The following is a 131,615-nucleotide window of genomic DNA, read 5'->3' on the forward strand; positions in this document are numbered from 1 at the left end:
TCTTCTGGCACTGTCTGGACTCCGTTCCCAGGCAGACGAGGAAGCTGAGAAAACCCTGGCATTGACCCCGTGGACCTGGGCGCCCCGGGAAGGCCAGCGCTGGGTCCAGGCAGGCGGGGCCTGTGCGGTGATCACCCCGGTCCCGGAAAGTCCCAGCCCTGAGCGCCCTCCTAGACCTGGAGGCCTGGAACAGCCAAGTGGACGTCGGCCCACTTGCTGCGGAAGAGAAAGCCTTTCTCTTCTTTCCTTCCCATTTTCCTACCACCTTCCACCCCACTCCGCCTTCGGGGCAAAGGCAGCCAGATCCACCCAGGACACATTCTTTGTCCTTATCCTCTGTGCTCTCCCACAGCAAGCCAGTCGCGGTCCAAGGCCCCAGAGGCTGTGCAGGAGGCCGAGCTGGGTGGCGATCAGTGGCGGGTCCCTGTCCAAAATCCAGCAGAGCCGCCAGGGACGCTCCATACACAGACGGCGCGGCGCGGGTAGGGTGGGGAGACCACAGCGGGAGAGCCAGGAAGTGAACGAGGACTGACTCCTGTCGCTTCCCGTAGCCGCCCACGGACGCCCCAGCCGGGAACCGGACGGCACCTAGCGGCTGACGGACAACTTGCTCCGTGGAGCGCCTGAAACACCAGTCCTTGGGTGAGTAGCGCGACCCCCGGCCACTGGGACAGTCGCTAGGGGGGTGGCTGCTCTGAGGGCCTCGCCAGTGGAGGATGGCATTCGGATGTCACGGCTCCTAAATCACGATTTGATGGGTGGGACAGTGTCCAGTCCACCCCAACCCGCAGGTCCTCACCGCGGCAGAGCCGGGGCTGGGTGGCGGGGACGCTGCCTCTGCAGGCGAGGCTGCTCCGGGGCATAAGGGGTTATCAGGAGTCGCGGCCTTTCTTGTATATCCCTGGCTGGAGTCAGGCTGTTTGTCCTGCGGTGTCTCCTCGCTGCAAATCCACCGCACCTGTGCTGCTTTCTACCCTGTTCCCTCCTAACCTGAGGCCTAGAGCCACCTCCAAGTGGAGGAATCTGGGGAAGCTTCCGTCCCGGAATTTGTAGTGACATTGCTTTCCCTGCCTCTTACACGCTCTTCAGGATGCCGAGTCATTTGACTGCAGTATTAAAACATTTCAAAGGGCAAGTCATGTGACTTCCTTTGACCGTACGTGAAACTTAAGTGATGGCTTCTTGTGATGCATACGAAGTGGTCATGCTGGCGGGACCTGTTCCTGGGGATACTTCGGGGGTTGCGTGATTTAATGCAAGCCGATGATTTAAATTGGGTCACTTGCTGGTTATCACACATGTGTATGGCAACTCGGCATCCATTCTTTTTGCTCTTGTTCTTGCTTCCTGTAATGAGTCACGGAGTCAGAGTTTTGAGGTTTTGACTAACGAATTCAGTTAATGACATAGACGGGTTATATTTAGGTGGTAAACCAAGAGGGGTACAGTTTTTTTCTTAATAAAGAAAAAGTAATAGATTTGATCGGTGTGTATTGTTGGTGTGCGGTATAATGACAATTGCTGGAAGTAAAATACAGGAAGCTCTAGTTTCATTTCCCTTTTAGTTCTGCTTAAAGTCATCGAGTTTTTCTTAGAGTTATTAAATGTAGTGTCCATGGGTGCCTTTATCTTAAGAAATGTGGCTGATGCTTTCCAACACTCCCCTGCCCTGTGATTTTTTTTTTTTTTTTAAAGCACCAGAGAAAATTGTATCTTAATATTATTAAAATTATTGGATTTCCCCACTTTGATTTGTTTACATTGGAGGAGGAAGAGCAATTCTTTTTATTCACAATAATAATAGCTAACATAGCACTTACTCTTTCACTATTTTATTAACTCAACCCTCAGAACAAACCAATGATGTGAATACTGTAATAATTGTCCTTTTATGGAAATGAAAAGTGAAATGAATACCTCTGACAATTGTACAGGACTGTTTAATTAGTAATTGCCATTAATTAATTAATTTGTTTTTTTGAGATGGAGTCTCGTTCTGTTGCCCAGGCTGGAGTGCAGTGGCACGATCTTGACTCACTTCAACCTCTGCCTCCTGGGTTCAAGCAATTCTCCTGTCTCAGCCTCCTGAGTAGCTGGGACTGCAGGTGCATGCCACCACATCTGGCTAATTTTTGTATTTTTAGTAGAGATGGGATTTCACCATATTGTTCAGGCTGGTCTCGAACTCCTGACCTCAGGTGATCCACCCGCCTTGGCCTCCCAAAGTGCTGGGATTACAGGCGTGAGCCACCATGCCTGGCCTATTTTAGTATTTTTAATAATAAATTCCATGTTAGAAATTTTCTACTGATGTATTTTCTAAGTCAGTATTTCCTACACTCAAAATCCAAAATTGTTTAGTATATGAGCACACTGGTAAGAATGGGAGGCAGATCTTTGATTGTAATAACATTCTATTATTTGGTAAATATCAGTAACATAATATATAATTTAAATTTTAAAATAGGATATGAAGAAAAATGCTACATGCTTACTTTTCTTTTCCTCTGTTTTTACTTTACACAGGGCCAGTGCCTCAGTTTCAATCCAGGTAATCTTTAAATGAAACTGGCCTAAAATCTCAGGTCATACACAGAAGAGACTCCAACAAGAAGCTGGAAAAGAATGATGTTGTCATTAAACAACCTACAGAATATCATCTATAACCCGGTAACTGATTTCTAGAAAATAACATTTTACCTATGCCAGGATTGAGAGCAGATCCAATAGAATATTAATTATCCATTGGGAGACAGGGCAAAAATAAAAGCCAGTGAACATATTTAAAGCACCTACTATGTAATAGGGATGGTGGTGGGCGCTGACTACAAAACAGCTGTTGTCCTCTAGTGGAGGAAGAAGTCACAATGGCAATATGATGTGATGAAACAGTGTTATAAACAGGGAACGTTTGGGTAGAGTGGAGGGAATGCCAACTTTTGGTAATGGGAGGAGGCTCAGCTAATCATAAATTTTAGTTTTTAAAGGCAAATGGATTTCTTACTCTACAAGTTTTTCATTTTCTTTTTTAATTAGAGCTGTCCATGAGAAGTTAATGTCTCGATCTTTCCCTCAGCCTTTCAAATACTGCTTGGCACTTGAGCAGGGAAAATGTCAAAAGCCAGTGGGGAGACGGAGAGTGAGAAGTAGTAAAGGGTCTCGTGCAGTTCAGGCTGGTCCTAGAACCCCTGAATGACTGTAATTGCTGGAAATTGCCCTGTAATCCTAAGCAGTAAAGAGCTTGTTTTAGTTTTATGTGGTGGTGAGAATCTTTAGGAATGTCTAGTTTCCACCTATTTGAAGCTGAATCCTGAATTGAGGTCTGGGAAAGGACAGCCACTTTTTTAGTAACCTCCTAGAAGATTCTTGGGCAAAAGGAAGGGTGAGAATCCTTGAAATAAGGCCCTAAACCAGTTTTGTGAGTGTGTGTGGGTTCAAGTTTTTGTCATTTACTTTATAGCTGTAATTCCTTTTTCCCTGAGTTTTAATGTCATTGTGTAAGAATGAGGTATCACTGCTGTATCAAGCAAAGTCGGTTTTAGGAACAATAGCAGGGCAGTGGCAGTAAGTTTTAAAAAGATGACTTCCTGAAATGGAAGCTAGTGAGACATTTAAGATGACTTTGTGCATGTTAGAGTGAAAAACATCTCAAGGTTGTAAACTGATTTCCTGCAAAGATCTTTAAAAAACAACAACAAACCAGGCTGCCTGCCGGGGGTATCTGAAGTTTCATTTTGGCTCAAGCTGGGAGAATGGATGAAGGTTATTACACTGTTCAATTCTGCCCTTCACACAGAAAAGAAGATACTTTCATAGATGCAATTCCTGCATATCTTGATTCTCTCATACTGATGATTCCTGTAGTTTCTGGGGTCAGTACTCTCAACTATTGAGGAGGAACAAAAATAAGTAGACTTCATTTCCTGAGGAAGGGGATCTGGAGAAGTCGTTCTGCTCCAGGGCAGAAAATGCCTTCGCTCCTGTGGCATGGTCTGGATGCTGTTCTGAGGATAATGCGTTTCCAAGGGAGATATTTTTGGCAAATAGCTTTTTTTCTTTATTTTTAAATTTCTCTGTTTTATTATCAGTTCTTACAAAAGAGTAGGAAAGGTTAGAGGTAGAAAGACTGAACTGAATGGCAAAAACATTTTGCTCTGTCTTTAAATTTCACTACCATAAAATATTTATAGTATTAAGGGCCCGTATGGCCCTGAATTTCTTTCATTTGTAGCTAGTTGCCCTTTCAATGTTCCACAAAAAAAAAAGGCTGTAAATAACTTATTTTATTTATTTAATTAATTTAAAAAAAATTTTTTTTGAGACATAGCTTCCCTCTGGTCGCCCAGGCTGGAGTGAAATGACAGAATCTCGGTTCACTGCAATTTCTGCTTCCCAGGTTCAAGCAATTCTAGTACCTGAGCCTCCTGAGTAGCTGGGACTACAGGCACGTGCTACCATGCCCAGATAATTTTTGTGTGTTTAGTAGATACAGGGTTTCACCATGTTGGCCAGGCTGGTCTCAAACTCCTGACCTCAGGTGATCTGCCCATCTTGGCCTCCAAAAGTGCTGGGATTACAGGCGTGAGGCACCGTGCCTGGCCAACTTAGTTATTTAAAGTTAATCAATTAGTATATTTTATAAGCTAGACTTAGGAAAACTGTTTTCAGCCAGGTGCGGTGGCTCACGCCTGTAATCCCAACACTTTGGGAGGCTGAGGCAGGTGGATCACGAGGTCAGGAGTTCAAGACCAGCCTGGCCAAAATGGTGAAAATAAAATATACAAAATTATTTTTTGTATCTCTACTAAAAAATACAAAAATTAGCCAGGCGTGGTAGTGGCCTCCTGTAGTCCCAGCTACTCGGGAGGCTGAGGCAGGAGAATTGCTTGAACCTGGGAGGTGGAGGTTGCAGTGAGCCAAGATGGTGCCACTGCACTCCAGCCTGGGTGACAGAGCGAGACTCCATCTCCAAACAAACAAACAAACAAAAAAAAAACACACACACACAAAACCTGTTTTCTTGAATCATGGTTATTTTGTTACTGATAGGTTTAATAAGTAAATATTTCTTGAGTGTCAGTATTCTTTATTAGGCATTATAAACACATCGCCACTTTTTAATTTTTATTTCATTAATGTTTCCATTTTTTTTTTTTTTTTTTTAAGACAGAGGCTCGCTCTGTCACCCAGGCTGGAGTGGAGTGGTGCAATCTTACCCCACTGCAAACTCCACCTCCTGGGCTCAGCCTCGCAAATAGCTGGGACTACAGGCATGCACCACCATGCCTGGCTAATTTTTGTTTTTTTTTTCAGTAGAGACAGAGTTTTGCCATGTTTCTCAGTCTGGTCAAGCACTCCTCCTGCCTTGGCCTCCCAAAGTGTTGGTATTACAGGCATGAGCCACCATGCCTGGCCTATTTCTAATATTTTGGTCCACATTGGTGTTAGACCAACTGTCCACATTAAGTTTTCTTGGAAAAGATGAAGTAAATATTGTGACTGGCCTATGTATTTTTTCCCCTATTTAGTATATTTCTTTGACTAGTTCAACTGATAGAATTCCAAGACTTAGTCAGGCTCTAAGGCTGGGTCCAGAGGCTCACGCCTGTAATTCCAGTACTGTGGGAGGCCAAGGCTAGTGGATCACTTGAGCCCAGGAGTTCAAGACCAGTTTGAGCAACATAGTGAGACCTTGTCTCTCTATAAAAATACAAAAATTAGCTGGGCATTGTGGTGCACGTTTGTAGTCCCAGCTACGAGGAAGGCTGAGGTGGGAGGATTGCTTGAGCCCAGGAGGTTGAGGCTGCAGTGAGCAGTGAGCGTGACTCGGTGCTCCAGTCTGGGTGACAGAGCAAGAACCAAGCTCAAAAATAAAAAAGTCAGAGGCTGGGCGCCGTGACTCACGCCTGTAATCCCAGCACTTTGGGAAGCCGAGGCGGGAGGATCATTTGAGGTCAGGAGTTCGAGACCAGCCTGACTAACATAGTGAAACCCCGTCTCTACTAAAAATACAAAAATTAGCCAGGCATGGTGGCGGGGGCCTGTAATCCCAGCTATATGGGAGGTTGAGGCAGGAGAATTGCTTGAACCTGGGAGGTGGAGGTTGCAGTGAGCCAAGATTACACAAGTGCACTGCAGCCTGGGCGACAGAGCGATACTTCATCAGAAAGAAAGAGAGAGAGGAGAGAAGAGAGGAGAGAGAGAGAGAGAAAGAAAAGAGAGAAAAGAAAAGAAAAGAAAGAAGGAAAGAAAGAAAGGGAAGGAAGGAAGGAAAGAGAGAGAGAGAGAGAGAAAGAGGAGGAGGAGGGGAGGGAGGGAAGGAAGGAGGGAGGGAGGGAGGGTGGGAGGAAGGAAGGAAGGCAGGCAGGCAGGCAGGAAGGCTTCCTTTTCTGTTTTTTTTCTTTTCTTTTCTTTATTTATTTTTTTAAGAGACGGAGGCTTGCTATGTTGCCCAGGTTGGAGTGCAGTGGTGCGATCTTGTCTGACTGCCACCTCCGCCTCTTGGGTTCTAGCAATTCTCCTGCCTCAGCCTCCCGAGTAACTGGGACTACAGGTGCACACCGCCATGCCCAGCTAATTGTTATTTTGTGTTTTAGTAGAGACAGGGTTTCACCATGTTGCCCAGGCTGGTCTCGAACTCCTGAGCTCAGTCTGCCCGCCTTGGCCTCCCAAAGTGCTAGGATTAGAGGCGTGAGCCACAGCGCCCCACTGCTTCCTTTTCTTTCTATTCAATTTGAATGAATAATTTGGAAGACAGTATCTTTACTTCATACCAGAAATGCTGTCAGTGAAATTCCTTGTTTGGCAGTTCATTATCTACCTATATATTTTATTTTTCTTGTTGTTTATAGAGTTCTTAAGGTATGATTAAATGCTAGCTGGTTAAGAAAGTATTTAGAAATGAAACAGAATTGGTTGTTACTCTAAACCCCCTCTTTTTTTTTTGAGGCAGAGTTTTGCTCTTGTTGCCCAGGTTGGAGTGCAATGGCCTGATCTCAGTTCACTGCAGCCTCTGCCTCCCGCGTTCAAGTGATTCTCCTGCCTCAGTCTCCTGAGTAGCTGGGATTACAGTCATGGGCCACCACGCCCAGCTAATTTTGTATTTTTAGTAGAGACGGGGTTTCTCCATGTTGGTCAGGCTGGTGTTCAACTCCCAACCTCAAGTGATTCGCCACCTCCCAAAATGCTGGGATTACAGGTGTGAGCCACCATGCCTGGACCCCATTTTTTTTTTAAAAGATGTTGAATTGGTCAGAGTTTGTAGTTACAAGCAACAGAAGCCAACTCTTTAAGCAGAAAAGGAATTTGCTAAATGATAGTGCGGCTGGGAGAATAGGTAGCCACAGATATACAAGCATGCTATAGGACCGTTCCCATGAAGAGGCATCTGTTGTCACCACTGGACACAGATGGTACTGTGTCTCTGCTACTTTACCAATGCCACTGCTGTCTCTGGCCCCAGATGTAGCCCCCTCTGACCCTGGATGTAGCCCCCTCTGACCCTGGATGTAGCTCCCTCTGGCCCCGGATGAAGCCCCCTCTGACCCTGGATGTAGCTGCCTCTGACCCCGGATGTAGCTCCCTCTGACCCTGGATGTAGCTCCCTCTGACCCTGGATGTAGCTCCGTCTGGCCTCAGATGTAGCCCCCTCTGACCCTGGATGTAGCTGCCTCTGACCCCAGATGTAGCTCCCTCTGACCCTGGATATAGCTGCCTCTGACCCCGGATGTAACTTTCTCCAACCCCAAATACAGCTGCTGCCCCCTTGCCAGAGTGAATACTGCATCATTGTGGCTGCTGCTTGTCACTGGTTCTTACTTAAAATCTGAGCTGGAAATTCTAACTGGCAGTTTTGTCCCCTGGTCTTACCTTGTTGCAGTCTAGATGAGGTCTAATGTTCATAAGGTAGGGGATTTTCCAGATATGGAAGGGGATACCAATTTTCAGCAGCCAAACAGAGTATCACATTTTCGCTCTAATTATGTTTCCTGGGTGTCTGACTCTTACGCTTCTTTCTAGCTGCAGTCTGCCTAATAGAGAGCCTTGCATCCAGAAGCTCATTACCTCCCAAAGCAACCCCGGCACTTTGGGAGAATCACTTTGAGCCCAGGAGTTCGAGACCAGCCCAGCAACATGGCAAAACCCCGTCTCTACTAAAACTACAAAAAATTAGCTGGGCATCCCAGCTACTTGGAAGGCTGAGGCAGGAGAATGGCTTGAACCCGGGAGGTGGAGGTTGCAGTGAGCTGAGATCATGCCACTGCACTCTAGCCTGGGTTTTTTTTTTTAAGACTGTCTTGAAAAGTAATGGGAATAGATTGTTTTGTCTCAAAAAGCTCTTTCCAGCTCTAAAATTAAACATATAATTAAAAATATTTTTGTGGTTATAAAAATATCGATGCTTATTATAGACATCTGCAAAGTAAGAAAGTATATAAAGAAAAAAATTAAAATCCCATCCTCCCCCATGAAAACTATTGTTATCATTTTTGGCTGACTTCTTTAGTGTTTTTCTTTTTTTAATTTTGAATTTTTTTGAGTATGTAGTAGGTATATCTATTTATGGGGTATATGGGGTATTTTGATACAGGATACGATGTGATTAATTAGCAAGGTTTTCTTTTTAATGCTCGTATTTATTTAGTTGAAATCATACTATATATGCCTTTATAGATTACTTTCTCACTTAATTACTAAAATTTGTGTTATTACATATTTCGCATAAATATAATTTTAACATGAAATTTGAAGTTATAAAAACCTCTCGTTTTATTAAGAGATTAACGCTATGAAACATGCTGCTATATATTTTTGGAACCAGCTGTGACCCAAAAGATCAAGGTAGGGATGTAGGTCCTTCCCCATTCTCTACACACAAAATCAGCTACCCTGATGTGCAGCTGTAGCCCCAGTGTACACTCTCTGTTGTATTTTTTGTTCTCTGATGTCATGGGCCTTCCACCCTACTCCTAGCAATTGCTATGACAGCAAATAGATAACTGGCTTCCATAATTTCCCATCTTATTGCCTAAGGCAACAGGGAGCTTGTGGGCTCAGCTTGCAGTTCAGCAGCTGCTTTGTTGCCTCTCCTCTATAGGTATGAGGCCTGCCAGAGCCCACTTTTCAGACAGGTGAGAGTTCGTTCATTCACTACGCAATTACCGATCGTCTCTGGACCTCTCTCCTGGGGAGGTAAAGGTGATGAGCCAGTCCTGTCCCCTGCAGCCCACAGTCTAGGCAAACCGACACGCAAACAAACAGAATCCAAAGCGCTCTCACGAAGCCTCTGAGAGGGGCTGCCTCAGTCACCGAGGGAGCTTGAAGAGGGCTCCACAGAGGAGGCTGTGCCTGAAGTCGATTTCAGTTTAGGAGCCACCAATTGATAATCACTTTTCTGTGGCCCGTCTTATTTTATTTCTTATTTCTTGACAATCAGAAGTACCTTGGGTAGGTTTTACTGTGCACATCATAATTTGGGTGAGCTTGGTGTGAGACGTAACGGTGTGTGGGCTGCGCATCCTGGTCAGATGCTCCAGATGGAGGCAGATGGCTGTGATGCAGGAGAGGCAGCCACACAGCACAGGTCCCCAGCCAGTGGACTGGGAGGACATTGTGGTCATCTCTGGGGAAGGGGAATGACAAGATCTGGTAGTGTGGCAGGTCCCAGAAGAAAAGGGCTGGGTTCTGGGCAGTGACGGTGCAGGTTGAGACCTGAATACTGGGTGGGGCCAACTGTAAGAGCCCACGCCTGCAGACTGGACTGGTGCAAGGTAGGTGGATGCCGTGTCTTGAAGACCCACAGGCACCCACTCATCCTCATGATCATGCAGTTCTCTGGTTTCTCACAGTGCAGTCTGGGTTGCAGTCTGGGAGTCCAGCGGAGAAGAGCAGGCCCTGGAATCCCAGGTGTGGGGGTGTGGCTTAACTTGGAGCTTCCTTCAGAGGCAGTGAGTGCTTGTCATCGTCTCCATCAGCATTGGCTTTTGGGCCTAGTGTGGCCTTGAACTTTCTGTTGGGATCAGCAGTGGAACAGTGGGAAAAGGAATGAGTAGACATGGCATTGCAACAACTGTTGTTTTTTTTTTTTCTATTATAATTATCATATTAAGCAGAAGTTTTGCTTCACAAACTCTCAGCCAGATACAAACTACTGTGAATAATATTTCGTATCTTGTGTCTCTTTCCAAAGAGACATAGTGGTTTGCAGCTATTGCAAATATCCTGGCCATGCGGTTCCTTTTTATAGCTGTTTGAATAGGAAAGATGACTTGGAAAATGCTGGATTCTGAGCAGATTTATGTGCAGCCCTAAAAAACGTAGTTTTTCTGTATCAATAATGAGTTTGGATTGTAATTGCTTAGAAAGTAATGTTGTTTATGTAAACGTACATTTGTTAAATTTTTTTTTCTTAGGTAATCCCGTATGTTGGCACCATTCCTGATCAGTTGGATCCTGGAACTTTGATTGTAATACGTGGGCATGTTCCTAGTGATGCAGACAGGTAAAATCATTGTGCTGAGGGAAGGAGCATGAATAAGCTGTCTTTTTGTGATTGTGGAACGATAACAAAGAGTAATGTGGGAGAGACCATTTGATACTTTGAGGCCTAATTTGCTTTCGTCAGCATCCCTGGCCAAGGTGCTGAGGAGCGTGGAATGAATGACTAAATAAAGGTTATTGGGATTTATTTCATTGCTGTAAGTCTGATTTCAGTATAAAAAATTAGAACTATCAGCTGGATGTGGTGACTTACACATGCTTTTCCAGCACTTTGGGAGGCCAAGGCGGGAGGACTGTTAGAGGCCAGGAGTTTGAGACCAGCCTGGGCAACATAGTGAGACCCTCCCATCTGTTAAAAAATAAAAATAAAAAAAAAAAATTAACTGGGCATAGTGGTGTGTGCCTGTAGTTCCAGCTACTCAGGGGGCTGAGGTAGGAGGATCACTTGATCCCAGGAGTTTGAGGTTGCAGTGAGCTGTGATCAAGCCACTGCACTCCAGACTGGCTGACAAAAAAAAAAAGAAAAAGAAAAAAAGAATTAGGTATGTCATTAAAGAAAGGAATTGTGGTCAGATGACAGGGATAGTCTAGTTGTAGTCTGACATTCCCACAGCATCACAGAAGATCTAGTTCAGGTGGTTTTACTGAATACTTGCTTTGGATGCAAGCTGTGGTATCGTTAGTGTTGGGCTCGGCTCTGTGTACCTAACACCTGAAGAGCAGTGGTTTAAGTGAGATGTGAAAATTAAGTGTCAAGGAGACAGCCCAGGCCTTTCAGTCAACTCCTTCAAGTCGTTAGAGAAGGAGACTCCTTCCAGCTCACCACTCTGCTATCTTGAGGGTGAGGTGAGGTCCCTTTTCCCGTTATCCTTGGCAGCTAGATTTCCAGCCCTCACCTCTGTGCTTTGGGTAGCTGGATGGGTGCACATGGTGTTTGCGGGGAAGCGGAGATGAACAAAAGGCAAGTGCTTGCTGACTTTGAAGGCAGTTTCCAGTAGTCTTCCCGGAGCCCTTCACTTCCATCTTATCAGCAGAGCTTTAGCTGCACAGGCAGGCCTAGCTGCAAGGAAGGCTGGGAAAGGTAGGTTTTTATTCTGGGCAGATTCAGACCCATTTCAAACTCAGGGGCTGTGTTACTGAGGAAGACAGAGAAGAAGATTAGGCAGCCAGCTCTTTCGGCCTCATAGTGAATGAACGAGGAGGGATCCGTCAGTCCGGTCACTGGGCCTGGAGTGTAGTGCCTGCTGGGCCGTTCCTGGGAGCTTTCCTTTCTGAGCGCTCTTGGGGCCCCTGTGTCTTCCCTCATAGATTCCAGGTGGATCTGCAGTATGGCAGCAGCGTGAAACCTCGCGCCGACGTGGCCTTTCATTTCAATCCTCGTTTCAAAAGGGCCGGCTGCATTGTTTGCAATACTTTGATAAAAGAAAAATGGGGACGGGAAGAGATCACCTATGACACGCCTTTCAAAAGAGAGAAGTCTTTTGAGATCGTGATTATGGTGCTGAAGGACAAATTCCAGGTAGGTTTTGGAGAGGGCCAGGTTGAGTCCTCATGAGTGGGCAGGACTGCACAGGGGCGCTTTTCACGTTTGTGAGCCCGGCCTTGTATTTCCTGCACCTGAGACAGTTTGTTTGGCTTTGTAGTTTTTCTCCATAAAAGGACCAGGAAGGCACCTAAATGTGAGGTGTGGCACCACTACTCTCCAGCCAGTTGTTGCCGTGCAGAAATATGGTCCATTGTGACCAGATCTTTTTATTAGATCCTGTTTCTCCTAGCAGGGCTGAGTTCTGAATTGACACAGTATTATGTTAATGATGTGAGGGTAAGTTATAATATAACCGCCACCACCCGAAGAGCTAACAAGGGCAATCCTAGCATAGAAATCAGAAGGGTTTTATAAATTCAAGTCTTGCCACAAGATAGTTCTATAGGATCGAGATTTTAGATCCAGAGGAGATCCTAGAAATCCTTGATGTCACTTCCAACTCTGGCTTCATGGAGTGTCATACCTAGCGCGTATGTGTACGGTTGAATTTGGTCCTAGAGGACACCGGCTGGCCCTCTGGCCTGTGGAGCTTTTCCAGAGTAGAGGTGTGTACCAATGTGAGAGCAGACCCGCATGTCTCTGGTGCAGATCCTTTCTGATCTTCAGGATACAGCTCCCGCCCGAAAATCTTTCTGAATCTCCCAAACTCCATTCACGAATCTCTCCCTTCTCTGGCCTTTCCAGCCGTGTCTGTATCATTCTTTTTAACAGTTGTGCTTTGGCTTGATGTGTTTATTTTGCCCCCACAATGGGATTTGAAGCTCCTTGAGTCAGACACTGTATTGTATGCTGCTTGCGTTTTCTGCCTATAACCTAACCTGGCACCTGGCATTTGAGAGGGAGGGAGGAGGAGCAACGTAGAGTGCTGAGGACCTGCGGAAGCTACTTTCTCGTCATCTTGCTACTGTAGTCTGTTGAGGTAGAGATTGTTCCTACTTCAGAATATGAAAACCGAATCTTAAAAATATGTTGAGTAACTTGTCCATATTAGTTTTATTTAGCAAAGTCAACAGATTTTGATCTTTAACCTGGGTTCATGACCTCCAGGGCACCTGTGCCTGGGCTTCCAGGAGACCTTCGAACCCAGATGTCTCACATGTATGCAGAGGCGCACACAAGCACACGCACCTGTATTTGTGACTGTGTGTTTGTCTGGGGAGAGACAGTTCCTGGTGCTTAATCAGATCAGGAACTCGAAGTTCGGAAGCACTGCTAGTGTTTTGGGTGCTTTCGGTTACAATGTGGTCAGATGTGTGTGGAGACCTGTGGGAAAGGGTATAAAATTGGATGCAAGGAAACATTTAAATTTGGATAAGAAGTTAATTTATTAACTTTTTTTTGGGGGGGGTTGTCTTCTGTATCTTTCTAGGTGGCTGTAAATGGAAAACATACTCTGCTCTATGGCCACAGGATCGGCACAGAGAAAATAGACACTCTGGGCATTTATGGCAAAGTGAATATTCACTCCATTGGTTTTAGATTCAGCTCGGTGAGTGACCTGCCACAGCTTGGGGTCTTTTATGAGGATGGTTTTTGATGAGATGGTAGAAAAAGTCTTCAAATAACACTTCTATTGACATAAAAAGGACGGCTCTCCCTGATCGCAGTATTAATTTTTTGGAAGTGAACTATTCACACTAGCAGAAGGGTTTTCATCAGCCAGCGCTTCATTGTCTGTAGGATCTCAAATCTCGTGTGGTTTTAGCAAAACACACATTGTTTTTAGCTGGGTAGTGGCTATTGCCTTTGCATGGGTGTAAAATGGACTATTTCCATAAGAGAGTTTCCTAGACTGGGAGTGTCTGAGTCAAAGAGCACAGTCATGTGTTGCATAAGGACAGTTCAATGATGAACTGCACATACAACAGTGGTCCCATAAGCTTGTCATACTGTATTTTTACTGTACCTTTTCTATGTTTAGATAAGTTTATATGCGCAAATACTTACTATCCCGCTCTGGTTGCCTACAGAATTCAGTACAGTGCATGCTGTACAGATTCACTGTCCAGGAGCAACAGGCCACACCCTACAGCCTAGGTGTGTAGTAGGCAGTACCATCTAAGGTTGTTAAGTAATATTCTGTGATGTTCGCACGATGACAAAAATCACCTAAGGACACATTTCTCAGAACGTACCCCCTTCGGCCAGGCACAGTGGCTCACACCTGTAATCCCAGCACTTTGGGAGGCCAAGGAGGGCGGATCACGAGGTCAGGAGATCGAGACCATCCTGGCTAACATGGTGAAACCCCGTCTCTACGAAAAATACAAAAATTTAGCCGGGCGTGGTGGCGGGTGCCTGTAGTCCCAGCTACTCGGGAGGCTGAGGCAGGAGAATGGCGTGAGCCCAGGAGGCGGAGCTTGCAGTGAGCCAAGATCGTGCCACTGTACTCCAGCCTGGGCGACAGACTCTGTCTAAAAAAAAGAAAAGAACGTACCCCCTTGGTTAAGCAACACATGACTGTATTTGCATTGAACATTTTGATAGATACTAACTCACCCTTCTTCACGAGGATAAAAACAATTTGCATTCTCAGCCGCCATCTTCCCACCTTCTTGTTGACATTACCTGTTATTCTGTGTAATGTTTGCCAATCTGATGGGGGCCGGAAAGGACCCCAGTGTTAAGTGTATTTTTGGATTATAGTTTTGAAGCATATTTTTAGTACCATTTATAATTTTTTGATATGTCAAACAGATTATATATAGAAAATATTTTCTACTGGATGTTACAAATTAATCTTTATTTTCTCAGGATTTACAGAGTACCCAAGCATCTGGTCTGGAACTGACAGAGATAAGTAGAGAAAAGGTAAATACTAAATCTTTTAATGAGCCACTGGTTCAAAAATGTTGTTTTAGCTCTCATATAAATGAAGTGGCAAGAAGGCTGGGTTTTTGAAAATTATGCTTTTAGAACGCAAGTAATCATTTGAAAATTGAGATCCATACTTGTGGTGCCAGGCACTCAATAAGTTTTTGCTGACGCTTCACCAGTCAGTTTATGTAACTGCCACTCACTGTTCTTATGTAAAAAGAACTCTCTCACTCTTAACTGCTGAATAGTACTGTTCTGGGGTATTTCTGAATATTGAACATCAGCCAGTGCACTGGCAAATGAACTTCCACGTGCATCTTCAACCCCTGGGAGAATAACTGCAATGTAAAAACACGCCGTTATTAATGGAGAAAGTGAGGTCTTACTGACTGGCACGTTCACAACTCACAGACAGAATAGAATCTCAGCATTCTGGGGGCACCTTGGAAAGGACAACCAAGACACGTTTGAAGTTCATGTAGTCCTGGGTAAATGTGGTGGCTCAGGCCTGTAATCCCAGCACTTTGGGAGGCTGAGGTGGAGGATTGCTTGAGCCTAGGAGTTTGAGATCAGCCTGGGCCACATAGGGAGAACCCCATCTCTACAAAAAATTAAATTATCCGGGCATGGTGGCGCATGGCAGTGATCCCAGCTTTGGGAGGCTGAGGTAGGAGGATGACTTGAGCCCAGGAGGTTGAGGCTGCAGTGAGCCATGATTGAGCCACTGCACCCCAGTGTGGGTGACAGAATAAGACCCTATCTCTTAAAAAAATTTCATATAGTTCTATGAAAAATTATTAATTTATGGTGGAGGATAAAGGACTCAATGAACAGGGATATCAGACTGTCTTCTCAACCTGTGTAGCCCTTCACACCATACCATCCCATCATAAAGCGCCAGCTGCCTGGAGGTCACACCAGAGTGGAGCAGGAACGTCCCCGGCTCCGGCCAGGCTCAGCTCAGCACAACCAAGGCTTCATATTATAAACTATAATTCTTCCCCTTCTCACGTTCTTGTGTTTTCTTTCTTTTCCAATAGGTTCCAAAGTCTGGCACGCCCCAGCTTGTGAGTATTTTTGCCTGGGTTATTTCATGTGGAATATTTTATAAAATTGCATAGAAAATGAACAGTTTAAACCTTGGAGGGCAGCTTCATTCATTCCATTCCTTACTGTAGAACTGTTTCCCTACAGCCTAGTAATAGAGGAGACATTTCTAAAATCGTACCCAGAACTGTCTACACCAACAGCAAAGATTCGACTGTCAATCACAGTTTGACTTGCACCAAAATACCACCTATGAACTATGTGTCAAAGGTTTGAAGAGCCCCCAATTTTCTTAACTCTATATAAAAATTAAGTTGTAATGAGCTGTTACAAGTAACCTGTATCCACAGTAGAAGCCCAAAGCAGCCCCCACTGCATTTGTGTGCTGTCCCTGGACAGATTCGAGCGTCAACCAGGCCTGCCTCTGAGCCATTCCTGTGTATTTCCTCAGTGCCTCCCAGCTTGGCTGCTTCCCCTGCAAGCAGAACACAGTGCTGCCTCAGACCCCAGGCACAGGGGCCTTCCTGGGGTGTTTCACTCATACAGAGGGCATCGGGTCCCACCCTGTCACTCATTTCATCGTCTAAAATAAATCAGTGAGTGCGTGCCTCGAGCCGGGGACAGTGCTGCTGCAGGGGACCCAGCTGGGACCAAGGCAGACTGTCTCCCCTCCTGGGATTTACAGGGTCATGGCTCTGACACATTCTCTAGTGTTCTTTGGACACGAGTTTTCCCTGGAGATCACTTTCTGCAGACCTCTTTGTCCTAACTGTGGCTGCTTTTCAGAGCCTGCCATTTGCTGCAAGGTTGAACACCCCCATGGGCCCTGGACGAACTGTCGTCGTTAAAGGAGAAGTGAATACAAATGCCAAAAGGTCAGTATCCTTGGGTAGCAGTCACAGTGCAGATACCTCCGTGCCTGTTACGCCTTCCACCCGTGAGCGGTCTTATGAGCTAGAATTAGGGCTAGTGTCAGAATCTTCATTTCCAAGGTGAGATGATTCAAGCAGGAGGAGGTTAGATTGCTAACAGCTAGTTGGCGGCAGAGCCAGGACTAAAGCCCAGTGTTCTGACGTCACCTTTTTCTGGCCAGACGAGAGAGTAGCATTTTTGTCCACGAGGCCTACCCTTGCCTTGGAGAACTCCAGGGCAGCCCCGTAAGATCAGGCAACATTGTTTTTTCTTTTTTTTTTTTTGAGATTGAGCCTCACTGTGTCATCCAGACTGGAGTGCAGTGTCGCAATCCCAGCACACCACAACCTCCGCCCCCTGGGTGTTCAAGCGATTCTCCTACCTCAGCCTCTGGAGTACCTGGGATTACAGGCGCACCACCACGCCCAGCTAGTTTTTGAATATTTGTATTTTTAGTAGAGACAGGGTTTCACCATGTTGGCCAGGCTGATCTCGAACGCCTGACCTCAAGTGATCCGCCCACTTTGGCCTCCCAAAGTGCTGGGATTACAGGTGTGAGCCACCGCGTCCGGCCCAGGCAACATTTTTTAGGGCCCCTATTGTCATGTGATTTAGAAAATTTCTGCTTTAACAACTTTTTCCAGAGATGTCCAGCCTTCTGAAAGCTTGAAATTAGAGCTATTTCCTAGAAAGTGGCATACTTTCAAGGAAGGAAGGAACACGGGTAGATGATGAAAAGAGAATACCTGCTTGAGAGGATCCCAGGCTCCTGTGGCCTGAAGTAGTCATTTGGTTTAACTGGCGTTAAACCTTCAATTTCTGTCCAGCCACATCTCAACCTCAACGCTCATTTTAAAGGGTTTTAAATTTTTTTTTTTATTTTACAAGTAACAAATTAGTGGAATACTGAGTTTAAAATTTCAACTTCATCTGCATTCCCATGTCCATGTGAACATGTTTCACAGAGTTAGGGTCATAGTTCAAGCCTGGCCATTAACATTGCTGAAACTGCCACTACTCTGTCCTACTTGGTTAATTAAGGTTTGTTGTTTTGTTTTTTTTTTTTTCCTTTCTCAAAAGCTTTAATGTTGACCTACTAGCAGGAAAATCAAAGGATATCGCTCTACACTTGAACCCACGCCTGAATATTAAAGCATTTATAAGAAATTCTTTTCTTCAGGAGTCCTGGGGAGAAGAAGAGAGAAATATTACCTCTTTCCCATTTAGTCCTGGGATGTACTTTGAGGTGAGGTTACAGTTTTTGAAAATGGGACAGCACCAAGCATCCGGGAGCAGGAGTGGGATAAGTGGTCCATTTAAATCAAGTCCTAACTCAGTATGTGGAGGTCGTGTATGTTTTTTGTTTACTTGGAGATTGTAATTTGCCCCATTTTATAATGTGGGCAATCAGTATAAATAGCAAAGCCAGTAGAGTGTCAAATTATGTGCACTGGAATTGACATTTGTCATCATATTAAAATTCCTGTGTAGCCCCATATTGATAGGAATGTAACCAGGAAGCTTGTCTCAGGACTGGAGTCACACATTTAATTGCAGAAGCGGACATGAGGACGTGGAGACCCTAAAACTGCTTGCTTGCACTGGCCATCACCTCCCATCAGGGTAGATGGTTTCAGGTGGCAGTCCTTTCTCCTAAGGAGTTAGTTAGTCTTGTTTGTATGTATTCAAGGAAAAATACATCAGTCCCTTGGAGCTAAAAGGCATGTAGTCCTGAGTCCCCAAATAGGTGACTATTGTAACACATACCTTTCCCAAAATATGTTTTTGGGATGCTGAGCAGAGAATCGTCTCCTTGCGATGTGGATGCCGGGTGCTTGGCCAGCCTCACTCACCAGCTCAGGTGCCACTGCCTCACACAGTCACTTAGGGTCATTGGTTTAGGTTATAATTCTACAGCATTTTAAACTGCCACATCCTCTGGACCATGTGGGTTCTTGAGGACTCATCAAAACCCGTTACTAAAAGCATGAGTATCAGGCGGAATAGATAGCAATGTGACATGCGTTATTTATTCCTAAGTTCCAGTCTAATGCAGCGCCCTGGTATGTGGAGCGTAGACGGATGTGGGCTAATCATGGAGGGTTCCCTGGAAATTGTGGATATTGGTTTGGAATTCAGAAAGCTGGGAAGGATGTGGAAGGCTGAAGGTTGGCTTTTCTAGATGTAGGGCTTGATCTGAACAAGTCCTTAGAGTGGGAAGGGCAGCACAGGGTTGCTGGCTTGGCAAGAGTCAAGGCGTAAAGGGTGACGTGGGGTTCGCTGGAGGGAAACAGAGGTGAGCGCTCTAGAAGGAAGTTGAGCCTTGTGGTGGGTGACAGGAAACCAATGATGTAACTTGTTTTGGACCTATCTCGGCCCCAAGTTTGGATTTACTATATTAATATAAAAGAGGACAATAATGATACATTCAAGTAATGCTGAAAGATACTAAGATGAAAATATCTCCAACTTCGTAATTCAAATCGTACCATTAGGATTAGATGAACCATATTCCAGGCAATTTTTTTTTGCAGAGACAGTGAAAAGCATGGCTGGCTGAAGGAATGAATAGATGGATGTTGTATGCTTTTGAACAATCATCTTTTCCATTTAATTTTCTAATTCAGGAACAGTAATTATCCTCATGTTGATCACTGTTGACGATTTTCTGTACTGATCGGTCCTTTCCAGGGGCTTCCATCTCTTGCCTTTTAGCTACGCTTGCACTGAGATTATCTCAGGTCTTTCCATTATACCATCACTGTCATTTTAAATCTTCTTGCTGTTTCAAACACACTTTAGTTGTATCTACAGTGTTTTAAAAACAATCTCATTCAGTATTGTAATTTCATCCGTGGGCTCTTCCTCTGGATGGAATCCATGTTCCTCCCAGCTGTTCGGCAGCATCAGATGGTTGTGAGGGATTCTGTTGTTCTGTCTTCTTCTAGGCTGGGGGTCTTGCAAAGGATGTGCCTTCTTTTCATTTGCAGTAGTCTGCTCACCCAGAGGCATGTCATTTCTTTGCCACTTGCTTGTAATTCACTGGCTTTGTACTTGCTCTGATACAGTACAGGTGACTAATTGACTCCCTCTGCTGCCAACTTGGTTTTCCTTCTGAGCGATAGCATGAGGCTGTGTGTTTTGTGTTTTCTTGAGATTTTGTTAAATATATCCAGGGTCCCTTCTACCTGGTTGGAACTGGGATTTCCACCATTCTTGTGGGGACAGAATCTCAGGTTACATCTATTTCCCCAATCCTCTGTAGCCACAGAAGCTTCATTGGCCAGCTCTGTTATCAGAGTGCAGGACTTGAGCTGAAACTTCCTCCCTCCTGATTTTCCTTGGCAGCCCTTTCCACGGCTCCTGTCAAAAGAACGAAAACCCTCAAGTTGCCGCTTTGCAGATTCAGGTTTTGTGCTTCATTCTGGCCTCTGGGGGTGGGGCCGGGTTGGCAGCAAGGCTGAGCTGCCCCTCCTTCTTCTGAAGCCTTCATGGGGGGCCAGGAGCACAGGGAGAGCTCAGTGCAGGGCCTCCCAGAGGCCTTCTCAGTGTGCGTGGAAACCCTGCCTGGCACTAGCAGCGTGGCGCCAGCAGTGTAAAGTTGAGGTGTAAAGGTGATGTAAAAGGCTGGTTGTTTTTTTGGTTTTTCATTGTTTGAGTTTTGGGCACAGATGACTGTGAAGGGCAGACACTGCTGATGAATCTGAATGAATCTACCGGAATGCACAGCACTTCGCACTCATGGGATACCCAGCTTTGATGGCTTTGGACAAACACACTGAGGCTAAGATGTGCTGAGCTTATGGAATCAGGATCACCAAGCAGCTGTAAAAACCCTAGCAAGTGCCTTAAGCTGCTGAAATTTCGTATTAATTGTCTGGCTTGTTCACGATCCTAGCGTTTGAGGCAGAAAAGACAGGATCCAAGTCCCTTGGTTCCAGGCTACTAGCTGGAAACAGCATCTCAGTGAACTAGAGCGACCACATTAGGAGTTTTCCTGCTTTAGGAGAGTCCCCAGCATCAGTGAGGAGGGGCAGCACTCCAGCTTTCCAGGAGCAAGGGGCAGGATGCGGCCGAGGGAGAGGGGCTGTTGAGGAAAGGAAGGCCGCAGGCCCTGGGGATGGTGTGAGGCTCCAGACACATCCAGGTCACTTCCCTGGGTGGGATGAGGCAGACAGTGCCACCACCAGGGACACTTTCGTTAGATTAGGGTCTTGGAAGTCACAGAAGGAAGTCAGCAGCAGCAGGCTAGGACTTTTCTACGTATAAAGAAATCAAATGGTTTATTCTGACACCCTGTTAGTGTGTAACACACACAAAATTTTAAACTAAGGGGAACCACTAATGGCATGTTTCCTTTCCTTTCAGATGATAATTTATTGTGATGTTAGAGAATTCAAGGTTGCAGTAAATGGCGTACACAGCCTGGAGTACAAACACAGATTTAAAGAGCTCAGCAGTATTGACACGCTGGAAATTAATGGAGACATCCACTTAGTGGAAGTAAGGAGCTGGTAGCCTACCTGCACAGCTGCTACAAAAACCGAAATACAGAATGGCTTCTGTGATACTGGCCTTGCCAAATCGCATCTCACTGTCATTCTATTGTTTATATTGTTAAAATGAGCTTGTGTGCCCTTCGGTCCTGCTGGGTGTTCTCAGTCCTTGCCATGAAGTATGGCAGTGTCTAGCACTGAATGGGGAAACTGGGGGCAGCAACACTTACAACCAGTTAAAGCCACTCTGCCGTCTCTCCTGCTTTGGCTGACTCTTCAAGAATCCCATTCAACAAGTATTTATGGAGTACCTACTAGAATACAGTAGCTAACATGTATTGAGCACAGATTTTTTTTTTTTTGGCAAAACTGTGCAAGGAGCTGGCATATACACTTAGTGGTCAAACAGACCAGTATGTTCCCTGTTCTCTTGAGCTTCGACTCTTCTGTGCTCTATCGCTGTGCACTGCTTTTTCTACAGGCATTACATCAACTCTAAGGGGTCCTCTGGGATTAGTTATGCAGCCGTTAAATCACCCGAAGACACTAATTTATCGAAGACACACCTCCTTCCCCGGTGATCACGCTCATAACCAGTGCGCTATCATATCCCATCACTGGGAGGACTGATGTTGACTTACATCATTTTATCACAATAAACATGTGGCTCTATTAGCTGCAAGCTTTACCAAATAATTAGCACGACATCTGAGCACAGCACAGAAATTAAGGCAAAAAACCCAAAGCAGAACAAGGAAATGGTGCTGAAATTAACCTGATGCCAAGCCCAAGACAGCTGATTTCTGTGTATTTGAACTTAGGGCGAATCCGAGTCTACACAGACTCCTACAGAAAGCTTAAGGAAGAGGCAAGATGCATTCAATTTGAAAGGTATTTATGGGCAACAAAGTAAGGTCAGGATTAGACTTCAGGGAGTCATAAGGCAGGCAGTATCAGAAAGTGTACACCAACTAAGAGACCCACCAAGCAGGCAGAGGTAATGCAAACATCTGTTTTGTTCCCATGCAAATCACCACTCAAGGCCTCTGTTCTTAAGATTAGTCCATCATCATTAGCAACTGAGATCAAAGCACTCTTCTGCTTTAAGTGATTAAAATCAAACCTGTATCAGCAAGTTAAATTGTTGCATTTCTGTAATTTTTCTATTATTTGAGGGGAGTTGGCAGAAGTTCCATATATATGGGATCTTTACAGGTCAGATCTTGTTTCAGGAAATTTCAAAGGTTTGGGAGTCGGGAGGGAAAAAAGCTCGCTCAGTGAGGATCATTTTATCACATTAAACTGGGGCAGAACTCTGCCAGGATTTAGGAATATTTTCAGAACAGATTTCAGTTAGATATTATTTCTATCCATATATTGAAAAGAATGCCATTGTCAATCTTATCTTTTAAAAAGTACTCAGTGTAGAAATTGCTAGCCCTTAATTCTTTTTCAGCTTTTCATGTTAATTTATGCAGAGTCTCACCAAGCTCAAAGACACTGGTTGGGGGTGGGGGGTGCCACAGGGAAAGCTGTAGAAGGCAAGAAGACTCCAGAATCCTCCAGTTATTTTTCTTCTTAAAGACCATCAAGGTGCTTAACTGAGCTTTGGAGACTGTGAGGCATTTGGGAAAAAAATAGCCCACTCACATCATTCCTTATAAGTCTTAAGTTCATTTTCATTTTATATGGAGTAAAAAATTTAAAAAGCTATTAGTATTTATTAATGAATTTTATTGAGACATTTCTTAGAAATATGCAATTCTATACAAGCAAGCTCTGTCTCTAAACTGCAAGTTGACCTTTTGCTTGCCACATTTCTGCATTAAACTTCTATATTAGTTTCAAAGGCTTTTAAACTCAATGCGAACATTCTATGGGATTGTTCTTGATGCCTTTAAAAAGGGGGCAGATTTAATTTCATTTGAGCCCTCACTTCCCAACTTCACCATGACCCAGTACTAGAGATTAGGGCACTTGAAAGCACTGAAAAAAATCTACTGATACTTACTGTCTTAGACAAGTAATTCTTAGTTAACCACCGATGGAATTGGGTTCATTCTTAATCCGGGAGGAGCTTCCTCGTGCCACCCAGTGTTTCTGGGCCCTCTGTGTGAGCAGCCAGGTGTGAGCTGCTTTAGAAGCAGCGTATTGCCTCCATCTCCCCTGTTTCCCAGAGGAATAAAGGATAAAGGTGACAGTCACACTTCTGGGTTAAAAAAAAAAAAGCATTCCAGAACCACTTCTCTTTATAGGCACAAGAAATGAAGGCTGAAGTTCGCCTATCCAAAATGAAAAGTAGGCTTTATGGTCAAAAGTATTTCTGTTGATTGCTAAAAAACTTCATTTTCTTGAAGTAGAGAGCAACTTGGAGTGAAATCTGCAACACAGATACCATGTATATAAGACACTGCTGTACAGCAGAGTCAAGGCTTACAGTACAAATGAGGCGTCTGCTTTGGGTGCTAAAAGTAAACAGGTCTGATATGTTACCATCAGTCAGGAAGAGAATACTAAATGTTTAAGCACACACATCCGTCTGTATAAAAATGCCATGTCATTTACTCTCTCTGCAGCTCTGCACAGTAGGCAGGAGAGGCTTATGTGGCAGCATAAACCAGGTGAGAATTTTGTAAAGTGATAAAACATTTGTTAAGTACCACGTAGGTGTGTTAAGGCACCAAAAGTAACATGGCACCCAACACCCAAGAATAAAAATACGAAAAATCAGAACTCTGAGTAGAGTATGAAACACCACAGAAAGTCTTAGAAATAGCTCTGGAGCGGCTCTCCCAGGACAGTTTCCAGTTGCTGAATAGTCTTTTGGCACTGATGTTCTACTTCTTCACATTCATCTAAAAAAAAAAAAAAAAATCAAAATTAAAATCTGAGTCCGTCCGCCTGCCTCAGTTCTCATTAGTTGAATCTTAATGTCTTGCATTCTCTGGCAATCGTTCAATCAAGAGTGAAATGAAGCACATTAACAAAGCAGGGGGCGCCACGGACCCCCTCCCTCCACACTGCTCCTTCTGCCTTCATTCCCTGCCCACAGGCTTGCCCTGGAAGCTGAATAAGAACCCCAAAAACTCAAACTTCCTAGGGATGCCACCCCTTTAGTAGCTCACACTTCCCCCCTCCAGGAGCTAAGAAACAAAGGAGAATGTACTTTTTTAGCTTAGATAAGCAGTGAATCAGTTCAGTACTGATCTACTTGTTCCACCACCCCTCCCTTAATAACATTTACTGGTATTTCCTGGGCCTAAGGCTATGTTCTAGAACTGTCATAGCTCCCCATGTCACACACACGAGCTTGTGATCTTTGTCAAATAATTGAAACCATTTAAGCCTCTAGTTTCTTCCTTTGTAAAACAGAGATAAAACGTGATTTTTAAGTGAAATAATCCATGTAAAGCACCTAACATGGAGTAGTGAAGGAAAGTCGCTTGCTACTAAAAGTGGACATCCTACTGCATCCTTAATGCCACTAGGCCTTTCCATTAAACAACCTCCCATCTGGGGACCAAAACTTCAATCATATAAATGTATGAGGTTAATTAAAAACACTACTGTAATCTGCTTGTATGATCAAAAAACACCACAAAAGTAAAGACAGTGAAGATCACACTGTAAACGAACTCTCAAATGATCACGAGGTGGTCACTTCACAACTCGCTCCCTCCACCCAACTCAAAACAGGAGCTCGAGCCTGCCTGTATTTGAGACTGGAGCCGCCTGTATGAGGACTGGACCAACTGCTAGTCATGTTATATCCAAATCTGCATTATCATTGGGCACATTTTCACAGAATTTTACTGAATTATTCCTTAATTGTTTAATAGTTGGGAATAGTTTGGGAATTACCTTCCATCAACTCTGCTAAGAAAGGAATGGATTCTGGTAGCAAGACAATATAATTCTCCTTTAGTTTTTCAGCCAGTGCTAACACAGTAATCAAAGCAGCAAATCGAACCTGAAAGGGATAAAAGAGCAAAGAAATAAAAGGTAGTGTTACTGTATTATCTTAAGAGCTGTACTGACTTGAGACAAGCTCTAACTTTCTAAACTAAACATTAGTTCACATGCATTTATTCACCTCATTCAGCTTTCATCTTAGAATACCAGTTTAACCATTTGGGAGCTATTTGTAATATGCATAACCTTATAAATCAGTGTTTTCCAAACCGTGTCCCACGACTGCAAATCTTTAATGTGAAATGTCTTTTTATAATCTCTTCCTTTGAAAAAAAAAAAAAAAAACAATAAAATAAAATGCCTCATGCAAACTCAAGTCTGTTGCAAATTTTATTTCACTGGAGCTCGCCAGCCCACCAGGCTGCCAATACAGTGCCTCTAGCTGCCTCTGGTGGGTCTCCCCACCCATAGCCCCTGACTGTGGTCACCACCATAGTTGTATGAGGGGCCCAGGACACTCGCTTGGGGAAAGTGCCCATCTCAGCACTGAATAAAAAACATTCTGTGTCACGATACCCTAATTTTGGGGCTTTAAAAATGTCTGGGTGTTCCTCACATGCCTTGTCTATGATAAGGAAAGCAAGCAGTAGTTGGGTATTGTTAGCTTTTGAAACAAAAGCCCTACTGGTCATCTAATTTTGGATATTTTAAAGAATATCTGGATAGTACAAAGTGAATTATTAAAAAACCAGTTGTAACTACCTAGATTCAATCAGGATTTCCTTGATTTGTGCAATCAAAGTAAAATATTACAATAAATTTGACACTGCTACTTGTATAAAAACCTATGGTTTAAAATGTGGGGGTTCATGAAAACAGTCTCATTGTTAGCATATCCTAATAAAGAATTTGAACTAATAAATCTTCTTAATAAAATTCGGCTTTGGGCTGTTATATCCAGTAAGGTTCTAATACAGTCATTAGTTTGAGAAACGGCGACTTATTGCGAAAAGTTTGAAATTTGTGACACTTGGGTGTGGAATTTTGACTTACACTCAACCTACCCACCCATGTTTTATTTCCACTGCCACCACTTACTCAACAAGATCATAAACTTAGTATCTATAAACAACAGAAGGTATTGCGCTAACTCAAAAGACTATTCTGTGGACAAATTCAATGCATCTCTCTCTGGAGCACAATGACATTTCAATGGCACTTAAAAAACAAGGAATTACTTCAAGTCTTTGTTATTTAAAAGTATTTAGAAAGTATTTTAGTACTTCTGCCCAATGCACCATTGGGGTGGGGATAAGGGCATTGCTATTCTTTACAAATAGCCTGTAAGTAAAAACCAAAATTTTCTTAGGCACAAATTTCTGCCTAATAAAAAGACCGGACCTCTAGTACTGGACGACAAATAGCAATGTTCTTCCCTGCCGGTTTACCAGGGGCCTGCATCTGTGACCACCTGCAGGCTGTTTAGGCCATACAGTGAAAAGATGCAGTGTCAGTACTTGTCACCCAGTTCCTAACCTTAGGCGAGGCATCTCTGGTCTTTAGCAGAATCTGGTAGTTCAGTGGTTTCCAAAGAGAGTCATCCGCCATGGCCACCGAAAACTGCGCGATGCACGGTATCAGCTGCTTTGTCACCCGTTCCTGGAATTTCTCTTCTCCCCCAAGCCTGTTTTCCAGCTACGAAGACACAAAGACTTTGAACAACAGGTCTCATTTCTTTCTTCTGTTTGAAAAAATACCCAACATACACATATTTTACTATCTTTCATGGTAGAGCAGGTTCAAAAACCAGGCACTATTCTAATACCATCTAGGGCAAATGTATTGCCTTCTGGAACTCAAATGGAGTTTTATGCCCTTTACCGTCGCCCCTTTCTCTCCAGCAGAACACCTTGGAGGAGCTCTTTCCTCCAGAGGGCAGCCATGCTCTGACGCGTTCTCAATGAGGCCCAGTTAAAACAAATGAATACATTAACCATGACACCTTGTATCATGTCTTTCTTTTGAGCAGTTAAACAAACAAACAAAAAACCCAAAAAACAACTCAGGGCCAGGCACGGTGGTTCACGCCTGTAATCCCAGCACTCTGGGAGGCCAAGGTGGGCAGATCACTTGAGGTCAGGAGTTCGAGACCAGCCTGGCCAACACGGCAAAACCCCATCCCTACTAAAAATACAAAAATTAGCCAGGTATGGAGGCAGGCGCCTGTAATCTCAGCCATTCAGGAGGCTGAAGCACAAGAATTGCTTGAACCCGGGAGGTGGAGGTGCAGTGAGCTGAGATTGCATACTGCACTCCAGTCTGGGTGACAGAGCAATACCCTGTCCTGTCTCAAATAAACAAAACAACAAAACAAAAAACTCAAATTCCACAATGAAGTTATATCTTTGAAAAAACAATTTTCAAATAAAAAATTTCATTTAAATAAGACCAAAAAAAAAAAAACAACCTTACAAAGGAAAAAGCCTAACAAGCTGTCATTCGAGCAGATCTAAAACCTCCAAGCTCGAACAGCGATGGCTTCCTCAGTAACGAAAGATGGTTCTGTTCGGTTACCTGATCCACCAGAGGCATCATCAAGGCTTCTGCTCTCTCTTTACTTATAAAATGCTGGGTATCAAAAAGGAAGATTTTGTATAAACAGTTCAAAATAAACTGCAACAGCAAGCAGCACTTTTCAGGGTCATTTTCAGAGTCAAAAAATGCTTCATCTGTAGATGTGGGAAGAGTAAAAATGAAAAAACACTGAACTTAACCATTTAACCTCCAATGTTTACACTGAAATCACTATTAAAGTAACCATAATCAGAAGAGTCTAAAATGATCTAGAAATCATAATCAGGATGAAGGTAGAACACAAAAAGGATGGTCTCTCAAAGAATGATTTCTTCTTTTAGAGTTTAGATGCTAACACTCGGTTTGGCAAGTTACATTCCCTCAGCTGTCAAGTGGGTCATTTATTAGCATCAGAGAATAAACGAATCTTAATTTTTATGTTTTAAAGTTACTTCCAGTAACTGACAGCGATGGCCATTTACTTTATCCTTTCTCTCAAGTGAGCTGACATATAACATTTGTTCATCATGCTAAAACAACACTTCACTGTCTGACAACAATGAAGTAAAAAATTCACCCTCCTCAGCTTAGAACTTAAGAACTTTTAAAATCTTGTCTCCAAGCACTAGGTTGTGTCTTACTGGTACCTTGTATAAGGCACACAGAGCGACAACTGAACTGAAGCCACTACCCACCTGTTTTGGAGATGTTCACCTGGTTCAAGGTGTCAGCAAAAGGCTTCACTAAGTGGCCGGCAAACAGCGTAAAAAGCCCTTTCAGCTTTTCAGCAATGCAATCTGCCAAGTTGTAAAATGTCAACCACCTGTCCTTTGGGGCATCTTCTGTTTTAGCCCAATCAAACAGCTGAAAGGATAAGACAGTATTAGTTTCTTCAACATCTTGTCACTTAAATCTGAGCACAAAAGGGAGGAAGAGGAAGAAAGCATCACCTTGAAGAACAGGGGTCGGAATGTGACCTCGGAAAGCTTGACAACCATGGCTACTAGACAGTCAATGATACAATTTTCTGTTCTTCCAACTTCCTCCAGATCGTTCTGAAAACAGAAGAGCCCATTTATTAGAGTGCTGCTATCTAACTGTAAATTATGTTGGCAAGTACCACTGTTACACAGCTAGACAGATTGTCCTTGGACTCTTCAACAGGTGGGTAACAACTTTAGGATTTGGAGGAGTGAACCTGAGCTTACCTCAGAGTGCTGGGCTCGGAAGTCCAGGGCCTCCAGGAAAAAGGCGGTTAGCTGAGACTGATGGGAGGTGAGCTCTTCCTTCTTCATCACCCCAATATGCTCTTGCAAGATGCTCATAAATGGACCCATATGATTCTACCAATAACACAGTAAAGAGATGTGCCATTTTCAAATGATTCCTAGAGTTCAGCAATGTGCATTTTTCAAAATTAAATAAACATATTCTTCTTTAAGTCAAAGTTTACACATTTCAATACCACCTCTCCCTTCTCCAAAGTCTTAATACCCAATATGATCTAACCTTCCAGTTCTTCTCAATCTGCTTGTAAGTTTTTCTGATGGCGGGCAACAGGACTCGGGGTGCGAGTGTGGTAGCCAGTGTCTTTTTCAGAGATGTGAGACGGATATTAGCCTGTGAGGAGGCAGAACCCACTTCACTAGTGATTTTCTCCAAGTGAATCACCTACAGGAATATAAAAAAAGTGATCAGGGCCATTGCAGATCCTCGCTGACAAACATACACTTAGAGAAAGGCTTCATGATGATGCACTAGTGTTTGGAAAATGCTTAGCACCTTTTAACTACACTCAGTGTTCCTTTTAAAGCCAGCCCTAAACGTCAGTGGATAAAACTGGGCAGACACCTCTTGCCCAACTTGCGATCAGGGACAAAGGCCAGTGGTAGAGGCAGACGCACGCAGAGCACCCAGACAGATGATTTTCTTAGAGGACAGGAATGCAAGAGACCATGGCAAGAGTCAAGTTGCTAAAAAACCAAGAAAGCTCCTCAGAGCACAGGCTGAGAAGGTTACTTGTAAGCCCTGGCTGTGGTGTATGTGAACCGGTTTAATCATTTGCCCGTGGTAATGAAGGCTCCTAACCTTGTAAATGGCAAACGATCAACACAATGGAACAGCCAGGGCTCAACATTCTTGAGCATTTTCAATCAGAAATACCACTGGCCCCTAGCGTGCTGACAGGAAACTGCTGACCTGCAATACAAAAATTCTGCTTTGCAAGATGCCTTCGGATTAAACCTCTCACAGTAGAAACAGGGCCCACAAATTTCCACAAGTAATAAAAGGCGGCTCTATCAGCCCAACTCCAAATATCTCACAGAAGAGAAAAAAAACCAGAATACGTTCCGCACAATTAAAGAAGAGAAGCGCCTCACTAAAAAGTGACCCCCATATCAATTTCAAGATTAAGCGGCAAGGAGGATGGAAGAGAAAAAAATCCACATTTAATAAAAGCAAGCACATCTCTTTAGAAATAAGACTCCTTTCTGTCAAATAGAAACTAACCCTTAAAGAAAAAACAATCACGAAATCTGTGATCTTTTACTTGCCCCAGCCACCCCGTGTAGTGTATCGCGGTCATCGTGGCTCACCTGGGAGAGAATGCCTTCCAGGTAGGGGCTGATGAAGTGCGGGAGAGTCTCCACAGCCTTCTGCAGGGCGGCCAAGGCACTGAGCAGGTAGACCTCGCTGGAGACCAGCTCGCTGGTGTTCTTCATTGTTGTCAGCAACGATGGCATCAGGCTAGAAATGGAGTAAGAGCTTTAGAGGAACTGAAAGCAGAAACGGAGGCTAGGGAATGCAGCAGAGGCATTAGGAAAAAAACAACAAACTGCCTGTTCCTTCATATCTCTCTCTACCTCACAGCCTAAAAAGCGTTGTCTACACATTTTATGTGGCTAAGCACAAGAGATCTCCCAGTGCCAACAGTACGGACACAACCGTAATTTAAAAATTAACAATGGCTTTCATTAACTGAACACTTACTATGTTTCAGGCACTATGCAAAACTCCTTGCAAGCACTGCCCTACAGAAATCCTATGAGGTAGATACTGTCTGTTTCATAGACAGTAAAGCTCTAACAGGTTAAGGAACATACTGGCTGTGTACAGTAAGGAACTACCACAGCCAGGAGCTTCTAACTTCCACATTTGGCAACAGAAGGCAGCTTTGGCCTTGCCTAACTGGGTGGGCCCCTCTGCCGAGAACCTTCACCCACTGCTTTTTGACTATGCTAGACAAAAGGAAGGAAGAATGGGGGACGATTAACATCACAAAGCAGTGCATCTGAAGATAAATGGGAAGGCTGTCTTTCCGTTTGAAGATTATTTTTATTGTTTTTTTAAGAGACAGGGTCTCACTCTGTTGCCCAGGCTACAGTGCAGTGGTGCAGTCATAGCTTACTATAGCATCACACTCCTGGGCTCAAACGATCTCCCTGCCTTGGCCTCCCAAAGTGCTGGGATCACAGCCTTGAGCCACCACACCCCGCAAGATCAATTCTTTAACAAATCCAATTTTATGCAACGTCTACTCAGAGGAAAAAGAAAAAAGTCACCAAGGTGTTATTTTTCAATGTGTGCCAGGTGGTAACAGCTCCTGTTTAAGTCTCCGGCCGCATACCTGGGAAGCTGGGGGATGGCCAGCGCCTCCAGGGTGGAGGTCACCTCTGCTACACACAGCAGCGCGCTTCCCAAGACATTCTTCTCCTCCTTTCTCTCTGGAGCAATCAGTTTCACAGCAGTGCTCAGCACTGGGACAAAAGGATCTGGATTTTCTGCACCAAAATTCTTGCATAAAAGCTTTAAGGTATACAATGCTGTCTGTCTGTTGATTGCTTGTTCTTCTTCCCCTTCCTTTTTCTTACGCTGCACAATGGCCAAAAGGTCTGGAACCAGTTTTAGGAAACGGGTAACCTAAAGGGGACAGCCAGAATCCCCAAATCATTAAAGCTGCAAAAAATGTTTGTCCATTTTTCCCATTGTCACAGCTTGAGACTGTCCAAATGGAAATCAGACTCGGGGGTCCTGAGTCACACAGTCATGGTAAGCAAAATGCATGTTCTAACCAGTTTTTCACGCATACAATTTGGAGTAAAAGGGACTTAGAATTATGCTAAGGCTAAAGCCACAAAGCTGTGTAGTAAGAATTCCAATAGGCTGAAATTTCATTCTAAGAGCTCTTACAACACACATGTATTCCCATTAGAATTAACATCACATTTTAAAACATGTCATGGTATTATATTCAGATAATAATATACTTCAATTTGAAATTGTACCACTAGAGAAACTGAAGGGAGTTAAATGCAGCTCCTTGATAAAGCAAAGTAAATGGGTGTGTCCTGGGTCTTCACTCACTATTGTCTTCTTCCAGGATATATTCTGCTGTAGCTTGTTATTCAAAAGGTCCAGCGCTTTCCGCCGAACAGATGGCAGGCGATTGCCCACCAGCCCTCTGATCACAGGAATGAATGTCTCTGTGGGCAGCAAGGCATTGACCTGAAGAGAAGTTTTATATTTAACATGATAAGAAAAAAAAATTAAAAAAAGATCAACTTCAGTTAAGACAGACTGCTGTCCACTGCACACCTCCAGGCACCAGGCACTTTCACACACATTTTCTTATTTAATTCTTAAAATAACCTTTCAGGTAGGCATTACTAACCACACATTATCAAACAAAACAAAAGCTTGATGTCAGGAGGAAGTGTCAAAGGCATGAAGCTAAACCATTTAGCTAGATTTGAATTAGCAATCCTAATTTCAAGGCCAGTGATATGCATGTAACATACTTCATATTTTTATTGTATTCTACTTGAATAAAGTAGAACATTATATATTACATGACTTAATTTTTAAAATATATGAGGTACATATTCTCATAACTGGTAGGGAAACAATTTTTTCCAGACAAATTTATTTCTAGTCATCACGAGATTATTTTCTAAGAAAAATCTGAGCTTCGTTGTATTCATAAAAGGAATTGCTAAGTTTTTTCTTAAAAACTTTAAATGATTTCACAGTAATATAAAAAACAGCAACGAAACAATTAATTCCAGGGAGAAATGAAAACCTACCTTGTCCAACAGGTCGTAAGCTTTACTAAGGAGCGCACGCCAGAACTTCACAGTGAGTTTGTCTGCGTTCCTTTCCATGGACTGTGCAACAGCATTGATATAGCCAAGAACGGTCTCCAGCAACCTGAAACACGCAGCCTCGCTCAGCAAACAGCAGCTGAAGGCACTCAGAGAACTCGCTCATGTCTATCTCATGCTAAATGTTTCAAGTAGAAAGACCAATTAAATAATTCTGTACTAAATTATTTCAAAAACTACTCGGACAGAAAGGAAATGAGGGATTACTGCCATAGACAGAGATCATCAAGAAGTAACTAGGCACTTCCACGCAGAAGCATCGTCCTCGCTCAGACTGTGAGGTGAGGAATAAACAACAGATGCTGAATGCATTTAAGGAACTCACTCATATCTAGCTCATGCTCAGTGGGTCTCACTGTGCTGTCCAAGTGGGGTGTTCAGGGAATTATGGTCCTAGGTTAATGGCAGGTGTGTGCACACACACACATGCACACACACGCACACACCATTTGTATAAAGAGAAATATTAATACAAATGAACATATAACCCACTTCTTTCACATTAGGAGACCAAAAAAAAAAAAAAAAGACTATAAACTTCAAATAACCTGTAATTAGAAAAGCACACATCAAATTCCAACACAACTACCACTGGAGATCCCCCCACTGCTGCCAGCCTGAGGTGGGAGCTAGAAGGAAGAGTGGAGACAGAAGTTGACATAGCACAGCAGAGGAGGGGAGAAGGGGGCTCAGACAAATCAGCTCCAAAAACGAAAGTCCTACACATAGAGCTAAAAGTCGGCCCACAGGACTGGAGCTCAGCAGCTCACAATCCTGGCTACAGGGCAGGCACTTTCCAGCGGACAGGGCAGGACAGTGGCCCTGGGAACGCCCTGCATCTGAAAAGGAGGTACACAGCAAGGCCAGGAGGCACCCCCTCCGAGGACATGAGAGTGAAAGGAAAATTCCTGCACCCAAATATATAATGGCAACATATGGATTATAATCCATGGAATAAAGAATTCATGAGCCCACAGAAATCAGGGCCAGATGAAAAGACACTAAACAGATATGGCAACTCAATACGATACCGAAACTTGACATGGATTGTGAAGCAGAAACACATGCGGTGTAAAGGACAGTGCTGGGATAACTTGGGAGACTGGAATAGGAACTGTAGATTACATCACTGGATTGGACCAACGTTAAATTTTCTGAATTTGATCAATGTACTGTGGTTTTATAAGAACATCTCTTATTCTTAGAGACATAATATATATGACTTACTTTCACATGGCTCAGAGAAAAAAACCCTACGTAGCGAGAACGTTAAGGTAAATGTGGCAAAAGTGAACCTGGTTGTAAAGAGTATATGAATTTTCTGTACTATTTTTCCAGGTTTTCTATAAGTTTGAAGTCATTCCCAAATAAAAAGTAAAAAAAGAAAAGTAAACATACCTCTCTTCAAGGCCTTTTAAAATCTCAGGACCACCACTCTCAACTACCTAATTTTTAAAGAAGATGTCATTAGAATATAAAAGTTGATAATAAAAGTCATTTCAAGTCAGTTCAATGAAACTTGGACCATTCACTCAAACTTTCCATAGCAACTTTTTCTGACATTACAATTTAATCAGGTTCATATCATCCTCATTATACTGTAGTAACTCTATTTATCTTAATTTAATTACATTCTAGTACTACAATGGTTCAGAAAAATACAGCAATCAACACTGAATTACCGCTACCGAATTCTATGACATGCTGATCTGGTGAGCACACATATCATTGTTTGAGAAGTTAAACATTACAGATTTCAGCTGGAATCCCCCAAGTACTGCTCCTTGGTCCTATTCTCCCATTACCCAAGTCCCACAAACACAACCATCATCCCAAATCTGCTACCAAATGTTTCAAACAGTACATATCATGGAACAACATGTTTTTCTGGAAACATATTTTTGAGATCTATGCATGGTGACTTATGTTCTAGTTCATTCATTTTAACTGCATATGATATTCCTCTATAAATACAACTTATCTATCCATTTGCCTCTGTTGCCAGATGTTCAGTTTATGTCCATTTTTTTCCCCTTTTATTAGCAATGCTAGAGAAGAACATTTTTATGTCCCTTTGAGCATCTAGGCAAGTTTTTACAACATATATGCCTAAGGAAGGGAATGACCAGATCATAGGAATTACCAGAACTTTCAACCTCATGGGATCCTGCCAACTGCTTTCCAAAGTGGTTGGAACAATCACGCTGTCTGCCACTACCTGCCCACTCCCTGGGATTAACAACTTCAACAGTTTTGCCAATTTGATGGGTATCACATTTATTCACATTTCCTGCTTACTGGAGAGGCTAAATGACATTGTACATTAATTGGCCATTTGTGATCCCTCTTCAGTGAATTCATCTTCTTTGCCAGTTGTTCTAACGGAAACTGATGTTTTTTTATTTATGCAGAGCAATAATCTTCTCTTAGGCTGTGGCCTTCTAGTGAATCAAAATTTTAAAGAAATTCTTTTCCATCCTCCAGTCATGATCATGTTCTCCTTGATTTTCTTCTAAACATTTGAACTGTTGTTTTTCACAATGAAGTTTTACTCTGACTAAAGTTGTCTTTTCTATAAGGTGTGACATCAGACTTTTCCCCAAATGGAAAACAAATCATGCCAGGGCCAGCACTTGAACCATTCTCCCCCAACTGCTTTGTAAAACCACCTACTGCACTTCTTACCTACGCCTGCATGTGTTTCTGGGCCTACTGTTCAGTCGTACTGGTCCATCATCAGATGTATGGTATGGTATCAGATGGTATAGTATGGTATCAGATGTATGGTATGGTATCAGATGGTACTCCTGCACCATACCCCTGTCCTTGGCCCCTTACAGTTTGGTATCAATGTATCAATATAATTTCTTAAAATGATATAATTGAAAAAGCACATTAAGTTTCTAGACTAATCTGGGCACATCTGCCATCTTTAAATAGCGAGGCTTCTTATGCGTAAACAGTGTCTCTCTTTCCATTTCTTCCAAGTTTTCTTCTGTGTCCCTTCATATCTTGGACATTCCTCCATAATATTTGTGCACATATTTTTGTCAGGCTTGTTCTTGGTACCTTATAAGCTTATGTTTTTTTTAAGTTTGTTTTTATTATACAGGAAATCTTTTTTATCTACTCTGTTTTCTAATTTGAGGAATAATATTAGTAACGGTGTGTGAGACTAATTAGTTCAGCCAGCTTACTTGATACAGATCACGACCTACACTTATCTCTAGATAGTGTCTACACTGATCTCTCTCAAGCTAGCTTACTGAACTCATTATTAGTTCTAACTGCTGATTCTCTTCTTTCCTGTTTCTTACACTTCATTTCTTTTCCTGAATAGAAACAATGACAGACGGCATTCTTGTCCCTGACTGCAGCAGGCACACCATTAATATTTCATCATTAGGTATGATATAAACCACAAGCTTCAGATTGTCACCTTTATTAGGCCAGAGTAATTCCCATCTATCCTGCACTGCCGAGAGGATTTTCTTAAGTTGTGAATGAGTATTGAATCTGCTGAATTACTTCACTGTAAAATGTAAAATGATCATATGTTTTCCCTTCTTCATCTGTTAATGCATTATAGGACTTAATGTACTTTACAGTACTCTAATGTCAAACCATTTTTATATTCCTGGTCATGATATTCCTTTCTTTCCTTCCTTTTCTCTCATTGTTTAAACAAGTTTAATACACAAACAGAGATGTACACAAATCATACATGCAGAACTCACTATATCCAGGTAAAGAAAGGCTGGGCATGGTAAAGAAAGGCTCGGCATGGTGGCTCATGCCTGTAATCCTAGCACTATGGGAGTCTGAGGTAGGAGGATCGCTTGAGGCCAGGAATTTGACATCAGCCTGGACAATATAGCGATAACTCATCTCTATAAAAAAAAGTCTTAAAATTAGCCAGACGTAGGTGGCACACGCCTATAGTCCCAGCTACTTGGGAGGCTGAGGCAAGAGGATTGCTTGAGCCCAGGAGTTCCAGGTTGCAGTGAGCCACGATGACTCTGCCGCACTTCAGCCTGGGACACAGAGTGAGACCTGTCTCACAAAATAAAATAAAACGCAGGCAATTTATCTACTCTGCTGGGAGACATTTGAGTTGTTACCAACTTTGTGCTACCACGAAGAATGTTATGAATATTATAAACATTCTTGTAGTTTTTTTGGTGTACATGTTCATATACTTCTGGTGGGTACACAACACTTAAGAATGAAACCACTGAACATAGAGTTTACATTATGTTCAATCTCAGTAGATCGTGACGAACAGTTTTTCAGAGTGAAATGTACTTTTTTTTCTATTATCTTTAAAGGCATGCCTCACATTTTCATAAGCCATTTACCAAGCTACTTCTACTAACTGAAAACACAGTTCCCTTGGAAACAGCAGAATTACCTTTTTATAAACACATTTAAAGAACATATTACCTTTTTCAGAAAATTATTGGAAGACAGGAGCTGAGACATGAAGGACACTGACAAAAATTTAAAATGCCGCAGTTGCTTGCTAGTGTGAGTCTCTACATTAAAAATCTGTAGCATTTCTTCTTGTGATTCACTCTTATTAGACACTGCTTTGGAAATGGTTTCTGAAACAGCAACAAAACAAGTGACCCAACTCACTTTCACCCAAATCCTTCATACAGAATAGATATGACCTTTCAAGTAAAGGATGGTTAATGGGATAACATTTTCACAGAGAAATTTATTCATCTATTACATCCAGTTTCTCCTCTTCTAAATTAGTGAAAAACATGAGTGTATTTGCCAAGTACCCAATGGCCCTGAGAAGCGAGTGTTTAAGACAAAAAACAAAACAGGGAAAGTGGACAATCAAATGGAAGAAGACCATATCACAGAAGGAGCCTTGAACTTCCAACTGCAGATGTAGATTTCTTTATTAAATGTATTTAATGTAAATGGGGTTGGCAGTGCAGTGTTAAAAACCACTATCCTACAGAATGACATTTCCTTACCCACATCACCACATACTCTCAGGGACCTCCCGTGTCTGTCCCTGCCAAACCTGAGCTGACTGCAGGATAGGACAAGTCACTGCCCGGCCAAACAGGGATGACAGGGCCAATGGCTGGCCATGCAGAAAACAGTCTCCGCGGAGCTCTTAGAGTATCTTCTTTCTAACGTGCCTTGTTGTTCTGCTTCGAAGAGTAGAAAACTAAGAACTTTCAACATGTCAACCCGTTCTTAACGAAAAAAATATTTTTAGAGATGGGGTCTTACTATGTTGCTAAGGCTGGTCTTGAACTGGGCTAAAGTAATCCTCCTGTCTCACTCTCCTGGGTAGCTGGGACCACAGGCTGATACCATCACACCTGGCTTCATCAACCCTTTCCCAAGCCAGCCTCAGTGGTGCTGCGGTTAGTGGGATTTTCTTCAAGGCTCTGCTGTATGGTACAATTTTAATATTTTGCTGCCACTCCTGTGGTACCTACTTTTTTTCTTTTCATGTACATGTCTTCAGATATTTTAATGAGAAGCTGAGAGACAGCTAACGAGGTCCTGATCATTCACTGTCATTCGAACCTAACTCATCCTGGATACCAGCAACATTCCACAGCCAAGATGTAAGCACAGGGCACAGAGGTATAAAAGACAATGTGTGAGGAATGGCAAATGGAATTCCGACTATTTTCCATAAGGATTCAAGAAAGTACACAATCAAATTAAAATGATTAACTTACTTTAAAAATCCTTCTGAAGATGTACTAAGGATAACCTACGTTCTCTTCTGTTTCTCCTTAGCTTTCAGATTGAACGGTAAGTGACACCCGATCTACGCTTACCTTCTTTTTCCTCTGGCAGCTTTAGTAAGTACTGGAGGATATTCATCAAGCTTTGTATCTGATGCTGGACACTAAACTCACAACAGACTGAAAACCAAAATTCAGTGTCTGCTTCTAAAATAGCATCCTGTGTAGAAAGAGAAAAAAGTCATAAATCTGTACTTAGGAATTGTGAAGGCATAATTTCAGGATAATGTGCGTTAGGATTTCTAGCAGAAAAGAGTATACTACTTTATTTAGAGTAGGTCGAGATCTACTCCCAGATCCCATGTCTAAGAAGTCATTTAAAAATGGTCCTTGGCTTATCCAAACAGGGCTTTTCCAAACAATCACCCGTGTTTGTGTCTTACTAACTTCAGGGACACGGAGGCTCCATTTCCCCACAAACTGCCTTCAAAACCACTTTGAAGAGATGCTGTTTCATTACTCATCAGCCATACTCTCCTGGGCTCAAAACAGAACCACCTGCATGGCACCAGATCTGTTTCTCAGAAAAGTTAATTCACCCTCAGATGTTTTGCTGCAACTGAGGATATTCAGAGTGCTACGGGCTCTGAATGAAATTTTTTTAAATGCCAAAAACCTTTTTGAAAAAGGTTCTGAGCAAAAAGGTTCCAAATAACACACATTAGGCATCACCAGCCCCATGTTTAAACTGGACAATAACATAAAATCTGTGTAAATCACCATTTTCCTTATCTTCCCACTCTAGGTTCTGACCTTTTCTCCATAGGCAGCCGCCAGCACTGTTTTTGTGACATACTGTTCAAAAAGCAAGATGAGGAGAACCCAGAGGAATTTCTCTGCACCCAGCGTATCAACAAGCTGAACAAGGATGGGCAGGCGCCTGTGCTCCGGGACGTGTGGCAGTGCATCCACAAATACACTAATGATTTTTACCACGATCTCTTCAACGTTTCTTGAAACTTCTATAGAATCTCCACTGTCAGACTGCAAAACAGCAAGCAGAGACAGTAAGTAGGTGCAAGTAATCTTCCACAAAACAAGCTTTAGGTGGACAAGATAAGGTTTTTAGATGGGCCCCAAGAAGTTACCAGAAGAATTTTATTTATTTTTTTAGAGACAGGGTCTTTCTCCGTGGCCCGAGCTGAAGTGCACTGGCGTGACCATATCTCACCGTAGCCTGGATTTCCTAAGCTCAAAGCGATCCTCCTACCCCAGCCTCCCAAGAAGCTGGGACATCCCAGAACCCCCACCACCACTTTTTAAAAAATTTTGTAGAGACGGGCTTTTGCTATGTTGACCAGGCTGGTCTCAAACTCCTGGCCTCAAATAATCCCACCTCAGCCCCCAACGTGCTGGTGTTACAGGGGCATGTCACCACACTCAGTCAGCCATAAGAGTTTTAATAATCAAAGCCCTAACAATAAATATTCAGTAAGTAACTATCATGTCCCAGGTGCTATTTAGCCCTGAGGGGAATACAAAGTGTATGATATGAGCCCTGCCCCAAAGGAGGTTTATTTTCTGTATGAAACAGGATACATGGCCGAGCGCAGTGGCTCACGCCTATAATCCCAACACTTTGGGAGGCCAAGGTGGGCAGATCATCTAAGGCCAGGAGTTCAAGACCAGCCAGGCCAACATGGTGAACCCCATCTCTACTAAAAATACAAAATTGCTGGGTGTGGTGGTTCCTGCCTGTAGTCCCAGCTACTCGGGAGGCTGAGGCAGGAGAATCACTTGAAACCAGGAAGCGGAGGTTGCAGTGACCCGAGATCATGCCATTGCACTCTAGCCTGGGAAACAAGAGCAAAACTCAGTCTCAAACAAACAAACAAACAAAAGACACAGAATACATATGTGAAAAGATAACAGGAGGCAGTAACGGCAGATGGCAAATACGTGACACTGATAGCGAGTCCACTTAGGCTGCCTGGGAACGCTGCACAGATCACGCAGGATTTGGGTTGTGCCTCAAGAAGAATGAAGATAAGCAGAGCACAGAAAAGGCCAACAACTTCTTGCTGCTTTCGGAATAAAGTTTGAACCATTTTATTCCAGGTATTGGCGATCAAAATACAGTTGTTGAATAAATGACAGAAAACACTTGAATGAATGACTAAACCAGCGTCTACCTGCCTCAACTCTCTGCTCTCCATCCATCACCATTACATTCTTCAAACACGCTGTGAACATTCCTAGATCACGCCTTTTCTCATACTATTGGCTCTGCCATCACTGAACAAATCCTATCTTCTTTCACACTGGTTCAAATTTTCTTACAGAACCTTCTGGTCATCCTGTCCCATATGGACTATCTCCTATTCTGAACTCTCAGCATTTACTTGACTGGCACTGACCATATGAATGCATATTATTATTTTTCTTTTTAGGTATATATCCTATATTTGCCAACTTGGTGGACACTGAGAACACCAATCTAATACTAAGGTTAAAAGAAGGTGCTGAATATGGTGATCCCTGGGATGGTCAATAGCATGAGAAAAGACATTAATTAACAAGTGAGGGTACATAGAAAACTCAAGCAGATGACCAAGCTCTTTTATTCTTGAGGCTACTTTTAACTTTTGAATTGTTCATTCCTTACTGGGAGAGAGAACATCTCACCTCTCTCTCTGAGTTAATGCTTGGCAAACATCTGCTAAACTGCATGTTAACAAATTTGTCACTGCAGCTCTAAAAGTTCCTATCCTCATCAACATGTAAGAAGGTACTATCAAACTGATGCAGTGTCCTGAAATAGATGGTGGATGTAAATTTACCCCATCCAAATGATGTTAAGACACTTACAGGTACACACACACAGAGCACAGCAGAACCAGCTAAAACATGTTTGGATTATTGGGAAAGACATTGCCCAGACTGCTTCTTAGCTTCAGCATTCTAAAACTTAAGGGCAATGTATCTGAGCATTTCAGAAAGGCTTTTATACAATTGTTGAGGATATAAAAAAAAAAAACCCCAGGCTTTTAATGTCATTTATATGCAAAATTCTTAAATTAAAAAAAGAAACCCCAGGATGGTAAAAAGAGAGCTTACCTGAATAAGTGCAGGAATAACCATTTTCACCGTCTTGTTAATAACCTGAAAACTGTAAGTATCATCCAGGCGCATGACATTGGCTCCCATAAATGTAAAAATAGACATGATATTGTGTAGAACTTTATCCTGAAAGAAAACATAACTATCAACATTTTCTATTTCTACTAATTTTTTTTTTTTTTAAGAGACAGGGTCTCGCTCTGTCATTCAGGCTGGGGTGCAGTTGTGTGATCATAGTTCACTGTAACCTTGGACTCCTGAGCTCAAGCAATCCTTCCACCTCAGCCTCCTGAGTGGCTAGGACTACAGGTGCACAATACCATGCCCAGCTAATTTTTTTTCTTTTTCCTTTTTATAAGGATGGGGTCTTGCTATGTTACCCAGGCTGGTCTTGAACTCCTGGCCACAAGTGATATTCCTGCTCAGGCTAACATTTTCCATTTCGATGATTCATTACAACTCACCAATAAAAAGAGAAATAACCTGATTAAAAAACAGGCAAAGGATTTGAAAAGACATTTCTCCAAAGAAAAAATTCATACGAAAAGAATGTAAGCACAAATACTACTTCACACCCACTAGAATGGTGATAAAAAAGACAATAGCAAGTACTGGCAAGGATGTGAAGAAATTGGGATCTTTACAGGCTGTAAGCAAAATGGTGTGGCCACTATGGAAAATAGTCTCGCAAGTTACTCAAAAGTTAAACATAAAATTCCGTTTGACCCAATAATTCCACTCCTAGGTAAATATACCCAGGAGATATGAAAACGTGTCCACAGAAAACCTGGTCTAGAATATTCATAGCAACATAATTTATAATAGCCCCAAAGTAGAAACAACCCAAATGTCCATCAACCGATGAAAGATAAACAAAATGTGGCATACACATACAACAATATTATTCAGTCATAAAAGGAATACGGATTCAAGCTTCAACATGAATGAACCTCAAAAACGTTATGCTAAGCAAAAGAAACCAGACACAGAGGGCCACATACTGCATGGCTCAATTTATATGACACGTCCAGCATAGGCATCAACAGAGACGGAAAATGAATTACTAGTGGCCAGGAGCAGGGTGGTGGTGGTGGTGGCAGAGAGGACGGGGAGGAAGAGTGACTGTTAATGGGTGTAGAGTTTCTTTTCTGGGGTGATGAAAATGCTCTTAAAGTAGATCGTGGTGGTGATTACACAAACTTTGTGAATAGACTAAAATCAATTGTATACTTATTAAATGGGTGATTTTTATGGCATCTGAATAATATTTCAATAAAAACAAAAAATATTAATGATTCTTACCTATTTTTGGATTATCAACCCCTTTGAGAAGCACAGACTGTCTTACAAGAAAAAAAAAAAAAAACCCATAGACATAAAACCTTGCATATGATTTCAGTACATTAAGATCCCCTAAAGCTCACAGAGAACCCCAGGTTAAAAACCTGACCTAAATCTGCAATATGAAAATAGTTTCAATCTCTTTACAAATGTTTAAATGATGTTTTTCATAAAAGGGACATGATTTCTTTAAATCATATAGTTTGTGATCAAATTAATTTTCTTAAGTCACTGGTTAAAGGTTATTTTGAGGATTACTTGAGGATAAATGATATTAACTTTTACCAAATAACACTAATGCCCGCTGTTTTATTAGATAGTGTGCCAGGTGTTGTGCTAAGTACTAACCATAAATTATCCAACTGAATTCCCCCAACAATCCAGTGAAGAAGGTTATTATTCCCACTTGATAAAAAGGGAAACCAAAGCTTAGCAAGATCAACTGGCTCAGACAGTCCCAGCTATGAAGAGGCAGGGCTGACTCTCACGGGTGCTGGAAGATTCCAAAGCCTACCTGATTAAACTTAAAATCAATAGGTGCCAGTGCATTTCTGTGGAAGAAAAATCTTGAAATATCTGCTAAAACCTTGTATGATTAACACTTACCGGAAAAATTCCAGCCACAGTGCCCAAAAGTAAAAGGGCGTGGTGATGGGTCTGCGGCATCTCCGAAAGGCGGACGCACTGAACTATCAACTCCACATTGAACTTCTCCTCATCTAAAACATCTACAGTGGTGAGAAAGACAAAAACCCTAAGTGGCAGGTGCACTCACACTCAAAGCAGGTAATTTTTCTAACCTTTCCTTCCAAAAAGTACCTACCTTTGGGTATTTTGCCACCATCCGGAGAGAGTTTCTGGCAGATGTTGAGCAGACAACTAAGAATTAACTGTTTGGTGTATTCCATATTTCCCTGCTCTTGTGGCAAGGGCTCTAAACACCTTCAGGACACCCAAAAGAGAAATGATGGGAAATGTAAAAGTTGTACAATTCATGGCTGCATTAATGACCGTTGTCCAGAACTCATATTCAATAAGGAATAACTAAAATACTACCATTAAACATGAAGTCTAGAAATAAGATATAAGATTTCTAACTCTAATTTTCTCTCATATAGACAGGTGCTATGTCAAATTCCACTTCCTCTCTATTGCACTTTCTATTAACCTATTTGGAATCTTACAGGACAACCTTCAGAATTACTTTGCCTTTCACATGAAAGCACACTCTACAATTCATACTCAATTTACACACACACACAAAAATCTATATATATAAAATATATACATCTATATATGAAAATATAGATAGCAAATACTATATATACACACACATATGTATCTATATAAATTCAACATTATATCTTGAAATACAAGTAATGATGCCCCAGGCATGTTACTGAAAAGTTCAGAGGGAAGTAGGCTGTAAAGTAAGTGGTCATTTACTACGTGACACAGGACACTAAGGTCAGTTTGGGGTACTGGCAATGGATACCTAAAACCAATCTTTTAATTTCACCTATAGTACTTGCTGTATTTTACAGACTATCTAAACAAGAGAAGAGTATGTTGAAAAGAGAATGTTAGATAAGATGGGCAAGAATCAGAGTCCTGTTCTCTCACAGATCAAAGCCAAGTGTCACTACCTTGACAGCAAGTTAAAAAGAGTTGGCACCAATATCTGAGGACTTTTGAGCTTCTTTTTGTGCTGCAGTAATTCCAGGATGAGAGTTACTCTTTGCCAGTAGGAACCTCCAACTTCCTGGACAGATTCTAGATCTTGTGATTTTCTGGAAAATGGAGAAGACAAAAAGTTGGAAAAGCAAACCCTATCATGTGCTAAGTAAAAACCATTGTGCTTTATTATAGCAAATTGATGGGTATCAAAAAGTTCCAAGATTTCATAACATTCCGAGTCAGGGGAACAACAGCAAGTGCTAAATGCATTTGTAGCTCTTACTTCTGCTGCATTTTTTGCCTTCTTTTTTGCTGAACTGTGCCCAAGGGTTTAGCTTTATCTGGTGGCTCCAGTTCTATTCTGACTTGTTCAGCATTAACGGAAATCTGAAATATTGAAGGAAGAACAGTTGATGATATAATCCATTGGGATAAAATTAGAGCAATATATGTTAGATTAAGACATACAATGAAAGCATTTACGTCCATTTTTATGTCTTTATGCCACTCCATACCCTAGCCCAATCACCAAAGGCAAACATCACTGACAATTTCTTAAGCATCCTTTTAAAAACTTTCCGTATACCAATGGCTAAACAAAGATTCTATTAAAAAACATAAATAGAAACATACTATACACATTGCTCTGTACCTTGGTATGCTTCACTTAGTGTACCTTGCATACCTATACTCTCACCAGTATATACTTAATTTAGCATACGGTGTATATTTATTGTCACAGACCATGAGAGTGTTTCATATAATCGAGTGTATTCTGGTAACCAAAATAATTTTTGTAGTCAAAGTACAACTGGCCTGACATTTAAGGCCAATCTTATTTCTGGCTGATATGACATGTCTAGCAAGTATCTCATATGCTCCCTAGCCCACTGTCAAATAGAAGAGGGAGGAATTTGGGCTAACACTTTCCTTCTAATAATCCTTTAAATTCTTTAAGATGTTCTCATTTGGACTAGATCTTAGCTCAATTCAATTAGCACTTAATTAGTACTATATTTGAAGCCTCCTAAAAATGTGTTTTTTTGTGATTCCGATTTTTCCAACATTTCCTTAAAAATATTAAGACTAAGATCAGACATTAACCCCTAGGAAGGATTTATTCAATTAAGAGAGAAGAATGACTTACTGGACATACATCTGCACCCACCCAGCACTGGAGGCTACTACCTTGTTACAGACCTCTTGAAAAACCAGAATGAGAAGAAAGCAAAGTAGGGAAGGGTATAAACCAAAAGCAATAGCCAACATAAATTCATCTTCAGATTTTCATTTTAACTAAGCTCTCCTACTACCATGCACTTGCTTTCTATATAATTTGTCTTGGGAGTCTCAAATTACAGCCCTGCACTTGTCGTGATTATGATATGGTATCACTTCTCCAGTCCAGAGTCACTCAATTTCACGTTCATCCCTTAGAGTGGAAAACTAGTAACGCAACATAGAATCATCCATACCAATGGTTTCCAAGTGCCGGATTAGATATGTATATTCTAATCAGCTGGGCAGGAATAAGACATATACACACACGCACAAAAACAGATTCATAGCCCCAGAGATTCTTTAGATATGGGGTGGGATCCAGATATCTCCTTTTATAAGGTTCTAACATCACGACTAAATCTTTGGATTCTGATTAAGAGAACAACTATAAAAAACACTTTTGAGATAACCATGGAAATATGATTATGAACTAGGTATTAGATAATATCAAGGAACTATTAATTTTTTTAAATTCTAATGCCATTGTAGTCGTATCCACTTTTCAAAAGATGCACACTGAAGCACAGAGGGATGAAAGCGCATGACATTTTGAGATTTTCTTTAAAATACTTCAGCAAAGAAAAAGAAGGAAAAAAGATTAAGTAAATATGTTAAAATTCTGAGAACTGCTGAATCTAGATACTAGAACTTTATATTATCCTATATTCAAAAAACAGAATAACCAGGTGGCTATTCTGATAATAGCTAGGTTTCAATATACATATAAAACCAACAAGCAGAATTTCAATTCCATTACAAGTCATTAAACAACTAAATTAAGTAGAATTAAATTAAAACATAACATTTAAACTAAAACAATTAAGTAGAATAATGTTACCCCGTTCAATATTGAGCCACTCACTCATTCCTATTCCTGGCATAAAGGAATAGGTAGATTCCATGTAATACGAGTAAGATCACACACACACATATTCCTACACACCCTATCTGGTTAAAATCATCAACAAGTATTTCATAAAATAAAATAATGGTAAAGATTTAAAATTTTTATTTTATGCCTCTCTATGACTCACTTTTCCATGATTTTTGTTAATGGTAACATCTGACCTCTTACAAGCACTATAAAATGCAGGACTCTTAAACATGGTGTCCTTCGGAAGACACTAAACATTAATAAAAAAATTACAGGAAGTTTGCAGCTTACCCCTTTAAAAACACTGCTGACAGTCTGAGCACAATGTGAGTTTTTACAGTTCACCAATAAATCAAACAGCATTCTTAAAAGCTTCTGCTGAACTTTATCATCTGATATGGCTGCAAAAAATGGTTTTGTAATCTAGAGGGGGTAGAAAAAAGGCAACTGAGTTCAGTGAACAAGTTTAAACTCCAGAAATAATTTTTATATCAACCTCTCTCAAAATATAAAATTGTTTCCCATTTAATTGTGTCGGTTAAAATGCAATTCGTTTTAATGACCCATGTACAACATTCAGTTTTCAAAAATGGGTCAAATACATCATATTCCTTTAAAACATGCCTAGTCCACCTGTAACTATCTTCTCCAAATAAATTAAAGCTTTTTTGTTTTTTTTTAACGCTGTTCCTGTTGCCTTCTACCTTTAAATGCTTGAACATGCTATGCCTTCGTTTCTGAAAGAAATCACTGACCTTTTCAAGGGCTGTGATCTGAATGGTTGGCATTCCTGCGTAAAGTTCCTTTGTTGCGTGCACAGCTTTTATAAATATATCTAGACTCTTTGGATCCTTATTTAAAAGGGAAGCTGAAAATTCATTATACTTTCCCAGAGCAAGATGCAAAACAATGGCCTCATCTTTCAGCACAGCTGTGGGCTCCTTCTGGATCTTTTCTAGCAGTTGTTCAGCCATAGGCAATAGCTGAGAAAGCACCATCTAAAGATCGAAAGACTTGTAAGTAAATAGTTACGTATACTGATACATTTTTGCTCACCCTACAGAGACACTCAAAGCCTGTCAGAAGATGGGAGTTTAGCCTGGAGGAAAAAACCCAATGATGACAACTTCTTAGACATGGGGACAGCTATTAACTCACACTGAGGCACTCAGGTCCTTTCTGATAGTTCATGTGTAATGCTCAAAAGTTCTAAACCCTTCAGAGAGGAGCAGAAAGATAATCTGTGAGCATCCCTCAAGACTTGAGAAAAGAAAACACAAAAACTTTAGAAAATAAAAATAAAGTTTAACATCCCCTAAAACACTGTATGTAGCCTTCAATGCTTCCAACTTGGTATAATTAATATTACTTCAAATTATGTATGTGAATCTTTAACTGCTAAACTAGGGGCCAGCAAATTATGGCTTGCAGCTCAATTCAACAGACCACCTGTTTTTGTAAATTTTACTTATTGAAACATAGCCATGCTCATTTGTTTACACCCTGTCTGTCGCTGCTTTCCTGATACAACTGCAGAGATGAGTAGCTGCAACAGAGACTGTGTGGCCCCGAAAGCATAAAATATTTCCTATCTGGTCCTTTACACAAGAAATTTGTCAATTCCTAATTTAAACTATACCAGGGACAACTAGGGGCTGAATGCAACCTGTTTGTTCCTATCAAAAAAATGTAATCAAATGGTCTTCAATCCATTTGACTCATTTGAGTTCTCTAAGCCCACAGTCAGTCCAGGACTGAAGCACACAGGCGTTTCTGGAACACTGGGATGACAGAACCTCTTTTTTGTTGGTTAGCACATGCCATCACATCGACGAGTGTTTCACAACTGCTTTCTTTTGTAACACAAGCTTCTTTGAGAACATAATGAAAGCTCTAATTATATATAACAAACAAGCAAATGATTTTGGAATTTTCACAGACTCGTGTCCAAATAGATTCCTTTGTATAGAATTTTCACTTGAAAAACAGAGATAAACCAACAGCTTCTTTTAGCAGTGCAGCCCCAGGAGACACAAGACTGTGAAGTTCATTTCAAATAAACTCAATGATTAGATAGGGACAACACATTTAATTTTAAAATTAAAAGAAACTCACCAGTACTTGTTTTTGTATCTTGTATCTTTTCTTCTCTACCTCAACTCATCTCCCTCTCAAATTAATATTACATTTATCTCTTCTGAGCGCACACATGCAACTCTTACAATGGACTTTCTCACCCACAAGCAGTTACAGCTATTCTTTAGTAACATCACAGGAATGCACGATCCACTTAAACGGCACATACCTCACCGTGGACTCCCTGAAGTACTTTCATCAAATCTTTTGCTATATAAGATGGGCAACTATATACACAACTAAGTAAGTTTTTCAAAGTTTCAGACAACTTCTGATGAGACTTCAGTTTCTTTTCTCTCTGTAGTTCTTCAAATAAAGTAGCCAAATCCTAAGATACCAAAAAGGAAATTGGATAAAAAAGGGTTAAGAAACTACAAAGGCTAAATATATTAATTTTGGAAGATTCTTACTTTTCCATTTCTCCTTAAAACCTTAATAAGAAAGGTTATTAAAAACACAGAGTTGGCTTACTATGAAAAGCTATACCCTAGTCCTTTATCCGATGAAAAGAGCAAAACTGAAATATGACATTGCTATCTTTTAAAAAGTAGGGGGAGACAGATGTACAGACAATGACCTATCAGTTCCTAAATTCAGTGACTTAGTCCATCAAAACCCCTACACAGTGAAATGTCGAGAATAGAGAAAATTGCTCATGAGTACACACAGGCATGAACACACTCAATCTTCTTTGCTAACGAGCTTACCTGAATAACATAGGCAGCATCTGAAGTGATCTCCTCTGCTTTAGGAATCAAATGATCTATTATCAGATGAAAGGGGGACGCCACTCCACTGAGGGCCTGGAGACACTGAATGGCAGCCCTACGAACTTCTTTTATGGAGCTTCCCAGGTTAACGAGTAAAGATGTCACCACTAAAACCAAAGGGGAAAAAAATTTAAGAAACAATTTTAAAAATTGAAACAGTACAAAATTTACATAGTACCAAAGGTACTTGATAAAAAGATAAAAAGAATCCCTTCGAATTCAAACCCCGTCTCCGAAGACTGTTCACTGTTTGAATATTTAATATTCCAGAGAAAGGTTAGGCATGTTACCAGGTGCATTCTTTTGAAAATACACAAATAAGAGCAAACTATAAACCCTGTTCTACACCAACTACTCTCATATCTGAGCTGGACGTTGTACAATGGTGCAATCTCGGCTCACTGCAACCTCCGCCTCCTGGGTTCAAGCAATTCTCCTGCCTCAGCCTCTCGAGCAGCTGGGATTACAGGTGCACGCCACACGCCCGGCTAATTTTGGTATTGTTAGCAGAGACTGGGTTTCACCATGTTGGCCAGGCTGGTCTCCAACTACTGACCTCAAGTGATCCACCCACCTCGGCCTCCCAAAGTGCTGGGATAACAGACACATCTCAACTCTTGGGACTGTTTTCCATAAGTACACACATATCCAAATTCAATCATTCTTTTTTTTTTTTTTTTTTTTTTTTTGAGATGGGAGTTTTGCTCTTGTTGCCCAGGCTGGAGCTTGTAACACAAGCTTCTTTGAGAACATAATGAAAGCTCTGCCTCCAGGTTCAAGCGATTCTCCTGCCTCAGCCTCCTGAGTAGCTGGGACTACAGGTATGCGCCACCACATCCAGCTAATTTTGTATTTTTGGTAGAGATGAGGTTTCTCCATGTTGGTCAGGCTGGTCTAGAACTCCCAACCTCAGGTGATCCACCCACCTCGGCTTCCCAAAGTGATGGGATTATAGGCGTGAGTCACCATGCCCGGCCAAATCATTCTTTTTAATTGTAAAGTATACTCCAATGTATTTTCCATATTTTAAAAACCGGTACCTTACTGGTAAAATTTAAGTTGTTTCTATTCTTCTGTCATCAAAACAATGCTGCCACAAACACCCCTGTGCATACAGCCTTGTACAAGCGTGCACAGAAAATCACCCACCTGTGCATTGTTCTCTGCAAACACTTGGCCCCAGACTGCTGTGTTTTGATTTTACTTTTTGATAGAGAAATGTTAGAGTCAAATTTTTCTTCTACTTTTTTCTGTTGCTTAAAAAGGCCCTCCCCACTCTGTGTGAATTTAGAAAGTATCTATCTCTATATTTAGAGAGAGAGATCATATGTACCTCATGCTTTCGTCGAATGCCAGAGCTAACTTTATATTAAATCTTTAGTTCACATGAAATTTTAATCTAAGGAATGAGGTTGCAGTCAAACTTTCTAATGTTTCCAAATGGATAGTCAGATGTCCCATTTAACAATCCACATTCGGCTTTATTATATTCATACATTCCATAAGTATTTGAAACTTGTCTATTTCTGCCAGCTAGTACTTCTAGAATCACGTTCAATGAGAGTGATGATTTTAACAAGAATGCCTTTGTTTTCCCAATTATGAAGTGAAAATGCTAACTTTTAATTTGAGGAATTTTTTGATCATGTTACTCCTATTTTGCTGTCAATTAGGAATAATTACTATTTTTGGCTAATGCCTTTTCAAATATTTGGACACTTTATGGGTTTTGTCCTTCACTGACATAGTCAATTATATATTAACATAGTTCCTTTTACTGAACCAATTTTATGTTCTGGGCATGAACTCTAACTACGTAAATGATTTTTATAAATATGCTGCTAAAGCCTATTTGCAAATATTTTATTTAGGATTTTTACATAACATTATTCAAAGCAACATGGCCTATATAGTCTTTTGTCTGTAGGCTTTCTGAATTTTCAATGTTATGCTAGTTTTAAACGAAGAATCTGGAAGCCTCCCTTCTCTATGCCCTGCCCAGTTCAACAACATTGAAAAAATCTGCTTCAAAGATCTGGTAAGAATGCATCTGTGAGACCAACTGCGCTAGGGTTTTTAAAAAGATGTCTTTGGAACAAAGAGGTACCTAAGTTCCTTTTACAGTAATTAGTTATTTAAGCTTTATTTCATATCCACTGCAGCAAACTACAGTCATTTATATTTTGCTAGAAATTATCAATTATACTTTCCATTTCTGAAATACTAAGATAAAGCTTGACAAGCTTTCAAACCTGCCTAAGAAGTCCATATAGGCTGAGCAATGTTGATCCAGAAATCCAAAATCTCAAATTTTCAGAGCACCAATATGACATACGACAATATGAAAATTCCACACCTGATCTCGTGACGGGCTGCAGTGAAAATGCAGGCATACAACTGTTTATTCAGCGTCCCCACAGAAAAAAAGACAGAGCCAGCCCCCTGCAGCTGTAATATATCTTTTTCACAAAACTGAAATTCTTCCACACAAGCATGCCCACAAAGGATAGTAAAATGGGTCAATGTACCCAAACTTTGTTTCAAGCACAAATTAAAAATATTGTATAAAACAGGATGGGCAGAGGCTCATGCCTATAATCCCAGCACTTTGGGAGGCTGAGGCAGGAGGATCACTTGAGGCCAGGAGTTCAAGACTAGTCTGGGCAACATCACCAAGACTCCGTCTCCACAAAAAATTTAACAAGAAAATTAGTAAGGCATGGTGGCGCAGGCCTATAGTCCTAGCTATGAGGGAGGCTGAGATGGGAGGATGACTTGAGCCGAGGAGTTCAAGGCTGCAATTAAAAACTGAAACAGGGCTGGGTATGGTGCCTCACACCTATAATCCCAGCACCTGGGAGACCACGGCAGGTGGATCACTTGAGCTCAGGAGCTCAGCCTAGGCAATATAGCGAAACCCTGTCTCTACCAAAAATATAAAAACTTAGCTGGGCATGGTGGCACGTGTACTTGCGAGGCTAAGGTAGGAGGACCGCTTGGGCCTGGGTGGAGGGGGTGGGGAGAGGTTGCAATGAGCTGAGATTGCACCACTGCACTACACCCTGGGCAACACAAAGTGAGACGCTGTCTCCTAAAATAAAATTTTAAAAATTGTATAAAATTACCTTCAGGCTATGTGCAAAAGGTGTATATAAAACATAAATGTATTGTGTTCAGACCCGGGTCCCAATGCCAAAATATTACATTATGTAGATGCAAATATTCTAAAATCTGAAAAAATCTGAAGTCCCAAACACTTTTGGTCCCAAGCACGTTGGATAAGAGACACTCAACCTGTATCATCTATGAAAGCTGGAAATCCTTTCTGGTTTTCACATGGTTAATTTACAAAACAAAGTCAAGGACAAATAGCTGGAACGTTTAATTCACACAAGGGGCAGGCTTGGGCCAAAATATCTATTTGGTAATATTCCCTGAAGAGTGAAGGACAGCTTCTACAATATCCAAATTCAAGGACAAATTCAAAGTACCAACTACCAAAGTTATCATGTTCAAGTAAGATACTAGAACCCAACAAAAATTATAGCCACTTACTTAAATGATCAGCTTATAGAATTTTTGTTCTTTCACTTAAAAGTCTATGTGATTTCATTCTTTCAACTACTTTTATCTAGATCTACACTAGCATGTTTTTATGTAAAAATAAAAAATACTTGAGTTTGCTTTTAAACATAAAAATAGATTTAATACATTGATTTGACATAAAAAATAAATGAAAGGCAGCCCCCATCTTGAGGCAGAGATTTAAAAATAAATATGCATTCATTCACTCCAACAAAAGTAACAGGATAGGCAAGGGTTAAAAATAAAAGAAACAAGTTTTCTTCTGCTTAGCAGCTCACTTCAAGGACAGCTATAAGACAACGGTGTCTGAAAAGCCAAGGCCAAAGGAATGGGCTCCAGACACCCCCCGCACCCCCCTAGAGCAAGGTCGAAGGAAAAAAAAAAAAAAGAGAGAAAGACAAATTCCTTTACTGTTACTCCTTTCCCTGGCCTCTGAAGCATGACTGTTTTACAAATGTCTGTGTTTAGCCAGTTCTTGTTTTTCTTTCGCTGCAGCTACAAGGCCACAAGGTATGCAAGGCCCCAAGTTATACACTGTATGATTAACGGCCTTTGTTTTGCTTTTGTAAGCCTGCTTATAAAAGGCCCCACTCCGTCTTTGTTTGAGGCTCAGCTTTTTTGGATATGAATCCGCTAAGCTGGTGTGTATCCTAAAATAAATTCTTCCTATTCTCCCATATCTGTCTCTCTGTTCCTCAGTTTACTGCAACAATCTCACAAATGACAGGAGGAATAGATTTGTATTGGCTGGGCGCAGTGGCTCATGCCTGTCATTCCAGAACTTTGGGAGGCCAAGGCGGTGGATCACCTGAGGTCAGGAGTTCAAGACAAGCCTGGCCACCATGGTGAAACCCCGTCTCTACTAAAAATATAAAAATTAGCCGGGTGTGGTGGTGCGTGCCTGTAATCCCAGATACTCGGGAGGATGGGGCAAGAGAATTGCTTGAACCTGGGAGGGGGAGGTTGCAGTGAGCCAAGATCACGACACTGCACTACCAGCCTAGGTAACAAAGTGAGACTATGTCTCTTTAAAAAAAAAAAAAAAAAAAAAAGAATAGATTGTATTTATTCATTTAACAAAGACTTGCTATGTGCAAGACTTTTTATAATACATACCTGCATAGAAAATAATAAATGGTGGTTAGATTACCAAGCTACTGACAAAAACTCATAATATTGTGTTATATTACTATGTCATGTTGTATGATTATAATATCATATAACATTGTATTGCCTTTTACTTCTGAACACAAAAATTTAGTAATATAAACACATTTATGTATCATTAATGTTATATTACATGATATCATGTTTTACTTATGAACACTACATTTTTGTAAATATATTAAAACAGATGCCAACCAATAATTCCTAGACTCTTCACAGATAAGGTGGGGCTAGAAGCTCACTGCAGCCCTAAAGTGGAGAGCCCGCAGGGCATGCGCAATAAGCGGCCTTCCACTTGAGGCGACTCGAGTGTCTGGTCTTTGAATTTCCAAGTAGAACGAGGTGCATCTCTCCTGTGTTCAGGAGTACTGCAACCGGTGTACACAGCATAAATGCAAAGTACGTCAGGCAGGCAGGAGGAGATGGATGACAGGGCAGCAGTGGGAGGCAGGCAGCCTGTCTAGCAGCAATACCAGTGGAAAAGTGAAGTTCTTCCATCTTGCTACTTATAGTCAAAATGACATATATTACTCAGAGGCCACTGTCAAACGACAGTAAACATTTAATACCGAATTGGAAAACTGAAATAGTTATCTCTAAATAAAATATATATACCTTTTTGAAAACCCACAAGTTTAGGAGAAAATAACTATTTGAATAAATTGCTATCTCCGTACAATGGAATACTCTGCAGGCAGTTATAAAAAGATAAATTTTTCCATTTATTAATATGGAAAGATGTCCCTAACATATTAATTGAAAAATTAAAGTTAAAAAATGTATAGGGAATTGTTCTTATCCAAATATAACTAGAAAAACCTTAACAGTAAACTCACCTAAAATAAAGATCGAAATTTTGTAAGTCAATAAAAAAATTACTTTTATGGAATTTTATTTTAGAAATAAAACTTGAAATTACATATCTACATTACTTTAGATGCAACAAAATTTGGTTATAAATGTAAACACTGAGAAATTGTTCAGGGAAAAGTATACGATCATCTACCTTGCTTTCACAGAACATTTACAAAGAGTAATTTTGGAATTAAAAAAAAAAAAACAACCAAGGACATCTTCAAATTTCCTCAGGGCCACTCTTATGCCTCTGATATTAATAACATTCCAGTTTGAAGCATCAATCATGTCATTATTCTAATCAACTTTTTCATCTTCAACCATTCTTCTTTGATCTAATTTTGCCACATCCCCTCATGCCAATAGCTCTGAGTCAACCCACTTTTCAATATCGCAGTCATTGTTTCATGAAATTCTGCATCTTTTGCAAAATCTGCAATTCCACGTTATAAAAAAACTTAACTTTCAGATAGATATTTCATTAGAGAATGCCGAACCTGAATATGATTTTTGCCTGATAAGAGATAAATGCAGGAGGGTTTTGTTTTTATTAGTTCATTATTAAATTGTATTATGATGATCTGACTTCCATATCTAACCCTACTGCTGCTACAGCTCAGAAAATGAATAGCTGATTATTAAGAACTCATATAATCACCTGCCATTTCTATTGTTAAACTTTTCTGTTTGGTGAGATTTTGCAAGTGACACTAATAACTTAAAAGCAACACTTAGAAGTAACCAGAAATATGTATAGATGTACAATTTTTTTTGTTGTTTTTTTGAGATAGGGTCTCGCACTGTTGCTTAGTTTGGAGTATGGTGGTGCAATCACAGCTCACTGCAGCCTTGACCTCCCAGGCACAAGCTATCCTCCTACCTCAGGCACCTGAGTAGCTGGGACTACAGGCGCGCACCATCACGCCCACCTAATTTTTGTATTTTTTGTAGAGGCAGGATCTCATCATGTTGTCCAAGCTGGTCTTGAACTCCTGGCCTCAAGTGATCCTCCTGCCTTAGCCTCCCAAAGTGCTGAGACTATAGGCGTGAGCCACCTTGCCTGGGCTTTATAGATTTTTTTTTTTCGAGATGGAATCTCGCTCTGTCGCCAAGCTGGAGTGCAGTGGCATGATCTCAGCTCACTGCAACCTCCAATTCCCTGGTTCAAGCAATTCTCCTGCCTCAGCCTCCCGAGTATGGGATTACGGGCATGTGCCACCATGTCCAGCTAATTTTTGTATTTTTAGTACAGACAGGGCTTCACCATGTTGGCCAGGATGGTCTCGATCTCCTGATCTCATGATCCACCTGCCTCGGCCTCCCAAAGTGCTGGGATTACAGACATGAGCCACTACGCCCACTCTCTGCTACTTTTTAAGTTATAATTTTCCAAACTACATAAACCATATAAAGCAAGCATGAACAGTTGGTCATGACAAAACGTAACAATGCTACTTTTAATACCTGGAGAAGATATGGATGCCAGTTGGTGTTTACACTGTGTCTTCTGAGAAGAGAGCACTGCAGAGCCCACATAAAGAGCTTGAGTCTGCAGCACTGTTTTCACATTGCAGTTAAGTGGATTTGAAAGGCTAGAACCATAGGTCCATAAAACAGAAGAGAACTTGAATAACTGAAAAACATCTTCTAGATGTACCTAATCACAAAAAAAAGAGCAAACTTTTAATTCTTACTCAAATAAGTTGGTTCCAAATCCTCTTTCACTAGTGTACAATTACAAAGAAACAAATAATTTAAGGCAATGTTTTGCTTTGTCTAATCATTTCAAATTATTCTATACTCTATGTTTTAATGAACTGGGAAGATGTCAATGAAGAGTGATATTCAGAAGCTTCACTATAACTTTGCACTTGAAAACACTGAGAACCAAGACAAGAGCAGTATCTGGGATGCCTAATTAAGAAAATGCTTCAACAATGTGGTTAGCAATGCCAACTCAATGTCAAATGCTGTACAGAGAACAAGTCAGGCAAGAACAGGAACTGACCACTGGGCCTGGCAACATGGAGGTCACTGGTGCTGGGGATGAAATTTCCTGAGTAACTTCACATCTGCTAAATAACCTCTCGAACATCAGTATTCACATTTCTAAATGGTATTAACCAATCAAAAAGACTGGGCTGTTGTTATTTTTAAATATAGTAATGGGCTTAACATACTAGTAGGAGTGTAGAAATGTTAGTTTCTATTCAACCTACCGATTAGTATCGTGATCGTACTCTTTCACAGGGCCTGTGCTTACTATTATATACTCTTCACTGTTTAGAAGTCTACTTTCATTTACATTATAAACTGACATAACCAAAATAACCCACAATATTTCTTTTTTTGAGACAGAGTCTCACTCTGTCGCCCAGGCTAGAGTGCGGTGGTGTGATCTCGGTTCACTGCAAGCTCTGCCTCCCCGGGTTCAAGCGAATTCTCCTGCTTCTGCCTTCCAAGTAGCTGGGATTATAGACCCCGCCACCACGCCCAGCTAATTTTTGTATTTTTAGTAGAAATGGGGTTTCATCATGTTGGCCAGGCTAGTCTCGAACTCCTGACCTCAAGTGATCCATTCGCCTCGGCCTCCCAAAGTGCTGGGATTACAGGAATGAGCCACTGCACTCAGCCAGCCATATCTTCTTTAAGGGTAGAGTACGCCCGAAAAGGATGAGCCTCGTACCTTTATGAAAAGTTTCATCAGAACTCTGAAATGAACAGCATCGGCACCATTGAGCATCATCTCAAAGAGCCCAATGAGCAAGTGCAGATAGTCCCTGCTGTCTTCTTTCAGTTGTTCAGGATTCCACCATATGTCACCTACATGGACATGGAAAGAGAAATGATGCACAGCCCTGCATGAACATGCCGGCAGCTTTTTATTCAAGACAAGCGGTCACTGTGGAGTCAATCATTCAGTTTTGCAGAGTATCACATTTAAAAGATTCACAGCTTGTATCTTACCTTTAGGAAAAGATTTAGGTGCTTTCAGTGCATAAATAAAATTTTTCAGGGAAAATACAAGAAAAACCGAGTCCTCCACGGCCATCCTCTGAGTGCTGTTGAGCTCTTCTACATAATGTGCCCACAGCTCCGCTGGTATCCCTCTGTCTAACATCAGTTCAATGTGCCATTCTGAGGGGATTTCCTGAAATGTTAAAGGAAACAAAAACTAGTACAAACTAAGGGTTCTGAACATGGGTTAATGAATTCCTCTGCAAAATATGCAAAAGTTTTGTTTATGTGTGTATTTTGGTGGGGAAAGGATTAATAGACCTGCTTTCATCAGATTTTTAAAGAGGTCTAACTATCACCATTCACAAGGAAAGACAAAGTTAAGTTAAATTTTATCTATGTCTTACCTTAAAACATTAAACAAACTTTACTCATATAAACTGTTTATCCAATAAAGGGTAGGAATAAATAGGCATATTTCTTTTTTTTTTTTGAGACGGGGTCTGGCTCTGTTTGTTGCCCAGGCTAGAGTGCAGTGGCACAATCTCAGCTCACTGCAACCTCCGCTTCCCAGGTTCAAGCGATTCTCCTGCTTCAGCCTCCTGAGTAGGTAGGATTACAGGCATCCGCTATCATGCCTGGCTAATTTTTGTATCTTTAGTAGAGATGAGGTTTCACCATGTTGGCCAGGTTGGTCTCGAACTCCTGTCCTCAAGTGATCCACCCGCCTCAGTGTCCCAAAGTGCTGGGATTACAGGCGTGAGCTAGCGTGCCTGGCCAAAATAGGCCTATTTAAAAACAGGAAGATAAAGAGTTGGATTGCCAAGACATAGTTAAAGGGACTTCTTTCATTTCACTGTTTTACCACTCATCTGAATAAGGTAAACACAGTAAAATTTCCAAACCTGCAGATAATTTTAAACAAGTAGCAAAATGTCAGGTGTTCAGAAATTATACTGTAAATGCCGAAAGAATGCAGAACAACAGGTGTAAGAAAATGACAAATGTGACTCTGTACAACCAGAGCAGAGTAATAACTTAGCAGGAAAATAATCCAAAGCCAGATTTACAATGCAACGTCTCCAGTGAGGGATTTGATTAACTCAATGTGCTGCTACAGGCAAAAATATGCTCATGACATCGAGAAAGGGTATTAAAACTAAAGCAATATAAAATAACCTGTTATCTACACATGTATAATAGAACAATCAATTTGTCCATACTTTTACCACTGAGAACCAGTACAGTTCAGGTCATCACACTTCACAAAAGACACCAAGAAATTAGAAGTTGAGAACGGACTATCTGGGCTATTTTTCAAAATATGAAGATTTTACTCTTTTTAAAGTTTACAAATTTTAGCTAACAATGGCCATGATCAGAACTTATAAAATCCTGGGGGTATATGTAAATGTGAAAAAGATATAATTCATTTAGTAAATCCTATAATGAGAAGCCCTCTAAAATTTGGAGGACAAATAAAAACAAAATACTTACATATAGCAGATATTTAAAAAAAAAAAACAGTCTTGCTACCTCAAAATGTGTCATGAAGTAAACATATAAACAGCTGAAACATGTCCCTCAGTAATACTATCAAAGACAGTAGTAGGCTGGACAGATACACATCTATGTAATATTAAAATTGTTTAAAGCCTAAAAGATCTATTTTTAGTAAACAATGGAATGAAATAGTATTTTGTTCAAGCACTAACACACCAAGTGAATTTCTTCATCACTAGAGGTAGTTAGGTGTAGCTTGGGTAATTATCCAATAAAGACAATAAAAGAGAGGAGAGTCAGGCATCAGACACAAAATATTGCAACCCTGAAATTTTATAATTCAACTAAACTTTCTGCAAAAGCAAGGGAGTGCCTAGTTGACTATCACTTCTACCCAAGACTGCTTCACATTTCATCCAGCCAGTATCCACAAACTCAACATCTCGCCTCTGATTTCCAGTTTGGCTGTGACTAATGGGCCAGGCTGTTGCTTTACTCAACATTCCACTTTTTGGAGATTCTGCTTTCCTTACCACTGCAGTAATGACACTTTCAAGCTTCTTTATTTTTTTCTGCAACAAACTGAAGACTCTTATCGCAAATGGAAAGTGGGTTTCTTTTAAAGATGAACAACAAGAGACGAGCACAGACATGACCACGTGAAACGTTACTTTCTGCTTCTGGTTAACGGACTCCTCCTCACCCAGGCTTATTAAATCCTCCACCTTGAAAAATAAACACACTCTATCACTAGTTGCTCCTGACTTTCATAAAACAATTTTTCCAACTCAGGTCTATCTAGGTATTGTGTTTTACATTTAAAGTGAGATGACAAATAGAAAGCCTTTATAAAGTACTAAGCACTGATTTCTAAGTAATTACAAGAATAATGTCAGAAATTGTAATGAACATAATTGCACTTGCCAACTGGTTAATGTATTTAAATCACACATCTAATACCTTTACAAAGGTTTATTTACTAAGGCAAAGATAATTCTCTCCTCTTTGGGATTATATTTTGCTATTTTAACAACAACAAAAATACTAATATTTTAAAAGGGAATGAGAGAAAATGATGGTAAAAAGGATATATTCTTATGGGTGTGATATGGATCCACATTGAACAAATATATAAAATGTTAAAGATTTCAAACATTGCACAGAATTTATTAAACAACACTGTAATGTTTAAAGTAAAACCAAGTACTCAAGAATGAAAAAAAAATTTTTTTTGAAGAAAAATCTAGTAAAGCAAAAGCTGCGAATTTAATAAGAGTATGAGAAAGAAATCCAGGGGTTGGACTTTCACGGCATACTTACCATCTTTAACATTAAAGAAGGATCTCCTAAATTTATATTATCAGCTAACAACTCAATCATCTTCTGATTTGCTACACCAGTTAGTTTTCCTGGCTTTGTGCTTTTAATCACATTTTCAAGAGCTGTAAAGTAAAATTGAATGCAGAGAGCTTTTATGTCACCAACATCAAAGAATCATATGAAGAATTCAGGCAAACAGTTTACTATTTTTTATGTAAGGCTTGCTTTTTATTTTTCCTTATATCCAATTCTGAATTTGTCTATCTATGAATTGGCTTCCTTCTCACTGTATACTTTTTATCTTGGCAAAACTTTTAAAAGACCTTACTGGCATATAACATGACAAACAATAAATTTTAAATTTTCTTTGTTTTCTTTTGTACTATTTGTTTACTTTTTCTAAAAAATAACTAAATTTTTTACCTTCTTCCCAGCCTCTTAATAGAGGGTGCAGAGAGCAGATTCCTGATTTTGATAAATATATAGCAATTTTCATCTCAGCAGATTCCATGTCATCCTTATTGATAACCATAAATGGCAGCAAACATACAACCACCTGATTTGACAACCGATCATTTTCACTTAGTATCTCTTCTTTAATTAATATGTCAGCTGCTATCTTAAGTACCTTGTACCTAAAAGACATGCAAGCACATTTGGTTGAAAGACACATTGGAAGGCTTCAACTGGGCAAAAATTCATCATTACATTACTCCAGCTAAACTGACAATATCCTGGTCTCCTGACCAAAACTATTATTCAGACACACTAAGACACCACTTAAAATCCATGTCAATAATAGAGTTATCTGTGACAATATTTTTATTTATTTATTTCTTGTACAAGCACGGGGATTATAGGCATGAGCCACTGTGCCTGGCCAACAATACTTTTAATCTGTTCATCCTGTCTAATCTTAAAATAAATAATAATTTTTCTTAGAGAAATCACTAGAGATTAACTATAACATAAGACATATCACACCAGATGTCTCAACTCTACTGGAAATCAGATTCACTCAGGCATTCAAAGAAAATGAACCAAGCACATCCTACATGATAGATATCTACCCATATGATAGACACAAAAACACATAAGACACACTGTCATCCTCTATGGAGCTTACTTACTTTTCCTTGCAAAAAGCTTTGGTGCCAAAAATGAAATAAACAGAGCTCATTAAAAACTTACCACAGATGGTATCACGTGTCTCTGAACTTATTTTTTAATTTGTTTAATACACTGGTATGTTTTTAATTATAAAGTAGAAAATTAGAAAGTCCTTCCCATCTTACTTCCCAGAATTCAGTATCATCCATTATGTATTTCCTTTTGCATTTTTTTAAGAGAAATTCCAAACACAGAGAATAGTATAATGAACACACACAAACACAAATTAATTAACTGTATAATGAAAAAAAGTATTACATTAAGATCTGTTCTACTACCACGATAAAGAGGTCATGTAATCAAAGCCTTAAAAAAAAAAAAGAAGAAATAGAAAGAATCTGATATAAGAACTTAATCAATTCAAAATAGTATGAGGAGAAATGAATACATACCATTCTCTATTCTTTGAAAGTTCCGCTCTTTGAAAGAGATTCAGAAGATTTGAAATCGTCACTTCTGCAGTGAAATGTTCTTTGAAAATCTAAAGGGAAAAAATATCCATCAGTAGATTTGTACTTGCTTCAAACATACATGGTGTTTTTTAAATGCAAATTTTAAAAAGAATGAATTATAAGGAATTTCTCCCAGGAATCCTAGTACAACTTAAAAGTTTTAAGACGTATTTCTCAAAAGTGGCATTCATAAGACAATGGTCCCAAGGTATTTGCTATTGATAAAAATATGTTAAAAGCAATATAAAAATTCACAAAACATTTCCTGTTTGAACAACTTCCATATATATTTAATATATTACATTGTGAATTCCTATGAGTTTCTCCTAACCAGACTTAAGTCGGTGCTCTCCAGAGAACAAATTTCCCATGGAAAAATAATTTCCAAAAATACTCTAGTCTCCAGCAGAGAATCACGTGAGAAGGGCAAGAAAATTTACAAAATTGTTTATCTCAACAAATGACAAATTCACTCACCTCAAAAGCACTTACAGCCGACAAAACAACATCTATATTATCATCATCTAATCGGGCTAAAACAGCTTCTTTTATGAAAGACTCATCGACACCCTCCTGAGCAATAAAAGAAAAAAAATTAATTTAGCTGTTGCTAAAAATCTCTTAAGGCTTTGCACTAGAAAGGAAGTATGGTTTTGTGAAAAACACTCCAGAATAACAGTCTAACACAGGCTCTGCTCTGGATGAGGACTGAAACACACTAGAACTAGGTAATCGCTAAGGGCCTTTCGAGATTAATAATTGTTTGGTATAATTTTTTTTCAAGTTTTCGGTGAAAATACAGTAAATATAGTAAATATGATATACTCCAAATATAGTTTTTGTAATTAAGGAGTTCATCTTATTAAAGTGAGAGCCCAGATATTGACAGGGTATAGACTAAAGAATAAGAATGTCTAATTTAAATCCGAGCTCTACCACTTACTAGCTGTGTGACTTTAGTCAAGTCACTTAACCTTTCTGGATCTCACTAATCCCACCTTTAAACAGGTTTGTTAATAATAATACCTACCTCCAAGGGTTGTTAGAAGATTAAAAAATACATGTCAGTCTGTAGCAGAGTGCTTTACACATAAGTACTGTTAGAAGTTAGCTAGTATTATCTAAATTTTTACAAGGATAAGGACATGTACTACAAGGCCAGTCTGCCAAAAATAGAGATCATTTTTCAAACATAATGAATAAAAGAAAACAATGTCTATTCATTCACAGAGAAAAAAAATAAGCCTGCTAACCAACCTGAATATATCCCTATCAGTATGTGGCAGGCAACTAAATAATATAAAAAACATAGGTCACTCTGTTGGGAGAAAAATGAAAATTCATAGAATTCACAAAGATTAAGTTATTCAGGCACAGTGGTGCATGTCTATAATCCCAGCTACTCTGGAGGCTGAGGTGGGAGGACTGCTTAAACCCAGGAGTTTGAGGCCAGCCTCGATAACATAGCAAGACCCCATCACTTAAAAAAAAAAATCCTCAAGAGCTAATAAGCAGCCATATATCTGAACCTGGAGTTTAGAATAAAACCTATGTCCTGTCATGGATGGAGAAAAGAAAATGAAACATGGTATGCAAAGGAAGACATCAACTGCAATTACAATACTCAAGCCTGTAAACTGAATGTATGCAGCTAACCAAACCCAGAGAACGGGAGAGAAAGGCAGTAAGAGTAAAAGAAGGAAGGATGAGAACAACTGCAGAAACAGAAGATTCCAGGACTCCCCCTTTATTCCAGAAGAATTTCTTATCACTAAAATCCTCCTATCACAACAAAGACTACTATTCAATGAAATTATTTAACACATCAACAAAATAAACCTATTGGCAGTTTATAAAAGCAGAATTCATGCCAGATCAAATAAAGCAACGTTTCTTAAACCTGAATATTACATCAGCCACTTTTAAAGAAACTTTCTCAAAGATCTAAATGTTGTTTAAATTGTTTATTGTTTACATATCAACTTTAAGTATAACTTCTTAAAATACAGGTAACATAAAACAAAAATTTTTTTCTAATCTACAAGGGAAATACTAAAAACTCTATAAAACCAATACAATTCAAATGAAGATGAATTTAGTGTGATTAATTGTAATTAGCTGAAATTAAATTTTACTGATCATAGGATTTTACTTGTAATACGAACCTGGCTATAATTGCTGTGACACAAGTTTGAGAGTTCGGCATGTTTACACTGCCATGTGCTACATGGAAACTAAACTCTGTTACCACTTTACTCTATTCCAGAAATTTCTCAAATATGCAAATCATGGTGCATAATTTTAGACATGACACAGATGGAGCATTCCTATTTTAATTACAGTAACTGTAGTAAAATGTATATACAATTAGCACCTCACACCCACAATCTGAAGGCTATGTAAAAAAATAATGAGTCCATCTGAAATGAAAAATTTTGAGAAAACAATACTACTATCAGTGGCAATTTATAATTTAGCAAAAATTGTAAAAGGACTGCTTGAATGACTAAAGTTTGGAAACTACTATTCTATTTGTATTACTATCAAGTCTTCATACCAATGCCTTTTGGTATAAATGCAAATTAGACCAAATTATTTACAAATAAAGTCAGCCTCAATACATATTTGAAGCCACTTACATTTTAAAGACAAATGAAACTGCAGGTACCCAAATCACGGAACAGTGTTCAAAAGTTATCATCCAAATGTCTCAAAATATGCCTTCATCTAAAATTAAGACTATCAAAATCAAATTTCTTGGCTTTTCTTTAAACAGGGTCTTGCCCTGTCACCCAGGGTGGAGAGCAGTGGCATGATCGTGGCTTACTGCAGCCTCAACCTCACGCCCAAGAGATCCTCCTACCTCAGCCTCTCAAGTAGCTGCGACCACAAGCGTGTGCCACCAAACTTGGCTAATTTTTTATTTTTTTTATTTTCCTATAGAGAAAGGGGTATCCCTTTGTTGCCCAGGTTGGTCTCAAACGTTTGGGCTCAAGTGATCCTTCTCACAGAGTGTTGGGATTATAGGCATGAGCTGCTGTGACCAGCCCAAAATCAAATTTCAAAACTAAAAAAATTCTCAGATAGTTAATGAACCTATGTGAATTAATCTACAAACTCTAGTTTGAAAAACACTAAAGATAAACAAATAACCGTCAATGTGGAAACAAAAAAGCAGTTATTAGGTTATTGTCAAAATGGGGACTATTGGCACACACAGTCCTAAATATTAGTCTGAAGTAAGTACTCTCATGAGGTTTATTCAGCTCATCTGTACAATTATCCACTATCAATTCTAGGTAGTAACTCCAATTTCTTATTCAGAATTACACTGCTCATCATTAAGAAAAAAAAAAAAAAAAAAAGTCATACACAAAAGCAATCTGAAACAAACCTTTGATGTTTTCATGATCTTTTTCAAATGATTAATGGCCAGAAGTCTCACAGGAGCAAGTGGATGATTCAGGCTGAGCATCAAAGTAGTATCAGAATCCGCTAAAAACTACAGGGTTCAACGTAATTATCAAATTATTTCACTTAATCTGAACAGTCTACGATCAAGAATAAAACCCAAAGAAAATCACCCCAAACTGTCCAACGTTTTCAGTAACAACCACCTAACTACAGAAAACAAACAAAAAAACGCAAAATCTTTGTTTCTAGAACATTATTATATGAGTTGCAACAGATGAAAAAAATTTGTATTGTTAGTGGTATGATTTCACGTATACTTGTGTCTATGTGTAGGTTTAATTTGGTGAAGTAATTCTACAAAGTAATTTTGTATTTTGTATGCATATCTGATTCCAAAGTAAACAGTACCTAAGATAAATCACTGTTTCAGCACCTCCCAGAAAACAGAATGCAATTCATCTACATGCTATAACAAATAGTGACACTCAAATTAGTGACACCTTAGTTCACCTATGCAATTAGACAAAAAAGGAAGTCTACCCATCAACCTGATTCGGAAATGCAACACCATCAAAGATGAAAGTCTAATTATGGAAGAGAAATACTAAAACAATCATATTTCTCTTCATAATTATGTTTTTAAGGCTAATTAAAGAACTTCTGCTTAAATGTCTAACTTCTAGTATAACGCTTTAGGCATGAATCACCAGAAAATTTCTCAAGTTTTAATGTGATCATGAAATAGAACCCATCTCCCCCTTGCTAATCAATACTATAAATAGCCATTTGTGGCTGGTACACTGGAACGCATAGACCTAGCTGAAAGACAGAGGACGCCAGAAACCTACGAGGCCGTCCTCTGATGATTCTTAATGAATATCCCGTACAAAATTCTCCAACAATACTTTTCCTGAAATAAGTATCACGTTCATGGTTATGTACAAATTATTGTACCTTTCTCCAATTATTCTATTCCTGCCTCAGAGCCATGCTTCAGGCAACCAGGCAAACTATATAAGGTCATCTCTGTAAAATTTTCCACACCATGGAAAAAACTGGCAAATTTCCTTCTGGATCTCTTCACATAACCATACAAATATACCCCAAATTGTCGTAATTCCCCTGGAGAACAACATACCTGATACTTTCCTCCACTTGTTGAAAGAGAAACAAACCGATGAAAAAGCTCTTGTTTCTTCAGATCTGCAATTTCCTTTAAGTGCTCCTCTAATACAACATCTAACGTTCTGGGATATCTGGGAAGCAATTAAAGAGTGAATTCATTACTCTTAATAAATTTATTAATCTCATACACCATACACATATAATGGAAAGACATAAAATTTTAAAAATTACTGAGACTACGACTTGAATTTTAACAAATGCTGTATGTAAAACCAAATGATATTGGTCAAATTTGTTACTATAACTACTCCAATAACAAAACAGTCTCTCTATAAAAAATTATACTCTCCATAGCCCCCACACAGTCACTATTTCCTCTTATATTTCAAATAGTTTTAATTCCGATACTCGACCCTTCTTGAAGAAAAAATTTAAAAAAGGACAATCTCTGTACAATTCAGTATATTAAGATGTGACTTGTGAATCATATCTTTATAGAACAGGAAGTACTTTAGAAGAGCATAAACATACACGCATGACTTACTTGCTTTCTAAAAGCCTAATGAGTGGAAGAAATTGTTCATTAAGCAAAGACACTTTATTAGAATCCATTTCTTCCTGTGAACTATATGAAATATACTCTTCAAATAGAAGGCTGTGAAAAAAAACACACACACACAGAAATATCAGCATACATAAGAGTTACTATTTATTGAGTACCTACTATATTCTAAGTGCTTTAGAAATATTATCTCTAATTGTTATACAAGGTATAATTTAATACTTATTTTACAGATAAAGAAACTAGGGGTCTGGTGTAGTGGTTCACACCACTGGCATTACAATCTCCGCACTTTCAGAGGCCAGGGCAGGAGGACTGCTTAAGGTCAGGAGTTCGAGACCTGTCTGGACAACACAGCAAGACTATACTGCTATTTGAAACTGTGGTGGCTCACGCCTGTAATCCCAGTACTTTGGGAGGCCAAGGCAGGTGGATCACCTGAGGTCAGGAGTTTGAGATCAGCCTGACCAACAAGGAGAAACATCGTCTCTACTAAAAACACAAAATTAGCCAGGTGTGGTGGCACATGCCTGTAATCCCAGCTACTAGTGAGGCTGAGGCAGGCAAATCGCTTGAACCTGGGAGGCAGAGGTTGCAGTGAGCTGAGATGGCACCACTGCACTCCAGCCTGGGCAATAAGAGCAAAACTCCATCTCAAAAGAAAAAAAAAAAAAAGGAAAAGAAACCAGGGTATAAGTCTTCCAATTTGCTCACGAGAACAGCAACAAAAGGCAACTCAGTGAGCCCTTCTGTGCCACAGAGTGCAGTTTCACATTTTAAGCCCCAGTCTGATTCTAGAGCCTATGTTCTCAACATTACTACATGTGTATACTCTCCTTTAATTCACAAACCAACCCTCTGAGCAAAGGGGCATGAACGATGCACACCAACACATAGGTACCCTCTTGATGCTACAAAATGGCAAAGCCACATCCAGTCTCACCTCCAAAACTTACTATAGTCCTGGAAGTGGTAAGGCAGAATCACACCTATGTCTGACTGCAACGCCTACATCTTTTCACTGTATCAAGTTGCCCATTAAGAAAAAAAAAAAGACTGAATTATCTTTAGAGCAATGAAATAATCCTTACTCTATGCCTACCTTCAATATTGTTTCTAAATGACATTTACGGCGTTTCAATTGTGATGTGTTATTTCAGATATTACGGTCCATTTACTAATAGAAAACTTCAAATGGCCAAAAACTGCGTTTAGTTATTACCCAAATTTAGCTTAACCACTAACTTTCCATTTTCATCTATAAGCACTAAAGGTATGCAAGAAAAATTACTTTTGCTTTTAATGCTGCCAGTTACTGGATTAAGTACTTATAGTTAACGAAATGATACAGACAAAACAAGATATACATTAAAAAGGAATACTGGGAAATTTCTAACCAATCTGGAAAATAATACTGAGTCACAAAAATGTAAATCAAAAGCATGTCAAAAATAATAGCTTACCTAGCCAACAAATGGTCTAAGTTGTTCTTCAGTGATATTTTTGTAAGTATAGCTTCTAAGTGTCTCTTGTAGATTTGACCATCCATTCCTTCAGTTTCTTCTCCTTAATATGTAGAAATTAAAATTGTGTTGGGAAAAATTTACTTTGCAAGCTAACATTATTAAATTCACTTATAGCAGAAAAACTTTCTCAGAATAAAACACACACACACTGATATCCAGCTTTTTTATCTATTTCCAGAAGTGCATTCTACTTATTTAGTCATTTTTCAAAGCTTTTTTGTATAGATCACCTTCATTTTTCCTTTATCTGAAATTCTCTATTTTTAACAAGTACTATCACGCTTATAACAATAATAAAACAAAAGTCCAAAATTAATCTTTCCCCAGGTAACATTACAAATTAGTTGTGATGTTCCAAACAACTATCTCTGAAAACACGCTAGACTTTCATCTCAGTACCTACCCCCTTACTGAACCAAGAGTTGTCATCTATTTCAGATTTATAATAAATGTATGAATCTGATCTTAGCCCTTGCTTTCAAAGAATGGGACATTACTCATTACCTTCAGAATAGGAAGAATACATTTTCATTTGGCTAGTCACTTTTCTAAAATGCATGTTTAAACCAAGATTGGTTATGAAAATCTCATTTTCCAGTAGACTAACATAAGTTTAGAGAAGTCTTTCTTAGGATTCTCCAAGTAGCAACAGAACCTAGTGTTTCTTCCTAGTCTTTTCGTATTTATTAAAAGACGTAACGCAAACAATCAATTTCTAATTATAATTACTATTATTTTTGAGACAGAGTCTCGCTCTGTCGCCCAGGCTGAACTGCAGTGGCGCAAACACAGCTCCCTGTAGCCTCGAACTCCCTGGGCTCAGGTGATCTCCCACCTCAGTCTCCCGAGCAGCTGGGACCACAGCTGCATGTCACCATGCCCGGCTAATTTTTGTACATTTTTGTAGAGACAGGGTTTTGCCATGATCTGCCCGTCTCAGTTTCTCAAAGTGCTAGGATTATAGGTTTGAGCCACCTGGCCCTCTAATTATTATTTTTTGCTTTGTTTCATAATTTGGATTTTTATGTATAAAAATTTTCTTGGTCTTATTTTTTTTTTTTTTTTTTGAGACGGAGTCTCGCTCTGTCACCCAGGCTGGAGTGCAGTGGCCGGACCTCAGCTCACTGCAAGCTCCGCCTCCCGGGTTTACGCCATTCTCCTGCCTCAGCCTCCCGAGTAGCTGGGACTACAAGCGCCTGCCACCTCGCCCGGCTAGTTTTTTGTATTTTTTTAGTAGAGACGGGGTTTCACCGTGTTAGCCAGGATGGTCTCGATCTCCTGACCTCGTGATCCGCCCGTCTCGGCCTCCCAAAGTGCTGGGATTACAGGCTTGAGCCACCGCGCCCGGCGGTCTTATATTTTTAATTACTGTAGGGAAAAGACTTTTTTGGCAACTGGATGAGATATTCACTGTAAATGAATCACTAAAGTTCATTAAATACCTAAATGAGAGGGCAAAGGTTTACTCAGTAATGAATTTTAAAATTATTCTAGTCTTTTTCATGAAGAGACTATTTAAGTGTTTAAGAACACAGATCTAAAAAAAGAAAATTGGATTCTAAGAAATTACTCATTTAACAAGGATCTCTCTTCAACCAACCTGCTCCCCACCCCAAATGTTTCTCACTTAAGAAATAGATAAGTTACACAAGAACAACTGGAAAACAGAAATTTTAAATATTTTAAAGCCGTTAACCAGGATATAGTTACTATTTTAAGATAAAATCTTAGAAAATTTCTGGACAAAAAATATAAAACCACATACCTGTAACATGATGAATGATGGAGACAACCAGATGGGGAAGCATGTAACGCAGAAGAGGACTGACATCATAAGTTTCAGAAATCCCATGAAGTATTGTAATAAGATCGGGAACACTACATAAGTGAGGGAATGGCCTTTGAAGAAGCAAAAGTACATATCCTTTTGACTTTACAAGTTAGACAGTAAGTGACAATATAAACAAATATACATAATCACTTATCTTACAAAAAAAATTATTCAAAATAATTTTATTCACCTCTGACTAGCACCATTTCTCAATTCAATGGTACGTACTTTTTCCCAAGGCTCTCTGGCTGCTGTCTTTGCAGGAGCACTATCAAGCAACTTAATCCATCCTTGATCAAAGAGGGAATCTTGGTCAATGTTTTGATGATCTGTGACGCCAATGAATTCACAAAGGTATCTTCCATGGTCACTTTCACAGAAATTTGACATATTATCATGTATGTTGCAGCTCTGTAATCTGGTAAAGATGATTTCAATCCCTAAATATTTTTTAAATATAAGGAAAAATGATAAACCATATTATTTTCTGCTACTTTAAATGTTAATCTGACAAATTAGAAACGTCATAGAGATTAATACAACCTAATGCATAAGCAATCACTCTTCAGACGTAAACAATAAAGGAGCTGACCCCTTTTTCAAAGTGGATACAGAGATAAGTCTGTTGGACGAGAAAAAGGATCTCAGAAAATTTCCCAACTCAAACATCTACCGCATGTCCTAACAGGAGCCAGTAAGCTCTTCTTTTATACATAAAATCCTACTTATGGGAGGGAGACCTCAATCAGATCACTAATGGAAGAGACAAGTCTGATGAAAGATAACAAGTTGGGACACTGTGGGAAGTGAAAGCAGTACCTCCATGGGGCACCTGGGAAGGCAGCAGGCAACAAGGCATTTGGGAAGGAGAAACGCTGAGAGGCAGGAGCCAGTGCACAAAGAATGCTGAGAGGCTGCTTACGCCCCGAAGAGACTGTCTGCTCCATCCTTCTTCCAGTGAGGTACAAAGACTGCTATGGAAATCAATCTAGGAGATAGCGTCAGGGCCAGACAGCCAATGTTTATTCTTAAGAGTCCTGATTAAGGTCCCAGTCTGGTGAGTTTCCAATAAAAAAGTGTCATATTTTCAACCTAAAGGCTAAATCTCATCAACCATCTGAAATAAACTGTCCATTTAAAAACACTTAAATCTAAAAAAACTTTCGAAAGCAAGAAAATTCCTTTAAGTACAAAATAATCTACTTAACACATCAGCAGTGCCAACCTTTTGGATATAGGGAAATAGTTTGGCGATGATATTGTCTGATACGTCCTCTGCAGCTACCAGCGCCGACACTATGGTAGAAGCATAGAAAGCCAAGAGCACCCTCAACTGAGCTGAGCTGCCCGGGGACTCAGCAAAAACCTGAAATAAGGAACACAAACAAAACACATTTAACAGTGAAAGGGAGGAAGAAGGATTGCTTGAGGCCAGGAGTTCGAGGCTGAGACTTCAGTGAACTATGATGGCACCACTGTACTCTAGCCTGGGCGACAGAACAAGACCATGTCTCCAAAAAAAAAAACAAAACAAAAGTGAAAGGCCAAATAAATATTTACAGTTCTCCTGAACTACCATATGCAACAATGAATAAATACACTACACAATGTGACAAGAATTAACTGCCTAATGATATTCCTAACATTTTAATTTTTTAAATTTTTGTTTGAGAAGGAGTCTCGCCCTGTCGCCCAGATTGCAGTACAGTGGCACAATCTTGGCTCACTGCAACCTCCACCTCCCAGGTTCAAGCAATTCTCCTGCCTCAGCCTCCTGAATAGCCGGGATTACAGGCATGCACCACCATGCTCAGTTTATTTTTGTATTTTTAGTAGAGACGGTGTTTCACCATGTTGGTTGGCCAGGCTGGTCTCAAACTCCTGACGTCAAGGGATCTGCCTGCCTCGGCCTCCCAAAGTGCTGGGATTACAGGCGTGAGCCACCGTGCCTGGCCTTGTAATTTTTTAAACAGCTTTCCCAGGTTGAATATTCCTGACATTTCTAGAAGCCTCTTCGAATAGTCACTGTAACTAGAATCTGGCAAGGAATAGGCATTTATTTTTGTAGAAAAACACCTTTGGTGATAAAATATTGATTCTTTAAAAAAAAAAAAAAAAAAAAAAGAAACACCACGGACTCTCAAACTACTCCTGCTTCAAAACACCAGACCATTTAACAAAATAAATTTATCCAAAGTACTACTGTTATTAGGGTATGCTTTAGTATGTTTTCTTCATTCAAAGCAGGCAATCTTTTCATAAAATTATATACTCATGAAACAAGATCGCTCACCTTCACAGATTTTGTCACCAAACTACAAATGAAATCCATGAATCCAAGATCTTTGTAGCAGTGGGTAATCAAAGTTCCTTTAGCTAAGGGCACTCCAGATTGCTGTTATTGACAGAAAGAACAAACTCTTAGCGACATTCATCAACTGATCCTTATTTAAAAGTACCGTAGTAATGTCTTCACACTGCTCCAATTCATAAATTAAAAATATAATCGCTCCTTATAACTGGTGTTGGTGATGAAATTAACACAGAAAATCATGTAAACTTAGAAATTCAAAAGAGAAGGTCAGCAAAGAGGGCAGAGGTATTTAGTGAAAAATGTTTGCTTATCATATGTCACATTTTGAAAGGTATTTATCATAATCTGGATGCTCTAGATTCTCAGTAATTTTACTGGTTCGATATGGTTTCTGAGCCAATATGATATGCTTCTGTCATTGCTTTACAATAACGCTAAGAACAGAAATAGACGAGGAACATGGACAACTTATACCACTATTCCCACCATCTAGCATTGTACATGGTATGTAATAGATGCTCAATAAATATTAAGTGAAAGGAGAATTTTAAGTGAACTTTAGTAGGTGAGTGGAGTTTGGATACCTGGAATAAGAATGCCTAGGGAGCAGCAAGGTCCAAGGGTAGATCAGAGGAAGAATAATTTTGATGCTATAGGCAGAGTGAATGTTGTGAAAAGCAGTTTAAGAGCTTTATCAAAGGCTGGCCTTCTCCAATGTTCTTTAAAGTGCTTTACATTCAGATTCTTAAATTATCCTTCTAATTAAAGAGTCCTCATTCCTCCTGTCTTACTAATTCTGAACACTGACCCCACTACCATCATCAGCCAAATGTGCACAGCCCCATGATCTGTTAGCTTACTCTCATCCCAATGTGCCTCCTCTCCTACCCTGGATCACCATGCTCAATATGCAGTAAAGTTCCTGCTAACAACATACGTCTACTTTCCTCCCATATGCTGCAAAGTGCTAACGGTTAGTCAGTTGGTTTGCCTACAGTATCATGCTGTCTTTTCTTACCCAGACCCTTCCTGTTACACAAGCATCCTTTTATTCATCTGTAAATTAATTACTAGCATCTTCCTTACAACTTTAATAAATTATTGAAGCCCCTGAAATTATCTTTATCCTTTTCATTTTTGTAAGTATTTTCTGCCTTTGTTCGTCTTCAACTTTTAAGTTCTCAGTTCCAAAATTTAAAATGCCAAACAGCATGGTACAACAGAAAGGCACAGGCTCTGGAATCAGACTGGGGTTCAAATCTCAACTCTGCCACTTTTTAGTTATGTGAACTCTGGCAAGCAGCCTGTCCTCATCTGTAAAAATGAAGTTTTGTGATAATCCAAGATAATATAATGTACATTGCCTAGCCTGACGTCAGATACTAAATAAAAGCTAAATATTATGAACATTAATAATAGTTTCAATTGGAAGTTAGGAAATAAAAATGATGGAGGTAATTATCTGGACTATCCCCAGGAGCACTGACTTATTTTTTCCTAATTAAATCCCTTAATCAAGATTTGTAATGATTACAGACATGTGTCATTCAGCAATCGTACCTTAACTGGCAACAACCAGAACCATTTGTGCTTTGAATTATTAATTTTTAGAAGCTGTATGACTCGCACAAATATTCTTGTCTCATGGTATGGCAGAACACAAGCAATGAGGCTATCTTGATTATAGAGATGTATATGGAACCTGGGGGAAAAAAGCAAACAGTCCAACTGGATACAAAACTTAATAATAAGCACCTATTTCCTCACATGCTCAAACTGTATATTAATGAGCTAAAACAACCTAGAATGAGTAGCAGTGAAAATCACACAATCATAAGCAAGACACAGAGCATTTAAAAAGTCCTCAATTGTGCATTCGCATATCCCTCAACATGGTCCAGCCAATCCTATGCAATATCTTTGAATATTCAACATCAAAATCTACATCCCATTTTCTCTCAGCTTTAAAATTTTCATTTATTTTTTTGAAATAGAGTCTTGCTCTGCCACCCAGGCTGGAGCACGATCATGGCTCACTGCAGCCTTGACCTCCCAGATTCAAGTGATCCTCCCACCTAGGTCTCCTGAGGAGCTCGGACCACAGGTGAGCACCATCGCAGCTGGCTAATTTTTCATTGCCATATAGAGACCAAGTCTCCCTATGTTGCCCAGACTAGTCTCTCAACCATTTTTTTTTTTTCGAGAGGGAGTCTTGCTGTTGCCCAGGCTAGAGTGCAGCGCGACAATCCCAGCTCACTGCAACCTCCACCTCCCAAGTTCAAGTGATTCTCCTGCCTCAGCCTCCCAAGTAGCTGGGACTACAAGCGTACACCACCACGCCCAGCTAATTTTTTTTTTTTTACTTTAGTAGAGATGGGGTTTCACCATGTTGCCCAGGCTGGTCTCCAACTCCTGAGCTCAGGCAATCCACCCATCTCAGCCTCCCAAAGTGCTGGGAATACAGGCGTGAGCCACTGAACCCAGCCTATTAGTTTGACATACAATTTTAGCACTATCCAAGCCATTACCTTTACCATGAAGCTTTCTTCAACTATTCCAGGCAGAACTACATCCAAAAACTGTGCTTAATCCTTTATTACGGCATTTATTTCAAAACAGTAATCAAGAGCAATGTACTTACCTGTGTACTGAACTTAGTATTTGCTGAATAAATAAATAAGTTATCTGAAGAAATAAAATGAAAAATCAAATGCAGAAAGTATAAGTATTTCTTACATTAATGATCTATTTGGGGGTAAAATTAAGTGCTAGAAAACGGATGGAAATATTACAGATTTTTAAATATTCTTTTTTGTCTGACTGCCCTAATGTTCTGACAATCAGAAGACCCAAGATAAAATTATGTTTTCTTGATGACTCACTTGCTTCTTGAAAAAAAATTAGTTTATCCCCATGTCTCCATTTTTTGTGTTTTTTTTGATACAGAGTCTCCCTCTGTTACCCAGGCTGGAGTGCAGTGGCGCAATCTCAGCTCACTGCAAAATCCGTCTCCTGAATTCAAGTTAATTCTCCTGCCTCAGCCTCCCAAGTAGCTGGAATTCCAAGTGCTCACCATTGCACCTAGCTCATTTTTGTCTTTTTCACAGAGATGGGTTTTACCATGCTGGCCAGGCCATGTCTCCAATTAATGGAATAGAAATCTACTTTTAAAATATGTAAGGTGGACTGGGTGTGGTGGCTCATGCCTGTAACCTCAGCACTTTGGGAGGCCGACGAGGCAGGAGGATCGCTGGAGGCCAGGAGTTCCAGACCAGCCCAGCAACAAAGTGAGATACTATCTCTACAAAAAACGAAAAAACTAGCTGGGCATGGTGGTGCATGTCTGCAATCCCAGCTACTTGGGTGGCTGAGATCTGAGGATCATCTGAGCCCTGGAGGTCAAGTGGGCCATGATCACACCACTGCACTCCAGCCTGGGTGACAGCGTGAAATCCCGACACTCAAAAAAAATAAAAATGAAAAAGACAGTCATGTGCAGGGGCTGCAGAGGCTCACACCAGCACTTTGGGAGGCTGAGGTGGGTGGATCATGAGGTCAGGAATTTGAGACCCGCCTGGCCAACACAGGGAGACCTCGCCTTTACGACAAAAAATACAAAAAATTAGCTGGGCTTGGTGGTGGGCGCCTGTAATCCCAGCTGCTTGGGAGGCTGAGGCAGAAGAATTGCTTGAACCTGGGAGGCGGAGGTTGCAGTGAGCTGAGATCGTACTAATGTACTACAGCTGGGGCGACAGTGCGAGACTATCTCTAAAAAAAAAAAAAAAAAAAGACATATATAATGGGAGAATAAACAAAACAAAAATGTGTATGCTGTGATGTGATACCAATATGCAAGAACATAAACCTAGGAAACTTATTGAGACAATTCCCAAAGCAGATAAAAGATCAGACCTTGGAAATAAACTTCAGTTGTATCCTAGCTCTGCCACTTACTAGCTGTGTGACTCAAGGAACTTAACCCCTCTAAGCCTCAGTTTTCTCAACTGTAAAACAAGGTTAATACAAGTAATCTCACCAGAGGAATGCTGTGAAAATTAAATGAGATAATGCAGGTAAAGTGCTTAGCAAGGCCTGGTGTATACATGCTCAAAACACATTAGCTACCACTGTTTTTCTCAAGTAATGGTATTTCAGAGGATAACACTGCCTGCTTCCCCAACCATTTTGTTATTTTGCCAAGAAAGAAGCTTAATACTCATTGCCCCAAGTGTACAGGAACAAGCTGTAATGGCAAAGTGACATGGGCTCCTTAGAAATAATGAGGTTAGGCTGGGCGAGGTGGCTCAAGCCTGTAATCCCAGTACTTTGGGAGGCTGAAGCTGGTTGATCACCTGAGGTCAGGGGTTCAAGACCAGCCTGGCTAACATGGTGAAACCCCATCTCTACAAAAACACAAAACAGCCCGGCATTATGGCAGGTGCCTGTAATCCCAGCTACTTGGGAGGCTGAAGTGGGAGAACTGCTTGAACCCAGGAGGCAGAGGTTTCAGTGAGCCAAGATTTCACTATCGTATGCCAGCCTGAGTGACAGAGCAAGACTCTATCTCAAAAAAAAAAAAAAAAAGAACTAATGAGGTTAGACCATTTACTCAAAATCATCAGTAGTTCTACTTTTCACTATCAACAAAAAAGAATTTAAAGGCAGAAGAGCATGTTTATCTCACATGACGGACACTGTATCAATCTCTTAATACATCTAATTTTTCAGCTTTCACTTGATAAGTGTTCTCAACTACTTAATTTTTTAAAAGACCAAAGTGATTAGCCCACAGTTATTTCTGTAATTCTATTAGCTACCTGTGAATCAACCACTCCAGACACTTCTGTGCCGGCTTAAGCAGGAAGTAAGGCGACAAGTGAATAAGGAATAATGAAATGTTTTCATCCAGCTGTTTGTTTACTGCTTTGGTCTGAACACTTCGCTCCAAGGTTTTTGCTAGCTGACTGAACAACGGTGCTTCAAACTGCTCAAAGGAAGGATCAATTCCAAGCAACTCTTCCAGGCCAGTGCATCCTAAATTTCAAAAACAGCCAGTTTATTTAACAATTCTTTACAAGCAAACTCATCCCACCCCTCTTTTACAGTTTTACTTACCCCTAAGAAGTCTCTGAATTCTTTAAGTACATATAATTTATAATACAGTCCCAAACACTGATTTCTAGTTTTCAACATATAGAGTAAATCCCATCTCATCTACTAGAACAGAAAGCACTTCGTGGCAGGGAACATTGCCTTTTTGTTTGTTTGTTTGTTTGTTTTTGGCTATCCCCTACAATAACTAGGCCAGTCCCTGAGAGGACTTCTCCTCTCAGTCACTGCCTCCATCCCCTTTTAGCTGTTCTTCTTTCTGACATATTAGTTAACCTCTCTTAACCTCGTTTCATCTGTGAAATCCAGACACCACTACTCATAAACATTTCAAGAACCAAGCACCTGGCTCTTATGTTCTCTTTCCTTTAAAATATACGTCAACATGTTAGAAACTGCTAAGGAAGAGGACAAGGCAAAAGAGAAAACAAACAAAAAAGTAACATCCAGAAAACGCTTCAAAGAGCTTTTCGAAGTTAAAAGATGGCTCACCTATGGCAAAGGCGGTGTCTCTGTCGATGGTGGCCGCTTCCTTAGGGTCAAACAACAAAGAGGCAACTTCATCTCTAGACAAGAGGCTGGCATCACTTTGAGGGAGGGCGAGTCGCTGGAGCTGCTGGGCTAAGGACGTCATCCTTCACGCCAGCGGAGTTTTAATGACACAGGCTAAAAAAACATAACCACTTTGAGAAGTTTCTACGAAACTATAAGGCGCCTCATAAACAAACAATTTTCCTCTGCGCTCAGAGCCGTCATGGACACACAACACGGCTGTCCGGAGATTTGTGCACCCCGGAGAGGCAAAGACGATGGCAACAGCGCTAACAACTAATTACAGTACCGGCGACCGCGCCAAGGTTTTCCTTCAAACCTGATTCCGCAGATATCCGGAAAACTCTTACCCTCCCTCAGTATGCCGCCCCCATCCGCAGCCACATCAAGCGGCTCTGTGCTCCTCCTTACCCGGAACTGGGAATTTGGGTATATCTTGGAATGCAACAACTCTTCACAGCAGCTCCCACATGGTACCAAGGAACCCTACCCTCACCCGGAAACCTAAAACACGCTGTAGAGCAGCTTCCGGCTGCCGGCACTACGGCAAGTGAAGAGGTTCAAGCTTGCCGGGAATGCGACGAGACAGCCCCGCCTCCCGAGACGAAAGCCCGCCCCCTCAGCCCGCCCCTCAGTCCGCCTCTCAGCCTGCCGGACTCAGGCTCAAGTCTGAGCGTTACCCGCGTAGCTCCAGTCTATCCGTCTGCGCTGCGGCTCATGTCTGAAGCTTTCGGTCTCTGGATGGGCCTTCTGTGGGCTTTAAGGATCCGTAGCGGGAATAATTCATTCAGTATATAGTGATCTAGCCTTTACTAGATGCCAGCGGCACCGCGTAGTGCTGAAAGCCACGGGTTGTGAAGTCACGTGGTTTGGGTTCAACTCCTGACGCTGGCGCCTGTCGACCGGGTGAACGCCACTAAATTATTTCATCTCTCTGAGCTTGTTCCTTACTCTACGAAGTGGGAAGAGGCCGAGTTTGTCATGAGATGAGCTTCTGCTGCTAGTGCAAACCGATCTATGAATGCTGGGCTCCACCGCCCCAGAGCTTGGGGCAGATCTTGTTACTCCTCTTTGTTTCCATTCCCGAGGGGTGCGTCGCATATATTTTTTTCTTTCAAAACGAATCCTAGCCGGACGCGGTGGCTCACGCCTGTAATCCCAGCACTTTGGGAAGCTGAGGCGGGCTGATCACCTGAGGTCAGGAGTTCGAGACCAGCCTGGCCAAAATAGAGAAACCCCGTCTCTACTAAAAATAAAAGAATTAGCCGGACGTGGTGGCGGGCGCCTGTAATCCCAGCTATTAGGAAGGCTGAGGCGGAAGAATCGCTGGAACCCGGGAGTCGGAGGTTGCAGTGAGCCAAGATTGCACCACTGCACTCCACAGAGCGAGACTGTCTCAATAAATAAATCAATAAATCAATAAGTCGAATCCTGTTGAGGTACAATTTACAAACAATAGTTGTACCCACTTCAGTGGAAGAGTTTGATGACTTTTAGCAAATGCATGTATTGGTATAATGTACCTCCCCAGTCAAAATCACAAAGTTTTCATCGCCTCTAAAAGTTGTCTCTTGACTGTTTGCGAAGATTCCTGCAACCACTGGTCTTCTTGGCGTTACGACAAATTAGTGTTGCGGAAGAGACAGTATCCTTATGTGTGAATATACCTAATCTGTTTCCAAAACACTGTGCTACGCGCTAGAACTAGGATGAACTGACGTCTTCCAGACGGAGTGAGATCGGATGCTCTATCTTTTCTGGAAGCGTTAACTTCTCTGAAGAGCTCTCCGGGGCCAGGAGGTCAAGCCTTTCTGTAACTGTCTTCCCTGGAGAATGTCAGAAACACAGCTACAAATCTGGAGGCCCTGGTTTTCTATACTTCATGCAGATTCTCTTCCATTTACAGTCTTTTGTTGTTGGTTTGCTTTAAAAGCATTTAAAACAACTAAATATTTTCTTCAGTAATTAGTATTTCTACTGATCGTTAATAATCTTCTTTCCATGTGGTGTTAAGTGCCTTACAGAGAACAACATGAAAATTCTGGTAGTACCTATTTCATTCTTACAAACAGATCTCTCAAAGGAATTTTTTTTTTCTTTCTAACGTGTCACAAGAATTTTACCTTTACAGAAGCAATCAGCTTTTGGTACTTTATAAGAAATGAACACCAGGTCTGTTTTATCGATAAGATAATTTGCTTTTCTTGCTTAAAAAATACCCTATATATTTTTTAAAAGCTTTATCAAAGTGAAACTTTAAAAAGTGCTACAAAGAATTGACTCAGTCCTTTCTATGTCAGGTGTGATGGCATATAGTGCCATGCCGAATTTTACTTTGGAAAGTAAAAAGGAAAACAAGTTAGATGTTCATAAATGTAATTTTTTTTAAAAAGCTTTGGTTTTAAAAAATGTAATAATCTTGAATTATTTTTTTTTTCCATTTTAAGAGAATTATTTGGATTTGTTCTGATTATTACATCCTCGAACTTTCTAATTATGTGCCTGTCTCACAGATTATTCAATTGAGGACGAGAACAAACTTAATTTCTCTTGTTTTTGAATTTAAAATACCAGTTATAGATCATAGGTAGCTCTGCAATTCTCCTACCCAATAATCCTTTTCATGGCTTTTGCTATTTACAATTATTAAATCCATAATTTTAGCCATGATTGACATGTATTTCTTGATAGAAGGAAAAGCATTGTTTTCAGAGACACTTGAACCATACATTCTTTTGTTCTGACTGGCGGCGGAGTTCTCACAGTAGAGTGGTCAATTCTATTGCTCATTTCAATCACTGTTCATGGCACGGACTCTACCTTAAAAAAAGCAAATTTGTAAGAATGATTTGAATGAGTTTTTTAAAAGGATATCTCCCTCTCCTACCCTACCACCCCTTTTAATCCAGAGTAGAGATACCTTGATTCATTCCATGTGTACTTACGACAGGCTGAGGGTATAGGGGTGAACAAGAGACTGAGGTCTTTCGGTGAAACCCCGTCTCTACTAGAAACAACAAAAAATTAGCCGGGTATGGTTGCCGGGCCTGTAGTCCCAGCTACTCGGGAGGCTGAGGCAGGAGAATGGCGTGAACCCGTGAGGCGGAGCTTGCAGTGAGCCGAGATCACGCCACTGCATTCCAGCCTGGGGGACAGAGCGAGACTCAGTCTCAAAAAAAAAAAAAAGAAAAAAAAAAAAAAGACTGAGGTCTTGGCACTTGTGTAACTTGCATTCCAGCAGAGAGGCAATACACAAACAGATAAACCGGAAACAACCAGGAAATGTGATAAATGCTTGATGACAATAATACAAAGCCGTATAATAGGAGTGACTAGAAGGTGTCATTAGTTTGAGTTGTTAGCGACCTTTAAACTGAGACCTAAATTTAAGCTGAAACTTGAATTTTTTTTATTTTTTATTTATTTTTTTTTTTTTTGAGACGGAGTCTCGCTCTGTGGCCCAGGCTGGAGTGCAGTGGCGCGATCTCGGCTCACTGCAAGCTCCGCCTCCCGGGTTCACGCCATTCTCCTGCCTCAGCCTCCCGAGTAGCTGGGACTACAGGCGCCCACAACCGCGCCCGGCTAATTTTTTGTATTTTTAGTAGAGACGGGGTTTCACCGTGGTCTCGATCTCCTGACCTTGTGATCCGCCCGCCTCGGCCTCCCAAAGTGCTGGGATTACAGGCGTGAGCCACCGCGCCCGGCCTGAAACTTGAATTTAAACTGATACCTGAATGAGAAGTCTTGAAAAAATTGAGGTCATCCCAGGTAGGATTGATCTTGGCATTTACTCCACTCCAATCACAAGGGATCCTTTCTGTCCATCAGATATACCGAGCTGGTATTTTCTTCATAGCCATTATCCCTACTTGAAATGACCTGATTTGTCTGTTTGGTTACCAGTTTATTTCTTGTATTCCCTCACTATAATACTGGCTTCAGCAGGGTGGCAGGAAGCCCATCCCTAAGATTTAGGGAGCCTGAGAAAGAGTACAGATGGACTCACTGCTGTAGGTATAAATATTTAAAAGTTAGGAATCAACTTAACACATTATTAACTAGGATATGCTATAACTCTCAATATTGGCGGTAAACATTTATAATGGCAAAATAAAAATGTTTTTATATAGCTGAAAATCAGCAAAATCTGATTGCATTGACTTATTATCATACCTGTCCAGGTGTCCTATTGATTGGCTGATGGTTTTGGATGAGTAATAAAGGCTTCTATAGTTAATAGATTTCCTATATATTTAGCCCATGAAAATTTGCCTTCATTTCAGCAAAATTACCATGTATGCTGTTTAATCAAGATTTTTATGTAATTGTGTTCTATCAGAAATAATGATCAAAAAGGATTAAAAGCAAAATTTAATTATATTCAAAATGTAGAAAGTTTGAATGTTTTAATAAAAATATAAATTAAATTAAAAAGCAATACATTAAATCTTTTGCACCTTTCTTGTAAGATGTAAAATATAATCAGTGACAACATATTTATTTATTTATTTATTGAGACAGATTCTCACTCTGTCACCCAGGCTGGAGTGTAGTGGCGCGATCTCAGCTCACTACAATCTCTGCCTCCCAGGTTCAAGCAGTTCTCCTGCCTCAACCTCCCGAGTACCTGGGACTACAGGTGCGCACCGCCATGCCCAGCTAATTTTTATATTTTGAGTAGAGACAGGGTTTCACCATTTTGGCCAGGATGGTCTTGATATCCTGACATTGTGATCCGCCTGCCTCGGTCTCCTGAAGTGTTGGGATTACAGGTGTGAGCCACCGCACCCGGCCTTTTTTTCTTTTCAGACAGTCTTGCTCTGTCGCCCAGGCTGGAGTGCAATGGCACGATCTCAGCTCACTACAACCTCCGCCTCACTGGTTCAAGCAATTTTCTGTCTCAATCTCCCGAGTAGCTGGGATTACAGGTGCCCGCCACCACACCCGCTAATTTTTGTATTTTTAGTAGAGACAGAGTTTAATTAGTGACAAAATTTTAAGTAAAATCATTTAAATAAATCTAAAGTTTTATTTGTTTTTTGGTAAATATTACTTAATGAAAGTTTTCATAAAAGTAAATTACTCACAAGCGTATCATTCAATGTCCACCTAGTTGCCAGTGTAAAGAACTGGTATCACCCTTCATTCATGTTATGTCTGTATCTACCTCTTTTCAAATTTCAGAGTATGTGAATTGTTTAATATTGTTAGATGTTCCTCAGCAACCATATCTGATTGTTGAGCATTCTACACTAATTCCTGAGTATATCCAGAACCATAAATTGGCAGTGGGGGAGGGGGTGACGGGGAAGGAAATAAGAAATTACATTTTTGAAACTACTTAGAATACTTTATAATGCAAAAATATGTTCATGTAGTTTGAAAGGAAGAGTGTGACAAATTAACTTTTCTCTTACCTAAGCATTTCTGTATTCATCATCCTGGTCGGGTCCTGGCCAGGTGCGGTGGCTCATGCCTGTAATCCTAGCACTTTGGAGGCTGAGGTGGGCAGATCACCTGAGGTCAGGAGTTTGAGACCAGCCTGGCCAACATGGTGAAACCCTGTCTCTACTAATAATACTAATCCCGTCTCTCCTAAAAAAAAAAAAATGGCCAGGAGTGGTGGCACATGCCTGTAATCCTAGCTACTAGGGAGGCTGAGGCAGGAGAATCTCTTGAACCAGGAGGTGGAGGTTGCCGTGAGCCAAGATTGTGCCATTTGCACTCCAGCCTGGGCGACAAGAGTGAAACTCTATCTCAAAAATAAAACGAAACAAAAAACAAACAAACAAAAACCAAATTCTCCCTATGCTCTTAAGCAGCGTCCGGAAACAGTACAATCCACGGATATTCAGGGTATTCAGACAGGGCTGTCTTTTACTTTCAGAACATGGGACAAGAGCCCTATTTCCCACAAGCTTAAATGCATAAATCATGAGGGTCTACGTTTAGGTTTATAGGTTATGCCACAGTAGTGCTAAATGGCAGGTTTTGAAAGGCAGGTTCCCACATTTTTAAGCAAATTTATTTTGTATGATTTGTGATATGCAGAGATCAGGATCCTACCTTTATCTAAGAATGATGTTGAAGACTTTCTCACGTTTACTACTAAATCCTAACTACCAAGTGAAGTACCTGGGACGTGGTTAACAATACATATTTATTGACTGACTGAGTGTGTGAATGTAAAGTGCATAAGCTGTATCTGTATCTCCTTCCTGTTCGAGAAATGTGTATCAGAATGCAAGTGAATAAGTGCAGCATTATTATAGGAATAACTTAGAATTATTCTAACTATAATAAAAGTAAAAGTTTCAGAAACTTCAAAGTTTTATTATTAGTGGAGTATTTACATCATATATCACAACTGATGGGATACCAGCCATGTGAAAATATATCTGTTGCTGGGCTCAGTGGCTCACGCTTGTAAACCCAGCACGTTGAGAGGCCAAGGCTGGCAGATCACTTGAGCCCAGGAATTCAAGACCAGTCTGAGCAACATGGGGAAGCTCCACCTCTACAAAGAGCACAGAAATTAGCCGGGTATGGTAACACGCACCTACCTGGGAGGCTGAAAATGGGAGGATCAATTGAGCCTGGGAGGCGGAGGTTGAAGTGAGCTGAGCTCGCGCCACTGAACTCTAGCCTGGGCAACAGAGGGAGTCTCAAAAAGTAAAAATAAAAAAAGAAAGAAAAATAACGAGAAAACAAATCGGATGTATGTAATTAGCAATGTAAAGTCAGCATATTAAATCTACGTTTTGGCAAGTGCTAAACAAAATTTGACTAAATGATTGAGAAGTATGTGTTTCTTTATATTGCATCCTAATCACATTTATTTGCATTTTTATAAGCTTGACCACTTGTGCTCTTGCTACCAAAAAAGTTATAATTATTTTTTCTGGTTATTTTGAAATGTGCTGGGAGGGAGCTAGGAGTTGGAAAAAAAAAAAAAAAAAAAAAAAAGGTTTGGAAGTCAACAGGAGCAAGTTCCTGAAACATCTTTGGAAACCGGCAGGTGGCACCAAAGCATTTTCCTGACCCCAGAGGGCATCCAGGGTTATCCCCAGTTGCCTTATGGAAGTATCAATTTTCACATTTTTTAAAATGGAAAATTATATACAGTTATATAAAAATTGGTTCATGAAAGCTTCCATGTGTCACAAAAATGCCATAAAAATAATGCCTTCAAAGGTTGTTTAGAGAACTACATGACTTAACAATAGATATTCTTGGCTAATGAGAATCACTCAAAGTCATTGTTTAATAAATACATTACATTTAGATGTGGGTGGCCTGAATCCCTTTCTTCTCTCATCCTCACCACATTCTAAGTTGGCTTCTATTGACTATTTGCCACCGGGGACACTTCTTATTAATTAGGGCAATGGTGAAGTAGAGAACTGGGAAAGCCAGCAGGTGAAGTCAGTATATTTATCATATAAATATGGTTGCAAAGAATTATCCAGGACATTTTTTGGGGGGGAGGTAAGGGACAGAAGGACTTGGTTCTATGTGAGATGGTTTTGAAGGGAAATTTGGGACAGAAAGAGTTTTGGGAGGAAGTTGGAGAGAAGGGCAGCTCCCTGTGTGAAATAATATTACATACTAGATTGATAGGAAATAGAGAGAAAAAGAGATTTTTGTTTTATGTTTGGATTCTTTCTTAGGTATTCTTTAAAAACTTATGTGAAAATTTCAATTTATTTTTAGTTCTATTTGAGAGTGACTAGTACTTCTTTCTTCTTTTCTTTTTTTTTTTTTGAGATGGAGTTTCACTCTTGTCCCCCAGGCTGGAGTGCAGTGGCATGATCTCGGCTCACTGTAACCTCCGCCTCCTGTGTTCAAGAGATTCTCCTGCCTCAGTCTCCCAAGAAGCTGGGATTACAGGCGTCCACCACCTTGCCAGACTAATTTTTGTATTTTTAGTGAAGACGGGGTTTCACCATGCTGGCCAGGCTGGTCTCAAACTCCTGACCTCAAGTGATCTGCCCGCCTCGGCCCCCCAAAGTGCTAGGATTACAGGTGTGAGCCACCGCGCCTGGTCACTAGTATTTTTTATAGTGAAATTCTATGCTGTGGCTGGTTTTGAGACCCAGTAAGCCAGTCTAGTTTTATGTGGGTTATTGGAAGAAAGAGACAAAAATATCAGTATTTCCTAGTTACATGATTATATACCTAGAAAAGCCAAGGATTCCGTTCTATAAGCAGCTGGAACTAGTATGGAATATAGGAAACTAGGCAGCGCAAGTATACACACACAGATACATATATACATGTGCTGCCAACATTTATCTACAACTGTAGGAAAATAAGCTGACCAGAAAAAGAGCCAATTTCTAATAGCAACACGCACACACAGAGTACCTGAGAGTAAATTAAACTTATGAGAAGATCTTCATGAATACAACTTTGAAACCTTACGGAAAATTAAAACAAAAGATTTTTGAGTGAGTGGAGAAGATGGATTGTTGTATTAGATTGATTGTTATGTTATGTTCCTGGATAGGAAAACTAACATGTAAAATGCTTATTTGCCAACCCCAAATTAATTTACATATTTAATTCAGTCCCAAGAAAAATCCCAGAATGGTTTTTTAAATTTGACAAAATGATTCCAAAGTATATATAAAAGGAGAAGTATACTAGGATACCTTTAAAAAATTCTCAGAGAAACATTTAATGGAAGAATATAATAGGGTATACTAGCATTCTCAGATATTAAAAATATGTGGCAAAGCAGTTGAAGGTAAAAGAGTATAGTTCCATGGTAAAAACTGACAAATAGATCCCAAGGACCAAACAGCTAATCCAGAAATGGACTCCAATATATGTGAGTATTTAATATAGCACAAAGGAAGTATTAAAAAACCATTAGGGCCAGGTGCAGTGACTCACGCCTGTAACCCCAACACTTTGGGAGGCCAAGGTGGGTAGATCACCTGAGGTCAGGAGTTCGAGACCAGCCTGGCCAACATGGAGAAACCGTGTCTTTACTAAAAATACAAAAATTAGCCGGTTATGGTGACCAGCACCTGTAATTCCAGCTACTGGGGAGGCTGAGGCAAGAGAATTGCTTGAACCTGGTAGGTGGAGGTTGTAATGAGCTGAGATGGTGTTACTGCAGTCCAGCCTGGGTGACAGAGTAAGACTCCGTCTCAAAAATAAATAAATACAAAATAAAAAACCATCAGGAAAGAAAATGTTGACTAATTAATGTTGGGTTAAGTAATTTTGGTGGAATAAAAATACAACAATAGATATCCATCTCAATCTATACACAAGAATGGAATCCAGAGTACCGAAATAAATTATGGTTTTGAACAGGATGGAATAACAGAGACCATATTTATTCTCCCACTGAAAGTAACCAAAAAATGGATGCAATATATGAAACAACAGTTTTTAAGACTCTATCATCAGGTAACAAAGTTACTAGTGAGCCCAGAGAGATATGAAATAAATGAGGTGAGCCTAGGAGTGCCCCAGTTTACTGCCTTGGGAGAGTTTCCAGACAGCCCAAGGAGGAAACCCAGGCAGAGCACAGTAAACCCTCTGAGCTGAAGAATATTCAGCCGAGTAGTAGTCAGGTCTTCCTTGTGGGAACACTACCAAAAGCTGAGGAAAGAACCATCTGGAAGGATTAGAGGAAGCAATAACTACATTCACAGAGCTGGAAATGGAGCCTGTTCCTACCAGATTGAAAATCTCATGATTCACAGTGTTGTGCGAAGTATACTGAAGGGTCTGGCCTCACAAGTGAGGAACAATTGGCCCTAGACTGAGCACTGCTCTGGGCCCACCTAACATATCTCAAAAGAAAGACCCGAAAGATATAACCATTTCCAAGAGACCTAGCCACATTCCAGAACAATGATCAAGAATATCTATAGGATATACAGAAATATCCAACACCCAACAAGGTAAATTCCACAGCGTCTGGGATCCAATAAAAAATTACAAAGCATGCACAAACCTAAGAAAATACTACCATTATGAGGAGAAACACCCATTGAAACTAACCCAGAACTGACACAGGTGTTAGAATTAGCCAACAAAGACAATAAACAATTAGTATAACCATATTCCATATGTTCAGAAAGTTAAATAGAGACATGGAAGATTTTTTTTAAAGACCTACATTGAACTACTATAGAAGAAAACTATAATCTATGAGATGAAAAATACACTGGATGAGAAGAATGGCAAAGTAGATATTACAGAGGAAAATATTAGTGAAGTTGAAAGCATAGCAATAGAAACTATCCAAAATGAAACATACAAACACACAGAGAAAAGAGAATTTTTTTGAAATAAACTAAGCAACAATAAATTATGGGACAACTTCAATGGACTAATCTATGTGTAATTGGAGTGCCCAAAGAAGGTGGGAGGACAAAACATAATTTAAGGAGAAAATGATTGGCCATTTTCCAGACTTGAAAAAAAATGACCAATTCATATATCCAAGAAACTCAGTAAACACCCACACAAGAAACAGGAAAAAAAAACTACCTCAAAGCTCATTATACTCAAAATGCTAAAGAAGTTACATAAAAACTTAAATAGTAGAAAAAGAAGAAATAATAGAATTGCATATTTATCAATTTTAAGGAGACTATGAGAGACGACTTCCTAGAAGTTTCAGAAAAAAAAGTATTGAGGAAAAGATCAGCAGATGTAACTACATATACACTGAAAATTCAAGTATGTTCTACTTTTTAAAATAATGCATAAACAAACAAATTGAAGAGACAAGCAATAGAGTAGAAAACAATAAATGTAGAAGATAAAAGGATTATATTACATATGCATATTTCTGTGTATAGAATACATATCCCATAATAATAATTAGAAAAACACTAAGATTTTAATAAACTGCCGAAACAATAACCAAAAGATTCATACACAACAGATCTAACTATTAAATTTACAGGATGTTCAACTCCATTAGAAAGAATAATGTAAAGAATAATTTGTAGATTAGAATAATGCACTTTATACCAAAGAAATTAGAACATTTTTAAAGCAATAATTTTATAAAATAATGTTATTTATTATTTCATAATGATAATTTAAGATTTAGTAAAATTATTTAATGTAATATATATTCCTGGAAAAGACATATTTTAATTCATATTTTCATGCATTACCAATGATAGTATAAAGTGGTATCACCCTTTCAGAAGCAATTTGGAACTATGCATCAGGAACTCAACATATGTTCATACCCATTAATGTACTGATTCCATTTCTGGAAATTTTTATTTTTTTTCTGAGACAGAGTCTCACGCTGTCACCCAGGCTAGAGTGCAGTGGCACAATCTAGGCTCACTGCAACCTCTGCCTCCTGGGTTCAAGCAATTCTCCTTGCCTCAGCCTCCCAAGTAGCTGGGATTACAAGTGCCCTCCACCACATCCAGCTAATTTTTGTATTTTTAGTAGAGACAGCGTTTCGTCATGTTGGCCAGGCTGGGCTCGACCTCTTGACCTCAAGTGATCCACCTGCCTCAGCCTCCCAAAGCGCTGGGATTACAGGCGTGAGCCACCGTGCCTGGCCTCATTTCTGGAAGTCTTCAACAATCCAGCATTCCATAGCCATAAACAGACTGTATGGGATGGTGAATTTTAAAAATATATGGTTATATGCAGCTAAGTATAAATACAATTACTGTAAGTATATATATTTAAACATAAACTTACAAAAACAATAGTTTGACAGTTTTAAACAAAAATAATCAAGGATTCTTTTTCTAATGTATCTATTGGTGCTAATGATTTTTTACACGATGTCATTTTCCCTTTTAAATCAGCCTCTAATATTTAAGCCTTGATATATATAGTTTAAATTTTTTTCCCATAAATGACTCCACATAAATAACTTGTTAGAGACTATATATTAACAATTATTTAAATACCAATGCACATTTTGGGTTATGCTATTTTAAAGACTTTTTTTAGACTGAGATCAAAGAGCTTACTTTGAAGAAGACATTCAGTTCTAAGAGTCAGGTTTCTGTAACAGAAGGCATAATGGAATGAATTTACCCCTTTAAATATACTTATAAAGACATCTGGAAGTTTTTTATTATGTATCTCAAAGGACCTGTCTGTAAAAGTCCTTGTACATGTAAAAATTTTGAGTTACAAGTGAATCTCAAACTTTAAAGAATTTAAGGTCTTTGTTAGAGGGTAATGTATTTATATCTAACGCCATTATTATTTTGTACTCTCAGAAAGTTAAATGGGGGGATATATCCCATCCAGAAACTCCAACATTGGACAGGTCAAAATTATTTGAACATTTTGAAGGTTGGAAGGATGATAGTATACCTTTAAGAAACTCCTTTGATGAGTACTAGCAAAGTGAGTCCTATCACACTTCACACATATCATTAGTTTTCTGTTTCCATTGAATGTGTTCTCAAATGTTTCAAAAGGTCTCAGAATCTTTAGGGAACCATGATTATTGTACAAGCAGCATATCAAAGAAGACTATAAAAATAACGGTAAGATACCGCTCATGCCTCGTTCTTCTAATAATAAGGAGTTTGGGATCACTGTGCCCATTGACATTTTTCCCAGAGACATGATTTGTTAGTAGTTTGCATAATTTGTAAGTGTAGCTTATTGGACAAAACAGTACTTTGTAGTAATTTGTGCCAAGATCACCAATGAAATGAGTCTTCAAGTAATTTCAGATTCATCACTATGTCATTCAAGGCAAGTCAATTCAATGAACCTTAACTACACCTCTACAATATGTCTGGCACTTTGATAAATGATAGAAAGATGGCCAACATAAAGGGCCCGTGGTTAGCCAGAAAGAAGCCTTAGGAGAGTCTGGTACAGAAAGGAAGCAGGTCAGATAAACCAGGCCAGCCATCAGGGTTATAGAGATCGAGGGCATGGAGGGGTCAATCTTCCCTGGGGAGTTCATCTTTCCAGGGAAGATGACATTTGAACTGCATCTTGAAAGGTTGACTAGAAACAAGCCAGGGGATGATACTCCAGGGGACAAATCATTCTGGGCAGTGGGTTGGCATGTAAAAGGCGCAGAAACATGAAGCAGAGCATTCGAGGAACTACCAGACTGATTGCACTAGTCCATGGGGTGTGCTAGAAGGAAAAACCAAGGAATCAGTTGGAGCAAGAGATGGAGGTCAGAAATGGAAGACATTCTAAATTGCAGGTGGTTGATTCTGGCCAAGGAGTGGAGGTTACATTGGAGCGGTGAAGGCTGATGACAGACAGACCGATAACGTGGTGATTGCAATAGTTCAGTACTGGTGTTATGTTAACATTTTAGTAAGTTTCCCTACAGATATCATTTTAAAATGATTTATTCCATTTTATAGTATAATTGATTGAAATTAAAAGTGTTAAGGGTTTTTAAACTGCACAAGAATTTTATGAAATAAAAAGAGCTATCAGAAAGGAAGGCATTGCACAAAAACTAATAGTAACTAAGAAAGCCTTTGCAGAGCTTAGGGGTAGCTCACTAGTCCTTAAATCTAAGCCAAACTGCCACTCAAAAGACACTGTAACACTAAATGGGAGAATTGCGTGCTCAAGCCAGAAGGGCACATCAATCAAACTAACTTTCCCCTGGTAGATTTTCCATTGCTCTGTCATAATCTTTTTTTTCCCCCTTAGGGCTAACTGAAAATTAGATTAGCATTAGTGCAATATCTACATGTCCAAAATGTAGACAGAAAGAAGACATTAGCTGAGATGGTTTCATCAGCACAATTATTATCATTCCTTATTGAGTCCCTGCCAAATGCTGGATTTTGCAAAGCCAGAACTTTTTAGATGAAATACTAAGCTTCTGTCCTTGCTTTATAATAAGCAGTGTTAAAGAATTAAATATTTTTAGACTTTGGGTTTTGTGTGTGTGTTTTCTCTCTTTTAGCTAAACCTGCTGAAGATAGCAACATTTGTCTTCCTTCACTTCAGATAAGATTGACAGGTGGCTCTGTCTACGTCCCTTCTACCTGGATGCCTTCTACCCTGCCTCCTCTGGAACTGTCAGTAGAAACTCTCTGGTCTGGGCATTGTAGCTTCACAGACGGATCAGGAAGGGCCCGGAAGAGTCCACTGTGACACCAGACATTTATGTCTTTAGGTAAAGCAATTACGTTTTCCACAGTTCTGCAGCATTTTGAAGTGAAAACATCCTTAGAGACCATGAAATAACTTGTTCAAATCACTCAGATGGTTAGTGACAAAGATTGGACTAGCCCCCAGGTTTCGAATCCCGGTCTAGTGCTTTTTGTACCAAACCAAGATCTGAAGAGACCTTTACCTGAACCTCTGGCTTTCTGTCGATCTAGCCAGATTTTGTATTTCTTAATAAAGTAAATAAAATAGATAATTTACTGCTTTTATCAAGACAAATGAATTTCTGAACCTCTAAACCAACAGTGTATTCCTCTTTCGATTTTTCCTCTATATTCTTTGATTATTCCCAAAGAAATATTCACTTGTGGTTACTAGAATGACCAATTCTGACCACTTCCCTAACTATTAACCCACAAACACAGGATTAAAATCACAGGCTGAGGCTGGGCGTGGTGGCTCATACCTGTGACCCTGGCACTTTGGGAGGCCGAGGCGGGCAAATCACTTGAGGTCAGGAGTTCAAGACCAGCCTGGCCAACGTGGCCAAACCCTGTCTCTACTGAAAAATACAAAACTTAGCCAGGTGTGGTGGCAGGCACCTGTAATCCCAGCTACTCAGGAGGCTGAGGCAGGAGAATCATTTGAACCCAGGAGGTGGAGGTTTCAAGTGAGCCGAGATCATTGTACTCCAGCCTGGGAGACAGAGCAAGGCTCCATCTCAAAAACAAAAACAAAAGAAAAAAGAAAGAAATCACACATTGGATATTATTCTCTAGCTGAACAGAAGACCCAGACTTTCCCAACAGAGCACGGATGTCTATTTGCAAACTACAGAGGAATTTGCTATCATGTTTCCTCATCTGTTCTTAGACTATCTTCTGCAGGCTTACTCAACTACAGTCGTTATTTTTAGCTGCATTTTGGTATTCATGATGGATAGCACCACTGCTCTCCATTAAATTAAATTAAATATATGAACTTTTGGTTTACCTTAAAATCTACAGCAATATTAGCTTTTCCCATATGTTTGTTTTTTAAGTTTAATTTTGCGGATCCCAAAATCAAGCGTAGAGTTAGATTTTTCAAATCTTAGGAATGACCATAATTACGGGGCTTATTTTTTCCCAATTAATAAATGAGGGGAAACATCTGAAAGCCATTCAAAGGCAGCCTTAAAAAATAATGTGTTTAAAAGACTATTTAATTATGTGGGGATATGTCACAACACCATGCTAAATAAAGAGAGACACAGAAAAATGTGTATCCAAAATTATGCTTCTTCAGCAAACGTATATATATTTTTATATAATCATACATCATAGATTAAGGTCTTGAAAGAAATAGATGTGGATATTAATGAGAACTCTGGGTGAGGAGACTGGTTTCTATTTTCTTCTCTCTACTTCCCTGTTTTCTCAAACGTTGTCAAAAAATGTTTACTTTTGAAATCAGAAAAAAGAATGTTAAAAGATGGTGTACAAACTAATATAATCTAAAATAATACTTCCCAAAGGTGTTTTTCTGGGAATGACAGTCAGCTATAGATACTCCTAAAAGAGAATGGAACAACCTCATCTTGATTTGTGTATACAGTTGCTGGTGGAGAAGGGAGCTGAAGTTTGACTTTGTAAGAGAAAAACTGGACTGCAGTAACCAGGAGCGAAATGAAGGAGACCGAGGGCAAGTGGAGAGAGGAAGGAGGTGCAGGGACTGACTACTGATTTGCTTGGAGGGAGCTCAGATTTCAGATATGGAATGTACCAAGCCAGGGTGACTTCCAAGAGAGGACTTGGTCGAAAGTGGAGAAAGGGACGTGTGTTATCAAATAAAAGGGAAGTTAAAACCCTCCTCTGGGCGCAGGAAAGGAACAGCATAGCTGGACGGCCTCTACTCACCCCTAACTTTCAGCCAGGGCTTGGCACAATTTTCAGCACGTCAGCCTTTCCATTTTTCAGGAAGGTAAATGCAGGAAAGTGTGGCATCTGAGAGACTGAGACTGAGGCCACAATTACAGGGGAAACTGAACAAGCTGACATATACCAGTGAAGTCATTCTGGCGTCATGACCTTGGTGGAGAGCTTTGTTACTCAGCTGAGGCCAGAAGATTCTGTAATTGAAAGCACTGTCTTGGGTCTTGACACATTTCTTGTGCAAATAGTAGGTTAAAAAAGGGATACCGATCTAATCGTCATAAAATATTAGAATCACACGAGTTAAAAAACCTGCAGGAAGTAAAGAAACAGGTCCAGGCACAGTGGTTCATGCCTGTAATCCCAGCACTTTGGGAGGCTGAAGCGGGTGGATTGCTTGAGCCCACAAGTTCGAGACCAGCCTGGACAACATGGCAAAACCCTGTTTCTATAAAAAATAACAAAATTCACTGGGTGTGGGGGCGGACACCTGTGTCCCATCTACTCAAGAGGCTGACATGGGAGAATCACTTGAGCCTAGGAGGTCGAGGCTGCAGTGAGCTGTAACTGTGCCACTGCGCTCCAGCCTGGGCAACAGAGTGAGACCCTGTCTCAAAAAAAAAAAAAAATTAGAATTATAGAAAAAAGAAAACCCCACAATGCTCTAATTTCATTATTTGTAATTTTATTTTCTTAGGGATCAAGAAACTGAGGAGCAGGAAGTAGAAGAGTCTTGGCTAAATTTACAGAGGGAGATCAATCAGAAACATTGATACATATTATTTGACGGGTCACTGACTTTCCAAATCATCTTGTAAAATTTCTTTAGCCTCTTTCTGTGCTTCAATATTCACCTCTGTAAAAGAAAATTCAAATTATACTTGCCCTCATTATCCTTAAAAATAATGTAAGCATTAAGGTGCAATGCTGAAATAATAACATAAACATACCATGACATATTCCTGCTTAGTATTCTTGGGAAAAAATCTCTTACTCACTCACCTGTGGTGAGTAACAATTTATTTTGGGTCAAGTAAAAAGCAGCAAAGATTTACGTATAGTAAATCCCCGGTACTACAAGGGTCACTTAATTGGCCCCTTATTTTTCCTCCTCCTCCAAGCTATAAAACTCAAAATGAATTAAATGCTCATTACCAACTCCTATAGTGGTGGAATAAAGCAAGAAGTGTGATGATAACTCCATTAGTTTTCATCCTTACTAGTACCCATTTCAAAAACTATATTGGGAAAGACAGTTGAAACTATAGACTAAAAAAAAGAAATATTAAATTACCTGTGAATTTCACCATACTTAACCAACAACTCTACCATTGGTCATCCTTACCTCCTGGTCCCTTGTGGTATAATAGTTAACTGCAGTATGAGGGTAGGGGAGTAGAGTTGATCTCTTCAAAGAAGTAGAGGCTAGGTTTGGGAGATTTTTTTGTTGCTGTTTATAACAATGCAAATGAAGTAGTATCATCTGCATATTCCCAGAGAATATCTATATTAGTTTTAAAACTTCTGAAATGTATGTGTTTGCTCAAAAACATGTATTAAGAGCTTAATATGTCCAGAGGAGTTATGCTAGGGGCTAGAAACACAAAGATAAATAACATAGTCTGCAATCTCAGATAGCTCCCACTATAAAATAAAAATAAGCAAAAACTTGTTTTTTTGATACTAAAATGATACATTTCATTATATTTTTTGATAACGCTAAGTTAAAGAAGGAAATATAAAATCTTCCATTATCTTTATCACCTAGAAATAACCATTTTAAATATTTTTAGCATTATATATGCATATATTTAAAAGGAATGATATTTGAAATATCTACTATTTTGTAAACTGCTTTTTTTGTCCCAGGAACATTTTTCCATGCTAAAATTTCTGTGAATGTCTACCAAATTGGTACTATAATTTATGGGTATCATAATTTATCAAATATGTTTATTTCCAAACATTTAGGCTGTGGAAAATGACCAAATACACATACACACACACACACACACATGCACACACACAAGGATTGTGGGATTGTGGCATCCAAGTAAGACTCATTTTTAACTTCATTTTCTGTGCTTCACCTGCTCTAGGCAGCCACAGGTAAAGCCTTTGCTCTCTGTAAGTTTTGGTTGTCTCTGTGTGCCAAGGAGGAGCTTGGAGGCCAATAACATCATAGTAATCTTTTTTGAGACCATAAGGCAGAGGAACCAGGGTGGAACGTGCACTGCTAAAATTTATGTATCCTCCTATGTAAGTTGACTTTGAATGCATGAGTGGGTCTGATTTCCCTGACCTCAAGATGCTAAGAAGAAACTGTGACAGATGGACTGTAAGGTGGACCCCATAACCTCTGTGCTGATTTCCATGCCTTGATCAAGTCCCCTCCTCTTGAGTGTATGTGGGACCTGTGACTTGCTTCTAACCAATAGATTATGGCAAAGGTGACAGGATGTATGGGATTATATATATGGGATTCTATTACATAAGCATTTAATGTTCATCTTGCACAGAATCTTTCTCCCTTGCTGGCTTCAAGAAAACAAGCTACTGTTTGGAAGCATTCTTCAGCCTCCAGCTAGCAAGATACTGTGACCCTCAGTCCAATAGCCCGCAAAGAACTGAATGCTGCTAACAACCACAAGAGCTTGGAAGCAGATCCTTTCTCAGTTGAACCTGTAGTTCTAGCTGATGCGTACTGCAGCTTTATGAGACCCTGAAGCTGACGACCCAGCTAAGCCATGCCTGGATTCCTGACCAACAGAAACTGTTAAACAATAAATACGTGTTGTGTTAAGCCATGAAACTTATGGTAATATTGTTACACAGCAGTGGACAACTAGAACAGATTTCAGTACCAGAAGTGGGGTGCTTCCACAACAAAAAACTAACAATGGAAACTGATGCTTGCACTTGTTTGCTTTGCAAACAAGCGGTGAATGGAGGCCGGAAGTATTTTGAGGAGAGCGCTAAGGAAAGTCTGCCTTGTAAGTAGAAATCTAGACACACAGGATGCTGCTAGTAAGGGCTCAAAGGGAAGTAAAGAGGTGATAAGTATAATATTAGAAACTGGAGGAAGGGGAGATGTATGTTACAAAGTGGCAGAAAATTTTTGCCAGTAATTATGTGAAAAGCAGAGCTTTCAAGTGATGAACTTGGTTATTTAGCTGATGAGATTTTCAAGCAAAATGTTGAAGGTGTCTCCTGGCTTATTCTTGCTGCTTATAGCAAAATGTGAGAGGAGAGAGACAAACTGAGGGAAGAATGATTAAGCAAAATGGAACCAGGACTTCATGATTTTGGAGACTCTCAGTATTTCCAGATGGCAAAGATGTTAAGATAAATAAATGGCTTCTGAGGACAGTTAGGACTGTAAGGTATGAAGATAAAGCTGAGGATGTTAATGTATCATCTTTTGTTAAGACCTCAGAAAGATCAGAGGATCAGAGAAGCATTCAGTCATACAAAGGACTTTCGAGAGATTAAGCATGTGCCTCACAGAAACTTTCCATCAAAACTGAGAGCCTCTAGGCAGCTTAAGAGTGTTGTCCTTCAGCCTTCTCATCAGGGACCTAAGGTTGAGGTCTCAACAAGGTCTGTGGATGTGACCTTTGCCTGATAGAGTGAAAACCAGGAAAATTCACAGGAAACCCACTAAGTATTTGAGAAAAGAGTATTTCAGCTAGACACTGCCAGCTTTGAAGGGACAAAAGGTACAAAATGAGAGGAGGACATCAGTCCCTCCAAATCCTACTGGCAGGAAGCAGAGCAATAAAACTCTTCAGTTGCAAACATATGCTACCTTTCATGAAAAAAGGATGACTCAGAGGGCAGAACCAATAATTTGAAGGGTGGAGCCAAGTGCTACAAAGAATTATTCTTAAGTCTTGAAATCTAAAAAGGAAACTCCCAATATTTGCTTGATTGAATTTCAGAATTTCTATGGACAAGTCACTTATTTATATCTTCTATTTTTGCTGTTTTTGAATGGAAATGTTTATAGTTGTTATAATAGATCTACACCACCATTCTATGTTGGGTGTGGGGAGTGGGGACCAGATAACTTGCCTCTCACAGGAAACTGAACTTAATCTAATCTTCTGAGGAATGTTGATGGATATGACTAACCATATGTACTATCAGGTAGACACAGTGCTCAAGATAACCCTAAGCAGTACTGATAGAGAATTATGAAAACAGGACATCAGGCCAGGCATGGTGACTCATGCCTGTAATCCCAGCACTTTGAGAGGCTGAGGTGGGCAGATTGCTTGAGCCCAGGAGTTGAGACTAGCTTGGGCAACACAGCAAAACCCCATCTCTACCAAAATAAAAACTAAAAAACAAAAATTATCTGGGTTTGGTGATGTGTGTCTGTAGTCCCAGCTACTAGAGAGGCTGAGGTGGGAGGATTGCTTGAACCCCGGAGGCTGAGGCTGCAATGAGCCATGATCATGCCACTGCACTCCAGCCTGCATGACAGAGTGAGACTCTGTCTCCAAAAAAGAAAATAGGACATTAGAGTAAGCTTCATGTAACTACTGATGCTTGTTGAATAACTGATGAGTATTTACAAAAGTAGAGATGAGGTATAACAATGGTAGCTTTAATTCTAGATAAGTAGAGCTGAAAATTCACTAGAAATTTATGGCCACTCATGACTGCTTGCATGAGTGCATTTCAGATGTTTTTTGTGGGTGCATGTGTTTTTGCTTGATAATAAATGTAGCTAATTCTGTATTTATGAACTGGCATGCTTTTGTGGATCTTGATTTCTTTTTCCCCCAACCTCTAGTTGTATAGACTCACAGATGGAGAGGAACTAGACCCAAAGAGCCTCACCTGTGCCTGGATCTTATTTAGATTATGAAATTCTGAATTCAAGCACACATTGCAATGGGATGAGACTCTTAGGAACCTTAAGAGGGGTGAATATATTTTCATGTGAGAGAGGCATGAATCACTGAGAATCAGAGGGCAGACTGTGGCAGATTGATTCTAAAAATGACCTCCATAATCCCTGCCTCCTGGATTTAATCCCTTCCCTTGAGTGTAGGTGGGACCTGTGACTTGATTCTAATCCACAGAATACAGCCAGGGTGACAGAATATGTGTGATCACATGTACATGATTACATTACATATGATTGTAACTTCAATCTTTCCAGGAGACTCTACTTTGCTGGCTTTGAGAAAACAAATGATTCTTGAAAAGATTAATATGGCAAGGAATTAAGGAACTCCTTCAGCTAATACCCAGCAAGAAACAGAGGCCTTTAGTCCAACAGTCCACAAAGAAACAAATGCTGCTAACAACCACATGAGCTTGGAAGCAGATCCTTCCCCAGTCGAGTCTCAGAAGAGCCTGCAGCCCAGATGACATCTTGATCACAATTTTGTGAGGCCCTAAAACAGAGGACTCAGTCTAGTTGTGACTGGAATCCTGAACCTCAGAAACTGTGAAATAGTAAGTTTTTGTTGTTTCAAGCCCGCAAGTTTGTGATAATATTGTTACACAGCAAAAGAAAACTAATATACAGCTTAACAATGCCTTGAGTGTTTACTGATCCTGTGACAAGGAAAGTAAGAAGAAACAGAACAGAAAGACTTTGTCCATGATTCTTACTGGAGTTGTTAACTTGCCTGCTTCTACACTGCCAACCATAGGAGTAGAGACAGCTTTCGCTTTCATTACATGAAAAGTACTACCAACTTGGGTAATTCAATACAAGACCAGAGCCTTCAGGGAGCCAGCCAAAAAGAAGGATATAAGTCAAAACTAACAGAACATTTATCAAGCAGGATAGAGTAGCTGAAAAAGATATACAACATCTTGAATTTTAAAAAATAGTAAAATTGAGCTAGGCTCATGCCTGTAATCAGCTACTTGGGGGCTGAGGGGCAAGGATCACTAGAGGCCAGGAGTTCAAGACCAGCGTGGACAACATAGAAAGATGCAGTCTCTGCAAAAATTTTTAAAAATTAGCCAGACATGGTGGAGCATGCCTGTGGTTCTAGCTACTCAGGAGGCTAAGGCAGGAGGATCCCTGAAGCCCAAGAGTTCGAGGCTGCAATGAGCTATAATCACACTACTGCACTCCAGCCTGGGTGAGTGAGTGAGCCCTAACTCTAAAAATAATAGTCAAAGAAGCCTCACTTTTAGTAATGGTGTAATAATTTGATCAAACTTACTGTCTTGCAGATTAAAATTATAAAATCTTCACAAAATATAAAAAACTTAAAGTACTAAAGAATGACCCAAAGCAGGCAAACAGCAGTGAGAGGTGACCCTTGCACCAGTAAAGATCTTTTAATATGATCTCAGCTTTTTTTCTCATTTATCAATTCACTCCAAGAAGCCAACTAGTCTCTGCTAAACCTCTAGGACTGGAGTTTGTTCAATGCCTCTCATGTCCTGGCCTTTCCTTGAATCTTGTTTTCCTTATGGACCTAGGATCTCCATGTTCCTGCTTCACTGGCCAAATCCCTGGCCCTAGTAATATGACCCTTGCCCCAACTGTCCAACTGTGGTTGTTTTTTTCTGTTTGTTTGTTTGTTTTTAACTTAATGGTAATTTTATTTTTCTAACAGCTTTATTGAGATACAATTCACATATGAAAATCATACATATTTGAGATATACAGCTTGATGTTTTGATATTGTACCATGTTATTCTTAACAACTCAAATGACAGTCATCTTTTTCTACACATACGGCAATTTGGCCTCTAAGTACCACTATCTCAAATTAGTACAGTTGACATATATATCTGACAAATGACTGATATGCAGAGTATATAAGGAACTGCTTCAAATCAAAAAGAAAAGATAGACATTCATTAGAAAAAAATGGGCAAAAGACTTGAACAAGCACTTTTAAAAAGACAATATCTGAATGTGTGTAATAAACATGTAAGTATGTTCTCTGCATTGTATTGAAGGTTAATGACCTACAAGACCTTACCTCTTTTATACTTCTTTGACCTCTTTCCCTATTGTTCTCTGCTCTTCTTACAACAGCTATAACTATAACTCCATCTACATCTCTGGATGCTTGCTGATTTTCTTTTTCTTTCTTTCTTTCCTTTTTTTTTTTTTGTGGAGATGGAGTCTCACTCTGTTGCCTAGGCTAGAGTGCAGTAGCACAGTCTCAGTTCACTGCAACCTCTGCCTCCCAGATTATTCAAGTGATTCTCATACCTCAGCCACCTGAGTAGCTGAGACCACAGGTGTGTGCCACCTTACCCAGCAAATTTTTTTCATATTTTTAGTAGAGACGGGGTTTCACCATGTTGGCCAGGCTGGTCTCAAACTCCTGACCTCAAGTGATCCACCTGCCTCGGCCTCTCAAAGTTCTGGGATTACAGGCATGAGCCACAGTGCCTGCTCCTGCTTGCTGTTTTTCTGAACACTAGACATGTTTTCACCTCAGGGCCTTTGAATTCACTGTTCCTTCTGCCTTTGATGCTCTTCCCCGAGATAACGTAATAGTTATCTCCTTTTTTCAAGTCTTTGCTCAAATATCACCTTTTTGGTGAACTCTTACCTGGAAGTCCCTCTAAAACTACTAACAACCCATTACCACCATCCTGACACTCCTATATCCCTTCCCTTAGCACTCATTACCTAACATGCTAACTGTGTTATTTATTTAGCTTGTTTACTGTCTGTTTCTCCATCTAAAATATGAGTGCCATGTGTGCATAGATTGGTGTCTGGTTTTTTTCCTTTTTGTTACTTCTGCAATATTTAGAACAGTTACTGACACATATCAGGCACTCAATAATTATTTGCTGAATTTTTCAATGTCTTGATTTGGCATAAGGATTTCATTTTCCCATGGTATATTTTCTTCCGTGGATTGATGGGCTAGTACTAATTTTCAGGGGTGTCTTGGTGATTCACAATCATGGTTTTAATGTCCCAGTTCCCTTTGGCTACAGGAGGTACTTGATCCTAGGTGACTAAGGCAGAAAGAAATAGAATATATAGGACTCCCCTGGTGTACAAAGTCATGGGTCCAAAAGTTCACTTATAAGTCAATTTTTTGCACATCCTGAACTTATTTTCAGAACACGGTTGGGCACAGCTAGTTAACTGCAGGGAAGCCTGAGAAGACTGGAAGGTGCCAGAACCTGGAACCAGATCTGCCCACTAGGACAGGACTGGCCCTGGAAGGACAGGAGCAGGTGCACTGGATTCTGAGGGCGTTCAGTGCAGCCAGCAGGGGACATTGTCCTGAAGGCAAGATTACAGGCAGCAGTCAGCATTAGAGAGGGCCCAGAGGAAATGGGGTGACCCTGCTGGGAAGCAGAGTCTAGCAACTGGCAATCTAGGAGTAGTGATAGGCTGTTTACCAAAAACATCATTAAGATAGTGCAATAGTAAGTTGCAAAACAGAGAAAATATTTGTAATTCATATATATCTGACGAAGGACTCATATGCAGAATATTTAAGGAACTGCTTCAAATCAAAAAGAAAAAATAGACATTTAATAGGAAAAAACTAACAAAAGACTTGAACAAGCACTTTTAAAGAGACAATATCTGAATGTGTCTAATAAACACAGAAGTATGTCCTCCTCATGTGTAACCAGTCAAATGAAGCCACAGTGAGATTTCACTACACACCCACCAGAATGTCTAATATTAAAAAGAGAGGCAATACCAAATGTTGGTAAAGATGTGGAACAATTGAAATTTTGTATACTGCTGGTGGAAGTACAAATTGGTACAAATATTTTGTAAAATTATTGTTTTATCATTACTGAAACTCTCAAGTATACTATAATGAACAGAAATGGGTGCGTACGAACACCAAAAGGCATGTTCAAGGATGTTCATAGCAGCATATTTTGTAACAGCATAATCTGCTTCCGATGCAGATGTTTATCAACAGAAGAATAAACATATACATCGTGAAACTGTCATACAGTGGAATATTATTCCGCAATGAGAACGAACAAACCATTGCAATGCGCAGCAATGTGACGGACTCTTACAAGCCTAATATCAAGCAATAGACGTCAAGTAAAGGAATACAAATAGCACGATTCTATCTATATAAAGTTCAAACCCAGTAAGAATTAATCTATAACCAAGGAAATAATTTGTGCAGCAGAGATAGGTAGTTACTGGGAGGAGGCATGAGGGTTTCTGGGGTCATGGTAATGTTCTGTTTCTTGACTTGGGCAGTAAATACACAGGTATGTTCATTTTGTGAAAACCATCAGGCTATAAACTATACTTTTCTGTGTGTATGGTGTACTATAGTAGAATATGCATTTAATTTTTTTAAAAAGGAAGGAAGTCATGGAATCAGCAGTAGGAAGCATCTTGGCATGTAGCACGACCCAAAATCCAAGCAGGGGTCAGGAGTTAGAAGCTACTTCAGGTAAGGGAGGCTGACAAGAGTTAGGCAGTACCACAGCCCAGGAAGAGTTTGGGAGTTACACAGACAAGTTTTAGCCCAGACCATCTGAGCTGATCAGACTCAGTCTGCCACTTACTACCATGAGCCACCTAACCAACCTCTCTGGATCTCAGTTTTCTCATTTGCAAAATGAAGATAATATGAAACTCTCCAGGTTTGCTTGGTACAGAGAACAAGTTTAACAAATATTTGCTATTAATAAGAATAGTCATTTTACCTCAGCAGGTTCAAGAAGGAGATTTGGTTACTGCAGCTGCAGTATGGAGTTCAAGCTTTGGGTCTCAGGAACAATGTAGAAACCCACTAATGTGAACCAGGGGTCAAAGTCAGAGCTGGACACATATTAAAAGGCACTCAAGTGAGTTCCTGAGTCCTGGGCTAGAAATGCTCAAAATTCTGTAGAAATGCTCAAAAATCTGCATCACGCGAGAAGAGATGCGGAGAGTGGGCTGGACCCAACGGAGTAGTTTGTCCCACAAATATGACTGCTGACAATTTCTCCCATCCGTGCATATTCCAGGAGATGGAGTCTAGTTTTCTTCTCCTTGTATCAATGTTGGCCCTGGATGGTGCTTTGAACAATAGAGTCAAAACAGCAATGATGCTACCTATACCTGGCAGTTTTTGCTTTGCTTCCTCGGAACCTGGTGGCCATACTGTAAGGAAGTCCAGGCTATTCTGCTGGAAAGAGAGGCCACGTGGAGAGGACATGGAGGATGTAATACCACATGGAGAGAGAGGCCATGCAGAGGAGAACCAAGGCGTCCCTGCTGAAGATTGAACCAAGGCCCCAGATGTATGAGAGAGACCTTCCTTCCAGAAAAGCCCAGGTACCTGCTGAATTCAGCCACAAGGGTGAGCCTTGGCCAACAACTTGTAGAGCAGAAGAGTTACCCACAATCCCACAGAACTGTGAGAAATAATACGCGATTTTTGTTTAAAGTTCTGGATTGGTTTGTTACGCATCAATAGATAACTGATACCTGCTTTGGGAGACTGAGGCAGGAAGAATCACTTGAGCCCAGGAGTTCAAGATCAGACTGGGGAACAACAATAAATAAATTAGCGGCTAGGGCAATCAGGCAAGAGAAAGAAATAAAGAGTATTCAGTTAGGAAAAGAAGAAGTCAAATTGTCCCTGTTTGCAGATGACATGACTGTATATTTAGAAAACCTCATCATCTCAGCCCAAAATCTCCTTAAGCTGATAAGCAACTTCAGCAAAGTCACAAGCATTCTTATACACCAGTAACAGACAAACAGAGAGCCAAACCATGAATGAACTTCTATTCACAATTGCTTCAAAGAGAATAAAATACCTAGGAATCCAACTTACAAGGGATGTAAAGGACCTCTTCAAGGAGAACTACAAACCACTGCTCAGTGAAATAAAAGAGGACACAAACAAATGGAAGAACATACCATGCTCATGGATAGGAAGGATCAATATCGTGAAAATGGCCATACTGCCCAAGGTAATTTACAGATTCAATGCCATCCCCATCAAGCTACCAATGACTTTCTTCACAGAATTGGAAAAAACTACTTTAAAGTTCTTATGGAACCAAAAGAGAGCCCGCATTGCCAAGACAATCCTAAATCAAAAGAACAAAGCTGGAGGCATCACGCTACCTGACTTCAAACTATACTACAAGGCTACAGTAACCAAAACAGCATGGTACTGGTACTAAAACAGAGATATAGACCAATGGAACAGAACAGAGCCCTCAGAAATAATACCACACATCTACAGCCATCTGATCTTTGACAAACCTGAGAGAACAAGAAATGGGGAAAATATTCCCTATTTAATAAATGGTGCTGGGAAAATTGGCTAGCCATAAGTAGAAAACTGAAACTGGATCCTTTCTTTACTCCTTATATGAAAATTAATTAAAGATGGATTCGAGACTTAAATGTTAGACCTAATACCATAAAAACCCTAGAAGAAAACCTAGGTAATACCATTCAGGACATAGGCATGGGCAAGGACTTCATGTCTAAAACACCAAAAGCAATGGTAACAAAAGCCAAAATTGACAAATGGGATCTAATTAAACTAAAGAGCTCTGCACAGCAAAAGAAACTACCATCAGAGTGAACAGGCAGCCTACAGAATGGGAGAAGATTTTTGCAATCTACTCATCTGACAAAGGGCTAATATCCAGAACCTACAAAGAACTCAAATTTACAAGAAAAAAAACCAAACAACCCTATCAAAAAGTGGGCAAAGGATATGAACAGACATTTCTCAAAAGAAGACATGCATGCAGCCAATAGACACATGAAAAAATGCTCGTCATCACTGGCCATCAGAGAAATGCAAATCAAAACCACAATGAGATACCATCTCACACCAGTTAGAATGGCGATCATTAAAAAGTCAGGAAACAACAGGTGCTGGAGAGGATGTGGAGAAATAGGAACACTTTTACACTGTTGGTGGGATTGTAAACTAGTTCAACCATTGTGGAAAACAGTATGGCAATTCCTCAAGGATCTAGAACTAGAAATACCATAAGACCCAGCCATCCCATTACTGGATATATACCCAAAGGATTATAAATCATGCTGCTATAAAGACACATGCACACGTATGTTCATTGCGGCACTATTCACAATAGCAAAGACTTGGAATCAACCCAAATGTCCATCAGTGACAGACTGGATTAAGAAAATGTGGTACATATACACCATGGAATACTATGCAGCCATAAAAAAGGATGAGTTTCTGTCCTTTGTAGGGACATGAATGCAGATGGAAACCATCATTCTTAGCAAACTATCAGAAGAACAGAAAACCAAACACTGCATGTTCTCACTCATAGGTGGGAATTGAACAATGAGATCACTTGGACTCGGGAAGGGGAACATCACACGCCAGGGCCTATTATGGGGAGGGGGGAAGGGGGAGGGATGGCATTGGGCGTTATACCTGATGTAAATGACAAGTTGGTGGGTGCTGACGAGTTGATGGGTGCAGCACACCAACATGGCACAAGTACACATATGTAACAAACCTGCACGTTGTGCACATATACCCTTGAACTTAAAGTATAATAAAAAATAAAAATAAAAAATAAGTTAGCTTGGCCTGGTGGTGCACACCTGTACTTGGAAGACTGTGGCGGGAGGATCACTTGAGCCCAGGAGTTTGAGGTTGCAGTGAGCTATGATCATGCCTCTGCACTCCAGCCTGGGTGATAGAGCGAGATGCTATCTCTTAAAAGAAAGAAAGAAAAAAAAAAAGGTAGCTGGTACCAAAATGGGTACCCTAAAGTTGGGTGCTGTTATATAACAAAAACCTAATATGTGTGTCATTGGCTGTAGGATCAGGGAATTGGAGGCCAGAGGAGTGATAGGAATACAGAAGTGGAGGCTGGAAGAACAATGAAGAAACTCCATGGGAAGCTGGAGGAAGGGCCATAAGTGCTATAGGTGGCACTAAGTCAATATGCTAAGTTAAACTTGTGGGGTTTGCCAAGGACATTTTCCAGCAAATTATGAAAAGTGCCGATTCACTTATCTTAACTCACTGCCTGTGATAAGGTAAGGGAAGAGAGAGATGAGCTAACGAAGGAACTGTGCAATTTTCAAGCAAACATCAGAGGATGTATTTCCAACCCAGGATTTGTTGGTTTGGAAAGTAAAACCACTTTCTCATTCTCAGCATCTTCAGCTGGAAAAAGGTTTTTTTTTTTTTTTTTTTGAGACAGAGTCTTGCTCTGACATCCAGGCTGGAGTGCAGTGGCGTGATTTCGGCTCACTAAAACCTCCACCTCCCGGGTTCAAGCGATTTTTGTGCCTCAGCCTCCCGAGTAGCTGGAATTACAGGCACTTGCCACCAGGCCCTGCTAATGTTTGTATTTTTAGTAGATATGGGGTTTCGCCATATTGGCCAGGCTGGTCTCGAACTCCTGACCTCATGTGATCCGCCCGCCTCGACCTCCCAAAGTGCTGGGATTACAGGCTTGAGCCACCGCACCGGGCCCTGAAAAAAAATTCTTGAAGTAAGAAATACTCTCGGGGAAAAGATCAAATCCAGGATGTGACTAGTATAACAGAGCCTTGGGGCAAGATTAAAACAAAATGTCCCTATAAGGCCCTTTGTCAAAGTCACATAAAAATGTAAAGGACTTCACAGATCCTTTCTCTTATGTTTCTGAGAACCTTAGGAACATTGTTCCACAGCACCCTGACTTGTAGCCCTAAGTGAAAAAGAGCTTACCTTGAAGATAATTGTGAATGTGCCTTTTGTTTAAGGAAATGGATTGGAATTTGATAAAAGACTTTAAAGGAGTTGTACCAAGTTGGACTCAAGGGAAGCAGAAAGAGTTCAAAATGTAGAGAGACTTCGGGACTCCCGCTCCCTTTGGTCGAAAGCAGAACCAGGTGCAAGCATTGCTCAATCACTATGGAAAGGGGCAGACAACACAGGGCAGATTCAGGAGCTCAGATGGTGGAACCAAGAGCAATGGAGAATACTGGATCAGGAAACCAACGCCAGAGAGCAGTAACCTGTAAACGAGGACCCTAAGCGAGGAGCTTTCTGTGTGTTCCTGCTCCTGACTCGAGTCAAGGGAACTCACGATACATGTTTTGTTGATTTCCTAACTGCTATGAATCAGTCACTGCTATGGACCAGAGATAGCAGCTACCCCTGTCTCACCCTTAGATGTTGGGTGGAGGAGAGGTAGATACTAAAGTAATTCGCAGGTATCCAGAGCCAGAGGACTCATCTTTGAGGAGACTTTTCTACCTTTGGACCTGATGCAGATCACAAGAAACTGGACTTCCACTCAGGCGCCATAATTGGATGAGTCTTTGAGGAGTATTGGGAGAGGAGTTTATTTTGACCGATAGTGAGTAATAGGTGTAGTAGAAGGGACATTCTAGGACTTCTATTCCCAGGCATTGTGGCTTCTGTTTTCAACTTTTTGCATTCCAGTTGCCGTGAAAAAGGAGTTCAGGATAGACTACGAAATCACGAGAAACCACACAGAAGTGAAAGGCCTAGCGAGCCTCCAGCCATCGCAGCCACCTTGGCTGAGGTGCCGGGTATGTTAGGGAAGCTGTCTTTGTTGTTCCAGCCCCAATGAAGCTGCTAGCTGAATGTAGATGCAAGTATGACCTCAGCCAACACCGCAAGAAGCAGAGTCAGGGTATCCCCACCAAGTCCTGAGCAACTGCAAAATCATGAGCAAATAAATGGGGACAGTTGTTTCAAGTCACCAATTTTGGGGGTGATTTTTATACAGCAAGGGATAACTGACACTAGCCAGCACACAGAAGATGATGAAGTTTTCATGTTCCACATTACAATTCACAATCCTAAAAGATCTGCTCTCCTGCCTGCTGTGTTTACCTCATCTGGTGTTCCCTGCATCAGCTTGGGATTTCATAACAAAAGATCATAAGCAACAGAATTTTACTTTCTCACAGTTCTGGAGGCTGGAAAGTCCAATATTAAGTTTCCAGCAATGTTTGGTTTCTTCCTGCTGACAGCTCCCTGATGTCCTTTCTTTTTCTTTGTTTCTTTTTTTTTGAGACGGAGTCTCACTCCATCGCCCAGGCTGGAGTGCAGTGGTGCAATCTCAGCGCACTGTAACCTCTGCCTCCTGGGTTCAAGCTATTCTCCTGCCTCAGCCTCCCAAGTAGCTGGGATTACAGGTGCCCACCACCATATCTGGCTAATTTCTGTATTAGTAGAGACAGGGTTTCCCAATGTTGGCCAGGCTGGTCTTGAACTCCTGGCCTCAGGTGATCTGCTCACTTTGGCCTCCCAAAGTGCTGGGATTACAAGTGTGAGCCACCATGCCCAGCCCTGATATCTTTTCTTATAAGGGCACTAATTGCATCATGAGAGCCCCACCCTCAGGCTGGGCATGGTGGCTCACGCCTGTAATCTCAGCATTTTGGGAGGCCGAGGCGGGGGATCACAAGGTCAGGAGTTCAAGACAAGCCTGGCCAACATGGTGACACCCTGTCTCTACTAAAAATAGAAAAATTAGCCGGGTATGGTGGTGCATGCCTGTAGTCCCAGCTACTTGGGAGGTTAAGGCAGAAGAATCACTTGAACCGGGAAGGCGGAGGTTGCAGTGAGCCAAGATCTGCACTCCAGCCTGGGCAACAGAGCGAGACTCTGTCTCAAAAAACAAACAAACAAAAAAATAAGAGCCCTACCCCATGACTTCATCTAAGCCTAAGCACCTCCCTGCCAAAACTCCCATCTCTAAATACCATCGAATTGGAGGGTAAGGCTTCAACATATGAATTTTATCCAACAGTTGGATAAAATTCACTCCATAACATTCCCTTTCTTACTTTTGTCCAGTAACATTGACTCTTCTGTTTCTCAAACATGACAATCTTGTTCATACCTTGGGCTGTGCAATAGCTGTTCCCCTTCTAGAATATGGTGCCTCCCAGATATTCACTGGCTCCTTCTGATTATCTAGTCTCAGAGTAAATGCTACTAATATTTCCTTGGAATGGCCACCAGTCAATGGGAAGTATGCCACCTAAACACTCTATCACATCGCCCTGTAGTACTTCGATAACATAATTTAAGACTCCCTGAAATAATCTTATTCATTTATTTGTTTGCTTGCTTGTTTGCCCATCCCCCACCACGCACTGTCCATGACTGTGAGTACCTTATCTGTCACTCTTACGGCTGTATCTGTGGTATCTAGAATAGTTCCCAGCACATGGTGGGTGTACTTTTTTTTAATTTAATGAATAATCTACAACATGTCTACATTGTGGAACTGATAAACGATGTTATATACTTACCTCTATTCATCAAACACTTATTTTACCAAACCAAACACTAGTTCACTAGGAATTAAAAATGGAGCAGACATATCCTTTGACTTTCCAATAACTCCCTGTGGATGTATATTGTGGATAGAGGAGGGAAGGACATAAACAAAAAATTTCCTACTGTGTGATAAATGTACTAATAGGAGTGTACATGAGAAGTATGGAAACGTGGGCTTGGGTGCAGTAAATTCTACCTGGAGGGAGAAGGAGAAGCAGATCCTGGAGAGCCACAAAGGACATTTTAGCTGCTCCTTGAAGAATGAGTTGCTAGCAAATGGGTAAGGAGGTGAAGGGCAAGCATTCCACACAAAAGAAATAGCATGGTGGAAGAAACCTAAGTACCCACTGACAGGTGAATGGACGGATAAAATATGGCACAATCGTCCCTAGGTATCTGCAGAGAAATGGCTCCAAGACCCACATGGATACTGAAATCCACAGATGCTCCAGTCCTTTATACAAGTGGTGTAGTATTTGCAGGCCACATGCCATGGCTCATGCCTGTAATCTCAGCACTTTGGGAGGTCAAGGTGGGTGGATCACCAGAGGTCAGGAGTTCGAGACCAGCCTGGCCAACATCACAAAACCCCGTCTCTACTGAAAATACAAAAATTAGCTGGGCGTGGTAGCACATGCCTGTAGTCCCAGCTACTCGGGAGGCTGAGGCAAGAGAATTACTTTAACCTAGGACGTGGAGGTTCCAGCCTGGGCGACAGGGTGAGACTCCATCTCAAAAAAAAAAAAAGAAAGGTTACAATGGTAACTTTTATGTTATGTGTATTTTATCACAGTTAAAAAGTTGAAAAATAACAGAACTAGCATGAACAAAAATATAAATGGTGTCGTAGCTTGGATGCAGGGAGGGCGCAAGAAGGAGGGAGAGCAGGAGATGTGGCTGGTGGGAAGAACGGGGCCGGGTTGTAACGAGCCTATGTATCATCATGAAATTTGCACTTTATTCAATAGCTATTGTGGAAATGGGAGCAAAACCCACTGTGACAGAGTCCCAACTCTGGACGTGGAAGACCTATGTCTCCATAGCTGCGGTCCTACAACCAAGATTACAAACTTCCCAGGTCTATACCACCAGTAAGGATCCTATAGCCAGAGGCAGAGGTTATTGAGCCTTGGAGGCTGGAAGAGGTGGGAAGCAAGGACTGGTGATCCTAAAGAGGAAAGGATTAGGGGAGGAGCTGTTGGAGTGGAGAGGGTATGGGAACCGATGGGGCAGGGCGAAGAGTATGTTGACCCCTTCATGTAGCTCAGAAGGTTGGGAGCAGTGAGGGCAGCTCTGGGCTTCACTCTCTTCAGATCAATTATTTTCCCATCTCCCTCCTACTCTCCTCACCACGGACATGTTGGGGGAGGGAGGTGGTAGGAACTGGAGGGAGATGCAGTGGCAGAGACCAAGACGAGTGTCTTTCCATCCTTTTCTTTCCTCCGTACTCAACACTATGGACTAGAGTTGGGGTGAGAGGAGCAGTGGGGATGGAATGAGGAGGAGGAGATGGAGAGTCTCTCTCTCTCTCTTAGTTGCTCTCTCTGTCTTAGTCTCTTTCTCCTCCCTTCTTCCACTGAAGGTCCTATTTCCGTCAGATACTGATACTAGAACTGGGAGGGGTGGTGGGGGTGGTAATGTGGTAGACAGCCCCGGCTAGACTCGGACATGGTATCATGCAGTGATGCTTCTGCAACAGCCAAGGAACAGGGGAGGGAGAGGGAAAACATGCATGCGCACCTGTGTGTGTGTGTGTGCGTGTGTGTGCACACCTCCAGTGTTATAGTGTGAGGCAAAGGGAATCCCTGGAATCACCGGCTGCGGACAAGGTAAGTGCCCAGCATAAATAAACATACTGCAATAGAAACCTTCTCGCCCATGGAGGCGTGGCACACAGCAAGGCAGGTGGCCTGGCAGATAGTATTGTTCTATCTACCTAGGTGACTCCCTGGGCTTGGTGCCAAGTGCTGAAGAACCCCACAGGAGTGCTATTGGCCTTTGGTGGAAAGAATAGCTACCACAAGGCAAGGCCAAGAGAGTGTCAACTGGAGAAAAGCAAGCTAGTCATTTTCTGGTAATCTTGCCTTTTTAAGTTTTTTTTTTTTCTTTGAGATGGGATCTCATCCTGTCGCCCAGGCTGGAGTGCAGTGGCATGATCTCAGCTCACTGCAACCTCTGCTTTCTAGGCTCACATGATCCTCCCATTTCAGCCACCCAAGTACTTGGGACTACAGGCACACACCGCCATACCCAGCTAATTTTTTGTATTTTTAGTAGAGACAGGGTTTTGCCACGTTGCCCAGGCTGGCCACGAACTCCTGAGCTCAAGCAATCTGCCCACCTCGGCCTCCCAGAGTGCTGGGACTAGAGGTGTGAGCCACAGTGCCTAGCCTTTAAAAAAAATTTTTTTAAATCAAGAATCTTTGAGAAAATATTTCAAATTTGTCTTTATGCCTTTTGCTGAACTTCTAGAAAAGTTCTACTTCTATGCATGGCTTTTCTAAAACAGCACAAACCACAAAGGTTTTGAATGGCACATTTGCCTTCTTCACCAAAGCTTCATTCCATCATTATTAGAAGCAACTGTTTAAATTCAATTTCTGGCAGGGCATGGTGTCTCACGCTTGTAATTCCAGTAGTTTAGGAGGCCAAGGCGGGTGGGTCACCTGAGGTCAGGAATTTGAGACCAGACAGACCAACATGATGAAATCCCGTCTCTACTGAAAATACAAAAATTAGCCGGGCATGGTGATGGGTGCCTGTAGTCCCAGCTGCTTGGGAGGCTGAGACAGGAGAATCGCTTGAACCTGGGAGGTGGAGGTTGCAGTGAGCTGAGATCACACCACTGAACTCCAGCCTGGCTGACAAGAGCGAGACTCCGTTTCAAAAATAAATAAATAAATAAATAAATAAATGGCCGGGCGCGGTGGCTCAAGCCTGTAATCCCAGCACTTTGGGAGGCCGAGACGGGCGGATCACGAGGTCAGGAGATCGAGACCATCCTGGCTAACACGGTAAAACCCCGTCTCTACTAAAAAATACAAAAAAACTAGCCGGGCGAGGTGGCGGGCACCTGTAGTCCCAGCTACTCAGGAGGCTGAGGCAGGAGAATGGCGTGAACCCGGGAGACGGAGCTTGCAGTGAGCTGAGATCCGGCCACTGCACTCCAGCCTGGGTGACAGAGCGAGACTCGGACTCCAAAAAAAAAAAAAAATAAATAAATAAATAAAATTAATTGATTAATTAATTAAATTTTTAATTGAGTCAGGTTAATGGTCAAAACCTTATAAATAAACAGCACTTCAAGCAAAATAGCACTTGTATATATTTTTAAAGATTCAAAATATACAAATGATTCATTGGGTTATACAACACCAATAGTTTTTCATTGAATGAAAACGTAAGAGCACTACCTTGGAGGAAGCTTGTCCTTAGTCATGTTCTCGTCACAATCCACACGTCTCCCTGACAATCGATTGCCAGGGTCAATGGCAAAGTAAACTCCTCAATGACTCAATGGATTTTGTGTTTGTCCTCCCTGCCTCCCCAGACTGAAGACAAGTTGGAAGGAATGGAGTGGAACACTAATCATTTAATTACAATCACAAGTCACTGAACAGTAAGCCACAGCTTCCTGCTCTTCAGCTGCTATTTCTGTAGCATTTACTGTGAAATAGATGGAATTGTGTACTGACTTTAAAAAAGCATCTGATAAAAATACCATTCATTCAATTATATAAGCAGCTATAAGATAAGCTATAAGATAAGCTTGAAAATAGAGTTTATTACTTTTTGAGGCTAGGCACAGTGGCTCATCCCTGTAATTCCACTGCTTTGGGAGGCCAAGGCAGTAGGATCACTTGAAGCCAGGAGTTTGTGACCAGCCTGGGCAACATAGTGAGACCCTTTCTCTACAAAAAAATCAAAATAAAAACGTTAGCAGGGTGTGGTGTCATGTGCCTGATGTCCCAGCTGCTCCAGAGGCTGAGGTGGGAGGATCACTTGAGCCTAGGAGTTCAAGGCTACAGTGAGCTGTGATCACACCACCACAGTCCAGCCTGGTGACAGAGTAAAACCCTGACTCTAAAGCAACAGTTTTTTTTTTTTTGGACGGAGTCTTGCTCTGTCACCCAGGCTAGATTTGGGAAGCCGAGGCGGGCAGATCATCTGAGGTCAGGAGTTCAAGACCAGCCTGGCCAACATGGTGAAACCCTGTCTCTACTAAAACTACAAAATTAGCTGGGCATGGTGGTGCATGCCTGTAATCTCAGCTACTTGGGAGGCAGAGGCCAGAGAATAGCTTGAACCCAGGAGGTGGAGGTTGTAATGAGTCAAGATCACGCCACTGCTCTCCAGCCTGGGTGATAAGAGTGAAACTCTCTCTCAATAAATAAATAAGTAAAAATTAAAAAGTAAGCAAGAAAAAAAAAAAAAAGGAAGAAAAGAAAAAAGAAAAAGAAAGTTCTGGAATCCTGCCCCGGCTTTCAGAATTCTGGGGTAAAAATGTTCTAGAAGGGTATTCCTGTACAACCTCCATAAAAATAGCCCTGCTCACACGTATGTAGCTTGTTCATCTATGCATCTCCTACATAATGAATGGAACCATGGCAGCTACTCTGAGACAGGCAGGTGTATAAACATATATTTATATGTGTATACATAAAATGACTCATCACATATATGTCCTTGCCTACTAGTGTATAATTATTTTAGGGCAGTTTCAATGTTGGTTTTATCTTTATTTATCTGTCTGGTTGTAGCTCAGTGCCTTGATCATGGTAAGTATTAAATGGATGTTGGCTGATGTCTGGTCCGCTGGGGTCACAAATGTTCAAGATGCACGCAGAGGTAATGGTGTTGGACAAGTTTTGCTAAAACGTATTCATCCTTTAAATGCATAAACTGTACTCTCTTCCAGAGCACATTTCCAACATCAAATATTGAAGACGTCTACACACTTAATTTTATTTTTTCCATGACAAATAGGCTCATTAGATGGGACACTTCAGGCCAAGAATGACATACGACTTCATAACATTCTCTGCCCGTGATGTCATCACAAGCACTTAGCCCCAGTTCATTTAGCTTATATAGTACTGGCCACCAACATCATCTGAGGTTACAATATCGTTCAGCCATCTCACGTCATCACTTTCCATTCCCTCTAGCTCCGGGAGTCTCATTTTAGCCGTGGGGATCACGCGGCATGGCATGCCTATAATGTCACTTGTAGAGATACCGTTACTGCTTTGCCCCTACTGTCCAGTGACCCCACTCCAAAAGCAAGCATCACGTGCTGTGTGTGTGGCTTAGAATAGGAGGATCCAAGCAGAGGGCTTTGCCTGCAGTAAATGTTTCACACAGAAGATGTGAACAAGGCTCTGAGTTCACTGACAAATTTGGCCATAATACCCATGTCACTATAACGCACATCACATTTTCCCGAGAGTGAGTGAAAATAGAATAAAAATCCCCACTCTGAATATCAAGAGCTTCAGTGATCCTGCAAATCCCCCTGCAATTTTATCCAGATTGCCATCCCAATGGTGGAAATGGGGATTTTAGGAACCCATTTTTCTACCCGGGAACATCACTTTAGGACAATCATCTTTATTTCATTGCTATTCAGTTCCGGACCCATAAACATAAAGAGGGAAATACAGAAATAGAACAGGAAGGGCAGGGGAAGAAAAGAGTGGAACAAAATGCTTTTTAAGAGTTACATGGACTTGATGGAATTTCCTTTCTATATAATCCTCAGGATCATTAAAAATAGGTCCTGACTGCCTTTTGTGGTTCTGCAAAAGTTCTAGGTCTTGTACCCCTTCTAACATAGACACCAGGCTGACGGGTAGGAGTGCTTAGGACCGGGGTCCCTTGCAGAGCAGCTGCACATAAGCTGGCATTTGCTAGTCCTCCGTGAGTCAGTTGCCAGGTTTCTGTAGTGTTAGAATAGTAAACAGTTGTTTCTCAGAAACAGAGATAGGGTTATCCACAACCTCACACGCTAAATTTAAATTTAATAAAGCTGTTTCCTAATCATCGAGATCAGTGATTTTCAACCAGGGTGGGGGTGAGGAGAGATCTGTCTCCAGGGAGTTTGGGGAAGGAACCAGCATGTGGAATTCAAAAAAACTCCCCAAGTGATTCTGTATCCCACCTCCAAATTCCGATGTCTCATCAGAGAATCGCTGGCACAGAGCTGGGATGCCGACGGAGGCCCCTCCAGCTTTTTCTGCAATTTGCCCGCAGTGCTCCTGACATTTCCAAAAGGGAGCACTTGGGGAAGATCACACAGAGGAGATGTTGGAAGTCTTCGGCTACCCTCCCTGATGTTGCCCTGTGAACTTTCTCACAGCTATCAGGGGGTAGCTAAAGAGACAGAAGAGTCTAATGAGGATGAGGTGAGTATAATTAAATGTTGACAACAGTTGACAGAGAGTCTTAAGTTTGATCCTCGGAGCTGCGGGAGATTTAGAGTGGGAATTTGAATGTCATCAACCATGTCTTCTACAATCCCTGAAGAGGTTGGCCATGGTAGGTCATGCCTGTAATTGCAGCAGTTTGGGAGGCCAAGGCGGGTGGATCACCTGAGTTCAGGAGTTTGAGACCAGCCTTGCCAACATGGCAAAACCTCATCTCTCCTCAAAACACAAAAAATTAGCCGGGTGTGGTGGTAGGCGCCTGTAATCCCAGCAGTTTGGGAGGCTGAGGTAGGAGAATTGCTCGAATCTGGAAGGTGGAGGTTGCAGTAAGCCTAGATTGTGTCGTTGCACTTCAGCCTAGGCGACAGAGCAAGACTTTGTCTCAAAATCAAATGAAATCAAATCCCTGAAGAGCAGGGATGGCTGCACAGACAAACGGCAATGAAGTACGGCAACGAAGTACGGCAACGAAGTACGGCAACGAAGGCTGAAGAAGGAAGGAGACACGTCCTTCCGCAGAATCCCCTGCTTTCAAGTTATCAGCTTGGGAGGGAGGCCTTCTTCTTGCAAAAGTGGGAAAGCACAGATGTCACTTGTTTGCGCCACGACTGAAAAGACCCTTTGACCTTTGAAACCAAAATGTGTACAAGGGCTGGGTGTGGTGGCTCATGCCTGTAATCCCAGCACTTTGGGAGGCTAAGGCAGGAGGATTTCTTGAGCCCAGGATCTCAAGACCAGCTTGGGCAACATAGTGAGACTCCGTCTGCACAAAAAATAAAATAAAATAAAATTAGCTGGGTGTGGTGGCGCACACCTGTAGTCCCAGATATTCAGGAGGTTGAGGTAGGAGCTTAGCTTGAGCCCGGGAAGTCAAGGCTGCAGTGAGCCGTGATCATGCCACTGCACTCCAGGCTGGACAAAAGAGCAAGACTCTGTCTCCAAAAAAAAAAAAAAAAAAATGTGTATAAGGAAACCAAAAACAAGCCAGTGTTTTAAAAACTGCTGGTAATTTTCTGTTTGGTAAGCCATGAAGAATTGCACATGCATAACTGTGGGGAAGACAGTTTCCTAGTTCTGAAACTAACTCTCAGATTGGACATTTAGTTATGAAATTAAAAGGGAAATCCCAAAATGGGAAACGGGGACCTGTGTGGCAGACATTCTTGGATGGCTTCCCAACAAAGGGTCTTATTACACTCCAGGAGGTCTCAAAGTGGTCCTGAGGCCTTTTAGGCGGTCTCCAAGGTCAGAACCACTTTTCTAATAATACTAAGACACTCTTTGCCTTTAACCCTCTCAGCCTGCCCTGAGTCTACAGTTAAGTGTTCCTCACGCTAACTGACATTCAGTAATAAAACAGATTGCAGGAGCAGATGGGAGAATCCAGGTGTCTTCCATTAAGACAGACAATGAACAGATGTGCAAAAATGTAAAACAATGCTATGGTACCACTAATGTCTTTGGAAAATAGAGTTAAGTTTCATAAAAATGCATTCTTTATATGAGATGTATGTTCACATGTCATGGGTTTGCTGTTCATTTCAAATTAGTATACTAGCTTTTAAATGCTCCAGTTTTAATTTCTAACATGGTAAATATTGATAGATATAATGCACATTTTTTAAAAAAGCTTTTTATATCTGAGCGCGGTGACTCATGCCTGTAATCCCAGCACTCTGGGAGGCTGAGATGGGTGGAAAACCTGAGGTCAGGGGTTCAAGACCAGCCTGGCCAACATGGTGAAACCCTGTCTTTGCTAAATATAAAAAAATTAGGCCAGGTATGGTGGCTCATCCTGTAATCCCAGCATTTTGGGAGGCCATGGTGGGCGGATCACCTGAGATCAAGAGTTTGAGACCAGCCTGGCCAACATGGTGAAACCCCATGTCTACTAAATTAACTGGGCTTGGTGGAGGGTGCCTGTAGTCCCAGCTGCATGGGAGGCTGAGGCAGAAGAATCGCTTGAACATGGGAGGTGGAGGCTGCAGTGAGCTGAGATCGCACCACTGCATTCCAGACAGAGTGGGACTCCATCGCAAAACAAAACAAAACAAAAAAACAAAAATTAGCTGGGCGTGGTGGTGGGCACCTCAGGAGGTTGAGGCATGAGAATCACTTGAACCTGGGAGGTGGAGGTTACGGTGAACCAAGATCACGCCATTGCACTCCAGCCTGGGCAACAAGAGTGAAACTCTGTCTCAAAAAAAAAAAAAAAATTAAGAAAAAAGAAAAACTCTTTATGGTTCTGCAACTTTTAAGAGTATAAAGGGGTCCCAAGAGGAAATTTTGAGCATAGCTGCTATAGTGAATGTCTGAGGCAGATTGAGGTAAACAGAAGATGAGCTCGAGGCCAGGAGCTACCAGCCAGAGGCTCCACTCAGTGGCCCGGAGGGGTCTTTATTTCTGTGCAGTAACTTGTGCCTTGGCACCCCTAGAGGGAAGCCATAGAACCCAGCAGCCATTCCCAATCACCTTTTACTTTGCCTGCCTCCCACCAAAGAACCTGGGGAAAACAAAATAAATTAACAAATAATTGTTTTCCTGGCCTACTTTGCAGTCTGCAGTGGCCAAGTGTCTCCATCCTCACCGAGGAGACATGAAGAGAAGTGGATGGGGATTGTTTCCTTCTTTCTTTCTTTCTTTTTTTTTTTTTTTTTTGTTTGAAATGGAGTCTCACTCTGTCACCCAGGCTGGAGTGCAGTGGTGCTATCTCAGCTCCTCCGCCTCCTGGGTTCAAGTGATTGTCCTGCCTCAGCCTCCCACGTAGCTAGAATTGCTAGGTGTGCCTGGCTAATTTTTGTATTTTTGGTAGAGAGGGGGCTTTGCCATGTTGGCCAGGCTGGTCTCGAACTCCTGACCTCAGGTGATCCGCCCGCCTCAGCCTCCCGAAGGGCTGGGATTACAGGTGTGAGCCACCGTGCCTGGCAGTTTCTGAGAAAGATTGTGCTTTCTCACAAAAGCTACAGGTGAGAGAAAAGAACATGCCGGCACTTCCCCTCTCTCTTGCCTTAAATGCCTGGAGCTGAGGCAGCCATGCTGCAACTGTGAGGGGCCAAGCACACGGCCTTTGGGACGGTGGAATGGGAAAACTGACTTAGACAGCGCCAGGGTGCAGCCTCCATGCTCCTTTTGTCACGTCGGAAAAGTAAACCCCATTCGCGTAAGCTGCTCTAGTTCAATTTTCTGTGTTTAGCATCTAAAACCATGGCTCAGGGATACAGTTGGCTACGGAGTTGTGGTGCCAGGATGCTAACCTGCTCTGTGCAGCGCAGTGAAGAATTGTCTCTGTGGCTGGGGGAGTGCAGTGCAGATTTAGGTTGCCTTGAGAAAAAATGTTTTATTGTGCATTTTCTCTTAAGTGTACTGAGAGACTGCTCTGGGCTTAAAAAAACAGACAACATGGCCTAGCACAGTGGCTCACGCCTGTAATCCCAGCCCTCTGAGAGGAGTTACAGTGGTTGCCTTGAGCTGTGATTGTGCCACTGCACTCCAGTCTGAGTGACAGAGACTCCATCTCAAACAACAGCAACAAAAAACAACATGTCCCCTAAAATGTGTGCTTACGGAATGTGTTTTGCCTGAAAGTTGCTGAAAGCTGTTGCTGGGCTGAAAGTTGAAGGAGGTGTCCCAGGCTCTGGCAAGAGCAGCACTGTTTGGGCACCAGAGACAGACTGTGGGACAGAGGAGGGAAAGGGGCTACACCCTTCCCCACACACCCAGCCAAATTTCACACCTAGCTCCTGGGAATGTGACCGTCCCATGCAGTGCCACCCACAGAGCCAAACCTCCAAGACAAGCAAGTGGAGGTGGTCATTCAAGTCAGCCTCTCCTTTGTTTGAGCCCCAGTTGCTTTTGCTGGAACTCATGACTCTGACTCTGGTCTCTGATCTCTGATTCTGGTCTCTATAGTTTGATGTTTGCCTCAGTGTGTGGCATTCAAAAGTCCTTTGCCCTCTCCGTTCCCTGCACCTCCCACCAACTTAGATGAAACTCTTGTGCTTGCTCCTGGTCCTTTTATCTGTCAGTATTTGCCATATTACAAATAAAAACTAAGACACTTAAAATATGATGTTACTTCTCACTTATTAAGTTAGGACATGCGGTATTTGGTTTTCTGTTCCTGTGTTGGTTTGCTAAGGATGATGGCCTCTAGCTCCATCCATGTCCCTGCAAAGACATGATCTCATTCTTTCTTATGGCTGCACAGTATTCCATGGTGTATATGTGCCACATTTTCTTTATCCAGTATGCCATTGATGGGAATTTGGGTTGATTCCATGTCTTTGCTATTGTGAATAGTGCTGCAATGATCACGCATGTGTGTAGGTCTTTAGAGTAGAATGATTTCTATTCCTTTGGGGACATATCCAGTAATGGGATTGCAGGTCAGATGGTATTTCTGTCTTGAGGTCTTTCAGGAATCGTCACACTATCTTTCCCAATGGTTGAACTAATTTACACTCCCACCAACAGTGTATATGAGAACACATGGACACATGGAGGGGAACAACACACACTGGGGCCTGTTGGAGAATGAAGGGTGGGAGGAGGGAAAGGATCAGGAAAAATAACTAATGAGTTAATTCATACTAGGCTTAATACCTGGGTGATGAACTAATCCGTACAACAACCCCCACATGATACAAGTTTACCTGTGTAAACCAAACCCACAATTACTTTTGCATCAACCTAATAACAAACCTAATAATGTACCCCTGAACTTAAACTGTTAAAAAATTATATTAATTCATTGAAAAATAACAAGTTATTACAGATGAACATAAATGTAACATATGATCCCCAAGGTTGTTGTCTGATAAAGCCAGCCCTGTCTTACCTGGCAACAGGAAGAGGAGGGACTATGGCCTCTTCTGAAGTGAGGCAATCATTCTGATGAAATAATGTGTGTAAAGATAATATTCAAGAGCAGGCCAGGTGCAGTGGTTCATGCCTGTAATCCTAGTGCTTTGAAAGGCCAAGGCAGGAGGATTACTTGAGGACCACAGTTTGAGACCAGCCTGGGCAACATAGTGGGACCTCCCGTCTCTATTAAAATTTGAAAAATTAGCTGGGTATAGTGGCGTGCACCTGTAGTCCCAGCTACTAGGGAGGCTGAGGCCGAAGGATTGCTTGAGTCCAGGCGTTCAAGGATGCAGTGAACTATGATCTCACCACCGCACTCCAGCCTGGGTGATAGAGTGACACGCTGTCTCACAAAAACAAAATAAAACAAAACCCCCAAACCCAGAGGCATCCCATCCAGTCATCAGTCATTATTACTAAAGTTGCAAGTTCTGACCTTCAGTGTGTGTCTTGGGGTGCAGCAGGTGGCTGGTGATTCTTCATCCCCCACCCCCTTTCTTTTTTTTTTTTTTGAGACAGCGTCTCGCTCTGTCGCCAGGCTGGAGTGCAGTGGCGTGATCTCGACTCACTGCAAGCTCCACCTCCCGGGTTCACGCCATTCTCCTGCCTCAGCCTCCTGAGTAGCCAGGACTACAGGCGCCCGCCACCACGCCCGGCTAATTTTGTGCATTTTTAGTAGAGCCTGGGTTTCACCGTGCTAGCCAGGATGGTCTCCATCTCCTGAGCTTGTGATTTGCCCACCTTGGGCTCCCAAAGTGCTGGGATTACAGGCGGGAGCCACTGTGCCCAGCCACCGCCCCACCTACCCCCTTTCACATCCCACTCACATTCCTCACACTGCACACTTCCCTGGTGCCTTATTTTTTCCTTATGATTACCCTTGTTTCACCAGTGTAAAGTACGTGTGTGTGAATGTGAAGGAGAAGGTGGGTATATGTGTGAGGGATGGGGTGGGCATCTGGCATGCACAGTGTGACTTTCCCCACACCCCATTCTCCTGGTGGTTAGAGACCTCCTTTAAGACCCAGGACAGAAACACTGCATGGGGAAGAGGGGGTGACAGATTGTATGGAATCTTTCTGAATCTTCCTTCAAACAACTTCTAATTACCTGGTCCTTTCCTTCATATATAATCTATGTAACAGCCAATCATGACCTTCCATTTATTTTCTAAAAACCTTAGTTCTGGCTTTTATTCCTAAACATATCTGCATGGTGAGCAGCCAGGCTGGGCAGCCACACCTAGGATTCCCTTCCCAGACCAGGGGAATTTAGATAATGAAGTCACAAACACACTGTAATTAAGACCTCCTGCCCCCCACCCCCCACCCTCTCTCTTTCTTTGCTTCTCAGGAGCTTCTCTTGTACTGCAGCAGCATAGCCAAGGAGGGGCATAGGGGTCTACAGAGCCCGTCTAGGTACCCGGTCTCAAAGACCTTATCATTGCCAACTCCAGCGAGGCATCTGAGTGAAGAGAGCTGTGCTCCGCTGCCTCTACCCTGCTGTAGGAAGAGAAAAATTGGCCATACTAACTCCATTTTAAAATACACCTCCATCTGGCCGGGCGCAGTGGCTCACACCTGTAATTCCAGCACTTTGGGTGGTCGAGGCAGGCAGATCACCTGAGGTCAGGAGTTCGAGACCCACCTGGCCAACATGGTGAAACTCTGTCTCTACTAAAAATACAGAAATTAGCCGGGCATGGTGGTGCGCGCCTGTTTCACACCTACTTGGGAGGTTGAGGCAGGAGAATCGCTTGAACCCAGGAGGCAGAGGTTGCAGTGAGCTGAGACCGCACCACCGCACTCCAGCCTGGGCAACAAGAGCGAAACTCTGTCTAAAAATAATAATAATAAACCAAATAAAATATGCCTCCATCTGTAGGGGAGGTAAAGACACCTAAGGTGAAAAGGTAAACACCTTGTGTAAAATTTGGTGAAAAGCCCAGAAATTAACTCAAGTCCTGAAACGCGACCTGGGACGCTGCTCCCAGAACCATTGCTTCAGTGTTGCTTGCTCGGGAAGGGCCCTCCCCAGCAAACAACAGAGGATGTCCAAAGTAACAACTGCACTTAATAAAAGGAGCTTACACGAAGGAAGATTGAAGGTTGCTGCTGTCGTATGCTGGGGGATGCCCCGACTCTGACTGCAGGATCCAGGGCGTCCGTCTTCTGACTCCAGTGATGACTCTTCTGTGGTCTGGTGAGCTTTGGTTACATTTTGTCTTCTTTTGTGGGTTCTTTTATACCTACTTAAGGCGGATTTGCTGTGATATTTGCTTACACTAATAAAGTTTTAGTTTTCCCCTCCCCGCTACTACAGTGCTCGGCTTGTCCTTCCGACACCGTCTTGAAACACCTGCCTTCATTTAGTGGGCTGATCCCCTCAGCTCTCGCTCTTGCTTTCCTCTATATGCGTGCTGGGGAGAAGGCGGGTCAGGATTAGGGCACAGGAGTTAATGAAGCCGACTGACTTACATGGGAATCTAAGGTAGGATACCGGTCTTATCACCTCCGTGGCCCAACCCATAAAGCAATTGGTGATGAGGCCAGGCGTAGTAGCTCACGTCTGTAATCCCAGCGCTTTGGCAGGCCAACGCAGACAGATTGCCTGAACCCAGGAGTTCAAGACTAATCTGGGCAACATGGTAAAACCCCGCTTCTGCAAAAAATTAGCTGGGTGTGGTGACGCGCATCTGTAGTCCCAGCTACTCGGAAGGCTGAGGTAGGGGGAACCTCTGAGCCCTGGAGGTCAGGGATGCAGTGAACCATGATTGCACCACTGCACTCCAGCCTGGGGAACCAAGCGAGACCCCTGACTCAAAAAAAAAAAAAAAAAAAAAAAAGAAAGAAAGAAAAGAAATTGGTAATGAGGGAGGATTGGTGGGAATCTACTGAATTTCAGGCCACTACAGAAGCAGCTTTCAATGTCCTTCAGTGCCCTCCCAAATTCAAGTCTGAGATTTAGCTGGACACCGGGTAGAACCGTGTTTTACATGTGACTTGGTGTTGGTAAAAGGCAACATTACAGAGAGAGGAAAAAATCACTCGACAAAGAACGAATTAAAGGGTTTCTTTTAGGTTAATGTAAAAGAGACAGACTAAAAATGAATTTCCAAACCAAGAAAGTATTCTTTTATCTACAAGGACTACCATAAGTAATGGGAATCATGGAACTTGAATAATTAATTTATTTTTGTTAAAGCAATGCACAATAGAAAGACAAAGTGGGAGGAGAAGAAGGGAGGAGACAAGAATAAGAAGAATAAGAGCAAAAAGAACAAGAACAAGAAGAAAAAGAGTCAGATGAAGCAAGAGCAACACCAGAAATGATGCATCCCATGTGCAGTAAAGTTATATTTGAAATGTAATTAGTAATATATGGTGATGTGTTATAAATATGCATTCACAATTAGTATGCAATAAATGTAATTTACTAGATTATTAGGCATCTTTGTTTAATTAGCAAGTAAATTATTATAGACATATAATTATATGTATTAAATTAGCAACAGTTTTCCTGTGTTTATGGAATCAGTAAAATGCAATTATGCAGAGATATCCTTTTAGTGTACTATTAGAATAGAATGAGCCAGTAAGCATGTTGAATGTTTTCTCTTTCCAACCTGCTTTCCATTATTTGATTAAATGAAGTCATGTAAGCGAGCACTCTGCACTGTGCCAGCACATAGCATTTGCTCATAAATGATGCTCATTATTCCTGGAATTAATCAATCAATATATATTTCCTGAATGGCTCAACTACTATGTACAGTTCACACTGGAGGAAAAAAAAAAACAAAATTTTTTTTTTTTTTTGAGACGGAGTCTCGCTCTGTTACCAGGCTGGAGTGCAGTCGCGCGATCTCAGCTCACTGCAACCTCTGCCTCCTGGGTTCAAGCAATTCTCCTGCCTCAGCCTCCCAAGTAGTTGAGACTACAGATGTGCACCACCACACCCAGCTAATTTTTGTATTTTTAGTAGAGACAGGGTTTCACCATGTTGGCTAGGATGGTCTCGATCTCTTGACCTCATGATCCACCCGCCTCGGCCTCCCAAAGTGCTAGGTTGTTTACAATCTACTTACTGCACTTAGAATTGATTCCTTCATCCTTTAGCATTTTGTATATATCTCTAGTGTAAGTTTTTATCTTTATTTTTTCTGTTTTGTTGTATGTGTATTTCCTCTTCTTGACTCTAAATTCCTTGAGGTCAAGCCTACAGCACCATTACCTGAGATTTGGACATAGAAATTATGTTCTTTGAGTGGAACATTTTGATTTACTGAGTCAAACTCTGTAAATGTCTAACGATATGCTGTTTTCACGCCAAATGTACCGTAACCTAGAAGAATATAATTACCAGATTACATGGTTTCCTCTGAAATTTATGTATAAGCCAAGGATGCACAAGTACAAGATTTTTATTTATAATTTTTGTTTGTTTGTTTTTCGAGACAGAGTCTCACCCTGTTGCCCAGGCTGGAGTGCAATGTCACAATCTTGGCTCACTGCAACCTCTGCCTCCTGGATTCAGGTGATTCTCCTGCCTCAGCCTCCCGAGTAGCTGGGATTACAAGCATCCACCATCATGCCTGGCTAATTTTTGTATTTTTTGTAGAGATGGGGTTTCACCTGTTGACCAGGTTGGTCTCGAACTCCTAACCTCAGGTGATCCACCCGCCTCAGCCTCCCAAAGTGCTGGGATTATAGGCATGAGCCACTGTACCCAGCCAGATTTTTATTTAATTATTTATTTGTTTATTTATTTATTTTTTGACATGGAGTTTCACTCTTGTTGTCCTGGCTGGAGTGCAATGGCACGATCTCGGCTCATTGCAACCTCTGCCTCCCAGGTTCAAGCAATTCTCCTGCCTCAGCCTCCAAGTAGCTGGGATTATAGGCGTGCGGCACCACGCCAGGCTAATTTGGTATTTTTTTAGTAGAGACGGGGTTTCACCATATTGGTCAGGCTGGTCTCAAACTCCTGACCTCAAGTGATGCGCCTGCCTCAGCCTCCCAAAGTGCTGGGATTACAGGCGCAAGCTACCTTGCCCGGCCCCAGATATTTTCATTTGTACTTGAAAGTGTAAAGATTGACAAAAAGGTAAGTGAGACCAAGATTGAATTAAGTTAAATAAACTTTGGTACAACTATACTATGGAACTATACAGCAATTAAAATACTGTAAATATACAGTGTATGTCTATATTCTGTGGTAGAAAGACCTGTAAGACACACTGTTAAGCAACTCCCCTTCTAAGCTTGCCTAGTTTTGTTAATATAGTTTCATTCTTCCAGTAACACAGGTCTATCCCTCATCTCTTCTCCAGTTGAAGGAGTCATAAAGTCCTTTTCATGTCAAGGCTGGGCGCAGCGGCTCATGCCTGTAATCCCAGCACTTTGGGATACCAAGATGGGTGGATCACTTGAGGTCAGTAGTTCGAAACCAGCCTGGCCAACGTGGTAAAACCCCGTCTTTACTAAAAATTAAAAAAAAATTAGGCTGGCCTGGTGGCACGCACCTGTAATCCCAGCCACTAGGGAGGCTGAGGCAGGAGAATCACTTGAACCTAGGAGGCAGAGGTTGTAGTGAGCGGAGATTGTGCCACTGCACTCCAGCCTGGGAGACAAAGTAAAGCTCCATCTCAAAATATAAAAAATAATATAAAGTGCTTTTCACTTCAAGATCTGCTATCTTAATTTCAACCTACAGTGCCACGTGTTGAAGTTCTACAACCTTGTCTATGTCTAGTTTTGTCCAGGTCTACTGCTCCATGGTAAGTCATCCTAAGATGTGAGTTTACATACATCATGCCTTTGGCCCACATTTGGCAGGAGCCTGCATTCAGTAGTTCTAGCCTAGCATCAAGAGGTTTCACAATTTCACCCTTACCTAAACTGGAGTTTTAATATTATCTCCTATTATCTACGTGAGTTATGCCTTCACCAAACTTGTAGGTTTTCTTCCCATCACTCTGATCTTGCTCCTAGAATTCTGATGATCCCCATCCCCTCTTCCATGTTGAGTGCTGTAGTAGAAGGTATTAGACCCAAAATTGGGGCATCTGGCTTCTGTTCTCCAGTCCTCATTTCACTGGCAGAGTTGTTGGCCGATGAATCCATCTCCTTGTCCTCTGCTGCTTCACCTGTGAGATACACATAATGCTGTCCAACTTCTCAACCTCTCCAGGTTGCTATGAGGAGCAAATGTACTATGTCTCAATAGAGGAGTGTAAATAACAATACAACTCTAAGATTTAATAACTTAGAGAAGTGTAATAACAACACAACTATAAGATTTAATAACTAATAAAAATGCAGACTAGATTGGACCTCTTCAACAAGACCTTTCTCAGCCTTTAATAATCACCTTGTTATTGTCCATGTACCTCATTTAGTAATATATGTAATTAGTAATATATGGTGGTATGTTATAAATATGCATTCACAATTAGTATGTAATTAGAAATGTAATTTACTAGATTATTAGGTATCTATGTTTAACTAGCCAATACTTAAATTATTATAGGCATATAATTACATGGTTTTGTTTTGTTTTGTTTTTTGTTTTTTGTGTTTTGTTTCTTTTTTGAGACGAAGCCTTGCTCTGTTGCCCAGGCTGGAGTGCAATGGCATGATCTCAGCTCACTGCAACCTCTACCTCCCGGCTCAAGCGATTCTTCTGCCTCAGCCTCCTAAGTAGCTATCATTACAGTCACCTGCCACCATGCCTGGCTAATTTTTGTATTTTTAGTAGAGAGAGGGTTTTGCCATCTTGGCCAGGCTGGTCTTAAACTCCTGACCTCAGGTGATCCACCTGCCTTGGCCTCCCAAAGTGCTGGGATTACAAGCGTGAGCCACCACACCTGGCCAATTACATGTATTAAATTAGTAAGAGTTTTCCTGTATTTATGGAATTAGTAAAAATGCAATTATACAGCAATATCTCCGTGATGTATCCCTTCTTTCTGAATATCTTCTCTCCCCAACTAAATTTTAGCATTGTATGGAGGAAATGATGTTTCTGGCCATTTTGTATGCTCAGTCCGTAACACAGTCCCTGGATCTAAGTAGCACGTGATCAATAGGGAAGTCGTCCTCAACGTCACCATTAACAGCCTCCCTTTTCACTTACAGATGATGTATCCCAATTAGGACAATAAGTTCTCTGGTCACCCGATTAATAAATGACTGTGTCCTAGCTACTCAGGAGGCTAAGGCTGGAGGATCACCTGAGCTCAAAAGTTCAAGGTTACAGTGAGCCATGATCCCGCTGTGGAACTCCAGCCTGGGCCACAGAAGAAGACTCTGTCTCTAAAAAATAATAATATTGAATAAATAAATAAACGACTGTGGATAAGAATGATGGTAAAGAAGCATGCTTCATGCAGTGTTTTCTCCGCCTTCTTTTCTTTCACTCTCTTCCTTTCTTGATGCTACAGCCAGATTTTGGATGTTTGTTTTTGAAAACAAAACCATTCATTAGCCGTTCTTTCACATGGAAATATAGAATTGTAATTTTCATTTCAAGTACGGCCATATTTTAGGATGAAATAATCATCTCCTGAAAAGCTGTATGCAAAATATTGCTCTTCTGTTTTTGGCCTAGCTGATAGAGACAAGGGCAGAAGATGGCTGGTACAGAGATGACACGGTGGAATGGACTTGACATTCTCCAAGTAGCCTGGACTAACCCTCTGGGTCTGTAAGAGCAGCATAAAATCAGCAGGTGAGACATGAGATTACAATTTGGTTCCCTGGTATTTTAAAACATCATTATAATAAGCTACGTAGGAAGAAAGGTGTTATCAGATATCAATTATCATTACTGTCAAAGAGATTAAAAAATTAAATTTTTATTTAATCCCCAAGCAGCCAATGAAGACGTGACCCACCAAAGCAATGTGATTTCAGGGTTTAGATTCTTCTTTCAATTATTTTGAAAATAGCAGTTATCACCTTTATTTGAATCTGGCATGGACATCGTGGCCATAGGTAGAGTTTGTGAGAATTCTCATGGTGGCAGCGACACATGACATCTCGTCCTCTGGGTGCAGAGGCCTGACCTTGAGTTTGGCACCTTTGAGCATGAGCACCTTCGGGGAAGACACTGTGGATGTCCTCTCACACAGAACACTTTTGTGACCAAAGGTGGTGGAGGGGGGTTCCCCCACACCAAGCAATTTTCCAATTCTCTGCACACATCAACTGGGTGTCCTACAATTCAGTTCTGTTCAGACACTAACCAGAGTTAGGAGGGATCCCATAGATTAAGAGTTCAGTCCCACAAGACTCCCTGACTCTCCACTTCAGATGCCAATCACCAGTCTCAAATCATGGCACACGTTTCTAACCTATTGGCTATAAATTAAGGGTTTCCATGATCCCTTCCTGGGTTTGATCACTTGCTAGCGTGCCTCACAGAACTCAGGAAAACAGTTTACTTAACTAAAGTACCAGTTTATTACAAAGGATACAGATCAGGTACAGCCAGACGAAAAAGATGCACAGGCAAGGTACAAGGTCCATGGCCTCTCCAGGTGTGCCAACCCCCCCGGCTCCTCCGTGTTCACCCACCCCATAGTTCAGGGATTTTCATAGAGGCTTCATCACATAGGCGTGATTGGGGCTGAAAGTTCAAATCTTCTAATCAATCATGGCTTGTCTTTCTGGTGACCAGCCCCCATCCAGGAACCCA

At 41.0% G+C, this 131,615-nt stretch overlaps 2 protein-coding genes across 5 annotated transcripts; one reads left to right on the plus strand and one right to left on the minus strand.

The window, feature by feature from the left end:
- The first annotated feature begins 554 nt into the window (after nt 1–554).
- LGALS8 (galectin 8) lies at nt 555–25,601 on the plus strand. Of its 4 annotated transcripts, none has more exons than XM_050770163.1 (11): nt 555–642; nt 2,527–2,670; nt 10,413–10,501; nt 11,809–12,019; nt 13,416–13,535; nt 14,801–14,857; nt 15,904–15,930; nt 16,058–16,180; nt 16,697–16,785; nt 17,903–18,068; nt 21,191–25,601. In XM_050770163.1, exons 2-11 carry the CDS (start codon nt 2,626–2,628, stop codon nt 21,338–21,340), a joined length of 1,077 nt encoding a protein of 358 aa, XP_050626120.1. In that variant the 5' UTR covers nt 555–642; nt 2,527–2,625; the 3' UTR covers nt 21,341–25,601. The 4 variants fall into 4 exon arrangements, with proteins under 4 accessions (XP_050626120.1, XP_050626129.1, XP_050626139.1 ...); XM_050770172.1 differs by having other exon boundaries at nt 11,890–12,019; XM_050770182.1 differs by lacking the exon at nt 16,058–16,180.
- Nucleotides 23,859–79,871, minus strand: HEATR1 (HEAT repeat containing 1). The gene is made up of 45 exons (XM_050769579.1): nt 79,746–79,871; nt 79,275–79,448; nt 78,491–78,707; nt 75,234–75,375; nt 73,653–73,754; nt 72,585–72,725; nt 71,588–71,799; nt 71,294–71,427; nt 69,466–69,568; nt 67,985–68,095; nt 67,454–67,571; nt 66,296–66,403; nt 63,379–63,474; nt 62,842–62,930; nt 61,703–61,914; nt 61,280–61,401; nt 60,493–60,684; nt 58,466–58,649; nt 58,185–58,321; nt 56,963–57,155; nt 49,829–49,998; nt 49,291–49,449; nt 47,741–47,983; nt 47,277–47,408; nt 45,114–45,217; nt 44,800–44,943; nt 43,977–44,095; nt 43,760–43,881; nt 41,810–41,938; nt 39,506–39,736; nt 38,786–38,912; nt 37,410–37,570; nt 34,365–34,411; nt 32,889–33,012; nt 32,170–32,310; nt 31,433–31,725; nt 30,402–30,552; nt 29,314–29,475; nt 29,013–29,147; nt 28,755–28,859; nt 28,500–28,668; nt 27,805–27,959; nt 26,767–26,925; nt 25,180–25,288; nt 23,859–24,173 (listed from the first exon to the last, which is right to left on the minus strand). Exons 2-45 carry the CDS (start codon nt 79,414–79,416, stop codon nt 24,085–24,087), a joined length of 6,435 nt encoding a protein of 2,144 aa, XP_050625536.1. The 5' UTR covers nt 79,417–79,448; nt 79,746–79,871; the 3' UTR covers nt 23,859–24,084.
- Nucleotides 79,872–131,615: the final 51,744 nt, after the last annotated feature.

Source organism: Macaca thibetana, chromosome 1 (assembly GCF_024542745.1).
Source record: "Macaca thibetana thibetana isolate TM-01 chromosome 1, ASM2454274v1, whole genome shotgun sequence".
NCBI lineage: Eukaryota > Metazoa > Chordata > Mammalia > Primates > Cercopithecidae > Macaca > Macaca thibetana.

Excerpts from the sequence above, each read along its gene's own strand:
- LGALS8 (XM_050770163.1), top strand. The coding sequence starts at position 2,626 with ATGATGTTGTCATTAAACAACCTACAGAATATCATCTATAACCCG. Across the intron at positions 10,502-11,808 it reads GTTCCTAGTGATGCAGACAG|ATTCCAGGTGGATCTGCAGT; the intron begins GTAAAATCATTG and ends CTTCCCTCATAG. Across the intron at positions 18,069-21,190 it reads GTCCTGGGATGTACTTTGAG|ATGATAATTTATTGTGATGT; the intron begins GTGAGGTTACAG and ends CTTTCCTTTCAG.
- HEATR1 (XM_050769579.1), bottom strand. The coding sequence starts at position 79,416 with ATGACGTCCTTAGCCCAGCAGCTCCAGCGACTCGCCCTCCCTCAAAGT. Across the intron at positions 47,409-47,740 it reads AGATCACAGCCCTTGAAAAG|ATTACAAAACCATTTTTTGC; the intron begins GTCAGTGATTTC and ends TACCCCCTCTAG. Across the intron at positions 28,669-28,754 it reads TCCGACCCCTGTTCTTCAAG|CTGTTTGATTGGGCTAAAAC; the intron begins GTGATGCTTTCT and ends TTATCCTTTCAG.